Source organism: Cricetulus griseus, chromosome 4 (assembly GCF_003668045.3).
Source record: "Cricetulus griseus strain 17A/GY chromosome 4, alternate assembly CriGri-PICRH-1.0, whole genome shotgun sequence".
In the NCBI taxonomy this organism is placed as follows: domain Eukaryota; kingdom Metazoa; phylum Chordata; class Mammalia; order Rodentia; family Cricetidae; genus Cricetulus; species Cricetulus griseus.
In genome coordinates this window covers 104,888,177-104,999,592 of record NC_048597.1, presented here as the reverse complement: position 1 = coordinate 104,999,592, position 111,416 = coordinate 104,888,177, and the positions used below count along the sequence as shown (strand labels likewise).

The 111,416-nt window shown below is 48.7% G+C and overlaps 1 protein-coding gene across 1 annotated transcript; it reads left to right on the top strand.

The window, feature by feature from the left end:
* Nucleotides 1–38,393: 38,393 nt before the first annotated feature.
* Nucleotides 38,394–107,224, top strand: Scarb1 (scavenger receptor class B member 1). The gene is made up of 13 exons (NM_001244848.2): nt 38,394–38,674; nt 79,715–79,872; nt 81,632–81,773; nt 82,941–83,144; nt 84,664–84,759; nt 86,446–86,561; nt 91,079–91,245; nt 96,243–96,361; nt 98,802–98,875; nt 100,612–100,663; nt 101,397–101,543; nt 104,180–104,308; nt 107,124–107,224. Exons 1-12 carry the CDS (start codon nt 38,549–38,551, stop codon nt 104,306–104,308), a joined length of 1,530 nt encoding a protein of 509 aa, NP_001231777.1. The 5' UTR covers nt 38,394–38,548; the 3' UTR covers nt 107,124–107,224.
* The last annotated feature ends 4,192 nt before the right edge of the window (nt 107,225–111,416 follow it).

The following is a 111,416-nucleotide window of genomic DNA, read 5'->3' as shown; positions in this document are numbered from 1 at the left end:
TTTTGAGACAAAGTTTCTTAGAAGTACAGGCTGGCCTCAAATTCCTGATACTAGAAATTACAATAGGCAGGATTGACACCGTGGGATACTGTCAACCCATTTTATTTTTTTTAATGTTGAGGAATAGTGAAATAACTAAGTCTTAGCCATGTAAGCACCAATTCTGCCAGGAAGTTAGAATTCACCTCCCCACTCCCTACCCCCAGCCCTAGCTGACAAGAACATGTTATATATAGTACAACCTAGCTTTGAACTTGCCATAATGTTCCTGCTTCAACATCACTAATGTCAGAATTACAAACTTGGGAATGGAGAAATGACTTCTTAAGCCCATTGGCTGCTTTTCCAGAGGACCAAGGTTCAGTGTCCAAGCATTAACATTACAGCTCATCTGTAACTCTAGTTCTAGGGCATCAATAATTTCTTTGGGCCTCCAGACAGCAGGCAGGCAAACACCCTCACAAAGTTTTTGCTTTTAACTAAAAGCATAGTGGGTGGTGGCGCATACCATTAATACCAGCAGAGGCAGGTACATCTCTTGATTCAAGGCCAGCCTGAGTTATACAGAGAAACACAAGTCTGAAAAAACTATAAGACTGGTTGCCATGGATAGTGTAGTTAGAACAAAACTTGTTTGTGGGTGTGTGCCTGCATGTATGAAGATTGGAGTCTTTAAAAAAAAAATTTTCCCCACTATGTGGTATCTAGGGCTCTACCTTCCTCAGGCCTAACAGCAAGCACTGGCTGACCTATCTATTGCTCATATTTGAATATGTGATACTTGGTGTTTCAAGTATTCAGTTTAGTATATAATGAGAACTCTGCTGTCTTTGCTTTTTAACCACTTCTGCCCTAATCTGCCCATGTTCTGCATGGTCTCCCATCCTCTCTACTCAAGTTGTCATTTTTTCCTAAAGCCATCCCTCCCATGAATAGGTTTCCTCTCGCCCCTGTTCATTTGTTTCACAAGGTGTCCCTTGTAACCCAGAGTGGTCTTGGACCTCTTCATGCCTTAGTGTTGTGCAGGACTGCCTTCCAAGCCACACTGCCACCATCTTCATCAAATCAGTTGTGCCAGCTTACAGAATGATTTCAGCTGGGCTTGTGTTTCGGTATGTTGCTTTATAGAAGGAGGGGCAGAGAGGGTCATGGGACCATCACCTAAATATCCAGCCACTCCTCCCAAGCAGTTGACTGCAATTCTATTCTAACTGCACATGGCCTCCAGGAGAGGCTAAAGAAAATAAAGGAATAGGAGAGAGAGGCAGACTTCATCTACATAGTCACAGTGAAGTCATTCATCCATGCTTTCCAGTGTGGCTGCTTTCAGGGGTCATCCACACTCCTGCTCCCAACCCCTCACAATGCTCTGTAAGTAAGTTCAATAAATTCATTAGTTTTTCTGGGTGAACTTTGGTGGACTCAAACCTCCTTTTGTCCTTGGGATCTTAGGAGGAAGGACACATGTGGCTTCTATCTCCTCCAGGGATGGAATTTTAGCAACACTGAATCTTTCCAAGTGCTGAGATAGAGTCTTTTAGTGGCTTAACATTATTTGGTAGGCACACATGGTGACTGGCAGCTGGAGATCTAGGTTCAGGTGCTAAAGGAAGGAGTTCAGGCTAGAGGGGCTCAGAGAAGGAGACAACAGAGGATGGAGAAGGGACAGGGTAATGGGAGAAAGCCTGGGTGCCTCCAGTATGTGGGTACCTGACTTTCATAAAGGGTCACTGGTTTTCGGCTTGGGATGGAAACCATGGCCATGCACAAGCTTAGCATGTGAAAATACAGGGAATGGATTGATCTTGTAGCTAGCACTGGAAACTCCCAGGGAGCACCAGGCACATTGGAGAAAGATGACCTGGTGAAAGTCTGGGGCTCAGAGGGTAGAGCGCTTGTAAAGCCAGGAGGCACAGGGTTCCATCTCCAGCACAGCATATATGGGTCCTAGTGGTACAGGTCTGCAATTCCAGAGAGGGAGGTGGAGGCTGGGCCCGCCTCATAGTGAGTTTGAGAGTGACCTGGACTACACCAGACACTGTATAGTTTTTTGGGGACCTTGTTTTTTCCACAGTATATGTATTAACTTATTTTTCCCCAATAACGTTTATTTTGTGGTTGTTCAAAGCTTTATTGAACATCTGCTTGGAGACTGCTCCAATAGAGGAAAACCAAAACACAGGAGCCCAAATCTGCTCTGTGATGGTGTTTGAAGGTCTGGTCCCTGTTCCTAGTATTACAGCTGGGCTGTGGAAGATGTGGCATGCAGAGACATGAGTGCCCAGAGAAATGAAAGGTGACACCTGATTCCTGTGACTTCTTGGAGTAAGAGAGCTATCTAGATGTCCTCTGGCAGACTTGTAGGCTCTGGCCATAATTTGGCTCATACTATTCAGGTAGGTGGAAAATCAAGCTGAGTTTATTCCTCATTATTTTTTTTTAATCCTGTGTTAAGGACATGAATTTTTGATAGGAGATGAAGATTAGGATGCATCTTGTCTTCTTCAGAGATGATCATAAAATATCAGGACCCAGGTTGGGGGGAGGGGTTACACACTAAGCTAGCACCTAGGAGGCAGGTAGAGCACCATCACTTAGGCCATCTGGGCTACAAAATGAGACCCTGTCTCAAATACTTAAAACATCAAACAAAACTCCCCCAAAATTCAGAGGAGGCAGCTACAATGGCACATACCTTTAATCTCATTAACCCCTGTGAGTTCAAGGCCAGCTTGGTCTACATAGCAAGTTCCATGTCAGCCAGGACTACATAATGAGAGCTTGTCTAAATGGATAAATAAGTAAGTAGTGCAGGAGAGGGACTGGAAAAATGGTTCAGCAGTTAAAATTACTTCCTGCACTTGCATAGGACTCAAGTTCCGTTCCTAGCATCCACATCAATGGCTCACAACCTCCTGTAACTCTGCCTCCAAGAGATCCAACTCTCTTCTGGACTCCATAGGCACTGCACTTAGGTACACAAACCCACACACATACACATAATTAAAAATCAGAAATAAGCCAGGCAGTGGTGCACACCTTTAATCCCAGCTCTGGATGTCCTGGAACTCAGTTTGTAGACCAGGCTGGCCTCAAACTCACTGAGATCTACCTGCCTCTGAATCCCATGTGCTGGGATTAGGGATAAAAGGCATGTGCCACCACCTGGCCCCACTCTAAGAATTTTTTTTTCAAGACAGGGTTTCTCTGTGTAGCTTTGGAGCCTATCCTGGCACTCGCTCTGGAGACCAGGCTGGCCTCGAACTCACAGAGATCTGCCTGCCTCTGCCTCCCAAGTGCTGGGATTAAAGGTGTGAACCACCAATGCACAGCTACTCTAAGAATTCTTTTTTTTTTAAAGATTTATTTATTTATAACGTACACAACGTTCTGCTTCCATGTATATCTGCACACCAGAAGAGGGCACAAGATCTCACTACAGATGGTTGTGAGTCACCATGAGGTTGCCGGGAATTGAACTCAGGACCTCTGGAAGAGCAGCCGGTGCTTTTAACCTCTGAGCCATCTCTCCAGTCCCTACTCTAAGAATTCTTAAGTGACTTCTATCAGGCCTCACAATTTGCTTAGAAAGAAAGCCAAACTGTGGAATCACATTCTTTTTTTAGTTGAACTTCCATGTGGGTGTTAGGAATTGAACCCAGGTCCTTTGGAAGAGCAGCTAGAGTGGCCTGTGCTCTTAACCACTGACCCTTTCTCCAGCCCCAGAATCATATTCTTGTAGAAGGTAAACAGATGGAAGCACTTGGGAGGCAGAGGCAGGCTGATCTCTGAGTTCGAGGCCAGCCTGGTCTACAAAGCTACACAGAGAAACCCTGTTTTGGAAAAAAAAATGGAAGGCACTAGCCAAGTGTTGTTTGCCTCTTCTCAGATCTCTTACTTAGATGTAGGCAAGCAGCCACACTGCTCTCCAGCAGCTGCTTTGGATGAGTAGTGAGGACAACCCTGAATGAGTCCTCTGTGGACAAACTGGTGACAGGTGTTTGGTGTCCACCTCTCAGGACCACAAATGGCTGGTTCTGTGAGCAGACTGCTCTACAATGACAGCTTTGTTCCCTCATGTGAGTCAGTTTCCTCTGTGCCATCTGGGAAAACACATAGCTTTTACCATGGAGAAGAGGAGGAGAGGAGAAGAGAGGAGCTGAGTTTACTGAAATCACCAGGCACTCTACAGTTAGACTGCATTGATGTATGTGTCAGAAGTGTGTAAGAAAGAAAAGTCAGAGAGGTCTAAGGTAAGAGGTGATAGTTTTCTCACACAAGTCCAGAGATCTCTAACTTCAGGGTCTTTGTTCTCTCTCTCTCTCTCTCTCTCTCTCTCTCTCTCTCTCTCTCTCTCCTTTCCTTCTCTTCCACTTCCTTCCTTTTCCCCTCTCTCTTTGAAATGGGCCCTAACTATGTAGCCCCATTTGGCCTAGAATTAAATAGAGTTCCTACCTCTGTCTCTCAAGTTCCCGGGTTAAAAAGGTGCACCAAGGTCAGGCGGTGGTAGCACACGCCTTTAGTTCCAGCACTCGGGAGGCAGAGTCAGGTGGATCTCTGTGAGTTCGAGACCAGCCTACAAGAGCTAGTCCCAGGACAGCCTCCAAAGCCACAGAGAAACCCTGTCTCGAAAAACCAAAAAAAAAAAAAAAGAACCCAGGTTCAGAACCCACGGCACTTACATGGTAAAAGACCCCTGGAGACTCAGGCCCCCAGGATCTCAGCCACCCCAATCACCAGGCAGAGTCGGAAACTTGATGCAAACAGCAAGAGGCTTTATTGTAGTTGTTTAAGGAGCTAACCCCATGTTATCTCAGGCCTTTCTTTTCTTTTTTTTTTTTTCTTTTTTTTTTTTTTGGTTTTTGAGACAGGGTTTCTCTGTGGCTTTGGAGGCTGTCCTGGAACTAGCTCTTGTAGACCAGGCTGGTCTTGAACTCACAGAGATCTGCCTGCCTCTGCCTCCGAAGTGCTGGTATTAAAGGCGTATGCCACCAATGCCCGGCTAGCTCAGGCTAGCTCAGGCCTTTCACCTACCCGTCATAGCAGATGTCTAGAAAAGATGCTTCGAAGCCACTGCATAGAGATCTTATAGGGCAGCATAAGGGGAGTGTCTAGGGTTACGCACAGGCTCAGGATTGGTGTGCTTCCAGGTTTGGAGGGTTTGCCCTGTGTTGATTGGTCAACTGGTTGTTATGGCCCATAGGCCCTCCCAGGGCAGTTGCTATGCTCTGCGTGTCATTGCTGTGCACTTGTCTGTTAGGCACACCCAGAGCTGTAAAGCATAGCACCACCAGCTAACTTCTGATTGGTTCCTTGCCATGAGGCAGGCATCTGACCTCCTAGTGACCAAGGCAAGGTCAGGCAAGTACATGTTCGGCTGTTATGGCTGCCAAAATGGAGAGCTGGTCCCTTCATTGGTGGCTCACAACCATCTGTAACTCCAGTTCTAGGGAAAAAATGCTATCATTTGACTTCTGTGGACACCAGGAATGCACATGATGCACATATGCACACAGGCAAAACACTGATACATACTTAAAAAAAATCAAAAAGTAAATATAAAAACATCTCCCACCCCCACACCTGGCCACACCTGGCCACACCTGGCCACACCTAGCCACACCTGGCCACACCTAGCCACACCAGCAGTTTCCTTGTTCTGTCCCTCAGCTTCACAAGATGGCTGCCAGAGCTCTGACAATAACAAAAGAGGAAGAAGGAATGGGAGTGTGAGGTCAATCCCACCTGTTTTGTAATTTTTGTAGTTGAATTGAAACAAAAACTTTTATTTATATGAGTACAGTGTCAGCAGAGGCTACAGAAGACATATGATCCCTGGAACTAGAGTTACAGATAGTTGTGAGCTGTCTTGTCATGTGGGTGCTGGGAACGGAACCTGGGTCCTCTGCTCTAGCAGCCAGTGCTCTTAACTGCTGAGTGGCCACTGTAGTCTCCATATCCTTTTCTTTTATGGAGAAAACAAAGGCCTTCATTTGCTCAGCATCCTTCTGAGGTCTCACTTGTCCTTAGTGTCATTGATCAGAACTGGGACAAGCTGTTTTTGTAGCCATGGAGATGACTGGGAAGAAACGGGTGGGGTTTGCTGCTGCCTCTGCACTACTGCAGTGCCCTCCTCAAGGCTCCAATTGGTCTGGGAGGCCAGGCATTGTGACACCTGCCTCTAAGCCAGCACTTGAGAGGCTAAAGAAAGGGGATCCTGAGTTCAAGGTCAGCCTGGACTACAGAGTGAGATTCTGCCTCAAAAAAGCAAAAGTACAGGGTCTGGGGAGATGGCTCAGTGGTTAAGAGCTCTGGCTGCTCTTCCAGAGGACCTGGGTTAGATTCTCAGCACCCATATGATGGCTCACAACTACCTGTAACTCTAGTCCCAGGGGATAGATACTATGTATGACCTCTTTTGATGTCTGTAGGTACCAGGCATGCATATGATACACAGAAATATATATATTTGGAGATATATATATATATATATATATATATATATATATATATATCCAAATCACCCGTGCACATACAATAATTGAAAAAAAAAGAAATGGAGACACACAGATAAATTCAAAATAAATTTTTAAAAATCCTGTTGGGAGGGTGGAGAGATGGGTCAGAGGTTAAGAGCACTGACTGCTCTTCCAGAGGTCTTGAGTTCTATTCCCAGCAACCACATGGTGCTCACAACCATCCGTTATGAGATCTGGTGCCCTCTTCTGGCCTGCAGGGACACATGCAGACAGAACACTGTATACATAATAAATCTTAAAATAAAAAAAGAAAAAAGAAATAGTTTTAAAAAATCCTGATTGGGCATGGAGATATATATCTTTAATTCCAGCACACAGAAGACAGTCAGGTGGCCCTCTGTTAGTCTGAGGTCAGCCTGATTTACATAGTGAATTCTAGGCCAGCCGGGGCTACATAGTTAGACCCTGTCTCAAAATAAAGTCTAGGGAAATGTAGTTACACACATTTTGTGCTACATAAAATACATCAGGGCCTGGAAAGATGTTTCAGTGGTTAAGAGTGCTGGCTGCTCTCGTAGGGATGTAAGTTTGAGTTCCAGTGCCCTATCATCCCACTGACCATCTACCAACCAAATGTCAATCACCTATCCATCTGGTCAGCCATCTGTATCAGTTGTGTTGGTTTTTTTCCCCTCATGCTTGTGACTAAGTACCTAACAAGAAGCAACCGAAGTGGGGAGAATTACCAATATGGAGTCAGGTAAAAATATAAGGGTATTTATTAGGGAGGTGCCTTACTTACAGAGAAACCTGGCCAGCCGGCAGGGCAGGAGTAAGTACAGCAAGCTGATGATGAAAAGGAAGAAGGGGCTTCCACGTGCCGGCCCCTCACTCTTAAACCTTCCCCACGTCACCCTGACCACACCCTCGCAGGCATGGTCAGGCACACTTGTAGCCAGCCCTGTTTATGGTGTCCCCTACAGGGAGGGGTTTATTTTGGTTTCCAGTTTCAGGGGATCCAGTCAATTAGGAGAGGAAAGCATGGAGACAGCCGTGGTAGCTAGAGGCTGCCAGTTGAACCCACAGTGGCTCAGGAAGCATACAGAGGATGCTGGTATGCCTGACTCTGTCCAATCCCTCTTTTCTTCAGTTTAGGACCACAGCCTGTGAGATGGTGCCACCTACATTCAGGTAGGGTCTTTCCTTCCCAGTTTATCTTTGCTGGAAGCAGCCTCCCAGGTATAAGCTAAGGTCCCCTTACTAATGCCAGAGCTACATTTTCTTTTCTTTCTTTCTTTCTCTCTCTCTCTTTTTTTTTTCGAGACAGGGTTTCTCTGTATTGTTTTGGAGGCTATCCTGGAACTCGCTCTGTAGACCAGGCTGGCCTCGAACTCACTGAGATCTGCCTGCCTCTGCCTCCCGAGTGCTGGGATTAAAGGCGTGCGCCACCAACGCCCAGCTCCGGACACCTTCTTTAGCCTTAGCTCTCTGCTCTTTCTTCCTCACTCTCTGCTATTTGTCATCCCTGCCTTCCCTGCTCCCTGAACTCCTCCTCTGTCTTATATTGTCATTCTGCCACCCCCCTTAACATTTCCTCTCCGTGTCACCAATTCACCAAGGTTACTAATGATGAAGACTTAAAACCAAAAACCAAGCCAAATCAAAACACAGGGCAGGACTACAGAGAGTAGCTTTTTTGTTGGCCCTAAAGTTGCACCACCAGGGGAAGCACTAGGGCATCTCCAGGCTGACTCAAAAAGTGGACTAAATGGCTGATTTACATAGCCAGAAAGGAGATTCCTAGGGTGTTGCACCAGGCATCAGCTGAGCCACCACAGAAATCCCTCTCTGACATATGTGTAGACTTTACCAAGGCTGCTGGTAGCAGAAAGATCCAGAAGAGCTTTCCTTTTTTTTTTTTTTTTTTTTTTTTTTTTGAGACAGGATTTCTCTGTGTAGTTTTGGCTGTCCTGGAACTCACTCTGTAGACCAGGCTGGCCCCAAACTCACAGAGATCCGCCTGCCTCTACCTCCCAAGTGCTGGGATTAAAGGCATGTGCCACCACCACCTAGTGTGAGCTTTATTTTGTTAATATTTATTTATTTATTTATTATGTGTACAGTGTTCTGCCTGTATGCTTGCCTCCAGACCAGAAGAGGACACCAGATCTCATTGTAGATGGTTGTGAACCACCATATGATTGCTGGGAATTGAACTCAGGACCTTTGGAAGAGTAGCCAATGCTCTTAACCTCTGAGTCATGTCTCTAGCCCTGGGGTGAGCTTTCTTAACCAATCCTAGCTGAGGTAGAAGCCAGATTTACACTTCAGCCGCAAGCATCTGTGCTTACTGTACAGTTTCCTTGTGTTGTCTATGGTGTGTACAGAGAACCCAGGCTGTCCTGATGGTTGTACACCTGGATGCTTGTCGGAGAGTCTTCAATGCAAGGCAGACAGGCACCAGGTAAGGGTCTGGCAGCTATCAAGCATGTCTGACCTCCAACATCTTAGCATATTTGTTGGAAAAATAAACATTGGAACTTGTACCTATGGGTTTGTTAGATGTCTCAGTGGGCACGGATGCATGTTACCAAGTCTGTTGACCTGAGTTTGATCCCTGGACTCCACATGTGGAAGGAGAGAACCAATTTCTGCAAGGTGTCCCTAACTTCCATGTATGTATTGTATAACATACACATATATACACAATAAATAAATAATAAAAATGTAACGAAAAGTGTGCTTACACTAAAGTCCCTCTGCTAACCTTATTTAATGCAATCAAGTAACCTTAGGGAGATTAGAACTTTCAGTTGTCTTAAGTTGCTAATCACATGTGGCACCTGTGGTTCAAGTACAGACAGGCATGGTGGCTAGGCATGTCTTCTCAGCAGTGGGGAGGCTGAGACAGAGGACTGAGTTCAAGACCAACCTGGATTTCAGGTTAAAGCCCTCTCTCAAACAACCAAAAAAAAAGACAATGGGGAATTGAGGCTAAGTACATTAACTGCATTCAAATAAAAGTTGCTCCCCATTTGGACCAACCATAATGCTGTGTCCAGAGCCTGTTCATTAAGTCCCCACAGCAGGGCTCCAGTTCTTCAGACATGGTTCAATCAGGGAAAACAGAACATTTTACTCTTTTTTTTTTTTTTTTTGTCCCTAAGTCCTCAATGACCCATTGTTCCCAATGACCCAATGCTTCATTTCTGTCTCTCCAGGTCAGGCTTAGAATGGAGAACTTGAGTCAGAGCTAACACTAAAGGTGTCCTACACTCTCCAGGAGGTGGTTTACAGCAGCCCCCTGCAGATGCATGCTGGAGCATCCTGCCGGAGCATTTTAGAGGAGGCCTGAGAGATGCAGAGATAGAAGGAGTGTGGTACCCAGTTCATGCCTTAGTTCTGTTCTCACCCTCTATGCCTGGAGCTCTGGCACCAAGAAGCTGACATTTCACCCTTTTTGATTGTTTGTTTTTGTTTTTCGAGACAGGGTTTCTCTGTGTAGCTTTGGAGCCTATCCTGGCACTCTCTCTGGAGATCAGGCTGGCCTTGAACTCACAGAGATCCGCCTGCCTCTGCCTCCCAAGTGTTGGGATTAAAGACATGCGCCACCAGCTGACATTTCATCTTTATAACAACAGTTCACTGTGTCTCCTGGTCACGAGTCACCACTTGCATACCTTGGGCAGGTTTGGGGAGTTTCTTCATTGCATGTTCACTGTTTAGTCAGTGACTTCTTGGATACTGCTGGATGTCCCAACAGAGGAGAAAACAGGCTGTCTTGAAAACCAGGGGAAGAATTACAATTAGAATATTTTAGCCCTTTTGTTAGAATCATAACAATTTTTTAAAAGTATATATATGGCTGGGTGGTGGTGGCGCACACCTTTAATCCCAGCACTTGGGAGGCAGAGGCAGGCGGATCTCTGTGAGTTCAAGGCCAGCCTGGCCTACAGAGTGAGTTTCAGGACAGCCTCCAAAGCTACACAGGGAAGCCCTTGCTTGAAACAGCCACACACACAAAAAAAGTATATACATGCTTGTGAAAATGTAGTGGTGGGACCTAGTAACAGGAGAGGGGTCCCAGGGCAGTCCCTGCATTTGAAGGACAATGGCTACTGGGTTTTATCCTGCAGGAGCAAGGAAACAGAACACAATATGTGCTTCCAACTCTCCCTCCATTTTTTTTTTTTTTTTTTTAATGAGAGAGATTCTCACATCATGAGACAGCCTCGGCTGGGCTGGCTTGGAACTCACTGGGTAGACCAGAATGGCTTTGAACTCATAGGGTTCAGCCTGCTTCTGCCGTATGAGTGCTGGGCTTAAAGGTGTGTGCCACCATGCCCTGATCCTAGCTAGTTTAAGAAGACTTTTGGGGTTGGATGATAAGCAAGAAGGCTGATGTGCTTGCCCACAAAACTGACAACCTGAATTACATTCCAGACACCACAAGGTGGCAGAAGAGAGCCGACTTTTAAGAGCAGCATCTGATTTCTACAGGAGCTGTGTCATGCACAGAGAGAGAGAGAGAGAGAGAGAGAGAGAGAGAGAGAGAGAGAGAGAGAGAGGTGAAGGGAGGGAGGGAGGGAGGATAGACAGACAGACATATAATTGAATAAATAAATAAGGTAGTTTGAGGCCTGTGTCTCGGCAGCAGATCTCTTGCTGAGCACACATGGGTACACTCTCTAGAACTAATAGAATTAATGCTTTTTTTGTTTTGTTTTGTTTTTGGAGACAGGGATTCTCTGTGTAGCTTCGGAGGCTGTCTTGAAACTCGTTCTGTAGACCAGGCTGTCCTGGAACTCACAGAGATCTGCCTGCCTCTGCCTCTTGTGTGCTGGGACTAAAGGCGTGCTATCTCTCCAGCCCCACCAGTGCTTGTTTCAACAAACCAAAATCTAGGCATACAACCCTTCCTGTCAGAATTTGGGTGCCTTTAATAATAATTTTGCTTCTATAATCCAGGAAGCAGAAAAAGCTTTTATTTTTATTTTGTGTTGTTCTGGATCAAACCCGGGCCCCTCCATGCAATAATAAAGTTTCACTACTCCCCATCTGCACTCCAGCCCACAAAGAATAATTCCCCTGTAACTCCAGCTCTAGGGGCTCCAATACTCTCTTTTGGCCTCTGAGGGCACTTATACTCACAGGTACACACACACACACACACACACACACACACACACACACACACTTATACATATTTAAAAATTAAAGTTGAGTGTACTGCATGCCTTTAATCTGAGCATTAGTGATTCAGAAGCACATGGCTCTTTGTGAGTTAAAGGCCAGTGGTCTACATAGTTCCATTTCAGCCAGGGTTACTAAGTGAATCTCTGTCTCCAAAAAAAAAGGGGGGGGAGCAAAATAAAAGGAACCCTGTGCCTAGTCATACCTAGATGACTTGCCATCCCCCACAGTAGTCACTGGTCCCTGCACCCAGGCTACACAGGAGCCTCAAGACTTTGATCCTCGCTTATCTGCTTGGAAATTAATGATATCCATGATAGCTTTACCTTCAGAGTCAACTCGTGTGTCCTCGAATAAAACAAGGACCTCACTGATTATCATTCTTGGCAGAGTTGCTTCCAATGTGGAAACTGCCTGGAAGCAGGTCTCTGCAGAGAGACTTTGCACCCAGGGAGGGTGGCTCATGTTGACACATTACCTCCCATGGCACCAGGTAGAACTGTGCAGAGGTAACAGGTCCACAGGGGACTGTCTAAGGTTCAAATCACCTTTAAAAAAGCGTTGTTGGGGACTTTGTGTTAAAGTGCTAAGTATCATACTTTGTTGGCTTGAAGAGACTAACAAGGCACAGCCCTTTCTTACTTGGTCCTGTGTGAAGTGACTGATGGTCCCAAGTCTGTTGACTTAGCGGGGCTGTGCAACAAAGAAAAGTTACAATGGAGTTGGGTGTGGTGGCGCAGTTATTCAGTCCCAGTGCTTGGGAGGCAGAGGCAGGCAATTCTCTGTAAGTTCGAGGCCAGCCTGGTCTACAAAGAGTCCCAAGATAGCCAGGGCTGTAACACAAAGATCCTGTCATAATGACAACAAAAGTCACTATGTTGTCTGTGTCTTCAGCAGCACCATACTCACAACCCAGAGTAGAGAAACATCCTGTCTATGATGGGATGAGCAGATTAGAATGTGGGGCCCAACCACCTGTCCTGTGAAGCCTTGTCATTTTGACATAGCCTAAGGTCAGCTGAAAGGAGAGTCTCAAGTGAGGAACTGCCTAGATCAGATTGGCCTGTGGACCTGTTTGTGGGGTATGATCTTGGTTGTTAATTGATGCAGGAGAGCCCAGCCCACTGTGAGTAGCATCATTCCCTAGGCCCTGGGCTGTATGGGAAAGCCTGCTGAACATGAGCCTGTGAGTGAGTCAGCAAGCAGCATCCTCCATGGTCCCTGCCCTGACTTCCCTCAAAAATGGACTGTGACTACAAAGTATGAGCTGAATGAAATAAATCCTTCTCTGTCCTAATTTCCTTTTGGTCAATGTTTTATCACAGCAACAGAGCTGAAGCTAGGACACACCCCATCCCTGATTCTCATTCAATAATCTCTTCCTGCTGCCTGTTTTTTTGTTTTTGTTTTTCAAGACAGGGTTTCTCTGTGTAGCCCTGGCTGTCCTGGGACTCACTTTGTAGACCAGGCTGGCCTTGAACTCAGAGATTCACCTGTCTCTGCCTTCTGAGTGCTGGGATTAAAGGCGTGCGCCACCACCGTTTGGCCCCTGCCTGTTTCTTGTGGTGCTGAGGGACCCTGGACCTCATTCACGCCAGAATAGTGCTCCACCATTAAACTATGCCCCAGTTGTCACTTGCCCTTGAAAGGAAGGACATTTGACCCAGGCTGCAGTGGCTAGACCTCCAGGACACCATGCTAATGAAGTAAGCTCCTTATGGTGGGACATAGCATATATCCACGAGGCACTGGGGCACACCGTTTATAGAAATTGAGTGGAAGGGGCTGTGGCTATGGGGGGCAGAACTTCCTGTTTCAGGGTACAGAGCTTCAGTCTGGGGAGGTGGAAAAGTTCTGGGGATGAATGGTGTGATTGTCCCCTGAAATTATCCACTGAAAAGTAGGTTAGATATTTTAATTCAGTGATTCTCAATCTGTGGGTCACAACCTCTTTGGGGGTGGGGAGTGTCAAACAATCCTTTCATAGAGGTCGAATATCAGACATCCTGCATATCTGATATTTACATTATGATTCATAACAATAGCAAAATTACAATTATGAAGTAGCAAAAAAATGATTTTTTTTAAAGATTTTATTTATTTATTATGTATACAGTCTTCTGCCTGCATGCAGGCAGAGGGCACCAGATCTCATTCAAGGCAGTTGTGAGCCACCATGTGGTTGCTGGGAATTGAACTCAGGACCTCTGGAAGAACAGTCAGTGCTCTTAACTGCTGAGCCATCTCTCCAGCCCCAAAGAAAATGGTTTTATGGTTGGGGGTTACCATGACACAGGAACTCACTCTATTAAAGGTCTGCAGCATTAGGAAAGTGAGAACCACTGATGCAATCAATGGGAGACTGCCGAATGTCATATAGATTGTGAAACAGTCTGTCTACCACCCCAGCCTCCACATGCCCACAGCCAGAGGAGAAAGTCGTGGGTCCCCTGCAAGAGCAGCCGGTGCTCTTAACTGCTGGGCTGTCTCTCTAGCCACCTCTTTGACCTTTTTGACTGATGGGCACGTCTTTGCTGCTTCAGTGTTTCCAACTCCTCTCTGGACTGGACTCTCTAGCTTCTATGAGCCACCAGTCTCTCCTTCAGAATGGCCTCCTGGTTCTTGGCCATCCTTGCCTCCAGTGCCTGCAGAAAATACATGAAGTTTGGCATATCAACAAACCCTGCCCCAGGCCTCCCGACAGCACCATTTCCCAAGAGAGTCGGAGGCTGTCCTGTCTTTTGCCCTCTTCCCTGTGGCCCTGGCTTCATTTCTTCACCCCTTATTGTCCTCTGAGAGGATTAAAGTGAGGAACTCAGCACCCAGCACCTGCCCACCTCAGCCCCACCTGTGCGCTACCTTTTGCCTCTCATTCTTTCCCAACAGTAACAGAGCAAATCCTGCTTCAGGACCTTGTGCCTACTACTCTGCTACCCAGAATGCTTTGCTTTCCTTGGTGACTTCCCAACCACTTATTTTTGTTTCTGATTGCACTCCCTCTTGACTGGGTGTGGTGGCACATACCTTCAATTAGGTGGAGTTCAACAACTTTGAGGCTAGCCTGTCTTACATACTGAGTTCCAGGCCAGCCAGGGCTACATGGTGAAATCCTGTCTCAAATCAGTCAGTCAGTCAGTCAGTCAGTCAGTCAATCAATCAGTCAGTCAATCATAGTGAATTCCAGGCCAGCCAGGGCTACATAGAGTCTGTCTCAAAATAAATAAATACATAAACAAACAAACAAACAAACAGAAACCTCATAGGTGGGTTATCACCTGGACCATGCAACTTTATTTGTGCAATGAGACTCTTCTGTCTATATTCCCTCTGATTCTGAAGACCTTAGATAGTCCATATAAATTTTGCCATCTTTGTCTTTTTTAAAAAGATATATTTATTATGTATACAGTGTTCTGCCTGCATGTACCCCTGTAGGCCAGAAGAGGGCACCATATCTCACTACAGATGGTTGTAAGCCACCATGTGGTTGCTGGAATTGAACTCAGGACCTCTGGAAGATCAGCCAGTGCTCTTAACCCCTGAGCCATCTCTCCATCACCATCCTTGTCTTTTTATGATTGGCTTATTTTGCTTTCCCTTAGGGTTCATCCACAGTGTAGCTAGTGATAGGCTGAGTAATAGTCTACGGTGTTGATAGACCATATACTTGGTCACCCAGAGGGAGACTCTTGGGTTGACGTTACCTCCTGGTTCACAGATAATATGACCATTGACATGACAAACAGATATGCCTTTGAGACTATATATGCTAAACTCCGTCACTGTGGGAAAAGGTCTGACAGAAACAACTTGATAGACAAAAATTTGTTTTGTTTATGGTTTTTGAGGTTTCTGTTTATTGTGGAAGAAATGTGTAGGGAGCCATTTGTCAAGGTGGACAGGAAGCGGTGGCAGGAAGGGCCCAAGGGAGATATGGCCTCCAAGAACACACCCCAGGCATTTACTTCCACCAATCAGGCCCTGCCTCTCAGAAGTCCCTTCAAACATTAAGTCCATCCATGGGTTAAAATACCAATCAGTTCAGAGTCCTCAAGACCTAACCAGCTCTGGAAACTCCCTCAGGGACACACCCCAAGGTGGCTTCACTAATCTCTTAGGCATTCCTTAATCCAATCAGTGCAGGTCACCAGCCAGGATCAGCTGTGGCACCTGGCCTCTAGTGTGTATAACTGTGCGACCAGAAGGAAGAAAAATCCTTGCAAAACATTATGTTTGAGCTGAACACATGAGACAGGGGGATGGGAACCCTGTACTGAGCATGTGCAGAACGTTTTCTTGGCATTAGTCCTTAGTCCAACTTGCCAATTGTTTGTGTAGCAGCTCCACAGTGTCAGAAAGAATAAGCAGACAAGTTGTGAACAGAAGCATAAAAGAGGACATGTGGGGCTGGCCAGAGGGCTCACCAGCTGTAGGTACTTGCTACCAAACCTGACCACCTGAGTTCAGTCCCTGGGACCAGCATGGTTGAAGAAGAGAACCAAGGCCTGAAAGTTTCTCTCTCTCTCTGTCTCTCAGTCTCTGTCTCTGTCTCTCTCCCCTTCCCTCTCCCTTTTTTGGTTTTTTGAGATACAGTTTCTCTGTGTAGCCCTGACTCTCCTAAAACTTGTTCTGTAGATCAGGATGGCTTTGAATTTGCAGAGATTTGCCTGTTTCTGCCTCCTGAGTGCTGGGATTAAAGATGTACACCATCACTGCCTGGCTTGCAAGTTGTTCTTTGATCTTCTATACATGTGTTTTGGCATGGGCACACATACACAGACATGTGTAAAATTTGAGATAGAATCTCACTATGGTTGGGTGGTGGTAGTAGTGCATGCCTTTAAACCCAGCACTTGGGAGGTAGAGGCAGGCAAATCCCAGTGAGTTTGAGGCCAGCCTGGTCTACAAAGCAAGTTCCAGGACAGCCAGGGCTACACAGAGAAACTCTGTCTTGAGGGAAAAAAAAGTAAAAAAAAAAAAAAAAAAAAAAAAAAAGTATCTCACTATGTAGACCAGGCTGGCCTTGGACTTAGATCTATCTGCCTAGGTCTCTTGAGTGCCCGGACCACCATGCCTGGCAGGAATACAGCCCTTTGAAAAAAAAATTATTGTGTGTATGACACTGAAATCAAAGAACAACTTACAGGAGTTGTTTCTCTCCTTCTGCCATGTGGGTCCAGGGAATGGAACTCGGGTCACTAGCCTTGGTGGCAGGCACCTTTATCCTCTGAATCATCCACCAGTCCCTGACATCCTGTTTTTTTTTTTTTTTTTTTAAGACAGGGTTTCTCTGTAACTGTCCTGAAATTCATTCTGTAGAACAGGCAGGCCTCAAACTCACAGAAATCTGCCTGCCTCTGCTTCTAGAGTGCTGGGATTAAAGGTGTGCACTACCATGCCCGGCTCTACCTCCTTTTAAAAAAAAGAACCGAGTTCCCTTGGATTCTGGTATGTGGCATAGTTCCGTTGGGGTGCTTCCAGCAACCAGCATTCAACAGATGTGAGGATGGTCTCACTCTCAGATGGGACCACTCCATCAGAAGATAAACCTTCCTCATTAGAAACAGACAGTAAAATCGAATCTTCTGAGACCTCATGCCCTGGCCCGAGAGTGTCCCACAAACTTCAAAATTAACTCTTCAGGAGGTGAGTGGATCCCGAGAGGAGAGCTCTACCCAAATGGTTTTGCTGTGTTCATGTGCTAGGAACAGATGAAAGGATGTTCAAGGAGCACTTTTTTGTTGTTGTTCAAGGAGCACTTATTTATTTAAGATTTAATTTATGTGCCATGTGAGGTAGGGCAGGGTTCTGGGAACCCAGACTTGAAGTCCTCTTGCAAGAATAGCAAATGCTCTTTACCACTGAGCCATCTCTCTAGCCCCAGAGATAGCACTCTTTTTTTTTTTTTTTTTTCTCTGTGTCTTTGGAGGCTGTCCTGGAACTAGCTCTTGTAGACCAGGCTGGTCTGGAACTCACAGAGGACAGCACTCTCTTATTTCTTCTGTGTTGCTCTGCCTTACCATGTGCCCTGTGGTACCTAGAGACACAGCAAGCACTCCCCATCAGCAAGATGGCCCTACTCTGATGTGGTGCCCCCACTGAGAATGTTCAAGCCTTTATAAGTGTGAGAACCAAGTTTCTTTTTGTCAAGTTAGGAAAATGCTATTCTTAGCCAGGCGTTGGTGGCACACACCTTTAGTCCCAGCACTTAGGAGGCAGAGGCAGGCGGATCTCTGTGAGTTTGAGGCCAGCCTGGTCTACAGAGTGAGTTCTAGGACAACCTCCAAAGCAATACAGAGAAACCCTGTCTCGAAAAACAAAAAACCAAAACAAGGTAAAGATTATTTTTTTATTTTTTTTAAGATTTATTTATTATGTGTACAGTGTATGCCTGCAGGCCAGAAGACGGCACCAAATCTCATTACAGATGGTCATGAACTACCATGTGGTTGCTGGGAACTGAACTCAGGACCTTTGGAAAAGCAGGCAGTGCTCTTAACCGCTGAACGATCTCTCCATCCTGGTAAAGGTTATTCTTTTAAATTGTGTTTATTGGGGGTTGGGGGAGCATGGTCACCATGGAGCATGAGTGGAGGTCCCATGATGTGGAGTGGGTTCTCCCCTTCATCTTTACGAGGGTCTTGGGAATCGAACTCTGGCTGTCAAGCTTGTACAGCAAGGGCATTACTTTATCAGCCCTTTAAGTTGTTTTTTGTTTGTTTGTTTGTTTGTTTTGTTTTTTTGAGAAAGGGCTCAAATGGCTTTGGAGGCTGTCCTGGAACTAGCTCTTGTAGACCAGGCTGGTCTCAAACTCATAGAGATCCGCCTGTCTCTGCCTCCCAAGTGCTGGCGCCACCACCGCCTGGCTTCAGTTTAAAGTTTTTTTTTGTTTTATTTTGTTTTTATTTATTTATTATATATACAGTGTTCTGCCCGTAAGCCAGAAGAGGGCACCAGATCTCATAGATGGCTGTGAGCCACCATGCGGTTGCTGGGAATTGAACTCGCCTCTGGTGGAGCAGTCAGGGCTCTTAACCTCTGAGCCATCTCTCCAGCCCCCCAGTTAAGTTTTAAAGAAGATTTGGGCTAGAGATATATGTGGCTTAGGGATTAAGAGCACTTGTTGCTTTTGCAGAAGCCCAAGAGTTTGGTTTCCCAGACAACCCCGCCCCCCCACATATATGTAGTCTCACAACTGCCTTTAACTCCAGTTCTAGGAAATCTAATGCCCTCTTCTGGTCCCTTAGGGCACTAGACACATATGAGGTGTACATATATAGGCAGACATTTATATACACACATAAATCAGGGTTGGAGAGACTGCTTAATGGTTGGTTAAAAGCATTGACTGTTCTTTCAGAGGACCTGGGTTCAATTCCCAGCACCGACATGGCAGCTCACAACTCTCTGTAGCTGTAGTTCCAGGGGATCGGACACTCTTATACAGACATACATGCAGGCACAACACAAATGCACATTAATTTAAATAAAAAAAACAAATATTTTTTAAAGTGCAGATTAAGTTGTGAGACTCTGGACCCAGGTTTAGGAATTAACCACTGGAGGAACAGTATGTTCTGTTAGCCACTGAGCCATCTCTGCAGTCCCTTTCAGTGGTGGACATGGGACTGTGGCAGGGAGGGGCAGCCGACATGCTTACCATGAGCTCTGCCATTGAGCCACACTGGGCTCTGCTCTGGAGGGGGCCCTGCTCTTAGCCCCAGCTGCTGGTCACACTGTGAATGGAGAGCTCCCGTTTGGTTCGTAAAGAGGAACACGATTCCTGTGCTGGCAAAGCTCTGATTTCACTTCTTCATTTCTCAGAGTCCATAGATGAGAAATGAGGGGCAGCCGGAAGCGCCGCCCCATGGGAGATGTTTTGATCCAAGGTGCAGGTCTGCAAAACTATTACTGAGGAAGAGAAGGCCGGGAGGTGGAGGTGGGCGGATGCTGAGGGATTCTGGACCACTCACGGACCAGCACATTTCCGTCCCCTTTCACTTTCAGAGAGAGAGCTTAAAGTTCCGGGGAGCCACTCATTAGTAAAGTGTTTGCTGTACAAAATGAGGACCTGCATTGCTTCCCCAGCACTCATGTAAAATACTGGGCGTGGTGGCCCACTTTTGTAATCCCACTGCTGGGGAAGTGGAGTCAGGAGGATTCTTGGGGCTTGCTGACTAGACTGCCAGGCTGCCTGACTGAATCTAGGACACCCCCCCCCCCCACCCCGCCCCAGTACAGTGAGAGACTGTCTCAAAAACAAGGGGAATAACTCCTAAGGACCACACACACACACACACACACACACACACACACACACACACACACACACACACATTCTGTAAAAGCTAAAAGAGATGTGCAGCTTTTATGGAACAGCTGTGTGATCTGAAGGCTGTGTTTTGACCAACAAGATGCCACAGCTCTGGATCCAGCAGAATGGATGCCTCCAACCTGTTCTGAGCAGTCTCAACACAGAGGGCACCTTCCTGCACCAACAGCTGCCTCTGCACCAGGAAGTGAGAGCAAACTTAATTTCCCACTGTGTGGAGCTCTCTCTCTCTCTCTCTCTCTCTCTCTCTCTCTCTCTCTCTCCCTCTCATTTCTCAAATCAGTGTTTCTCTGTGTAGCTTTGGAGCCTGTCCTCTAACTATCTCTGTAGCCTAGGCTGGCCTAGAACTCACAGAGATCCACTTGCCTCTGCCTCCCAAGTCCTGGGATTGAAGGTGTTCACCACCACCGCCAGGCTTTCCACTCTCTCTTTAACTATTGAAGGGACCAGCTCCCCATTTCGGCAGCCATGACAGTAACACGTGCTTGCCATAATCTTGCCTTGGTCACTTAGAGGTCAGACGCCTGCCTCGTGACAAGGAACCAATCAGAAGTTAGCTGGTGGCGCTATGCTTTACGACCCTGGGTATACTTTAATGACAAGCGCACAGCAATGACGCACAGAGCATAGCAACCACCCTGGGAGGGCCTATGGGCCATAACAACTAGTTGGCTAATCAACACAGGGCAAGCCCTCCAAGCCTGGAGGCACACCAATCCTGAGCCTGTGCGTACCCCTAGACACTCCCCTTAAGCTGCCCTACAAGATCTCTCGGCAGCCAGTTAAAACTGTCTTTGGTAGCCAACTGCCATGGTGGGTGGGCAAAAGACCCGAGCTAACATGGGGTTAGCTCGTTAAATTATAATAAAGCCTCATGCAGTTTGCATCAAGCTCTCGAATCTGCCTGGTGATTGGGGTGACCGCGGTCAGGGCCTGGGACCCCGGATACCTGGGTTTTCCGGGGTCTAACACTATAATGAAGCAAACAAGGCAGGCTGCCTTTACAGTGGAAAAAAGTAGAGGGGGTGATGGCTCAGCACTGGCTGCTCTTCCAGAATACTCAGGTTCAGTCTTCAGCAGCAACATGGCAGCTCACAACTGTCTATAACTCCAGTTCCAGAGGCTCTGATGTCCTCTTCTGGCCTCTGGAGGACACCAGGCAGTCTTGTGGTACAGAGACATATATTCAGGCAAGCACTGATACACCAAAAATAATGTGACAATTAATTTAAAAATTTTTTAAAGATTTATTTATTATTATGTATACAGCAATCTGCCCCATATATGCCTTCACACCAGAAGATGGCACTAGATCTCATTACAGATGGCTGTGAGCCACCATGTGGCTGCTGGGAGTTGAACTCGGGAACTCTGGAAGAGCAATCAGTGCTCTTAACCACTGAGCCATCCCTCCAGCCCCAATTTAAATTTTTTAAAAGAATAATAATTAAAAAAAGACTCAAATCATTGATGATGGCACACACCTTTAATCCCAGCACTCAGGTGGGTGGCAGAGGCAGGTGGATCTCTGTGAGTTTGAGGCCAGCCTAGTCTGCATAGCAAATTTCAAGCTAGCCAGGGCTTCATAATCTTAAAACAAACAAACAAACAACAAACAAAAACCAATAACAACTATTAAAGAAATTGTCCCTGGAATTTGACAGTGTGTTCTTTTTCCAGGTTGGCAGCATGAGGTAGACATCTTTAGATGCTGGTATGGGTAGCTGACTGCAATCTGAGGTCACCTGGACATCTTGAGGCTACAGTGGAACATGTTCAAGCTGGGTAGCTGTTTAGTCACTGTTCTATTGCTGTGGAGAGACACCATGACCAAGGCAACTCTTACAAAAGAAAGCATTTAACTGGGTGCTTGCTTACAGTTCCAGAGGTCAGTTCATTATCATCATGGAGGTAAGCAAGCAGACATGGTGCTGGAGAAGTTTTCATCCTCATCCTCATCCATAGGCAGAGAGAGAGAGAGAGACTGGGCTTGGCATGAGCTTTTGAAACCTCAAAGCCTACCCCCAGTGACACATTTCCTCCAACAAGGCCACACCTCCTAATCCTTCTAATTTTTTTTGTTATTGTTTTTGTTTTTTGTTTTTCGAGACAGGGTTTCCTCTGTATTGCTTTGGAGGTTGTCCTGGAACTCGATCTGTAGACCAGGCTGGTCTTGAACTCACAAAAGATCCGCCTGCCTCTGCCTCCTGAGTGCTGGGATTAAAGGTATGAGCCACCAATGCCCCGCTCATTCTAATCCTTTTGAATAGTGCCACTCTCTGGTGACTAAGTATTCAAATGTGAGCCTATGGGGGCCATTCTTATAGAATCACCACATTAGCTAAGCAAGCGAGGTGTACTTAATTCGCTAGGTTCCCTCACACTTAGGCAGCTGTTCAGTAATTTGTCCACTGGAATTTGGTAGTCTCTGGGCTAGATTTTACCTTTTTATTTGGTGGTTCTACAGCTAGCATTATAATGCTAATATAAGGTATCTGGAAATGCTGCTAGTTTGTGTGGAGCAGGAAGGGGTTGATGGTCCCTGGGATGTCTGCTGAGAAGAAACAGGTACGGGCTCGGAGCTCTGAGCAGTGAAGTATCACCCTAGGGTGGTCCGTAGTAACTCACAGAATGGCAGAGCTAGAAAAGTCAGGGGCTGGTAGTCCTGGGCTAGCCTTAAACTCAATACATCTGCTTCAGACTTTGAGGGCTGGGATTACACGCATGGGCCATCTCACTCAGCTACAAAACCCCCAAAAAACTGCTCTTTTCAGACCTCCAGAATCAGGGTGGAACCAGCCACGGGTGTCCCCCTCAAAGGAGGCCTATACAATGCAAGCTAAGAGTGGTGGCAAGGCTCTTGGTTTGGGATAACAAAGAATTTGTCTAGAAAGAATTTGTCTGAAATAACAAAGAATTTGTTTAGAAAGAATGTGTCTAGAAAGAATTTGTCTACAAAGAATTTGTCTGAAATAACAACAACAACAAAAAATCACAGCTTGTTTTAAAACAGTGGAAAATGGGCAGGGTAGAGCGAGCTCTCAGCTGTCAGAGTTGTGAACATGCAGAGTCCTGGGTTTGATCCTAGCACCATAGAAACCCGTGGTTCTCAACCATCCTAGTGCTGCAATCCTTTAATACGGTTCTTCACGTCATAGTGATCCCCAACCATACAATTATTTTTGTCACGACTTCATAACTATAATGTTGTTACTGTTAGGAATCGTTATGTGAATGTCTGTGTTTCCTGATTGTCTTGGGTGACTCTCAGGGGACTGAGACCCACATGGTAAGAACCACTGACATAAAGAGTGATGGTACATGCCTGCCTGCAATACTAGCACAGGGGAGGTGAGAGGCAGAAGGATGAAAAGTTCAAGGCCAGTTTGGGCTATATAGTGAGTCTGAGGCTAGCCTGGGCTACAGGAGACCTTGTTGTCAAAAGACAAATACAAACTCAGGAACTGTTCTCTCTCAGTCTGGAAGCCTAAAATCCAGGTGTGGACTAGTGAGGCCCTAGGGTCTAAACCTTCACACATTCTTTCCTGAAGCCCCCTGAAGCCTCTAAGGTAGTTCTCAACCTGGGGGTGGTGACCACATCAGGGAAGTCAAATGACCCTTTCAAAGTGTCGCCTAAGACCCCTGAAAATATCAGATTCATAACAGTAGCAAAATTATGGTTATGAAGTAGCAACAAAAATAATTGTATGGTTGGGGGTCACCACGACATGAGAAACTGTATTACAGGGTCATGGCTTTAGGAAGGTTGAGAGCCACTGTTCCAAGCATTCCAGGGCCATTGGAGGCTCAGGGCCATCTGGCTTGCAGATGTGCTCCTCTAGTCTCCCCAGGGGCTGCCTCTCATCTTCCATGAAAGGACTCTCTCCTTAGGGGCACACTGGGAGTTTGGAGCAGGGCCATCTAGCCCAATGTGATTTCTCAACTCATTCATATCTACTGAACCCTGTTCCAAAAAGGGAACAGTGACAGGGCCAGGCAGGACATGGACATATCCATGGGGGTCTAGGGATCATAGTTCTGCAGAGGAATTCAAGAAACAGCAAAACCAGAAAAATCTGTATGGTGCAGGGAGAGAATGTGGCTTGAGAAGCACTATAGTAGAACTCTGGTCTGGCTGCCATTACAACTCCTACGTCTCAGAGCCAGGGAGAAGTGGGTGCCAGTTTTGGAAATAGCTTTCTGAGATTGCTCTCTCCCACGTAGATACTTTTCTGGCTCCATGAAGGGCATTTGGGGAGGGGGAGGAGGCAGGGAGAGCAGGGCTTGTTCCCACTTGCTCTGAGACAAGCCTCTGATTGCACTAACTCCCCTCAGGGCGTGTGAGACCCAAGTTCCAATTCAAGATCCTGGGGCCCAGGAACACCTGCAGTGGTTCCAAGTTGTAGTTACTTTGAGGAAAAATGTACAGGAGCCAGACAGGAGCCAGACAGCCTGAGTATAGTGTGTGTGTGTGTGTGTGTGTGTCTGTGTGTGTGTGTGTGTGTGTGTGTGTTTCCTGTGTGGGAGGACCACCCTCCAGTACCAAGCTCAACCTTCAACTCCTGGGGGCTAGTGACTCACAGGTGTAGGGGCTGGCCAAGTGACACCATGGCCTGGCTCAGGAGGGAATCAAAGCTGCTTAAGTGGCTTTTAGAATGACACTTGGCTTTTGTGTCAGACCCCAGACCTTGGGGTTTTCAGAGGGCTGGCAAAACATGGAGGGCCCCCAAGGATTGTGTCAGCTCTACTCCTTCTTGTCTTTCAGATGGGAATTCAGATACCAGGGCTTCACAAAGCCTCTCTGGCTCCAGGTGCCAGTAGGTCCTCCCTTCCTGGGCTCTCTTTTCTCTCCTTCCTCCCTCCTATTGAGATCTGTGAAAAAGCAAGCGACTCAGGTTGTGTTGAAATGAAATAGAAGGCACAGTGGCCATAGCTGTGATTTCAGACAGGCTGGAGCTGAGGCTTGGAAATGTTGCCATGGAAACCTGAAGATCAAATGAGGGGCATTTGAAGCAGGGGCAGGGTAGGTCAAGGGTGCCAGGATAGCTGCATGTGGGGCTGGGAGAAGAGTTGGGGTGTTGGGACAGGATGTAACTGAATCTTCTCTTTGCAAAAGGCCACACGGTGAGTAGAATTGCTTCCCCTGGGAGAGTTTACTCAGATATCATTTTAAGGTCTTGGTGTGATAGTCACATGTTTATTGGCATAGGCTGGGATCAGGGAAACTCACAGCTAATGCATCCCAGGTCCCCTAGCCTGCTGGAAACAACATAGCCCAGCCATGGACCTTGTGTGTGAGCATTCAGGGATTCACTTGGCATGATCTCATCCTGCCCAAAAGAGAACCATTGCATCCAAGCTAGGAAAAGTGTGTGTGACCTGCAAGAGACAGGTTTGAACCTGCTTCCACCAAATGCCAGGCCTGTGTCTTAGCCAGGTGCCCAGGAACAGTTCCTGCCTCAGGAGGGAAACTGAACTCGGCTACTGGCTACTTCACAGAACAAGGGTGGGTCCTGATCCCAAGGCATACTCTCTGTGCCCTGTGGCCATAGCATGCTCCTGTGGCCTAGTTGTTTCATGTATGGTGCCCACTCCAATGTGAGGCAGGAGGCCCTGATCTTCACAGGCTCTAGGGTGCTGGGGAAAAGGCAGCCAGGACAAGAGTGGTGGTTTTCTGGGTTGGGAAGAGAAGATCATTGTAGCAAGAATAGCTAGCCTTTAATCCAAGCACTAGGGAGGCAGAGGCAGGTGGATCTCTGTGAATTTTGAGACCAGCCTGGTCTACAGAGTGAGTTCCAGGACAGCCAGAGCTGCACAGAGAAATCTCATCTCAAAAAAGGAGGTGGGGGGACCTGGAGAGATGACTCAGTGGTTAAGAACACTGGCTGCTCTTCGAAAGGACCTGGGTTCAAATCCCAGCACCCACATGGTAGCTCACAACTGTTATTCTTTTGTTTAAAAAGAAGAAAAGAGAAATGCTAAGACATGAGACATGTTGACTAGTTTATTATATGGCCCGGCAGAGTAGGGAGACTAAGAAGAGGAACAGGGGTAATGGCTGACCACCATGGCCGGTCGCCATAGAGAGGCAGAGAGAGCACATAGGTGAGAGAGAGAGAGAGTAGAGAGGAAGCAGAGAGCATAAATGGGCAGGGATCTGTCTTTTTAAAGGGGTCCTCTGCACCTGTGTGCAGACTTAGTTCTCATGGAACCTTGGGCTGACCAGGGTACTGCCTGTTCCACCAGGTAACAGGGGCAGGCCAGCATAATGCCTGAACCTTTCAACAGCTGTCTGTAACTCTAGTTCCAGGGGATCCTACACCCTCACACCAATTCACATAAAATAAAGTTAAATAAATTTTTAAAAAGAAAGAAAGAAAAGACGCTGGAAAGATGGCTCAGTGGTTAAGAGCACTGGTTGTTCTTCCAGAGGACCCCAGTTCAATTCCCAGCACTATCTATAATGGGATCTGATGTCCTCTTTTGCCAGGAAGATGTACAGGAAGACGATAGAGCACTCATATACATAAATAAATAAATCTTAAAAAATAGCTAGGGACTGGGGAGGTGGCTCAGTGGGTAGAGCCCTTGTCCTTCAAGCCTGGGATTTCTTACCTCCAGGACACACATAACAGCCAGATGCTTGCATGTCTGTCTGTAATCCCAGCATGCCTCGATGGAGATGGGAGGCAGAGACTTGTGGGACAGCCTAGTGTATGAAGCAGTGAACAAAGGCCCTGTTCAAGGTGAGAGGTGAGGACTGCCATCCATGGCAAAAGACCACACAGTGAGCAGAATTGCTTTTCCTGGGAGAGTTTACTCAGATATCATTTTAAGGTCTTGGAGTGCCGGGCGTTGGTGGTGCACGCCTTTAATCCCAGCACTAGGGAGGCAGAGGCAGGCAGATCTCTGTGAGTTTGAGACCAGCCTGGTCTACAAGAGCTAGTTCCAGGACAGCCTCCAAAGCCACAGAGAAACCCTGTCTCGAAAAACCAAAAAAAAAAAAAAAAAAAAAAAAAAAAAAAAAAAAAGTGACAGTCACATGTTTACTGGCATAGGCTGGGATCAGGGAAACTCACAGCTAATGCATCCAAGTCCCCTAGCCTGCTGGAAACATGGCCCAGCCATGGACCTTGTGTGTGAGCATTACACATTTGTGCCAGCACAAATACACAAAGACCCAAAACACACGTGTATATAAATCACACACACACACACACACACACACACACACACACACACACACACACACACATCAAATTGGAAATAGAATAGCTGGGCAGTTCTGAGGTTCTGAGGGGCTTGCAGCAGGTCAGGCTCAGGTCTTTTGTCTGAACTTGTAGGTGAGGATCCATATACTAGCTCCCTCTTCAGTTAATTTGTTAATTTACACAAACAGGGACTTACTATGTGTGGTGGCTTGTATAGGAATGGACCACATAGACTCCTGTATTTGAATGCTTGGCCCATAGGGAGTGGCACAATTAGGAGGTGTGGCCTTGTTGGAGTAGGTGTGGCCCTGTTGGAGGAAGTGTGTCACTCTGGAGGCAGGCTTTGGGGTCTCATATGCTCAAGCCAGGCCTGGTTGTAGCAGTCTCCTTCTGTTGCCTGCAAATCAAGATGGAGAACCCCCAGCTCCTTCTCCTGCATGCTGCCATGCTTCTTGCCATGACAATAATGAACTAAACTGAAACAGTAAGCCAGCCTCAATTAAATGTTTTCCTATATAAGAGTTGCCGAGGTAATTTATGGCATCTATTCACAGCAATAGAAACCCTGACTAAGGCATTCTGTAACCCAGACTAGCCTCCAATTTTGAGCACTCATTCCTCTGCCTCCTGAATGCTGGAATTATAGGCATATGCTATCACACCTACAGTCTGGACTGACTTCCAGCTCTCAGTTCCCCTGCCTCAGCTCTTGGCCCCTGGCTAGAATTACAGGTGTTTGCTGGAACTCTGGTTCATCTCTCTGTCTTCAGGTGTGCTGCATAGTTTTGTGTCAGCTTGACACAAGTTAAAGCCACCTGTGAAGAGGGACCCTCAACTGAGAAAATGCCTTGCTTAGATCTCGCTGTAGGCAAATCTGTAGGGCATTTTCTTAATTAGTAATTGATGAGGGAGGGCCCAGCCCATTTCAGTGGAGCCACCCCAGGGCTTGTGGTCCTGGGTTCTATAAGAAAGCAGGCTGAGCAAGCCAGGAGGAGCAAGTTCAGTAAGCAAGCAAGCACTCCTCCATGGCCTCTGCATCAGTTTCTGCCTCTGGGTTCTTATCCTGTTCTTATCCTGTTCTTATCCTGTCCTGACTTCCTTTAATAATCAACAGTGATGTGGAAGTGTAAACCAAATAAACCCTTTTCTTCCCCACTTAGCTTTGGTCATGGTGCTTAATCACAGCCATAGAAACCCTAACCAAGACAGTAGGTTTCATTTCTGATTTGAACTGTTCAGGAAGATATATCTAGTTCTGGCCAATCACCTGCCATATTGGATGAGATCTTTGTATTCTAATACCTGTCTGGGCCTGGGAAACGGTTTCTGTGTTATTAGGAACATTATTTTTTTCATTGTGTGCATACACCTGAGTATGGGTATGCACATGTGAGTGCAGTGTCCATAGAGGCCAGAAGGGGGTGTCAGATCCCCTGGAGCTGGAGTTACACACACAGTTATGAGCCCTCCTGTGCTCACAATTGAACTCAGGTCCTCAGCAAGAGCAGTCAAGCAGTGTTCTTAACCACTGAGTCACCTCTCCAGCCCTTAGAAATCTGTAGAAACAAAGCTGGGCAGTGGCGCATGCCTTTAATCCCAGCACTCCGGAGGCAGAGGCAGATGGATTTCTATGAGTTCCAGGCCAGCCTGGTCTACAAGAGCTAGTTCCAGGACAGCCTTGAAAGCCACAAACAAATCCTGTCTTGAAAAACCAAAAAAAAAAAAAAAAAAAAAAAAAAAGAAAGAAAGAAAGAAAAGAAAAAAGACAGAACCTCATGTAGTCCAGGCTGGCCTTGAACTTGCTAGATAGCTGAGGATGGCCTTCTGCCCCAACTGCCCATGTTATTGGATTGCAGGCTTGAACCACCACGCTAGACTTGCAGGCTCTTTCAACATTTTATTGGCCAGATCTTGGTCACATGTCCTCTCCTCAACCAATTACAGTGAGAGTCAGGGCAAAAGCCAAGTTGGCTTAGACAATGAGGATTTTTTTTCTTGTTGAGGCCCTAGTTTCCCCCTTTTTGAACGCATGTGACTACAGGGGGAAGTAAACCTTCAGCCTGCAAGAAAGGAGAGGAAATGGAGGCTGCCGAGTGTGCTTGTAATCCCAGCATTCTGGAAGCTGAGGCAGAAGGATTGCTGTGAAATCAAAGCTAGCCCGGTCTACAGAGCAAGGCCCTGTCTTTGTGTGTGTGTGTGGGGGGGGGGGGGGACTCGAGGCAGGGTTTCTCTGTGGCTTTGGAGGCTGTCCTGGAATTAGCTCTTGTAGACCAGGCTGGTTTCAAACTTACAGAGATCCGTCTGCCTCTGCCTCCCAAATTAGTACTGGGATTAAAGGCACTTTTTTTTTCTTTTTTAAATAATACATTTATTTTTATTTTATATGCATTGGTGTTTTGCTGCATGTAGGTTTGTATGAAGATGTCAGATCTTGGAATTTCAGACAGTTGTGAACTGCCATGTGGGTTCTGGAATGGAACCTGGGTTGTCTGGAAGAGCTGTCAGTGCTCTTAACTGCTGAGTCATCTCTCCAGCCCAAGGCTCTGTCTTAAATACAAAATACAGGAGAAAAAAGAAAAAGAAGATTGAAGATGCATTTCAGTGGCACTGTGCTTTCCTTCTGTGCACGAGGCCCTGTCAGGACAAAAAGGAGATGGTAGGAGAAAACTAGGGAAAGCTAACAATTGTGCCTATGGTACATGCTTCTTGTCATACTCCCAAAAAATCCTGGGGCACTTTGTCTCCCCCACACCCCTGCCCTGCCCCAGTGGTGTCTAGTACTGAGCCCTCTCAGCAGTGGCTGTCCCAGTGGTGAGCCATGCCATCTCACCGTGGATCTGCTGCCCCCTTGACCGAAGGTGCTGTGATTGAAAACTTTGACATGAGGGTCAGGAGGCTTCAGGGTGTGTGGGGAAAGGGGTTGGTGGTTCAACAGTACCACCTACTTGAAACCCTTCTAGAAGCCTCCACTCATCCTTAGAGGCCTCCATGATAATATAGATAGGCCTTCCTTCAAGAGAACCTGACTGGGGGCTAGAGAGATGCCTTGGCAGTTGAGTGTACTTATTGCACTTTCAGAAGACCCAGGTTCAGTTCCCAGATCCCATGTAGTGGCTCACGACTGTCTGTAACTCCAATTCCAGGAGATCCAACGCCTTTTTTTGGCCTCTATGGACATTTCACATATGTAGTTCACAGTCATGCATGCAGATGCTCTTACATGTGAAAAAAAATTATAATTTTTTTTTTGAGATAGGGTTTCTCTGTGTAGCCTAGAATTCACTCTGTAGATGAGGCTATCCTTTAACTCACAGAAATCTGCCTCTGTCTCCTGAGTGCTAGGATTAATGGCATATGCCACCACTGCCTGGCTAAATTTTACAGTTTTAATATATAGGATATATTCTATGCCCTTATCCACTCCCCTCTCCCATCCACCACAGAATTAGCACTAGAAAAAACATTTAGCTTTGTAGAAACTCTTGTTGGATATCTGCATTCAACCCTTCCCTATTCTCTTATATTTAGTCTTTCTTGTTCTTTTCTTCATGTTATAACATAGCCACATATACATTTGTTGGCTTATATACATGTATTATTGGCTAGATTCTGCATATGAGAGATTGTGAGGCCTTACAATATTATACTTGTCTCTCTCTCTCTTTTTTTTTTTTTTTTTTGGTTTTCTAGACAGGGTTTCTCTGTAGCTTTGGAACCTATCCTGGAACTCACTCTGTAGACCAGGCTGGCCTTGAACTCACAGAGATCTGCCTGCCTCTGCCCCCTCCCTGAGTGCTGGGATTAAAAGCGTGAGCCACCAGCACCCGGCCTCAATATTATACTTCTAAGTCAGAGGTTCTCAAACTGTGGGTCAAAACCCCTGGGGGAGAGATGAGTGACCCTTTCATGGGGGTCGCATATCAGATATTTACATTATGATTCATAACAGTAGCAAAACTCCAGTTATGAAGGAGCAGCAAAATAATTTTACGGTTGGGGAGAGGTCACCACAACATGAGGAACTGTATTAAAGGGTCACAGCATCAGGAAGGTCGAGGACCACTGACCTAAGTTGATCTATTTCCCTGAAAAAAAATTTACCTTTGTTTGTTTATTCCATTTTATAAAGATACCAACTTCTGAGGGCTGGAGAGATGGCTCAGAGGTTAAGAGCACTGACTCCTCTTCCAGAGGTTCTGAGTTCAATTCCCAGCAACCTCATGGTGGCTCACAACCATCTATAATGAGATCTGATTATAATGTGCCCTCTTCCAGCCTGAAGGCATACATGCAGGCAGAACATTGTATACATAATAAATAAAGAAAAGTCTTTAAAAAAATTACCAACTTTTAGCCGGATGTTGGTGGTGCATACCTTTAATCTCAGCACTCGGGAAGCAGAGGCAGGCAGATCTCTGTGAGTTCAAAGCCAGCCTGGTCTACAAGAGAGAGTTCCAGGACAGGCTCCAAAGCAATACAGAGAAACCCTGTCTTGAAAAACCAACAAAACAAAACAAACAAACAAACAAAACAAAAAAACCCCCCAAAACAAATTTTCATTATCCACTGTTGATGGACAAAGAGGTTGATTTCAATATTTGGTATAACAAATAAAGCTTATCTGTCTATCTCTCCCCAGGCAGGGAGGCCAAGTAATGTCCTCTTGTCTCCTCCTGCCATCTTTGTGGGGAACCAATCCCATGTTGGGGGTGTAGCTCAGCAGTTCATGGGGAACTCCACACACAGGCACCTTCGTCCTGGACAGTGCATCTGTGTGCCAGCCTCACCCAAGAAGAGATATTGCAGCTCCTGAAGGGCAAAGGTGAGGTGTAGCTGGCAGCCCCAGGAAGAGGGAAGTTGCTGAGAGAAGATGACAGGAACACACAGGAGAAGTCTCTATGATTTAGACTGTAACAGAGTGCCAGAGGCTGTTTGTTTGGTTTGGAATTCACTAGATAGGCCAGGCTGGCCTTGAACTCACAGAAATCCACCTTCCTCTGCCTCTCAAGTGCTGGTTGGGATTACAGGTGTGTGCTACCACATCCATCTTAACAGTATGCTTAACACTGTTTCTCCTAGTATTGTCATTCCCATCTGCAATCAATTTAGGATTCTGGAGATTACGTGATTCACGTCCTTCTTTAACACATATGTTTGAAGATTGCTGTAGAAGACACACCCACCACAACACATACATACACATACACATACACCATACCACACACACACCAACACATACATATACACATATCACACCACACGCATACACACACACACACCATACACACACACACACACACACACACACACACACACACACACACACACACACAACAACATATACATACACACATACCATACCACAGGCATTCGTGTGCACGCGCACACACACACACACACACACACACACACCCCACCATCACCACCACCCTTGAATCTGTCTGCTTCAGGGACACTGTTGGGTCTCTCCCTACCTCTTCTTGAGACAGGGTCTCACTCTGTAGCCCAGGCTGACATTGAACTTCTAACAATCCTCCTGCCTCAGCACTGAGATTACATGCATGAGCCACCAAGCCTGGATCATTCCATCCTTACTCTGGTTCCTCAGCTCAGCAGTGTAGACTCTCCTCTGTCCTTGGGAGATAATGACAACAAGCTGGAGGTGGGAGTGGGTACAGAGCACAAAACTAAGCCATTGCTAGGTGTGTAGCCAGGGTTCACCCATTGTGTTCTCAGGGTTCCCCCACAGGCTCCTCCATTGCCCAGCCTGTTGATGAGGAAGCAGAGGGTTTAACAGCTTTTCAAGGCAGAGGAAGAAGGAAGCCAGGGAAGCCAGAAAGTCCATTGACTGCCTGCTGAGTGGAGATAAGTCCAAGGGGAAATGGACAGAGGGAAGGACATGGCCAGGATGTGGAGTCATTGTCATCTTGAAAGGGTGGACAGGAAACCAGTGGTCATTGATACGATATTTGAGCAAGGATGAGGACTCTGGATGCTGGGGGAAGAGGGGGTGGAAGTGCAAAGGCCCTGAGGTAGGAACTGGCAGCTTGAGAGGCAAGTTCAGGGCAAAGAATGGCGACCTTAGGAGGGAGCCAAAGAAAAGGGGTGTGTGTTTGTATAATTATATATAATATATGTTATAATTTGTATATGGTAAACTCACTCATTTAAAAAGTAAGATTTTGGGCACAGTGGTACACAGCTTTAATCCCAGCACTCAGGGGGCAGAAGCAGGCAGATCTCTGTGAGTCTGAGACCAGCCAGGGATACACAGTGTGACTTTGTCTCAAAGGTAAGATTTGTCTCAAACTGTAAGATTCAGTGACAGAGTAGAAAGGGGAATGGGGAGAACTTAGCCCTGGGCAGTCCCTTCCCCTCCTTTAGCTGGGGAAGCCATTCAGCCCCTTTCTGTTTGGATTCACTTACATCATTTAATGCACACTTGGAACGGTGGTCTTATGTCTGGCTTCTCTCTATTACTGGTGTCTTCTGGATCCATCCACATGGCAGCATGCATCAGAGACTCAGTATCATCAGCTCCTGTGCACACATCATGTTTGATGTTTTCACTCAGTTGCTAGGTGACTGGGCTGCTGTGGAACACAAGAACGGAACCTTTCGAACATAAGTTGTTGTGGGTGTGTGCATTCTCTTGGGGTACAGACCTGGGAGCCGAGCTGGGGGCTCATGGGGTTTCCAGGTCCAGCATCAGAACTGGACCATATCTCAGGTGCCCACCAGTGTGTGCAACCTGGTTTTTGGCATCCCCAGCAGAGCTCTTTGGTGCCTTTCTTTCTTCCTCTACATTGAGGATGGACACAGGGCTGCTTAGATGCTGCTAGGCCAGTGCTCTTCTGCTGAGCCACCCTGGCCTCTTTTTACTCTTAGAAATGGGCTCTCACTGAGTTGCTAGCCTTGACTTCATTCTCTACCCTAAGCTGGCCTTGAACTTATGATCCTTCTGCCTCAGGTTCCCAAGTAGCTGGGTTGACAAGTCTGGCTTCTAGCTGTGTTTTGGTTGCGGAAGTCTCTGTACTGACAAGGCCCCTCTAACAGGATCTTTAGTATGTGGCTAACCTGTGCTTTCTCTGACCTCATGCTGATTGGTTTTGTTAACTTTATACAAACTCGAGTCACAGGGGAAAAGGAAACATTAGTGAGGAATCACCTCCATCAGGCCCACCTTGGCTGAGGGCAAGAGTGGCATTTTCTTGATTTGTGATTGATGTGGGATGGTCCAGCCCACTGTGGGTGGTGCCACTCCTAGGCAGGTGGTCCTGGGATGTACAAGAAAGTAAACTGAGCAAGCCACAGGAGCAAGTCAGGAAGCAGCATTCCTCCATGGCCTCTGCATCAGTTCCTGCCCCAGGTTCCTGTCCTGAGTTTCTGCCTTGGCTTCCTCTCATGATGGGCTGTGAGTTGTAAGCTGAAACAAACCAACTCTTCCCCAAATTGCCTTTGGTCAGGGTTTTTATCACAGCATAGAAAGCAAACTAGGACAAGCCTTTTCCTGGGTGGGCCTTCTCTGCAGGCACCTGGAATTGACCTTTCTCTCCCATGACAGGCCATCCTGTGTTGTCTCCCTGACTCCCCTCAGCAAGGCCAGGATTTAGTCACATGCATTGCCCATCCTTTAATGTCCGTTCTCTCTGTGTGTCATCCAATGATAGTGTAGCTTGTCCCCAGAGCCCAAGGCCAGGGCTAGGGCTCTCTGAAGTAAGCATCACGCAAATTTGGACCTTGGAGGCTTGGAGAAAGTTTGGACTGCATGAGTTGGTCAAGGCAAGTGGGTATCAAGGAAGGGGGATGTCAGGGCCTGGCAGACCTGAGCTTTCCGCTGACTGGCACACTTCCAGGAACTGCTGGCGTCATCAGAAATAAAACAACCCAGAGCTGAAGGATGTTGAAGGCCTCATAGGACTCAAGGACATCTTATTTTTAAAGGTTTATTTTATTTTTAATTATGTCTTGGTGTGCATTTGTGTGCATGAGTGCAGGTGCCTGAGGAGGCCAGAGGGGTCGGATCCCCTGGAATTGGAGTTAAAGATGGTTATGAGATGCCCAATGTGGGTGCTGGGAGCCGAACTCCTGTTCTCAGGAAGAACAGCAAGTGCTTTTAATCATTGAGTCGTCTTTCCAGCCCCCTTCAGTGAAATTTTATCAATTAAGTGATTAGTGAGTCCATGAGTAGTGAATGAATGTGTTCCCTAAAAGTTTGCTTAAACATTTAAAAAGTGTTTTACATGTTTATTTTATTTTTATGGTGTCACATGCCTTAATTAACTATTTTTTTAAGATTTATTTATTTATTATGCATATAATGTTCTGATAGCATGTATGTCTACAGGCCAAAAGAGGGCACCAGATCTCATCACAGATGATTGTGAACCACCAAGTGGTTGCTGGGAATTGAACTCAGGACCTCTGGAAGAGCACCCAGTGCTCTTAACCTCTGTGCCATCTCTCCAGTCCCATGTTTTATTTATTTATTTATTGTTTATTTATTTTTGAAACAAGGTCTTGCTATGTAGCCTTGGCTATGTAGACCAGGCTGGCCTTGAACTCAAAGAGATCCAACTCTTTCTGCCTCCTTGGTGCTGGCATTTAAGGTGTGCACTACCTGGCTGGGCAGTGGTGGCGCATGCCTTTAATCCCAGTACTTGTGAGGCAGAGGCAGGCAGATCTCTGTGAGTTCAAGACCAGCCTGGTCTATAAGAACTAGTTCCAGGACAGGCTCCAAAGCTACATAGGCAAACACTGTGTGGAAAACAAAACAACAACAACAAAAAAAGGTGTGCACTACCATGTCTGACTACATGTATTTATTTTGTGTATATACCTTGGAGGTCAGAGGACAACTTAAAGGAGTCAATTCTTGACTTCCACTAAGTGGGTCCTGGGTTTGAACTTACTTCATCAGGCTGAGTAGCAAATGACTTTATTCAGTGAAGCATCTTGCCAACTTCAATGCTCAATTTTTTTATCCAGTACCTGTTTTGTAGTTTGCTAGGCATAGTTCTAGGTGCCAGGGATATACTGATACTCAAAAAAAAAAAAAAAAAAAAGACCAACTTCTGGGATGGAGAGATGGCTCAGTAGTTAAGAGCCCTTGCAGCTCTTGCAGAGCGCCTGTGTTCCATTCTCAGCACCCACATGGCAGCGCATAGCTGCCATAACTACAGTTCCAGGGGATCTGCTGCCCTCTTCTGACCTCTGAGGGCACCAGGCACACACATGGTGCACAGACATACATGCAGGAAAGACACTTGCACACATGAAATAAATAAATCTAAAACAAACAAACAAACTCAATGCTGGTAGTTCCATTGCTGGGCAGGCAGAGACAGGAGGGATGATTCCAGGGGCTGGATGGCCAGTCACTTCCCAGTAGGACATTCTGTCTCAAAGGGCATATTCAGGTGCACTCACAAACATGCACACACCTAGATACAGGAAAAAGACAGACAGGAGGCTGTGAGTTCAGTGGACACAGGGACAGAGGTGGGTGGGGCCTTGGAACATCATCTAGTCCTATGTGGACATTCCAGGCTTTGGGGAGTGGGGGTGGGAGGGCTGGCCAGTTACCAATGGAATACAGTTCCGATCCCTTCCTCATTACAGAAAAGGGCAAGAGGTGCTGAGGGGACTCAAGGCTCTGGGCTGGGCGTCTTCACAATCCAGGTTCCTCTGCACCTGTTCCTATCCCATGCCCCTAATGGAGGTCAGGGCTGGAAGTATGGCTTGGCAGAATTTCTCTCCAGAATTTACCAGATGCTCAGTAAATCCTGACTTGGGGACATTTTGCTGAAGGTGGTTCCCAAGAGAAGCCCTTCTGGGATTTAACAGGAGCTGGAGTGGCCCATGTTCTTAGGAATATTAGCTTGGGGTACCTGATATCAGGGACACTGCTGGGCCATCCTTGTGTGACCCAGGAGGAGTCTTATAGGGCAGCAGCACCCTTGAGAGAGTCAAGGACCTGGCCTATAAGAGGTTGCCTGGGGAAGGTAGTGACACCCAACACATGTAGGACTGGGTTTTCTCAGTTGTGATATCCACTCTTTATGTCCTGAGTGGGAAGCAGGCCTTGCCTCATTGAGTAAGTTGCCCTGTGCCTCAGTTTTCTTGGCAGTAAGTAACACAGCCGGTTAGGATTAGAGCAGCAGTTCTCAACCTTCCTAATGTTGTGACCCTGCAATACAGTTCCTCATGTTGTGGTGACCCCAAATTAGAAATATTTTCTTTGCTACTTCATAACTGTAATTTACTACCGTTATGAATCGTAATGTAAATATTTGATATTTCTGATGGTCTTAGTCAATCTCTGTGAAAAGGTTCTTCAAGCTTCCACAGTGGTCGCGCGACCTACATGTTGAGAAACCTTGTTTTAAGCTAACTGCGCACTGGGCAGGTCGGGAAAATACAGAGTCCCCGCCTCCCTAAGTGGGGTTTATGTCAGAAAGACGCCCAACTGAGCGCAAACGAGCCAGTGGTGCTGGGTGATAAGAGTCACCAGGGAGCATAGTGGCCAGGCGAGGCATCTCTGCTTGATAAGCCCCTAGAACACCTTCCTGGATGGAGTCGGGGCCCAGCGGGTGTCTGCCACCTGGAGGGTATACAAAGAAAGTGAAGGACTCGAAATTCCTAGTGGAGGATTTGCAAAGGTCCCGAGACATGGAATTCCGAGTGGACAGCATGCAAAGGCCGGGAGGGACACTGAATGGAGGGTGTGCAAAGGCCGGGAGGGAGCCAGGAATTCGGAGTGGAGGGCGTGCGTGGCCCGGAGGCAGGCCCCAGATGACTGCATCTGGTGCAAGGCAGGGGATGCTGGAGCTGGAGGCATTTGCACAAGTCCAGAGAAAGAAGAGTCTGCAGGAGTAGGGGTAGCTAGTGCAGAGGTGCCAGGGGCTTCTGCGCTCTATGGAGAGCACGTCGTCGGTTCCCACTTTGACAAGCGAGAGAGACAAGGAAGCGCAGAGGGGAGCACGCAGGGGGAATCCAGGCACACTGTGCTTTGGTTCAGAGAGCCGCGACAACTCGAAGGGGCCGCTCCAGATGGAGGCCACGCCCATGACTCACCATCAGAGCACCGCCCACTTCCCGCCCACCCAACCCCCCCCTCCGGAATCCCGCGCTGCGCGAGGGGGCGGGCTGCCCGGGCCATGGCGCATAAAGCCTCTGGCCACCTGCAGGGCTACTGCTGCTCCGGCCACTGCCTGAGACTCACCTTGCTGGAACGTGAGCCTCGGCTTCTGTCATCTCTGTGGCCTCTGTCGCTTCTGTCGCTGTCCCCCTTCAGTCCCTGAGCCCCGCGAGCCCGGGCCGCACACGCGGACATGGGCGGCAGCGCCAGGGCGCGCTGGGTGGCGGTGGGGCTGGGCGTCGTGGGGCTGCTGTGCGCTGTGCTCGGTGTGGTTATGATCCTCGTGATGCCCTCGCTCATCAAACAGCAGGTACTGAAGGTGAGTGATGCGTCCTCCGGCGGAGCGGGACGCAGGGTGGGACAGTGGCGCTTCCCACCTTCCCACCTGGGAGGCCCAGGCTCACCCCGGAGGCTTGGAGGTCTGAGTCACCAGAGTCCCAGGGTCCTGACCCTCACTGAAGCAGAAGTGTGGCCTGGTTGTGCCTGAGTTTCGGTTGCTGCTGCCCTGACCTCCAGCCCTTCTACACATCCCGGCTGGTGACTGTACCTAGTGACCTCAGGGCCGTGGGCCGTTGGTGGCCCCTGTATCTCTGTAGGCTCCCACGGACGCCCAGTTTTCTGTGGGTACTCTGCCTGGCTCCTCCCGCCCAGATGCCCCAGCGATGCCCTGGCTCGCCCCCACACTGCCTGCCAGCCTGGAGAGTTAAGCAGCTTTCCTCCCCACGCTCTGGCAGAGGCAGACAGTACCCAGGTCTGCGAGGGCAGGCAGCCAGGCCTCTCTCCTGATCTCGTTCAGCCTTGGGTCCCGTTGCCCTTTCAACCAGGGACCTATATTAGGCGGGCGGTGCCGGTAAAGCCACAGACTATGCCCTGGGAGCCTGTGTCCTCCGATTGAGCCCAGAGCTCATTAAGTCCTGGAGATTACCGTGTGATTACGCTCCAGCGAAGGATGTTTCTGAGACTCAGCTACCCCGGAAGGGGAAACCGAGTCTGGCTTTTAGGGAACATCCAGTTAGAACTGGACCTGGGATATAGAAGAGGCTGTTGTTACGTGGGTTGATTGACATCTTTCCTCTCAGAGGGTTTGTTTACTGGGAATTTAAGAATGGCTTCGTGTTCTGTGCCCCTTCATAGGGTGAATGAAGGAGGGAATGAATGAATGAATGAATGAATGAATGAATGAATGAATGAATGAATGTTGCTCTTTCTTAGGCTGGATGCCACCTCCCAGGACCTGGCTGGCTTTCCAGATGGAGCCACAGGTGGCCAGACTGTCAGTTCTAGTGCTTTGGATTTTCCACCCTTGTGCGTACCTGAAGATCCTTCAGGTCTGATGGCAAAGAAGTCCCAGGGTTCCAGGGGTTGCGGTGTCTGGGGAAGAGGGAAACCCTTTTACGTTGGAGCATCAGAACTAGCAAAGTAGCGATGGCAGCCTTGTCTGAGTGGCAGCCTATGGTTTCACCAACACCAAGACCCGGCCCTGTGCATTCAGCACGTGGGCTGGCTGCCTGCTCCTCACCCAGTTTACGGTGGGTGGAGTGAGCAGGTGACCCCTGCTCTCCTATTTGGGGGTGAGGAGGGAATCTCAGCTGGTTCCCAGGCTCTTAGGAGTGTTGTCTTTATTGGGTTGGTACAGAGGCTAAGGATATCTGCGGGGGTGGGGGTAGTGGGGTGTTAACGTGTTAGCGTTGGGGGACTGCACATGCCTGTCGGGTCAGTGGAACGGGGGCATCTGCCCCGGGCTTTGAGAAGGAAAACCATGTTTTGCTGAGTTGTCCTACAGCTAGAAGCTTGGGGCTTTAAGTTTGAGTGAGCGGCTTCCAGCACCCTGCTTGTGAAAATCCCAAAGGCGATTGGTTGGGGGCTGAGTGGTGTGAAGGAAGGAAGACAGGAAGACACGCCTAGTCCGAGACAGCCGCTTCTTAGACGCCCTGGCTGGAGTGTAGCCGACCTCCTGTGGGAGAAGAAAGCTCACTTCAGCGGCTGGCTGGAGGGCGGGGGTGGAGGGGAGAGGGGAGGGACCCTGGAGTTGACTTTGGCTACTTTCGTTCTGTAAGACTTGAATGGAAGTCTTGTTTTTTGAATTTTCATGTTTTATGCTTTTTTTTTGTCAGTTAAAGAAGTTGAAGTATAAAAGGCAGGAATACTAGGTTGTTTAAGAAAAACAAAAACAAGGTGGGCGTTGGTGGCCTTTAATCCCAGCACTGGAGAGGCAGAGGCAGGCCAATCTCAGTGAGTTCAAGGCCAGCCTGGTCTACAGAGCAAGTTCCAGGACAGGCTCCAAAGCAATACAGAGAACCCTGTCTCCAAAAACCAAACCAAAACAACAAAACAGGGAGCTGGAGAGATGGCCCAGTGGTCTCTTCCAGAGTACCTGGGTTCAATTCCCAGCACCCACATGGAAACTCACAACTATCTGTAAATCTAATTCCAGGGGATCTGCTACCCCCACCCAGACATACATGCAGGCAAAACACCAATGTCATAAAATTAAAGATAAATAAATTATAAAGAAAAAAATCAGGACTAGGGTTATATATAGGTCAATGATAGAGCAGTTACCCAGCATGTAATAGGCTCTGAGTTCCAACACACACTAGAGAGAGAGGGGGTGGGAATTTCTTTTGATCTTATCATAGGTATGGAATCTCTTTAGATCTTTTTATGTATCTACAATCATGTGTGAGCGCACTTGTGTGTGTGTGTGTGTGTGTGTGTGTGTGTAAGTGTGTGGGTGCACACACGTGTGCGAGCGTGTGCCTGGTAGGCGGCCAGCAAGTCCCAGCCATCTTCCTGTCTTTGCCTTCCCATAGCACCCTGGTTATAGGTGCACTCTCAGCTATGCCCAACATTTAATGTGCTGGGGGTTTAAACTCAGGTCCTGTTTGTCCAGCAAGCACTTTGCCCACTGAGTCACCTTGCTAACTCTGGACATCTTGTACAAAACCTGAACTGGATAGTATGTGCTTTTCTTCCTCCCTCCCTCCCTCTATTTTTTTTTTCTTTTTTTGAGTCAGGGTCTCACTATGTACCCCAGGTTGGCCTCAAACTCAGGGATCCATGTTTGGCTACCTCTTGAGTGCTGGGATTAAAATACGTGCACCACCGTGCCTGGCTTAAGTAGTATGGCTTTCTGTTCAGTGTTAGTACTTAAAGGTGTGTGTGTGTGTGTGTGTGTGTGTGTGTGTGTGTGTGTGTACAAGTCAAGGCTAGAGGTTGATGTCTGGTGTTTTCCTCAATTGCTCTCCACCTATTTTGAGACAGGCTTTCTCACTGGATATGGGGGGGGGGTTGTGTACCTTTTCTTCCAGACACTGGCTGGTGAGTCCCCGGGATCTGCTTGTCTCCACATGCTGGAGTTCCAGACATGAACTACTGTGCTCAGAGGTTTTATTTGTTTTGATTTTTGCTTTCTTTTTTGTTTTTGTTATTTTTGTTTGTTTGTTTGTTTGTTTGAGACAGGGTTTCTCTGTGTAGCCCTCGCTGTCCTGGAACTTACTCTGCAGACCAGGCTGGTTTCAATCAAATTCAGGGATCCACCAGCTTCTGTCTCCAAAGGCATGTAGCACACCTGGCCACACCTGGCTCAGTGTTCAACTTTTGTTTGGGTTCTGAGAATCATAACTGAGATCCTCTAGGAAGTACTTGACCCACTGAGCTGTCTTCCCAGCCCTGTTCAAAGGTTTCTGCATGACAGGCAGAACATGCCAATCTGTTAACTGCCTCCCCACTGTGTGGTAGTCCTTTGTTCACCTGTTCCTCTGTTGACTGGCCACTTCTTTTGTCCCAGGCTACAGAGAACACACACCCTCCTGTGTGAGTCCAAAGACACTTTCACAGTGTGATTCTTAGCCTATGGACCCACAGGTGTGCTCCATTTCACTTTTGGCATTTTCATCTTTACTCCTGCTGACAAGCCGTGGGACTATCCAACTTCCCCCTTATGTCTTCTTTCATAACATCACCCACTTTGGCTATTCCGTGACTTTGATTCACACCTTTGGCTCCATGAGGTTGGGCAGGAATGTGATGCCCACGTCGGTGACAGTTTCCAGAGCTTAGGGGTGTAGGTGCACTGTGACATGTGCTAGCTGGGGCTAGTCCGTCACTTGGGAGCTGGGCTTTCTCAGTGAGACAGGGACCAGATCTGGTTTGCTCCTCTGAGGGATTAGCAAGTTACAAAGGAGATTACAAGCGCCTTTGGAAATGTCTTGCCTGCCTCTTTCTGGTTTGAACCCAACCACAGCGTTGTGAAACAGGCCCAGGCTGCGGAATTCTTCCTTTCTACAGATAAGGGATCTGGGCCATAGCAAAGGTCGGGGAGCTGTTTATCGAGCACAGCCTGTGGTGGGCTGGGAGGGACTCCACTGGGAAGCAGGAAATGGGTAAGAGCCCACTCTGTACAGTGAGCTGCTGGGCACAGCCAAAAAAGAATTAGGAAGGGTCAGGTTACAAAAATACATGGGCTGGGCAGGGGTGGCCCATACCTTTAATCTCAGCCCTCTGGGAGGCAGAGCCAGGCAATTCTCTGTGAGTTTGAGGCCAGCCTGGTCTACAGAGTGAGTTCCAGGACAGCCAGGGCTACACAGAGAGACCCTGTCTCAAGCAAACAAAACCCCAAAGAAAAACAAATAAGAGAAAGGAAAACACATGGTTGATGGAGAAAAATGGCTGTTTCTGTTAAAGTCCCTCTTGCCTGTGATCCCAGGCACTTGCAGGCTAAGGCAGGAGGAATGTAAATTCCTGGGCTATACAGGAAGTTCAAACAGTGAGACCCTGTCTTTAAGTAAAATGTAAGCTAGGTACGTTGGTAGGCATTGTTAATCCCAGTGTTCAGAAGGCAGAGGCAGGCAGATTTCTGAGTCGAGTTCCTGGACAGCCAGGGATACATACATAGAGAGACTCTGCCTTATAAATGAATGGATGAATGAATTATTCATTAATAGGTAAAAAGAAAACTGAGGATACAGCTCAGTGACAGAGTGTTTGTCTAACATGTGTAAAAACCTGGATTTAATCCTCTGTGCTGTAAAACATAACAAACAAAAAGGTAATAGTTTTCTATGTTTTCAACAGATTCATGTCAGTGCAGTAACAGTTCAGAAAAAGGTATGGCAAGATGCACACCACTCACCCAAAGTAGATAATGCCTGGTCCATGATTCTTTGAATTTTTATTTTATGTGTATGGGTGTTTTCCCTTCGTGTACATCTGTGCACCTCATGTGTGCAGTGCCTTCATAGACACATAGAACAGGGTGTGAGAGTCTCTGGAACTGGACTTATAGATGGTTGTGAGCCGCCATGTGGGTGATAGGAATTGAACCCAGGTCCTTTGGAAGAGCCAGTGCTTTCTTAACTACCGAGCCATCTCTCCAACGCACCATGATTCTTTTTGTAAAATATTATATGCATGTATTTATTTATGTGTGAGTGGAGGGGTTGACACAGCACAACTTTCAGGAGAACAACTTTCAGGAGTCAGTTTTCTCCTTCTACTATGTGGGTCCCAGGGATTGAACTCCAGTCCTCAGGCTTGGCAGCAAGCCCCTTTACCTGCTGAGCCATCTCACCAGCCCTACTGGTTATTATGTTGTTTGTAGTCCTTTGAGGCAATGTCTCACTAGGTTACCCAGGCTTTATTTGAAATTCTCCTGCCTCAGCCTCCTGAATTCTGGGGTAACAGGCCTGTACCAACCCATCTGCCCTCTTTAAAAACAAAAAGGGACTATATCCATGTGTTATGAATTTAACTAAAATGACAAGTGAGGCAGTGTCTTAGTTATAGTTATGATTGATGAAGCACCATGACTAAAGCAAGGCAGGGAGAAAAGGGTTTATTTGTCTTACACTTCCACATCACTATTGATTATTAAAGGAAGACAGGACAGGAACTCAAGTAGGATAAGAACCTGGAGGCAGAAGCTGATTCAGAGGCCCTGGGTGTGTGTGGGTGTGTGTGTGTGTGTGTGTGTGTGTGTGCTGCTTATTGCCTAGCTCAGCCTGCTTTTTTTTTTTTTTTTTTTTTTTTTTAAATAAAGGATAGGAGGGAGGAGGGTTCTGAATGGACTCGCTTTTTTTTTCTTTTAATATTTATTATGTATATAGTTCTCTGCAGGCCAGAAGAGGGCACCAGATCTCATTATAGATGGTTGTGAGCCACCATGTGGTTGCTGGAAATTGAACTTAGGCCCTCTGGGAACTGGAGAGATGGCTCAGAGGTTAAGAGCACTGACTGTTCTTCCAGAGGTCCTGAGTTCAATTCCCAGCAACCACATGGTGGCTCACAACCATCTACAATTCAATCTGGTGCCCTCTTCTGGCATGTAGGTAGAACAGTGTATATGAAATAAATAAATCTTAAAAAAAAAAATGAACTTAGGACCTCTGGAAGAACAGCCAGTGTTCTTAACATCAGAACTATCTCTCCAGCCTCTATCAGCCTGCTTTCTTATAGAAAGCAGGACCACCAGCCCTGGAGTGGCTCCACCCATAATGGCCTGGGTCTGCCTACATCAATCACTAATTAAGAAAATGCTCTACAGGCTTGTGTACAGCCCGATCTTATGGAGGCATTTTCTCAATTGAGGTTTCCTCCTCTCAGATGACTTGTCAAGTTGACATAAAACTAGCCAGCACAGGTGGCATGGTAACACAGATCCTTGTCAATGAAAGAAGCAGATGAAGGTGGTAATTGCCCTATGACAGTGTCCCAGAGGCAAGCCCACCAGCACTGAGACCCTGGGTGTTGCACCTAGAATCCAGCCTGGCATGCAGCTGCCCGTCCTTGGGGCCACCGCCTTCATCAGAGGGCCACACAATCTTTCCCACGTCCACGACTGCAGCACCTCTGCTGTCCTTAAGTAGGCTTTCCTGTTGAATTTGACCCAGGTGCTTTGTCTCTTAATCTTCTGAGGCCTAGAAGACCCAGGCTGTTCATACCTGCTGGCTTCTGTCTGCTGCTTCCTGCTGCCTCACCAACATCTCAACTTCACATGCCTGGGGGACTCACCCTTTATACCCCCTGTAACCCTGTGGCCTCTCTGCCTACTTGGATCCCTGTAGTAGTCTCACCCAGCTTTTCACAGGCAGCCAGAGGGACGATGTCCTCCCTGCTCAGATCCTTTGACATTCCCCATCTTTCTCCGAGTGAACCCCAAATTCCTCTCAGCAGCCTGAAGATCCCCACTTAGTCTGTCTCCCTTTCCCTCCCTCAACTCAGCCACCCTCACCCCCACCTCCGGCCATCTTCCTGGTTTGAGCCCACTATACCTAGTCCTACTTTAAAGGCCCTGGCATGTCCTTCAGCCTGAACTGGAGTAATGGATGGCTGTGACCTGACATGTGGGTTCTGGGAACTGAACCCAGGTCTTCTACGAGAGCAGCTGGTGTTGTTAACATCTGAGCCATCTCTCCAGCCCTCCATCCTTATTCTGTCACAGGCCTGTATGTGGTCCTTTCTGGCCCAGGGAGGGGCTGGGAGCTGCCTGGGATGCTGGCAGATGGCTGTCTACCCTTGCTCACCTCAGTTTTGTCTCTTTCTCCCAATACTCCCTACAGATACCCAGGGAACGCTTAGGAGTTGGGCTAGCCTGGGCTATCCACACCATCCCTGAGTTGTTTTCTGACCTTTGGCAGAGCTTCTTGGCCTGGCACTTGGAAGGTGGAGCTGATGGCCAATAGCGACTTGTAGATACAGTGTTATCCTGAGTGTCTGAAGATTTCCAAAGCAATTTATTTAGTGTCTGAATGGCTACAGTTGCCTTCTCTTTCATCCAGGGAGACAGACACAGACTCACATAGATAGAAAGTGACTTGTCCCAGGTCACACAGATTTAGGTAACAGGACCAAGATTTTCAGTGAATTCAAAGCCTGTGGTGGTGTAGCCTCTGCTGATAGGTAGATTGTAGCTTCTGGGTTTTGAACAGCTTACCCTGACTGGAGAGGCCCAAGGCCACTCTGGTCCTTCATTCCTTTATCCTTCATGGATTAGTCTTACATTTATCTATATGGCCAGTGGGTATACTCTAGGCCTTTGTCCTGTGACTACCTGAGAAAGTCCTCTCAGGAGGACTTATTGGGAAGGTCTACCTTTCCCCAGCTTGTGGCACCCTGTGATCTTGAGGCTAAGGTCTGTTCTCCCAGTGGGTTCTGGGGCCCTCAGTGTCAGGATGGGTTTCCCTGCAGGTTCCCTGCTTTCCAGGCCCTAGATAGAGATGCTTGAGTGTGCTGGGATTTCTTCTATTTTCTTCCTCTTTCCTGCTGCCTAGCTTCCGGTCTCTCCGGCATGTGAGGGGCTATTTTAGTTCCCTGCAGGTCTGTGGCTGTGGCTATAGACTGCCTATTTTTAGTTCCAAGAGTTTACTTCTGTTCCCTCCTGGCTCCTTGTATATCCACTAGTGCTCTTGTCTCCAGTTCATGTGTCTGTTGATATACACAACTTTTGGCGAATGCGTGCACAATGGCATATGTCCCCAGGTGTTCTAGCACATGCAGCTCAGTGTATGGTCCAGTGTTGACTTATGTGGATATGTGTGTTTCTATGTACCACACGAGTTGCTACTCATCCACATGTGGCCGCAGGCATATAGGTCATTGTCTGGGCACTCGTGGACACATGCACACATGTATCATGTTCCCATGTGCTGAAGTCAGGTAAATGTCACAGATGAGAACCTTCATGCGTGGCTACATGGCAGAGTGATGGCCAAGCAGGTGCAAACCACTGGTCTCCAACCTCAGCACTGCAGACAGAAAAAAAGAGTCATTGTCACTATGCTGTCACTGTATGCAGTAGTTAGGTGCTCCTATCTGGCATTGAAGCCAGGCTCTCCTTTTTGTTTCCTGGAAGTACTCAGGGACCTTTCTTGGAGGATGTACTCCTTACTGTTCTCACACAGTGACTCACCCAGATTCACCCCAACTCCAATAGTTCAGCTACCTGGATTCTTGTGCACTGGACTTAGATCCCAACAGCTGACTCTGGAGCCAGTCTTGGAGGCCACTGGTTCTCTGTAGAGCCTCTCCTCGGTATATGTTGGTTCCTAAGAGGTTTGGCCCAGGCTGCCAGCTCTGTGGCCATCTGTGGCTTTTAGAGTACAGACGAATGTTCATACATCCTTGGCCAGCAAAAGAAAGGCTCCAGACCACCATGTGCCCCTTCCCAGGTTGCCACTGGGTGTTTGACACTGCCCATTTTAGGACCTGGGAGTTCAGCTGAGAAGCCCCAAGTCTTCTGCTCTGGATTCAGTGTCACTAATTTAGTTTGAGGAAGATTCAGCCAGGGGCTTTGTCAAGAGTAGAAACAGGAGAGGAGGCTGAAGCAGGAGGATTGCCAATTCCAGGCCAGCCTGGGCTACAGTGTGACCGGCCTTAAACAAACAAAAAGAAAAAGAAAAAAGAAAGTTGATAAAAATGGAAAACAGATAACAAGAACAGGTGATCCTTTTACCTCTCTCCTTTCCATCTTCCACCACTGGCCTAGGACAGGGTCAGGCCTGGCTGAGCTGCAAACAGAAACAAAAAACAGGCCTGACTCAGCCTGGCTCTGAGCCTCAGGGGCTGAGGAGGCTACATTGCTGTTCAGGGGTGAGATTTCCACTCCAAGCCATGGATGTCAGGGGTGCTCTACAACTTGTCAGAGTCATGGCCTCCTCAGACCTGGGGCTTTCTTGTCTTCTCCCACCCCATCTCTCTGCTTTGTGATCTTCAGGGAAGGAACAGGAGTGGCTTGACCCTTGCTTACTTCCTGACTTTTCAATGAAGTTCCTTCCACCCTCCCTGGAAGCTTCTAGAACGGCTCTTGGGCCACTTTAGCTGTAGGGCTTCTGGATGTCTTTATGGTTCTTGCTGGGCTGGAGCTGATTTTTTTGCTCCTGAATGCTCACAGTTGGTTGGCAAGTCCTCACCTTGCCTCAGCCATACTCTGGTGGGGTATGCCCAGGCCCCAACTCACTGTTCAGGCCCTTAGCTCAGCCCTAGACTGTTCCCCATGGGCCTTCATTTTTCTCTTGAACACCAGCATTGACCTCAAAGGAAGACTCTGGTTTGCCAGGTATCTTACTTTTTCTTGACCCTCCTCCTCATGTCCAGGCTTGTCCACCTCACCTTCATGATTAGCTTGGCATGTGGTCTTCCATACTGTGGCAACCAGCCAAGACCTTGGGGACAGCCATCATCTGCCTCCCACACTTGAGCCCTGGGGACATGAGAACCTTCAGTCCCTTTCCTGAGGCTGGCTTCTGCCACTGTACCGTTCATCTGGATTCCTTTTTTTTTTTTGAGGGGGTGGGGGTGTGAGGCAGGGTTTCTCTGTGACTTTGGAGACTGTCCTAGAACTAGCTCTTGTAGACCAGGGTGGTCTCGAACTCACAGAGATCTGCCTGCCTCTGCCTCCCGAGTGCTGGGATTAAAGGTGTTCGCTACCACCGCCTGGCTCATCTGGATTCTTGAACTATTCCAATGTCTCCTTTGTTCTCCCCAGCTCCCAGTACACCCTAGGTCCTTCCACTGTGCCATGAGGCTAGTACCTGCCCTTTGATACCTTCCTGGCTTGTCCTTTCCTCTTCCCCTCATGCATGGGCCAGGTCTGTGGTCTTATGCCGGTGACATGTCCCAATGAGTGACCACACTTATGTCAATTCAGATTGCACCTACTTGGGAAGTCTACACTGGCCCCTGTAGTTGATACTGAAGGCCCCTCTGGCCTCAATCTCCACCTCATCCCACCATGTTTTTTCTTCAGTCCCAATACACTATACTGTTTACCTGTGACATTTACCTGTATATTGGGCTTTTTCCTTCTGCCACGTTGTCCCCATGGGAATCCTAAGCTCAGGAGGGCAAGGACCTCTGTGGTGTTTGTTTTCTGTCCCCAGTGTTGGAACTAATGCCTGGCACTGGGCCTCGGGTTCCCAAATAATTAGCCAAAGTGGACAGGCTGAATCACAAGGTGTCCTGAGACCCTTGGCACTGTGAGGTCCCGTGCCAGGCCATGGATGCTATGATGCCACTGCCCAGCCATGGCTGGCCTAGCAGCTTTTCCTGTCTCAGACTGCTCTTTGGAATACACAGGTGCTGTGGTTTAAAGAGCTGGTTCAGGTTCCAGGCAGGTGAGATGATGTGGGGCTCTCATCAGATTTGATCCCCAGAATCCAAGTCAAAAATGCTGATAATTTCAGGGCTGGGGAGGCAGAGACAGGCAAATCCCTGAGGCTCAGTGACTCCAGACAATACTGCAGAATCAGGGAGCTCCAGGCCAAGGAGAGACCATATCTCAAAAAGTAAGGTGGATAGTGTCTGAGGAACCACACCTGAGGTTGTCCTCTGACCTACACACACACACACACACACACACACACACACAGAGAGAGAGAGAGAGAGAGAGAGAGAGAGAGAGATACACACAGGCACACATAGACACACACATAGAAACAGACACACAGGGCAGGCAGCATCTTAGCCTCTACACACACACACACACACACACACACACACACACACACACACACACACACCAGGCAGCATCTTGGCCTCTACACACACACACACACACACACACACACACACACACACACACCAGGCACGCACAGGCCCACCTTCTCTTCCAATCTTAGGTGCTCTTCCTTCTGCTCTTGGCTCTTTTACTCAGTTCCTCTCCTGTGTTTCAAAATAAGTGTCACTTATTTGTATTTCGTGGGACCTGGGAGTGACGCAGAGATGCACCCATGCTAGACAAGTGCTCTGTCACCCGTCTACACCCCACACCTGTAAGTGGGGTTTTTTTCTAAGACACTTCCTGGCCACCAGCTTCCCCACCTCCCCCAAGGATCCCTCTGGGACTTTCCCTGAGCTCACCCTCCAACAATCTCATTCATTTGGTTGATGTCCTACCAGGATGGGGATCCTGTATGTTTTGTACATGGCTTTACTCCACAGTGGTGACCTGGCTGGGGTGGGACCTGTGTGGAGGCAGGAGGAGGGCCCTAGTGGCCATTATTGAAATTACAGCCTGGCTCTGCTCCATTCTGGGGGCTGTGGGTGAGTCAGTCTGTCTTCTGGGACCAGGACCTGGACTGGGACCACCTCCTGAGGCCACTGAATGAACTGGAGTTCATATGTCCCAGACCACACCCAGTGGTCTTGCAGGGTCTGATTCTTGACTCCAGTAACTTCTCTCTGGTGTCTGTGCCAGGGTGTACCCCATGTCTATGCAGCTGGCTTCCTCCAGTGTCCTCTTTCTTGTCCCAACACAAAGGCAGTGGGCCAGAAAGAATAGACCCAGTTTTCAGAGACATAAGACGTGCATCATGGGGACTGCTGTGGGCGGTGGATAAATAAATCACACCTGTCTGAACCAAGGGCTGGAGAGATCAGGAGGTGGGGAGGTAGGTTTGGGGTGCACAATCTTTGGGAGTGAATGGCCTTCAGCAGCCCTGGATTGGGGTGGGCCCTGTGCTCTTTCTCCTCTGCAGTCTGTAAGCCTAGTGTTATTACCAAAGCAAGTTCACTTCCTCCCATGGTTTCCTCTTAAGTAGCACCGGTGTGGGGCTAGGGTTCTCCTGCTGGGAACAACTGCTTCTCCTGCTAGTGATCTATATCTATATATGGGGAGGTATGGCCCACGGGCATGAAGAACAAAAATAAACTGGCCACTATCACACACCTGTAATCCTTGCACTCCAGAGGCTAAACAAGAGAATTGGAGTTAATCATCCTGACTACATAGGGAATTCGAGGCCAGTCTGGGCTACATGAGACCTGTCTCCAAAAACAAAAAGAAAAGGAAAACACCAATGAGAAAGCCAGAGAGTGAAGATGCTTGCCACCAAACTTGTTGACTGGTGTTTGATCATAAGACTCACATAGTGGAAGACGAGAACCAACACCCTCAGTATGTCCTCTGACCTCCGTGCATGTACCACAGCACACTCAAACTCATACATACATACAAATAACAAACATGAAACAATACAAACCAAAGCAATGGTGCTAAGAGCGGTTGTGACTGTCCATTGCCTCTGATTGGCTGGCCTTGAGTCACATGCTTTTCACTGGGCAATCACTTTGCACCAAGAAAACTCCTGAGGGCTTACTTAGGCTGGGATGGAATGATGATGTCCTGTGGGTTACAGAAGGCAAGGGTGACAGGTCACCCAGGTGGGGAAGGAACCCTTGGCCTCTAGTTAGCACCCAATCACCCCCAGGTTCCACTCACTGCCTCTCATGGTTATGAATTTGGGATACTTTCTTTGGCATTGGCTCCAGCTTTTGTTTTGTTTTGTTTTGTTTTCGTTTTGTTTTGTTTTTCGAGACAGGGTTTCTCTGTGTAGCTCTAGAACTCTCTCTGTAGACCAGGTTGGCCTCGAACTCAGATCTGCCTGCTTCTGTCTGCTGAGTGCTGGGATTAAAGGCAAGTGCCACCATGCCCAGTTTATCATCATCATCATCATCTCATCATTGTTATTATTATTTGAGACAGGGTCTCACACTGTAGCCAAGGTTGGCCTCAGACTTTTGACATCCTGCCTCTGCTTCCAGTCAGGGGATTATAGGCATGTGCCACCACGCCTGGTCCGTCTTTCCTTTTGTTAAAATCACATGTATTTATTTGTAGGGGGACAGTGGGAGGTATCTCTCTCTCTCTCTCTCTCTCTCTCTCTCTCTCTCTCTCTCTCTCACACACACACACACACACACACACACACACACACACACACACACACGAGCAGAAGTCAGGACAACTTGCAAGGGTCAGCTTCCTCCTTCCACCATTTGGAGCCCAGGTGTTGAACTCAGGTCATCAGGCTTGGCCACAAGGGCCTTACTGACTGAGACATTTTGCTAGCCCCCAAGTTTTATTTTCTTTTTAAGGACAACAAGCTCAGAGGAGGCCATGGTCTGTTCAAGGCCATAGGGATGGTTGGTAGCCAGTACAGGCTACATTGACAGTTCCAGGCTAGCTAGGTAAGTGGGATGCTCGACCTAGGGAAAGGGAAGGGATCTCGGTAGGTGAGGGGTAGTCAGGTTATTCTATGGTGACTTCCAGACAGAGTCCCTATGCTTCTACCCATCCTTCTCTTTGTTCCCATCCAGCTGCAGGAGTAGGAGGAGGTGTTTTGGTAAAGTGGGAGAGATGTCAGGGCTGGGTCTGCCAAAGTTGAAGCTTAATGTACCTCCCCCTAGGCTCAGGGTGGGCCCTAGGATGAAAGTGGGAGAAGGAGCCCAGGCCTCTATGACCTTCACTACACTGGGCACCAGGCTCCAATGCAGAGGTGTTGATCCACTCTGGGCATGTTCTGCAATGTGGCTCAGAAGTCAGCTCTGGCCACAGACAAAGCAGCTGTTGGCTTTTACCCTGGACTCTAGGGCATGCCCCGCCCTTCTGGAATAGTATAGGGACTGCAGCTGGGCCTCAGGGATAGGGCCTCTCTGGTGCCCCTTCCTTCCTTCCTTCCTTCCTTCCTTCCTTCCTTCCTTCCTTCCTCCCTCCCTCCCTCCCTCCCTCCCTCCCTCCCTCCCTCCCTCCCTCCTTCCCTCCCTTCTTCCCTCCTTCCCTCCCTCCCTGCCCCCCCTTTTGGTTTTTTGAAATAGGGTTCTTCTATCTAACAGCCCTGGCTGTCCTGGAACTCACTCTGTAGACCAGGCTGGCCTTGAACTCACAGAGATCCTCCTGCCTCTGCTTCCTGAATGCTGGGATTAAAGGCTTGTATCACCACTGCCTGGTGATAGGGTCCCTTTCTAAGCTGAGCTGTGCCCTGGGTGCCCACATGCTTGCCATCTGCCTGGAGGAGAGGTGTGAAGTGGGTGTTCTTATAGGCTTACTGTTAAGGTGGTATAAGAGTTGGATAGTCTCTGGGGTTAGGCCTTGGAACCTGGATTCCAGATTTGAATCCTGGCTTTGCCAGTTCCCTGCTGGGTAACTTCAGGCAAAGCCTTAATGTCTCTGTGCCTTTTTACCCTGTTCTGAATAATGTCCTATAGCTGACTTTTGTGGGGGCAGAGGAACTTGTACTTGTTAAACACCTAGACTAACAAACTGGTGAGTGTCACTCACCATGTTGGCACACCCCAGGTCTGTCATCAGTGCAGCAACAGAACTCTAATCTGTTTGCTGCTCTGAGCCATCAACAGGTTTGCTCATGGCATGCTTAGGTTTCCCACTGGCGTTTGACTGGCTGGTGTTGTCTCAGGTTGATTCTGGAGAATAGCTTTGCCCTGCCATGTCCATCAGCTGTGGGCCATTCTCCCGTTTTCAGGCTTTCTTTAATTTTTTTTTTTTTTTTTTTTTTTTTTTGCTTTGTTTTGTTTTGTTTTGAGACAGGGTTTCTCTGTAGCTTTGGAGCCTGTCCTGGAACTTGCTCTGGAGACCAGGCTGGGCTTGAACTCACAGAGATCCACTTGCCTCTGCCTCCAGAGTGCTAGGATTAAAGGCGTGTGTTGACACAGGACAGTCGGCCACATTGGCACTCACCCAAACCCCTTGGCCCTGCAGAGAATACATGCAGATCGCTATTAGGGTCAAGCACAGGTGTCTCTTTGCCCACAGCCTGCAGCTACAGTCTGTTTCCTGTCTGTGAAACTTCTGCTTCTTGCCCTTCCTCCATTCTGATCTACCTGATTTATTTTCCGCCAGGCTGGGGACTGAACTGGGGTCTCCTGCCTGATGTGCTACATCCCCAGTCCTTTTTTTTTTTTTTTTTTAAGACTTAAAGTACTTTTTACACCTACTTTTTTTTCCCCCCGAGACAGGGTTTCTCTGTGGCTTTGGAGGCTGTCCTGGCATTTGCTCTGTAGACCAGGCTGGCCTCAAACTTACAGAGATCCACCTTCCTCTGTCTCCCAAGTGCTGGGATTAAAGGGGTACGCCACCACAGCCTGGCCACTTACTTATTTTTTAAATAGTCTTTCAATTATGCCTCTCTGTGTGGGTATGTGCACATGAATGAAGGTGTCTGTGGAGGCCACATGAGGGTGCCAGATCCCCTGGGGCAGGAGTTACAGTGAGCCACCTGACTAGGGTGCTGGAAACTCAATTTAGATTCTTTGCAAGAACAGTACACACTCTTCAATGGCTGAGCTGTCTCTCAGCAGTTTGCTTATAGAGGGGCCATATAGAGATCAGAGGACATCCCTGGGGAGTCAATTCTCTTCTTCCATCATGTCAACTCAGGACTGAACTCAGGCTCTGCAGCAAAGTGCCCTCATTTGCTGAGCCACCTTGAAGGCCCTACCTTTTACTTATTTTGAGATAAAGTCTCATTCACTTTCCCAGGCTAGCCTTGAACTCACCCTTGGAGTCCAGTCTGGCCTTGAACTTTTCAGGCCTCCTGTTTTAGCCTCCCTAGTAGCTGGGGTGGCAGGGTTGCCCACCATGCCCCACTTGGTTGTAGGCGTTGAGTTTAGAGGCTTGTCCTTTGTGGGTCGCCTTTGTCCTGCCAGTTGTACCGCCAGCCCTTTTTGTCATACATCCTTCCAGCTGTTTTCCAGGAGCTGAGGAGGTGGCCAGGCTCCAGGCAGGGTGCCTGGGTTGTGATTGATGAATGCTCTTTCCATAGTCCCTGCACAAAAGCTTCCTACTGTGACATGTGTCTTGTGTCTTAGCTGAAAAAGCAGTTGGGCTTCACAGTAGTAGCAGTGGGGCAGTGGCAATAGAACCTGTGTGGGTTAGAGTTTCTTGCACCAGCCCTTGCTTAAACTTCTTCGCATTCCTAGCCCCATTTCTTTTTTTTTTTTTTTTTTTTTTTTTTTTTTTTGAGAGGGGTGGTTTCGAGGCAGGGTTTCTCTGTGGCTTTGGAGGCTGTCCTGGAAATAGCTCTTGTAGACCAGGCTGGTCTGGAACTCACAGAGATCTGCCTGCCTCTGCCTCCCGAGTGCTGGAATTAAAGGCATGCCCAGCCTCCTAGCCCCATTTCTATGCTCCAAGAAGTGTTAATCCTTCCACTGGCCAGCCTGGGGCCAGCCCAGGACTCACGTCCACCATTGCGGCTGTCAGAGTCCTAAGGTGTCAGAGCTGGTCTTTTGGAGTTGGAGACCCAGGCAGGCTCCTTCTGTCCTTCTTCCTTCATCTGGCCTCTGAGCCCTGAAGGAATCCTAAGCCCCTGGCCCTGGTCCCATCTGGCCTCCTGGCACAGCTCTGCTGGCTCCCCTGGGCTGAGAGCCCATCTCAGCTGCTCCTTCGTAGCTGGGGTCCTGACAGGCACTGGCCTTGGGATTTCCATCTGCTCTCTGTTCCCAGCCCTCATCGTGCCTCCTGCTCTTTGTTTCTTATTGTTGTGAAATAGGACATAGTTCTAGCAAAGGTCACGATACACATTCATCAAGTTAAGTGAGCCCCAGGTGAAAAGATGGTGCCTGTGGTCCTGTGGCCCTGCCAGAGGGGACCACTGCCCTCAGGTGTTCCTTGCCTTTTGTAGAATCCCTGCATACCTTACTGGGTCTGGTTTTGAATGTTTCTCCAGTGTACGCAAACTCTGATTTTATTGTGATATTCTGCTTTTGTTGTCATTTTGAGACCAAGACTTGAACTGGTGTCAATCCTTCTGTCCTGGTCTCACTGAGCCTGGCCTCATTTGTATCCTGGATATGGCTTCTTTCACTAGGTCTATTTTCAAGTTCATCTGTGTGATAGCATATGGCTGCACATCCTAACTCTTCAGGATGGAGGGATATTTTTTTTTCCACAGTATCTGTCTTTAGCTGGTGGCAGGTAGATGGGTGTGGGTGTGGGAAGCATGCTGCTGTGAGGTGTGTGGACACATGCTCACTTCTCTTGTCCTCTTTCTCTCTCCTTCCCTGTCTGTCCTGCTGAACCTTAGCTTCTTCCTCTGTGGCTCATCCTCTTCCTAGCTTCAATCTTGAATGTGACCTTCAACCTGCTTCAACAATGGGAGTCCATCCACACTGAAGTAGGTGAGAGCTCTATTTGGGTGTCCTCTGGCAGGTATCCAAGTATTGGTTCAGCCTCCTGCCAGCTGTGTGACCTACAGCATTTGGCTCACTTGACTTACTTTACCAGGCCGTCATAGTGAAAGGCCATCAGTTGGGTGGCTTAAGGGCTTAGGCAACGCTCATTTTCTTTTGGATGTTCTGGAGGCTGGATGACCATGGCTGCCACCGTGGCTCCTAAGACCCCCCCCCCTTTAGCTTGCAACCACTGCCTGCCTTGTATCTGTCTCCCTATGGTCGTCCTTGGTATCTCTGTCCCAGCTCTTATTGCTGTAGACTCCAGTCACATTGCGACAGGGGCCACCCTGACTAATCGATTGCCTCACTTGAACCTACCACCCCATTATGGGCTCTGACTCCAGTACAGTCCCAGTTTGAGGCTTGAGGGTAGGGTGGATAGAAGGTAGTGGTTCAGTGCCATGTGGAACACTTCAGGTAGGACACTGTATGGCCATCTTTGAAGTCAGAGTCTCTGTGATTAGTGGCTGAGACCCTTAAAAGATTGGGTCCTGTGGGAGTGAGGAGGATGCCCAAGAATATCTAAGTAGTATGAAATTGCCAGAGGTGGGGGAGATGGGTGACACAGCTGCCTTGAGTCACCTGGTGCTCCTGTAAGTGACCCCAGTAAACATGCTGCACTCATCTGGATGACTAGAATCTCCTCTTTGGTCAGAGGTCACCCAGTCTGGGATGAATAGAAAGAGTCCCCAAGAACAAGGGTTTTTTGTTTATTTTGTTTATGTAGATATTTACGTGTGTGTGTGTGTGTGTGTGTGTGTGTGTGTGTGTGTGTGTGTGTACGCGTGGTTGGTATCAGGTGTCTTTCTGTCACTCTCCACCACACTGATTCAGTTATCGTGGAACTCTAACTGCAGTGTCCAGGGAGGTGGTGGCATCTCCAGACATTGGCTAGTCACCCAGCTAGGTGTCACTATCTTATCTGGGTTGCTGTGAGCATATCTGGCTCCTGGCTTCTTGCTGTTGTCTGGATTCACTGTTTAATGTCTGTCAGATTTTGTCTGTTCCCATGGTGACAGATGCCCTGGTTTTTCAATTCCTAGCCACTCACAGCATACTCCACACACTCCCTGGGACATATCAAATTGGTTGGCTTCAGATCTGCCTTTGGGATGTTTGGGTAAGTTAGCCAGCAGGCTGGCTTTAAAAGTGGCCACTCAAAGTTGTGTGACCAGCCTTCTAGAAGCTCTTTGGCTTTGAAGTGGGCCTGTGGGCATTGTTTCAGTTTGTATTTCTCTGTGTGCGTGTGTATGTGTTCACCTGTGAACGTGTGCATATGTGTACACGGGTGTATTTTCTGTGTGGTGTACATGTGGATACCAGAGGTCCATGTTGGGTGTTCTCAATGACTCTCCAGTTTGCTTGTTTGTTTATTCTGAGACAAAATCTTACTATGTAGACCAGACTAGACTGAAACTCACTATGTAGACCAGACTCGCCTCAAACTTATGGAGATGTACATGTCTCCTAAGTGATGAGATTAATGCTATGTATAATCACACCTGGCCCTAAACTATATATATTTGTATATGTACACACTGCCAGTATCCTACCTCCCATGCCCAGTTTATTTATTTATTATTTATTGTCTTTTTTGACTCAGGGTCTCTCATTGAATATGGAGTTTACCAATAGGCTAGACTCTCTGTCCATTAAGCTTCAGGAACCCTCCTTTCTCCACCCACCCCAATTCATTAAGTGTTGGGGTTATAGACCTATACGGCTAGGCTTGCTTGGCTTTTTCATGGCTCTGGGGTCATTTTCAGGTCCTCATGCTTGAACAGCAAGTACTTATAACTACTAAACTGACTCCCTAGCTTGTTGAGCCTCTTTGACTTGTAATTAGGGCTCTGAGAATTTGAAGGACGTTAACAGGCTAACCTGAGGCTTGGGCTCCACTCATTCAGAACTTGGGTTGGGTTGGGCTTGTGGCTCACGTTGTAGAGTGCTTGTCTAGCATGCCTGAGGCCCTGGGTTCAATCCCCAGCACCCTGTGAACTTTACATGGTGGTCCATACCTGTCATCCCAGCATTCCCCTTGACTACCATAGGGAGTAGGAGGCCAACCTGGGCTAGAGACACTGGTCCAAAAAAGAATCTGTGTTGAAGGTTGTGGAGCTCAAGGGTGTCTGGCTTATCTGGGATGGGAGTCTGGTTGACAGGAAGAGGCCGGCGGGAAAGTTCTGCCAAGGGCTGGAGGCCAAGGGACTAGTGCAGTCTGTGCCCTCACCAGTGCTGAGATCGGGGGTGTTCCCTTCAGTGGTAGGCCCTCAGACCCCTAGAGAGGCCTGTGCTAGTCACCTAGATCTAAAATTGTGTCTTAAACCATGGGAACTTGCTTTTTATGCTGAGAGCTCCTTGTGTTGGGGCCTCTTGGCTCTCCACTCCTGTAGGTTTTCTCGTCTCTTCCGTTGGTGGAGTCAATGCTCCTGCTCTGCCTCCATCTCCACATGGCTTCTCCTGCATTCTCCTCCTCCTCTTCTTCAAGAATGGGCCATTAGTGTTATTTATGTTTGTGTGTATAACTACATGTTACGTGCATGCTGGATGTGCTTGGGACTCATGGAGACCAGAGGGCCTCTGATCCCCTGGACCTGGAGTTACATATAGTTACAAGTCACCAGGTGGATGCTGGGAACTGAATGGTGGTGGTCTTCTCCACTGAGCCATCTTTCAAGTCCCCCTCCCCTTCTTATAAGTCCACCTGTCATTGCATTTGGGACCCAACCTAAGTCCAACCATTTTTGAGATGCATCTTATTTTGAGACAGAGTCTCACTGTGCAGCTCAGGCTGGTCTCACACTCATCCTGAAGCTCATCACAATCCTCCTGCCTCAGCTTCCCAAGTGCTGGAATGACAGACCTGTGCCACTGTGCTTATCAGATATTCTTAACTTGATGACATCTACCCAGATCCTGTTTTCAAATAAGGTCCCATTCTGAGGTTTGGGTGGGCATCAGTTTTGGGGGCACTGTCCTTACATTGGTCATGTGCCATGTACATGAGCCCAGACTCCAATCTGTAGGATTCTGGGATTCAAACCCAGCTGTCATGATATAAGAGACTGGATTCCCTCCTGAATGTCACTTCCTCATCTGTGGAGGGGCTTGTCACCTCCTCACTACCATCTGGAGGTCACACAGGGCCACTGGCATGGTCAAATATCTTAGGGTGACCTACATGTGCGCATGGCAGGGTACCTTTTGCCCAGACAGTCCCACTATGGAAATAAACTACGGAACAAAATCATCAATATGCTGTGGTGACCAGGTCTCAGTATCTGAGAGGTGGAGGCAGGAGGATTAGAAGTTCAAGGTCATCTCTGTTAATAGTCAGTTTGAAGCCAGCCCAGAGGGGAATGACCCTCTGGGAAGACAAAGGTGATGTGACGCTGCCCTCCCCCAGGGTCCCAAGCACAGAGGTAACTTTGGTTCATGGCTTTTGTTCCTTCCTGCAAAAAACATGTTTATGTCTGGGATTGTCCCTCCACGCCCTCCCTGTCCTCCCTATCCTGACCCCCGGTACCCGTGCGCACTTCCTGCATTTTGCAGCCCTTGGATTGGGTACCCAGATGGGTCTTGGGTCTTCCCCTTCTCGCCTCAGCCCTGTTTCCCATCAGCCAAGTCAATGGAGAGTGGCTGTGCATTCAACAGCATGTCTCCAGGACATTGGGCCTATTCCAGAACCATCTTCTCATGTCTTCCGGAGCTTTCTCAGGGGATGTATTAGCTTCTAGAGACTCCACCAGTTCCCCCTGGCTGGGTGCCTAGAAGCCACATGTGTGAGTTAAGGTGCCACTAGGGCTAAACTTCCTCTGAGGCCCCAGGAATCCTGACATACTCCTCTATTCAGCTCCTGCGTCCTTCAGCTTGTGGCCCCATTGGTCACTCTCTTCCTTCTCTACCTTCTAATAAGAACCATTGTTGTTGGAGTCAGGGCTGCTTTCAAGACCCTCAGTCATAACATCCGAAGACCCTACCTCTTAACAAGTCCGTGTTTATGCATTCTGATGAACATGACTTTGGTGGTGGTGGTGGGGGGCACATCACACAGGAGGGATGGTGCTAACAGCAACAGTAAACATTGACCAAAACCGAAAGCTCACAAAAGGCTGAGGAAGGGGCATCACAAATTCAAGACCAGTCTGGGCTGTCACTGAACACAAGGTGTCAGGAATTAAATAGCCTGTCACATCAGCCACAGTTCAGAGCAGAAAGAAACAAATGTGTGCATACTTGCTCACTTGCTTGTTTGTACCTGGTTCAGTTTCTCCACTTCTCTATAGTTCAGGGTCCCCTGCCTAAGGAATGGCACCACCCACAGTGGACTGGGTCTTCCCACATTACTTAACCTAGTCAAGGCAATCCCTACAGACATACCCACAGGCAATGTAGACAGTCCTTCATTGAAAACCTCTCACCAGGCACTTCTAGCATGTCAAGTTGACAGTTAGAGCCAACCATCACAAGGTCATAATTTTAAAAGACAAGACACCTCTTTGGGTGTGCTTAGCTCAAACTTGTGGATTACATAGATAAAAGATTAATGGTTCATCAATATAGAACTTGGTCCCTGAAGGCACTTGCCCTGCTTAGTCAACATCAGAGCTTCACAGTAAGACTCTTTCTCAAACAAGCAAGCAAACAGAAGGCCGTGGTCCAAGGATGTAGTTCAGTAGAGGAGGGCTTGCCTAGTGTGCACAAGGCCCTGGGTTCCATCCCCAGCACACACACACACACACACACACACACACACACACACACACACACCAGCTTTCATTGAGCGCTTACTCCTCCAGGCACCATGCTGTGTGTGGTCCAGGCATGTTCATCAGAACCAGAAACACACCCATTTCTTAACGTCCACTCAAGCCGTTGTCTGCAAGGGGAGGCACACCTGCTCTGTGAGGCGGAGGTATCTGCCTGAGGCCACACAGCTGTTGGGAAGGTCAGGCTTTATCTGGCATCTGGGTACATCACCCTTGCCTGGAGGTTGCACCCTGACCCTCTTCAGGACAAGTGTATGTCTTGTGTTGGAATTTTTGTTGACACTTACAGAGGAGTGGATCTGAACTCAAATTCACATTTCCAGTCACTTGTGTGCATCAAGGTGGTAGAATTTTATGTGGCCCCCCGCTGGCAGAGCTGCACTGGCAAGGATGGCTGCTGCTCAGTGGGGTCCTCCCCCCTCTCCCAGTGGTGATCTCTAGTCTGTGACTGAGGGCCAGAGGTTGGACCTCCTTGTGCCTCAGTTTCCTGCTTGTCAACGGGACTGAGGCTGTGAGAGATGACTGGTGCTGCCAGGATCATACCCAGTTGCTGGCTAACATGGGCAGCAAGGTGGTCAACTCAAGTTGGCAGTGATGCTATCAACATCAGGCCTTCTTGATAATCGAGTGTGTTCTGGGAGGTGTCTGGGGTCCTTGAGTGATGGGTTTAGGGAAAAAAATTGGACTATTGTGGGTGCTGAGATCTGAGGCTGCTGGAGCTTCATGGTGGTAACTGCCTACCACAGTGTCCTCGTTTGCCCTGAGTCTCCTACTTGGTCAGGTGAGGTAGTAATGAAAGATTCAAGAGCCAATAGGATGGCTTAGCAGGTGAGGATGCTTGCTGCCAAGCCCAATAACCTGGATTTGATCCCTGGTAGGACAGAACAGACTCTTACAAGTTACCTTCTGACCTCCACACATGTGCTGTGGTGCATCTGTGCCTTAGACCTACAAAATAAATAAATAATAAGTAAATAAACATAATTTTTAAAAATTGTAAAGGACTAGGAAGCATCATCTGTCCCCACAACTCTCTGTGTATGGACATTCAGAGTGGAATGAAGATGACAGGCTCAGGTCTAGCTACTGACTCAGGTAGGGCCTCATCTTGCGAGAATTGAGTTCCCCCATCTGCAAAGTGGGTGCTGTTAACCCCAGTATCCAGCTGTCAGGACTTAGGAGTCATAACACACTAGGGGTGTCTCTGAGGTGGGAGCAATGGTGGTGAAGGTGTCCCTGGGAACCTCCAACAGCAGAGGACAAATCAAGCCAGACAAAGAAGTGTGGGATGGAGAGGTCAGCCAGGGAATGACCGTGGCTGTGGGCAAGAGGCTGCCCTTGGGCTGAGCAGCCTGGCCTTTGAGGTCTCCCACAGCTGACCTTCCAGTCTGGGCTTGCGTGGTTTGTGGTCCAGGAGCAGATAAGTAGGGCAGACTATCAGTAGTCAGGGCCACCAAGTCCTCATGGGGGAGGGAAGAGACTGGGTGGGCTCTGTTTCAAGGTAGAGGATAGAGGAGAGCCCCACAGCCTGGCCTTGAGCTCTATTTGGTAAAACTGTGGGAATGGAAGGTATCTGTCCTATAGCAAATGGAATACTTAACAAACACCAGCACAAGGCCTCCTGCTCCAGGCCAGGAGGGACACTTGGTGCCTTAAGTCATCTCCAGGTGTCTTCATGTCACACTGAAGCCCTGGGGGTCATTGGTCTTGTAGATGGGACAGACACAGAGGAGCAGGATAGAAGGGAGGAGGACTCTGAGGCCCTTTGGGGAAAGCAGGTATTCCCTTTTCTCATTGAGCTGACTGCTCTGTCGCATGCTGGGCCCTTCCCAGGCCCTGGAGCTGCAGGGCAGAGAAACAAAACAGGACAGAACTGCACAGAGAAATAAGATCTTAAGGGACTATCTGTAGTACACAACACCTGCATGAGAGGGGATTCAGTGGTACAAAGGGCCTTGGTGAGTCTGGAAAACTGGGAGACTGGTGGGGGCGGGACCTCTCTGAGGGCCAGACCAGTAAGTAGCCTTTCCACCTGAGGAGAACCAAAATGAGTGTTTGTTGAAAGTAGCTCACAGGTGGTGGTAGCACCTGTGATGTTCAGGACAGATGTTCAGGACACCTGTTGGGCTGCAGGTTGCTGAGGGTCAAAGGTCACACACATTCACAAGGACAGCCTCTGTAAAACTCAGTAGGTCATAGGTATTCAGAGCAACAACAGCAGCTGCCATGCAAAGCCATTGTCAGGGTCTCAAAAAGCTAAATGAATAATCACTGTCCAGTGTAGCCATCTTCCTGGGGAATCTGGATACCACACACAGCTGAAGGTAGAAGTGGTCCAAGCACTAAGTGATGATAGATGGGCAAAAGGAAAATCCCAATGAGATAAAAAGAGGGGGCTGGAAAGATGGCTCAGAGGTAAAGAGCACACACAGCTCTTCCAGAGGACCCGACTTTGGCTCTCAGCACCCACATCAGATTGGTCACAGCTACTTGGAACATCAGCTCCAGGGGAGGCCATATTTTCTTTTGGTCTCTTTAGGTGCTACACTCATGCACAGAGCCACATACATATGAATAAAATTAAAATTAAATCTTCAGAAATCAAAAGAGGGCTCTCCATAAGAGGAATTGTATACAGCTCTATAAAGAAAGAGAGCTTCTTATTTTTTAAACATTTATTTATTTATTTATTTATTATGTATACAATATTCGGCCTGCATGCATGCCTGCAGGCTGGAAGAGGGCACCAGATCTCATTATAGATGATTAGGAGCCACCATGTGGTTGCTGGGAATTGAACTCAGAACCTCTGGAAGAGCAGTCAGTGCTCTTAACCTCTGAGCCATCTCTCCAGCCCGAGAGCTTCTTTTCTTTTAAAAACTTATTTGTTTTTATTCCATGTGCATTTGTGTTTTGCCTGTGCATGTCTGTGTGAAGGTACCAGATCCCCTGAAACTTGGGTTACAGGCAGTTGTGAGCTGCCCTGTGGGCGCTGGAAATTGAATCTGGTTCCTCTGGAAGAGCAGCCAGTGCTAGCAACCACTGAGTCATCTGTCCAGTCCTCCGTCCCTCCCTCTGTCCCTCCCTTCCTCCTTTCCTTCCTTCCTTCCTTCCTTCCTTCCTTCCTTCCTTCCTTCCTTCCTTTCTTTCTTTCTTTCTTTCTTTCTTTCTTTCTTTCTATTTGAGGCAGGGTTTTACTATGTACTTCCTAGGCTGGCTTCAAACTCATGGTCCTCTTGCCTCAGCTTTCCAAGTGCTGGGATAACTGCTGCAGTAGAGAGAGTTATACTTTGGGCTGTAACATGGATGAACCCTGAAGTCAGATTCTGAGAGAAGGTAGGACGGATTCTGCTGTTGGTTGTTTTTTACTCTTTGCTCTTTTGAAGGGCCCGCCACCCAGCCCCCAAATAAGTCACACACAGAGGCTTATGATCATTTATAAATGCCTGACCTTAGTTAGCTTGGCTTGTTTCTAACCAGATTTTCTTAAATTATTCTGTCTGTCTTTTGCCTCTGGACTTTTATCTTTCTCTATTTCTGTATACTTCTCTTTACTTCTTTCTCCATGGCTGGCTGGGTATCTGGCCCCTAGTGTCCTCCTTTCTTCCTTTTCTTGCTTCTTCCATTTATTCTGGCAGTCCCTCCTATCTTTATTCCTGCCAAGCTATTGGCCGTTCAGCTCTTTATTAGACCAATCCCATGTTTTAGACAGGCAAAGTAAGACAGCTTCACAGAGTTAAACAAATGCAACTTAAAAGAATGCAGCACATCTTTGTATCATGAAACAAATGTTCCACAGCATAAACAAGTGTAACACATCTTAAAAATATTATTCTGCTACAAGATGCAGTATGATTTTGTTTGCAGGAGTCCTTGAGTACCCAGGTGTTGAAGTTGGAGGAGTGGGGTCTGGGGAGGAGGGGGGAGGGATTCAGTAGAATGTTGAATGGAGGCAGAGTCTCAGAAGGACAGACAGGAAATAGTCTGTGGCTGTTGGTAGCGACAATTGCCAACGACATAGGAGTGGATGCTTAAAAATGGCCAAGTCTGGAGGCTTCACCACAATGCAAGTGAGTAAACCAGCTGTTGCCGGTTTCCCCCTGAATGGACTTGGGTCACAGCCCTCCTTACACTGACTTGTAGATGGAGGACCCACCATCCATGGTGCCTGTGTTCCAGCCTGATGAGTGTCTTAGAAAATCCCAATTCCCTGGAAGTGTGGCCTTGAGCCCTAGCTGCTGCCACAACCGCTGCCCCTTCCTCTGAGGTTTGACCAGCTTCTGGCTGCATTCTTGAACATCAGCCAGTGCAAAGCTGGAGGCCCTGGTGGTATTGTCCTCATAGGAGTGTTTGTGTGTTTGTGAGTGGGTGTCTTCCTTGGGACAGTCTTGTGCCCTAAGCCACTGCACACATTGACACTGGAAGGGACCGTGAAAGGGACCATGCAGCAGTCTGGGGACCAGGCTGGAGAAGGCTGAGGATGGAAGCCTTGACTTGACCCAACCCCATGGCGCTGGCTCAATGGAGAACTCTCACACATTTCTAAATGTTTAAGTCCATAGCTGCTACTGAAAGAATTCTCTAGAACTCTCTCACAGACCCCTCACCCAGTCTGGAGTCAGGGCCACCTTCCCTGAGAGGTAGGGCTCTCTACCTGACAGGTGAGCCACATGTATTTCTAGTGGGGGTAGGATGCAGAGAGCCTTGGGTGGGTAAACAACATAGTTTGCTGTGTGTGTCAAATGTGTATCTGACACATAGCTATCGGGGAGCAGAGATGGAGAAGACTATGGGGTGTGAGGTCAACCTGAGTTGCACACTGGGGTCCAGGCCCATTCGCCACCTGGCTTGGCCCTTGGTAAATGATAGCCATTGCCATTAACCTGACACTTTGGCACCAGGATCAAGAAACAAGAGCTCCCAGAATCCCTTGGGGCACCTGGGAGGTAACCAGCCCTCTTACCTTTTCTTTCTCTCTCTCTCTCTCTCTCTCTCTCTCTCTCTCTCTCTCTCTCTCTCTCCCCTCCCTCCCTCCCTTCTCCTCCCTCCCTCCCTCCCTCCCTCCCTCCCTTTCTTTCTTTCTTTCTTTCTTTCTTTCTTTCTTTCTTTCTTCTTTCTCTTTTCTTTTATGAGACAGGCTCTGGCTGTCGTGGAACTCTTGGCAGTCCCGTCACCTTAGCTTTCTGGGTGCAGGGATTACAGATGTGAGATACCACACCTAGCTCTCTGCTAGCTTCCTAAACCGAGCCAGGTTCTGCATTGGCTTGTCTCTTGTGTTTTCAAGGTGGGACCCCTGGCCCTGCTCTGCAGTGGCTTCAGGTGGCTCAGCCTGAGGCTGGTGAGATGCATACCAGTTGTAGCTGGTTGCTTGCTGCTGTGTGGTATCCTGAGCAAACTGGCCCCTGTTCAGTGGGCTCCAGTTTAGGGCTGTGATAGAAGCCTCTGGAAGCATCATCATTAAGTCTTTTGCTGATGTTTTCATCTTTCTGAGTGGCACCAAGGATGGGTGTCAGGCTCCAGGGACCGGATGATAGTCTCCTTTAATTAATGTTTCTCAATGATGCTGCACTGTGTGATGCTCCCTCCAAGGGTGCTGGTGCTGCCGCCACCGCATGCTGGCAAATGCGTCTGATGCTGAGTACTTCCTCTCATGTCCCTGAGTCATGCAGATTAGCAGAGTCCTCTTGTCCACTCATAGCCGTTTCCCTGAGGGCAGAATCCGGTTTGGTTCACTTTGCCTCATAGTGCTAAGTACCAGTTTTGGGGCCTTGGGAGTGCTTGGGCAGGTTGGAGTGAATGAAAATGATTGAGTAGATGGATGAACAAATGAATGAATAACCAAATGAATGAATGAATGGATGAATGAATGAATGAATGAATGAATGAATGAGTGTTCTCAGCCTGTACTGTTTTGGGCCAGGGCAAAGAAGGAGTGTCAATGGGTACAGCCACCAAGTGAGCTGTGGGGTGTCTTTGGGCTATGCCCATGTTGGGATGAGATATGTGTGTGTGTATGAATGCACACACACACACACACACACACACACACACACACACACACACACACACACATGTGCGCGCGCACAAGAGTGCTCTGATGTTAATGCCTGGCCCTTGCAACTTGAGACTTGGAGCTGCTACCGAATGTGGGGAAATCACTGCCCAACAGAAATTTGTTATACAGTAATAGACCCCAGAGCAAAAACCAGCGTCACAGACTTCCCAAGAGGCTTTGCCCACTGACAGCCACCCATGGTGTCCAAATGAGTCTGCTCTGTGTTCAGCACTGTGGGGGTTCTCCTATGCAGGATGTTATCTGGACAGTCCTTACTGCAGGCTCCCTTTGGGAGCCAAGGGAGTGTGACTCAGTGAATGATGTACACACAGGTACCCATGTGTCTGTGTCCACTCCTGGCCCAACCTGGGAGCTTCCTGAGCTTCTCACTGCTCTTGTCCCCAGAGAAACCCACTGGCAGTGAGGATGCTTTTGACAAGACCCCAGGTCCTGAAGCTTCCCTGGAGGGGCAGCAAGGGACCCATGAGGGACCCTGTGATGGAGCCAGCAGATCCTTCTTCCCTGGGGCCCTGATTTTCATACCTGGACAGGTTCCCTGGCCTGTCAAGCTGGGGCCAAAGTGGGGTCAGAAGGCTTGTATCTTGAAGCCACCTTCCACCTCTGTCCCTAAAGATGCAGGGCCCTGTGTGTCACAGAAGCAGAAACCAGTTTTTTCCATAGCCTGAGGGACTCAACAACCACACCCTTTGACGTCTAGGGAGCGTTCTAGCCTGTGACCATGTGGACAGTGGTATCACTCTTGCGTGTTAAGCTACTGTAACAAAATTCTTGAAAACATTACATACAGCCTGTGGGTGGGTACTGACATTTCCCCAGGGTGACATAGCAGTGGACTACCACGTCACGGTGAACAGGTACACAGCTTCATTAGGCAAAGCCATGGCATCAACACCCCACCCCCCACAGCATCGTGTGCACATTCCAGTTGCCCCACATCCTTGCCAACATTTGCGACTGTCAGTCTTTCTCATTTTAGCCATGCTGGTGTATGGCATAGAGCTCATTGTGAATTTAGGGGACATTTCCAGAGTTGGTAGGATAGCTTTGTGAAGTCACAGGTCACCCATCTTTATGCTCTGCCATCCTTTATGTGTGCCTTTCCATCTCAAAGCTGCCTCAGGATCCAGGGTGGCTGCTGTAGCTCCCTCCATCTGGACTGAATTTCTGGGTGCATGGGGACGGGGGCTTGTCCCTGAAGCTACAGTAACTTTTGGTGTGGGAAGGGTGTGACGAGGGGTGGGATTGCTTCTACAAAGAATGGTCCTGTCCATTTTCTTCACTGCTATGGTTCAGGCCCAGCACATAGCCTCTGGGGGCTTGGCAGAGGCTGTGGAAGGAGATGGGGAGGTCTCGTGCAGAAGATGAGCGATGGCCTGGTTAGCAGGCATGGGAGGGTTAGTGCAATGGGCCATGAGCTTAGGAGCACCCAAGGGGTACATGGCGAGTGAGCTAGGTAGGTAGTACAGAGAGATGAGGTTAGAATGACACAGGGGACCCTGCTTGTCATTGCCCGGGATTTGGTGCTCGACTTGAGACACAGGGAGTTGCCAGAAGGGTGGGAGGGTGAGTTCCCTGCTCTGACTTCTGTATGAAAAGATTTCTCTGGTTCTGGGAGAGAGCAGGCAGCACCAGGGGCAGGTCAGAAGCAAGAAAACCTGGAGGAACTACTGCACCAGTCCAAGCAGGAGTGGTGGGGGTCAGGATGGTGCTGGAGATAGCTGGACAGGTGGGTGGATTTGAGGCAGACTTAGGAGGGACAACAGGAGTGTTTAACCTCATCTGTTAGTTCTAACCTCATCTCTCTGTACTACCTACCTAGCAGCCAGTGAACCTAACCACTGAACCATCTTTCCAGCCCCTTCCCTGGCATATGGTGTCTAAACCTCTGTCTGGATTGTCTCTTGGGGCCCATCCTCCCTGTGTGCACGATACTCCACATGGCTGGTTCATTGAGACTGACTGGCTGACTCAGGGGGGCAGCGTCTGCCTTAACCCTGAACCAGTCTTGGTGAAATCATTGGCAATGACTAGAACTGTGTTTTTGCTTTTCTTTTTTCCTTTTTCTTTTTCTTTCTTTCTTTCTTTTTTTTTTTGAGTTGGAGTTTCTCTGTGTAGCCTTGGCTGGCCTGGAACTCATTCTGTAGAACACCCTGGCCTCAAACTCAGAGAGGTCTGCCTGGCTCTGCCTCTGAGTGCTGGGATTAAAGGCATGCACCGCCACCCCTGCCGCCTCTACCGCCAGGTCAGAACTGTGTTTTTGAGCCTGAAATGTGTTTCCTAGGGGAGGGATCAGGTTTTGCAATTTCCTAGGTCAAATTGATGATTGCTTCATGAAGCAGCAACACCTGAGCTGAGCCATTAGGAAGTCCTGGAGAGGCTGGGAACAGTGCCTGAGTTAGGGTCTATCTCTGTGATCTTCATGGGACAGAGGCTTCCGGGCTTGGTGCCATGCCTGTGATACGTGGTCAGAAAGTCAATGAGGGGAAATGTGCCCAAGTGTCTTGTTACCCACACAGATGGTCCCTGAGGTTCCAAGCACCTCAGGTGGGGGCCTTGATCATCTCTGCCTGTTTTTATTTTTCTTTTGCATGGAGTCTCTGATGTCCAGGCTCCTGCAGGCTAACCTTTAGTTGAGAATTACCCTGGCTACCGTCAGAATGCCCTCTCATCCCAGGACCACTGTGTTCTCTTTGGTTTGGGTGGCCCAGAGCCCACCTGCAGCTCAAAGTATTTTTGTTTGTTTGTTTGTTTATTGAGGCAGGGGTTCTTGGTGTAACAATTCTGGCCGTCTTGGAACTTGCTTTGTAGACCAGGCTGGCCTCAAACTCACACAGATCTTTCTGCTTCTGCCTCCCAAGTGCTGGGATTAAAGGCGTGACCCCAAAGCATTTGTTTATTTGGTGCCCAGCCACCCCATCCAATTCTACTCTGGCTTATTCTCTGCTGTACTCTGGTATCCAGATCACTGCTGGGCACTCCACACATGCCTAGTATGTATTTGGGGGTATAGGTAAATGATTGGAGCACCCAGTCCCTCATGGGCATGGAGGTTGCTCCAGTTTTCCTGTCTGTTAGGTACTTGGAGTGCAGAGTGGGATTGAGGCATTTTATGGCTACTGACAGAGGAGGAAATCCCTGTGTGTTATTCTGTTGGTGTTACTGTGATGAAGGATCCAGGCTTGATGGTAGCATCACCTCCTCTGAGGAGGCCGCTTCATGCTGCTGCCCACTGCTGGAAACATCTGCGGGCAGAGAGAACACAGTGGAGAAACCAGAAGCCAAAGAGAGTCTGCACCCCATGCCCCATGAGGGTCCCGTCCTATCTCACATGACTTCTAGTCAGAGACCAAACCTCCAATCCTGATGCTAAGCATAAGAATAAGGTCTTTGCAGGCCTTTTTAAGGCAAGGATCTGATGGACCAGTGTGTGTCCTTGAAGAACAGAAAAGGATGTGCAGTGGAGAGGAGGTGACAGTGTAGTCAGGGTTGGGAGTCAAGAGGATGTAGGAGGCAGGAGAGTTCACCCTCTCTGGAGTTCAGGTCACATGCAAGCCTCAGCCTGTATGCTTTGGCTACAGCTGGCCCAGGGGGTTGGGGTTTGGTACAGGGTTTGGCAAGGCTCCCCACATGGGAACTGTAGTCATCAAAACTCCCCCATTCTCCTCCTGGACTGTCTGGGTCCCCAGCCTTCAGGACTGTGTTCACTTTCTCTGGCCAGCACTCAGTCGGGGCAGGAGGCCTGCTGCAAACCTCTTGTATGGAAGTCAAGGGTCCTTCCACTTTGTCCTGCACAGGGCTGGGGACCAGCTGGGAGGTTCAAGTTTGTGGAAGCCAAAAGTATTTATTTAATTTTTTTTGGGGGGGGATCACTTAATTGAAAAATAGACAAAGAGAATGAAGGTGGGACATTTTACCCATCACACATCCCAGGCTGTTGCCCCTACTTGGATCTTAAGAGTCTAAGCCCAGGGTGGGCTCAGAAATATTCTCTTAGGCTAGAGCCACAGTGTGTGCCTAGTCTATGTGAGGACTGGGGTTCTGTTCTGGCATCTCCAAATGCCATTATTCATGTTACCTGAGTGCATGTATGTGTGTAGAGATCAGAGCTCAACCTCAATGTTGTTTCTCAGGTCCAATTCACTTTTTTTTTTTCTTTTTTGGTTTTTCAAGACAGGGTTTGTCTGTGTAGCTTTGTAGACAAGGCTGGCCTCAAACTCACAGAGATCAGCCTGCCTCTGCCTCCTGAGTGCTGGGATTAAAGGCGTGCGCTACCAACGCCCGGCTCCACATTATTTTTTTTTAATGATTTTATTTACACATATAGGTGTTTTACCTGCATGTATGTCTGGTACTGTGTGCATACCTGGCAAGTTACAGATGGTTATGAGACATCATGGGGGTGCTGGGATTTGAACTGGGTCCTATGGAAGAACAACCAGTTCTCTTAACTACTAAGCTACATCCCTACTCCCTCGCCTTGTTTTTTAAGGCAGGGTCTCTCACTAGGATCTGGGTTTTACCCCAGGCATCCTGCTGTCTTCACTTTTTCAGCTCTAGGATTACAGGCATGTACCACCACACCTAGCTTTGTATATGGATGCTGGGGTGTCAAACTCAGGCCCTTATACTTACGAAGTAAGCACTTTACAACTGAGCCATCAAAACTCTGTTCTCAAGATCATACTATGTCAAAGGTGCCCACAGGATGCCGGATCCTCTGGGGGTTTGTTTCCCACACTGATGGATTATGGTGTTCCAGGACTGGCTTCGGCTCCTTCCTCCAAGTCTTCTGAGGTCTTGCCAGGTGCCTGGCGCTGCCTAGAGTTCACGGATGCAGTATGAGCATCATTGGTGGGATTTATGGCCAGGCAGGGAGACATAAGCACAATACACAGGATGAGTTCATTAACCTGACTGGGAAAGCAAGGAGTTCTGTGAAAAAAAGAGAGTAGGTGAGAGTGCTCGGGGATCAGGGTGAGCTGTGTGGGCCTTCCTGAGCACAGACACAGTATCCCGGGGGCCTTGCCTATGAGGCTTCCTTGGCAGACACATTGAAGACAGAAGAAACAGCCATGCAAGGCTGTCTGGGTGAGAGTGCGCGAGCATCCACAGCAGAGATGCCAGCCTGATGGCGTGATGGGAACAGTGGCAGGACATGACACTAGAGATGCCACCAGGGCTAGACAGAGGAAGGGGCTCTTAGGTCAATGATAACATGGTAAAATTTGTAAATAAAAAAAATCATTTTGGTAGGGCTGTGGGCATGTAAATGCTAGAGCACGTGCAGAAGTCAGAGGACAGTTTTCTGGTGTAGGTTCTGTCCCTCCATCATGTGGGGCCCATGGACCCAATTCCAGTCCTCAGCCTTGAGGGTAAGTGCCTTTACCCGCTGAGTCATCTTGTCAGCCAAAGAATTCCAAAGTTAAAAAAATATTGTTTCTGAAAGATACTGGACCCTGAGCTTCAGATAAGAGAAAGGCCACACCACTGCAGGCATTATGCTCCCCACATTAATCATTGGGCTCAAGGCATTTTATACTTCAGCCTCCCAGCCACCTGCTCTCAGCGGGAACCGCCCATCACCCCATGCTTTTGAGATTCTGACTAGTTCCCTGTGACCAAAAGAGCCAAGCAGGATCTTTGGGGAGCTTGCCTTGCCAGCTTTTCTAAGAGCCCTCTAGGAGGAGAAGGGAGCCAGTCTGTTCCAGACAGGGGCCTGTGGGCACTGTTCACAGCTCTGCTGGGCTCTTGCACCTTGAGAATTCCTCTAGGGCAGAGTTTTCAAACCGTGGGATGTGATCTTTCTGATATGGGTTGTGACATCCCCGGAGTGTGTGGGCAGCTGGCATTTAAAACATGGTGTGTGGGGAGTGCCAGAGAAATGGCTCAGAAGTTAAGAGGAGTGTGTGTGTGTGTGTGTGTGTGTGTGTGTGAGAGAGAGAGAGAGAGAGAGAGAGAGAGAGAGAGAGAGAGAGAGAGAGAGAGAGAGAGAGAGAGAGATGTGTGTAGGTGCCAGAAGAGGGTGATCTCCTGAAAGCTGGAGTTAGTTTTGTGAGCCACCCGATATGAGTGCTAGGAACTGAATTCTCCTGGAACAGCAGCAGGTGCTCCTAACCACTGAGCCACCTCAAGTTAAAAACAAACAAATAAATAAAAGTCTAAACCATTAAGAGCCTGGTGTAATGACATCCTGGGACCTCCTGTAATTCCAGCACTGAAGTATAGAAGCAGGAAAAGATCAGAAGTTCAAGGTCATCCTTAACTACATAGGGTTCAGGGTCAGCCTGGGCTACATGAGACCTCATCACATACAAAAAATCCAAAAATCCACCCTACAGAATCTGGGCAGAGTATAGCATCAGAAATAGTGCAGTTGGGATGGAGGTTATTTTGGCTGGGAGGTTGGCCCCCGGTGGCGATCAGCATTTGGAAGCTGGTGTTCTGGGTGCTGTGCCAAACAGGGGCTCCACAGAGCCACTGGGCATTGCACAGATATGATCTGCTTCAGACGTGCACACAACTACAGGCTGGCTCCCCAGGCTGTGTACCTCATGTATGCCTCGTTTATTTTGCTTGTGCTTCCTATTCTGTTCAGTTGCTGGGAAATTACACCCTATTTGACTTTACATTTTATCTTTTTTAAAATTATGGGTGAATTTTAGTTTGGATATACAATTTAGGGGCCAGCGAGATGGCCCAGTGGGTGAAGGCACTTGCTACCAAGCCTGATAGCCTGAGGTCAATCCCTGGGGCCCACATGGTGGAAAGAGAAAACCAATTTTTACAAGTTGTCCTCTGACTTCCACACATGTTCCTTGGCATGTGCAAACCCACACACTTACCCGAATACTAAAATAACTTCAGTGATTAAAAAAATAAAAACCAGGGCTGGAGAGATGGCTCAGTGGTTAAGAGCACTAGCTGCTCTTTCAGAGGACCTGGGTTCAATTCCCAGCACCCACATGGCAGCTCGCAACTGTCTGTTACTTCAGTTTCAGGGGATCTGACACCTTCACACCAATACACATAAAATAAAATTAAATAAATTATTAAAAAAATAAAAAATAAAAACCGTTATTGAGACATGCCAGCCTTGTCTGACCTGGAGCTTCGCACAGTAGGACTCACACAGTAGGACTCACACAGAAGGCTTTGCTTCTGCCTTTTCTGCCTCCCGTAGTACTACATTGCACCCTTTCTTTCCCTTTTCTTTTTGAGACAGACTTTTATGTTCCAGGCTGGCCTTGAACTGACTATGTAGCTGAGGATGACCTTGAACTCCTGATCCTCCTGTGTCTGCTTCTGGAGTCCTGGGGTGACAGGTGTGGACCACTCCACCTGCTTTATTCAATGCTGGGAATGGAGCTGATTTAACTCACCAGGTCACACTCAGAGTCATGACACCCATGGGGCTTGTCTTGTGTTGTCAGAGGCAGGTTGGTAATCTCCCAGCAGCTCTCCAGATGTTTCCTAGAGCCTCGTTTCACAAACACCCCTGTCATGGGTGGACCAGAGCCCGGCACACTCTCACAGCTGGCCAGCCTTTGCTGGAACTCCCTCCCTGGACTTTTTCCTGGCACAGCTTGTTTTGTCTTTGTTTTGTTCTCTTGCTATTGTGAGACAGACGATTGCTGTGCGGCTAGGCTTGCCTCTGCAAGGCTGTCAACCTTCTGCCTTAGTTGCCTGAATGCTGAGGTAACAATCATGCATCCCAACACACAGCTAGATCCTTTTTCTTTCAGTTTTTCCCATTTTGTCTATTTTGTCATGGTGATAGGGATTGAACCAAGGGTCTTGCACCTGCTAGGCAAGCTCCCTTCCATGGAGCTACATCTTTAGCCCTTGTCTGCATTTTTCTTTTATTTTAAATATAGGATCATTTATTTATTCTTAGAGAATTACAGCATTCATACAATGCATTTCAATGTTATATACTTGCTATTCCTCCTAGATTCTTCTATGGGCCCCTCTTTATATCTTTATATGCTTTTTTGTCCATTGAGACAGGGTTTCATTATGTAGCTCTGGTTGTCCTCAAACTCAGAGATCCCCCTGCCTCTGCCTTTTGAGTGCTGGGAGTAAAGGCGTGTACAACCACATCCAGCCCTCCTCCTCCTCCTCCTTCCACTTCCTCTTCCTCTTCTTTTTCTTTTTCTTCTTCTTTTTAGAAACAGGGTTTCTCTGTGTAGCTCTGGCTGTTCTAGAACTCTGTAGACCAGTCTGGCCTCAAACTCACAGAGACACACCTGCCTCTGTTTCCCAAGTCCTGGGATCAAAGGTGTGCACCACCATAGCCAGCATCCTTCCTTCCTTCCTTTGTTCCTTCCTTCCTTCCTTCCTTCCTTTTCTTTATTATCCCACTGAATCCAATTACTGTGGCCCATATACACATAGATGGGGACAGTTTAACACTATGTCTGTTTAACACAGTAAGTAGGGCATTCACCCCCTGGAGCCTGCGAGCTCTTAGCATCGGTTCTTGGCCAGATTTATAGTACCAGACATGTTTTTCACCCTGTGGAGCAGCCTTAAATCCAGTCAGAAGGTGGTTGGTTACCCCCATAATATTCATGCCACTAATGCATCCATGGGCATATCTTACCAGGCTGGTTATCATGGTAGCTTGCAGAGGTCACAGCTGGGTGAGACTGCTGGTGGATTTTCTTCCCCAGTAGCCTGCATAGCACCTTCCTGCCCTGTGAAATCTGAACAGCAGGGAGGAGACTTCCAGTTCAGTACCAATGTGATTTCTGTAAGTTCTGTGACCAGTGTGTGTGGTATCCTCAGCAGTAGAGTCTTACCATCAAGTTCTGGTGGGCAACTGAGAGCAATGATAACAGCCTGTATTGTTTTGATCCCCTTGACCAAGAACTTGAGGGGATACTGGGTGGTGGTGGTGCACTTGTGGGGCGGAGGTGGATCTCTATGAGTTTGAGGCCAACCAAGTCAACAGAGTTACACAGAGAAACCTTTCTTGAAAAATAAAACCCCAAAACAACAAAAAAGAACGTGAGGGGAGAAACTGCATACCTGGCACTGGGTTTATCATTGTTGTTTTGTTTATTTAGTTTCTTTTTAATGAGTTTTTTTAAAGTTTATTTAATTTTGTTTTATATGCATTGAGGTTTTTCCATGGGTGTTGGGTCTCCTGGAGCTGGAGTTACAGATAATTGTGAACTGACATGTGGGTGCTGGGAACTGAACCCCAGTCGTCTGGAAGAACAGTCAGTGCTCTTAACCACTGAGCCATCTCTCCAGCCCCCCGTTTAGTTTCTTTTTGAGACAGGGTCTCACTATGTAGCCCTGACTGGCCTGGAACTCACAGAGACAGATCTACTGGGATTGAAAGTGTTTCTCACCATGCCTGACCTCAGGCTTCTTATTTACCTCTGGGAGAAGTAGTCTCTCTCTCTCTCTCTCTCTCTCTCTCTCTCTCTCTCTCTCTCTCTCTGTGTGTGTGTGTGTGTGTGTGTGTGTCTGTCTGTCTGTCTGTCTGTCAGTCTGTCTGTCTGTCTGTCTGTCTGTCTGTGTCTTGTGTTTGGAAAACAGTCCCTCATTCACCTGGTACTTGGTGATTAGGCTGGCAAGCCAGTGAGTCCCAGGGATTCACCTGTCTCTGCCTCCGGGTGAGAAGATTAGAACCTTGTGCCACTATGCCTAGCTTTTTTATATAGGTTCTAGGGATTGAACTCTGGCCATGCTCACCCAAAAAGCATTGAACCCTCACCTCCCCACTGACCCATCTTTCCATCCCTCAATGGAGTGTTCAATACCCAACCCAACTGTACACTCCTGGAAGCCTTTCTACCTTCTGGGCTGGACCCTGGGGATCCTTGGAGGCAGCACTGTCCTTAGGGAACTTTCTGCTTTCTCCCACTCTTTGTCGTAGGGCTATGATCTTTGGCCTTGGGAAGGGGGCGGGATGAACGGACTGACAGAATCAAGTGTGTTCAGCCTTGAGCTTCATGACTGCTATCTAGTCAGCCGGTCCCATCTGTGGCTTCTTTGACTGAAAAAAGAAGTGATTCCATAGTCACAGTGGGCCAGAATCCACCTACTTGACTGAGTGTGGGGCAGAGTGGGGAGGTGTCTCGACCACCCTTGACCAGCAAGAACAATGCAACACTGAGGAATCTTCTTCTCACAGTTTATTCGGGAACCTTGATTTACAGGGAGTGGCCCCGGGTAGCAGAAAACGGGGCCTGATATAGTCTACAACTACCAATCACCTAACCCCACGTGGAGCGCCAAGATAGGTTGTCTCCAAGCAGAATTAAGAGGATACATGGCCTTTACCAAATTAGGAGTTGTTTACCACAGAGAGCACTTGCCGTCGGGCTGGCGGAAGGCAGAAACCGGCGCCATCTTTTAGGAGCGGTACTCTGCAGCTCCCAACAGGGAGGGTCACTTTTCACTAGGCTACATGTGATGCCAGGAGCCTGCCTGATCAGTCACTGCTCCTTGTCAACTGTCATTTAAACCTCCCAGTGGCCCATGAGGTAGACAACACTATGCTTGGTCCCTGGCAAGACCTAATATGTCATCAGGGTGAAGTGACTATGATAGTCGCTCCCTCAAAGGGCTCTGGTGCTGGCCAAAAATGGGAAGTACAGTACAGAGGGCAAGGCCTGGCATGGGGCACCCAGGGACACTCTGGCTACTGCTGCCAGGGTCCTGAAATGCCTCTCTATTTGTGCCAGATATTCAGGCTGTGGTTGAATGGCGGCCACAGCTGTAGTAAGGTGTGCCGTAGCCTCTCCTAGTTGGGGATTCATACTCAGAAGACAATTTACATTCTTGAGTCCCATGGAGGACAGGCTAGATCCAGTGTGGCTTCAGTGACAGGTCTTTGTAGTATTCAAGAACAAACCCAGGCCCAGAGAAGTTAGCTGGGCCTGGGAGGGTGTTGACCCAGTGTCTGCCTGCCTTGGCATCCACCCTGACCTGCCAGCTCTGGCCTGCCACCGCCTCTAGGGCCTCCACTTGTTGTTTCTGGCTGTTTGGAGAGAGTGGGATGGCTGTCCTTGCCCTGGAAGGCCTAGTTTAAAGACAGTCGAAGGTGATGTAAACTGCCCGAGACCTGGCATTAGGACATTGCTGTCTCTGATGAGCTGGGGGTGGGGGCTTAGCTCTATGGAAAGCAGTGGTCAGAGGTCAGGGAATGGCCCACCTCTTCCTTCTAGCCTTTGGGAAAATTGGTGGTTTTCTTTTGAAACAGAGTCTCATTCATCATGTATCCCAGGCTGACCTCAAAGTTACTGTCTTCCTGCTTCAGCATCCCAAGTGCTGGGATGACAGTCCTGAACCTCCATGTCTGCTCTATACAGCTGGGGATTGAATCCATGGCTGCCTGTTTGCTGGGCAAGCACTGAGCCCCAGCCCTGGCTCTGCCTGGTGTTTTTCTGTCACCTCGAAGCTGGTGACTGTCAAGAATCCAGTCCTCTTCCCTCTCCTTGCTTTCTCAACATGTCACATGGCACTGGCTTCCTTCCCCTCAAAGCACAGAGGCCATGTCCCTCTGATTCAGTTAAAGTCCCACAAGGCTGGACACAGACAGTCTGTTTCATTTGCACTGCTGTCTGCCACTCCTGGAACCTGACCTGTCAAGAGTAGCTGCTCACAGCATGCTTGATGAATGAATGAGTGGACAAATGAAGGAATTAATGAGTGAATAAAGAAACAAATGGATTAGCAAAGGAACAAATCAAAGCAAATCAAAAAGTGAAATAATGAATGAATGAAAGTCTTTAACTGGGGGCTTGTTTACAGTTTCAGAGGCCTAGTCCTTTATCATGGCAGGGAGCATGGCAGCAAGTCACGTGAGCACGGTGTTTGAGGAGTAGCTGAGACCTTACTTACATCCTGATCCACAGGCAAAGAGAACTACCATGGGCCTGGAGTGGGCTTTTGTTTCTTTGTTTTGTTTTTATTTTTATTTTTTTTTGAGACAGGGTTTCTCTGTGTATCCTTTGCTGTCCTGGAACTCATTCTGTAGACCAGGCTGGCCTCAAACTCAGAGAGATGCTCCTGCCTCTGCTTCCAGAGTGCTGGGATTAAAGAGGAGCACTTGCACCACCCTGCTTCAGAGTGGGCTTTTGAAACCTCAAAGCCCATCCCTAGCAGCATACCTCCTCCAACAAGGCCACACCTTCTTTTTTTTTTTTTTAGATTTTATTTATTATGTATACAACATTCTGCTTCCATGTATATCTGCACACTAGAAGAGGACACCAGATCTCATAACGGATGGTTGTGAGTCACCATGTGGTTGCTGGGAATTGAACTCAGGACCTCTGGAAGAGCAGCCACTGCTCTTAACCTCTGAGCCATCTCTCCAGCCCAAGGCCACACCTTCTAACCCTTCCAAACAGTTCACCAACTGGGGACCAAGCATGCAAATAGAGAAACCTGTGGGGGCCATTCTCATTCATATCACCACAACCACCTTTCCTGCCTCTTTGGGGTCCTTGGCACAGGCCAGTCTCAGGCAGCTGTTGTGAGCCTAGGTGGAGAAGCCCCTTCTCAGGCTCTTCCCTGTGTCTCCCTACAGAATGTCCGCATAGACCCCAGCAGCCTGTCCTTTGCAATGTGGAAGGAGATCCCTGTACCCTTCTACTTGTCCGTCTACTTCTTCGAGGTGGTCAATCCCAGCGAGATCCTAAAGGGTGAGAAGCCAGTAGTGCGGGAGCGTGGACCCTATGTCTACAGGTGAGACCAGGCCGGGAGTGGGGTGGGATGGGGGAAGAGGGACATGGCTGTGGTGGTGGAGGTCTGCTGTGCCAAGCCTTGGCCATTGCTCCAGTGGTGGGCCAGGCACAGAAGGGGGAGGCCATAATGGCTGACCATTTCTTTAAGGAGTGATGTTGTGGGCCTGGGGTGAGCGTGTGTGTGTGTGTGTGTGTGTGTGTGTGTGTGTGTGTGTGAGTGTGTGTGTGTGTGTAGGTATGTGTGTGTAGGTGTGTGTGTAGGTGTGTGTGTGTGTATGTGTGTGTATGTGAGTGTATGTGTGTGTGTAGGTGTGTGTAGGTGTGTGTGTGTATGTGTGTGTGTATATGTGTGTGTGTATGTGCGTGAGCGTGTGTGTGTGTGTGTGTGTGTGTGTGTGAGTGTGTATGTGTGTGTGAGTGTGTGTGTAGGTGTGTGTGAGTGTGTGTGTGTAGGTGTGTGTATGTGTGTGTGTGTAGGTGTGTGTGTGTGTGTGAGTGTGTGTGTGTAGGTGTGTGTGTAGGTGTGTGTGTATGTGTGTGTGTGTGAGTGTGTGTGTAGGTGTGTGTGTGTGTGTGTGAGTGTGTGTGTGTAGTGTGTGTGTGTAGGTGTGTGTGTATGTGTGTGTGTGTGAGTGTGTGTGTGTGTGTGTGTGTGTGTGTGGTGTGTGTGTGTGTGTGTGTGTAGGTGTGTGTGTATGTGTGTGTGTGTGTGTGTGTGTGTGTGTGTGTGTGTGTGTGTGTGTGTGTTAGTGGAGGGGGTGCAGAGGGCATAAAAGGGGCAAAGTGGCTGCCTATTGCGTCAGGAAAATTAGACAATAGTGTAGAAGTGAAACCAGTTAACATGGCCCCTGAGAAGTGGGCCACAAGCAAGTAGGATACAGAGAGCATGGAGGGTGCCTGTGTCTTAGTTGACGTGTCCTGTGTAGATCTGTGTGGGCCTGTGTGAGGAGACTTGTGACTTCAAGGATGGAGGGGGACGTGTGGCCCTGGAACAGTGGGATGAGCCATGCAAAAGTCCCGAGGTGGGAGAATGGTGGCACTGGGGATCAGTGAGGAAGCCAACTTGTGGTATGGTTTCCCCTGGGGCTGAGAACTACAGGGCCTGGGGATTGCCTGCTAGCAGCTCTCTTGGTTCTCAGTGGGGGTGGCCACCTGCTGAGGTGGGAGTATTATTGTTTCACCCTACAGATGCAAAAACTGAGGTCCCAGAGGTAGAGACTCATTCAGTGTCACATGTCCCAATCCTGGGCTCTCATGGATGAAAGAAACTATGGATTCTAAGAGTAGCTGCCTGGTCCTCCACTCTTAGGAAGGAGTTTTACTTCCATAAGCCTGTTTTCCCATCTGTGAGATGGAGATAATAGTACCCACTGTGGGTGCATTCAAGGACCAGATGAGATGTTTAGTTTGAGTCTCTTAGTTTTCAATAAACCCTCAGTAAATGCTGGTTGTGTAGATATCTGCTTGGTGCTGGGTGCTGATTGTTGAGTGGAAGTGAGATGTGGGGACTTGGGGTGCTTTCCATAGGGGCTTAGAGAACCTGGAGGTGGGTGAAGGAGAGCAGAGAAGGTTGTTGGTGGTAGTGTCTGGCCATGGGCAGACGCTGGGGTGTATAGACAAGAGGAGGCAAGCTTGGCCTTGGTGCTGTTGGGTATCAATGCACTAACACTATGGGGTCCCTGGCTCCCAGGGTATGCTGGGAGCTGAGGGGAGCATCCATATGGCCTTACACACCCAGCTGATCCAATGTGTCTCCACAGGGAATTCAGACATAAGGCCAACATCACCTTCAATGACAATGATACTGTGTCCTTTGTGGAGCACCGCAGCCTCCATTTCCAGCCGGACAGGTCCCACGGCTCTGAGAGTGACTACATTATACTGCCTAACATTCTGGTCTTGGTGAGGCTGTGGCCCTGTGTCTACCCCATGTCTACCCCGCTTTCTCCCACAGTGTCTCCATAGTGACCACCCCGTCCTTCTCATTGCCTCACTTCCCATCTGAGACTCTGGGATTTCCCTTGGGGTTCCTGATGAAGCCTGAAGGTCAGCGCCACTGGGGACCAGTGTAGCAGGGTCACATGATCTAGGCAGGTGGGAGTCAGGAAGAGAAGCCATTTATTGAGCACACTGTGTTGGGAGTTGCTGGGTAAGTGCCTCAGTGCATGCTGGGACCCACTCAACTCAGAGCAGTCCCAGCTGTCCTGGGGAGGAAGCAAGAGTGAGGGCAAGATATTTGAAGAAAGTTTCTTTCTAGCCAAGTTCCGCAGCCCTTTAGTCCCACATAAACACAGAGAGGCTTGTAGTAATTATAAACTGTTTGGCCGATGGCTTAAGTTTCTTACTAGCTAGCTCTCTCTTAATTACTAACCCATAACTGTTTGTTTGTTTGTTTGTTTGTTTGTTTTTCGAGACAGGGTTTCTCTGTGTAGCTTTGGAGCCTATTCTGGCACTCGCTCTGGAGACCAGGCTGGTCTCGAACTCCCAGAGATCCGCCTGCCTCTGCCTCCCAAGTGCTGGGATTAAAGGCATGAGCTGGAGGGAGAATTTTTGTTTTTAATCTTTATTTATTTGTCTATTTATTTATTATCATTATCATTGTTTTTTCATTATCATTACTTTGAGACAGAGTCTTACTATGCAGCCCTGGCTGTCCTGCAACTCATTATATAGACCAGGCTGGCCCCTCAAACTCACAGAGATCCGCCTGTCTCTTCCTCAAGTGCTGGGATTATAGGTGTGTATCACCACATCTGGCACGTGGCTCCTTTTTAAATATTAAGAAACAACAACAATCTGTTCTGTGCCCCAGCTCTGCAGTGTTTCCTGGTGGTTCATTGGCTTCTGTCAGGCTCTGCAGTAACAGTGGCTGAGTAGGACCTTTGAACTTCATGACTGCCTTGGAGTTCACTTAGTCAGAACCCCTTGGGCATTATTGCCCTGGCAACAACAAGGATCAGGGAAGGGTCTACATTGAGGGCCTGAACTCTTTGCCTGAAACCTGGCTGAAGATGGTGGAGGGTGTCCCACTATGTCCATCTCCCCAGTTCCATGTCCTTGCCTTTGCAGGGGGGCGCAGTAATGATGGAGAGCAAGTCTGCAGGCCTGAAGCTGATGATGACCTTGGGGCTGGCCACCTTGGGCCAGCGTGCCTTTATGAACCGAACAGTTGGTGAGATCCTGTGGGGCTATGAGGATCCCTTCGTGAATTTTATCAACAAATACTTACCAGACATGTTCCCCATCAAGGGCAAGTTCGGCCTGTTTGTTGAGGTTAGTGTCTTCAGTCCACATAGACTGTTGTGAAAGCCCCCGGTCAGGCGAAGACCCTAACACATCGTCTTAAGCAAAATAGGGAAATTAGCAGCTCATGAAACAGAAAACACCAGTATTGCATTCAGGTGTGGACTGATCCAGTTTAAGGGGAGGGAGGGTGTGACTGGGGTTTAGTTTAGAAAACTGGAGGCTTTGCTGCAGGAGGAGGAGGACTGGGTTCTTGAGATGCAGACCTCAAATGTCCCATCAGTGCTACTCAGAGGTGCCCACTTATTCTCAGTCTTGGCCTTCGGTAACCTGAGGTAAGATCTGACCCTTGACCTCAACTCCCTGCTCCAGCTCAGCTTTCCCCAAGGGGTCTGCTGATGGGGTGGGCTTGTAGTGAGGGTCAGTGACATGACCCAGTCACGTGCACCTCCAGGACCTGTTACACTGGGCATAGATGAAATTCAGTGTTCAGTTGTTAAAAGCATTGACTACTCTTCCAGAGGACCCACGTTCAATTCCCCGCACCCACATGGTGGCTCACAATCATCTGTAGCTCCAGTTCCAGGGGATCTGATGCCCTCTTCTGGCTTTCTTAGTCACTGATGTGTATGATGCACAGACATAACATGCAAGCAAAAGACTCATAAAACTCATAAAACAGAAATACATACAGTCTTGTGGAGAGCAGGCTATAGGAAATCACCGTGTCTCCCAGGTGAAGACCCTGTGGGGTGAATATGTAACAAGATGGGCAGTGGTTAAATGCCCAGGGTCAGAGCTTTTATAGTCAGAAGCCCCGGGTAGAGCCCTGTTTCTGTACCTGCCCTTCCCAGTACCCCTATACAGATCCCCATTCTTCTCTCACAGCTGAGGTTGGGGCTCCTGGGTGGGGCTCCTGTGGGGATAAGCAAGGAGACAGAACACATTCCACCAAGTCCTGCTCCCCAGCTGTTCTGCTTAGCCTATCTGGGATTGACAGAGCTATTGCTCCTATGACCCCTGGTCCATTCTACCATTGCTGGCCCTTCCATCAAGCTTCTAGATCCTTCCACAGCACTCTTTTCCCTGGGGAATTTGTATTGAATACTTTCTTTCTTTCTTTTCTTTTTGGTCTGTTTGTTTTGAGACAGGGTCTCTATGTAGCTCTGTCTGTCCTGGAACTCACTATGTAGACCAGGCTGACCTTGAACTCAAAGATCCATCTGCCTCTGCCTCTTGAGTACTGGGATTAAAGGTGTGTGCCACCATTCCCTACTTAAATGCCTCTTTTTTTTTTTTTTTCTTAATTAGCTGTTGGGCTTGATGGAGTAGGCTTGCCATCTCTGTACATGGGAGTATGAGGCAGGAGGATGGCAAGTTCAAAACCAGCCTGGACAACTTAGTGAGACCCTGGGTCTGTCCCCATCACTGAGTCAGAGCAGCAGTGAGGGGAGCCATCCACAGCTGAAGAACAGGCAGGCTTATGCCTGTGTCCAGGTCTCGTGTCCCCATCTCAGGGCTAACGACACTGGTCCCTGCCTCTTTGCAGATGAACAACTCAGACTCTGGGCTCTTCACTGTGTTCACGGGCGTCCAGAACTTCAGCAAGATCCACCTGGTGGACAGATGGAATGGGCTCAGCAAGGTGAGCAGGAGGGGAGACAGTCCCTATCCCCTGAAGCACGGACTAGATTGGGGACAAGCCTTGGGGGACAGCAAATGCTCTGGAGAGGGTGCCAGGGTCATCCGAGGACTTCAAAGGTCTAGGAACTGTCCCTTCAGTGCTTCTGCTGGGAACTCCTCACTCTTCTGTTCCTGCGTTTCCACTAACAGGGCAGACAGGAAGACATTCCCATAAAGATAAGACAATGGAGGCCCAGCACCTTGCCTTGACCCACCAGGAAACCCCCAGCACTGCTTGTGGGACCCGGCTTCCTGGCCATTTACCCACCACCACGCCTCTGTGTATCCAGAGAAATGTGTTTTCCTTCCTTCTTTGAATACACAGAAATCCTGTTGTGTGCTGTTTTGCAGTTGGCTCTCCTCCTTAGGACGTCTTTGTGTATATTGTGTTTTTGTGCTGTTGTGTTTGTCAGTTACTGAAGATGGAGCCTAGGCCCTGTGCATTCTTTACAGAGGCTCTACCACTGAGCCAAGCCCCCTGCCCCTCACTAGGGGATTCTAGGTGGGAGCTCTACCACTGAGCATACCCCCAGCCCCTCACCGGGGAACTCTAGGCAAGCTTTACCTGCTGAGCCATCTCACGTCACTGTCCTTTTTCTTTTTCTTTTTCTTTTTCTTTTTCTTTTTTTCTTCCTTCCTTCCTTCCTTCCTTTCTTTCTTTCTTTCTTTCTTTCTTTCTTTCTTTCTTTCTTTCGGTTTTTCAAGACAGAGTTTCACTGTGTAGCCCTAGTTATCCTGGAATTTGCTCTGTAGACCAGTCTGACCTCAAACTCACGGAGATCTACCTGCCTCTGTCTCCTGAGTGCTGTGATTAAAGGCGTGCTAAATCACCACCACCCTGCTAAATTATTATTTTGAAATAAGGTCTCATTTTGTATCCCAGGCTAGCTTCAAACTTTCAATCCTCCTGTCTCAGTTCCCTCCTGAGTGCTTAGATCATAGATGTGTGTGCTAACACACCCAGCCAGCAGCTGTTGTCAGTGGGTGCTGTTCACATTAACTAGATTCATCCTTCCTTCCTTCCTTCCTTCCTTCCTTCCTTCCTTCCTTCCTTCCCTCCCTCCCTCCCTTCTCCTCTTCCTCTTCCTCCTTCTTCTTCTTCATTTTTAGTTTTGTGAGACACTAAACTCACTAAACTCAGAGTAGCCCTGGCTTGCCATGGAACTCACTCTGTAGACCAAGCTGGCCTCAAATTCACAAGTGATCTATCCACCTGCCTCTGCCTCCAAGTGCTAGAATTTAGGGCATGCACCACCATAGCTGGCTTGAGTATTGGTTCTGAGTTCTAATCTTCCTGACTAGAGGTAGGCACTCTGATGGATGGATTCTATTTCCAGGTCTTCAGCTGCTCCTGTTGTCGCCTTAAAGCTGGCATTTCCCAGCTTTCCTTGTTTGCAGGGTGTGTATGCTGACTTCTACTGGGGAGGAAGCAGGAAGATGTGGGCAATGGGCCCATTGTACGGATGACTTAACTGAGTCCCAAGCAATGCTGTATGTTCAGGCCCACTGTGGGGAACAGGAAGCTGGGCTGGATGCTCTGTCCTCACAGCCTATTCTGTGCCAGGGTTGGGTATGATGATATCTGCACTGGAGCATGTATTGGATGCAAGCCTTGGCTGTCCCTCAGGGTTGTCCTGTCTTCCCACAGGTCAACTACTGGCATTCAGAGCAGTGCAACATGATCAATGGCACTTCCGGGCAGATGTGGGCACCATTCATGACACCCCAGTCCTCGCTGGAATTCTTCAGTCCGGAAGCCTGCAGGTAAAACTTGCATGGGCACACTGTACAGGTGAATCTGCTTCTGAGATGATTTAGGGTCCACTCAGGTAGCTCCTGGGGTGTGTACTAAAAATGCCTGGCCCTCTGTGTACTATGGCTCAGTTTATTTCTTGTCACCGTGACAAAATACCTGACAGAGGTGACTTTGGGGGGTGGGGATTTATTTTGGATTTCCATTGACAGAGGTGACTTGGGGGATTTATTTTGGATTTCCATTGCATGAGGATTTGCACCTTGAAAGTTCATCAACCTCCCAAACAGCCCCCCCCCCACGTCCCTGCTGGTGTCTAAGAGTACAAGAATGTAGCCTGATTGCCTTGACTTTTCATGGGTGCCACAGCTTAGGCAGAGCCCAGAGAGCTGTCATGATGGTGGTAGTGACAGGTGATGGCAGGAAAAGGTCAAGGTCTCAGGTGAGCTAGAGGGCTGGGGTCTCTGAACCTTTGACTTCGAGGTAAAGTTCCCTCTCAGTCTACCGATCTCCAACTCCCCTGCCTCAGAGGTGTGCTGAGGTCTTGTAGCTTGGACTTCACCATCCCAGGGTCCCAACTGTTGCCTGAGAAGACATGGTGCATCTCTGAGCCCATTCCCAAGTGGTGCCCTAGCTGTTCCATTCTGGCCACGCTGGAGGTGACCTTGGCCTGGGAACTCACTGGGCTGACCTTAGAACCCTCTGCCTTTCTAGCTAACATAGATAACTATGCTCTGTGCCAGGTGTGAGCACAGCCATGATGGGGTGAGCAAAGTCTGTGCCTTGGTGCCTGCCTGTGTCCCATTGGGTACTTTCAAAAGCAGAACTTTGTTACTTTTTTAAAAGTATTACTATTTTTCAATTATGTGTATCTGTATGGGTTATGTGCTCATGCATGCAGCTGCTTGTGGAGGCCAGAAGAGAGAGTGGGATCACCTGGAGCTTGTGTTATGGGTGGTTGTGAGCCGCCAATGTGGGTGCTGGGAACTGAACTTAAGTCTTCAAGAGGAGCAGTAAGTGCTCTTAACCATTAGTCATCTCACCAGCCCATTAATTGTGCGTGCGTGCGTGCGTGCGTGCGTGCGTGCGTGCGTGCGTGCGTGCGTGCGTGCGTGCGTGCGTGCGTGCGTATGTGTGTTGTTAATAATGGAACCCAGGGCCTCAAGTGGTCTGCCCCATTCCCCTAAGTTCAGACTTAGAGAAAATATCTTCAGCCCAGCCTCTGTCGGTGACAGAGATGACTGAGATGGCTCAGGGTTGCAGAGAGGCTTGGTCAGTAAAGTGTTCACCATTAGCAAGAGGACCCGAGTTCAGTTCCCAGAACTCAGTAGCAGTGTGTGTCTAGAAATCTAGCACTGGCAAGGTGGAGACAGGAGAGAGCTGGAAAGCCATCCAGCCTGGCAGAGTGGATCAGCTCCAGGTTCATGGAGAGACCCTGTCTCAAAAATAAGGTGGAGGGGCTGGAGAGATGGCTCAGAGGTTAAGAGCACCAGCTGCTCTTCCAGAGGTGCTGAGTTCCATTCCCAGCAACCACGTGGTGGCTCACAGCCATCTATAATGAGATCTGGTGCCCTCTTCTGGTATGCAGACATGCATGCATGCAGAACAATGTATACACAATAAGTAAAATCTTAAAAAAAAAAAATAAGGTGGAGAGTGATTGAAAAAGAAATCTGGTGTCAGCTTCTGACCTACAACACACAGGCATGCACACACGCGCACACACACAAACACAACCACAGACATAAAAATATCTGTATACTCGACACAAAGAGAAATGAAAAGTTGAGTTTCTCTCTCAGGTTTTGAGCTTTCCGTACAGGAACAAACTGGCTTTTGAGCATGTGGCAGGCGGTGTTATGTGGTGGGAGGCCTAGGGGGTGTGGCTCAGCGGTGCAACACTTGCTTGGTTTACACGAGGCCCTGGGTGCAGCCAGATTAGTGCTTCTGATAAGCCTGTGACTGAGCAAGATGTTCAGCTCAGGGCTGGGAAGCAAACATGAAACTAAGGAAGACCTGGGATCCCACAGCCCCTTTCAAGGCCGCCCTAAATGACCCGAAGCCCTACCATTAGATCCCACTTTGTTTTCGAGACAGGATCTTTCTGTGTGGCCTTGGCTATCCTGGAACTAGCCTGTAGAAGAGGTTGGCCTCTGCCTCCCAAGTGCTGGGACTAACGGCGTGCGCCACCACTACCAGTCATAGATCCCACTTTTTAAAGATTTCCCCAATCCAGTAGCACCCCTCCTCCACACACACACCCTGAGACCAGCCCTTGACCTCAGAGCTCTTGTGAGACGCTCATCCACACCCCAGCCAGTTGTTCTCTGTGTTTCTATTTTCCTCATCCCTGGAACCATTGCTCTGCACCCTCCTCTGTTTGCCCTCGTCTAGAACCCTGTGAGAGTGGGATGCAGGCCAGGTGTCCCTCTCCATCAACCCTTCAGGGAGTGCTCTCCAAAAACAAAGACATTTTCTTACACAGTCACAAGGGTCAACACCATTGACTCGGTAAGATCCTCTGAGCCCAGTACTGTTGCATAAATTAGAAAACAAACCGTGCTTATAATTTTAGATTATGGTCCATCCTTGCAGGTGGGGGTGGGGACCAAAGCAGGAACTCCAAGCAGCTAGTAAGTTCACTTACAAAAGCAGAGAGTCATGAGTGGGCTCATGCCTAGGACTCAGATAGCTGGCTCCATTCTTATATAGTCTATGACCCAAACCTAGAGAGTGGTGCCGCATACCATAGGCTGAATCTTAAGGGAATCAAGACAGTTTCAGAGGCCAGCCCAATCTAGACAGCCTTCAATTGAGAGTTTCCTCGAAGGAGATTCTAGATATGTCAAATTGACAAGAATTACTATCACATTGTATGAAAATAATGTTTTATTTGACTAAAATATTTATTTGTTAGATATATTTTACTTATCTGAAATATTATTCTAAATCTGGGGTGTCGCCGGGCATTGGTGGCAGACGCCTTTAATTCCAGCACTAGGGAGGCAGAGGTAGGTGGATCTCTGTGAGTTTGAGACCAGCCTGGTCTACAAGAGCTAGTTCTAGGACAGCCTCCAAAGCCACAGAGAAACCCTGTCTTGAAAAACCAAAAAAAAAAAAAAAAAAAAAGAAAAAAAAGAAAAAGAAAGAAAGAAAGAAAAGAAATCTGGGTGTCAGCTGGGCAGTGGTGTTGTGCACTTTAATCCCAGCACACAAAGTAGAGGCAAGTGGATCCCTGTGATGTTGAGGCCAGCCTGGTCTACATAGCCAGTTCCAGGCTAGCCAGGGCTATATAGAGAGACTACAGGGCTACATAAAGAAAAAAATAAAAGGAAAGAGAGGGGAGAGATCCAGTGTCTTATCCTTTTGCAGTCCGTCCCATTTGTACTCTTCTTTTTTTGAGATGGGGTGTCACTGTGTAGCCCTGGCTGTCGGGGAATTCACAAAGATCCTCCTGCCTTTGCCTCTCCAGTCCTAGTAGAAAAGCCGTGAGTCACTATACCCAGCGCTCTTGACTCTTCTCATTTTGAGGATCTGGCAAACGTGTGTGTGTGTGTGTGTGTGTGTGTGTGTGTGTGTGTGTGTGTGTGTGTATGTTTGTGGGGTGTGTGTGCGTGTGCGCGCGCGCGTGCGCGCTGGCCATGGACAGAGTAGGCTACCCAGTCCTTGTTTCAATCAGAAGTATGTGTGTCTGAGGTTAGACAACAGGGTGAATGGATGGAACAAGGGCAGTCTGGAGAACTAGTCTGATGTTTGCATTCCAGGCTGAGAAAGAGATGGGATCCAAAGGTCCTGGGGCAGGAAGGGGTGTGTTTGAACAGCACCTAGGAGGCCCCTGGCTGGTGGAGTGAAAAAGGAGGAGTGAGGGAAGCTTCAGGTGGCATCCCACTGCAGGGTGACAGCAGGGCCATGGTGATTGTTCCTCAGCATTGTCCAAATGCTGGGACCATTGCCCAAACCCTGGCTTCCACAGTCCTCTGTGCTCAAGAGAGCATAGTGCCAAGCAGTGGTGGCACACGCCTTTAATCCCAGCACTTGGGAGGCAGAGACAGGAAGATCTCTGTGAGTTCCAGGCCAGCCTGGTCTACAGAGTGAGTTCCAGGACAGACAGGGCTACACAGTGAAAACCTGTCTTAAAAACAGAAAAGAGAGAGAGAGAGAGAGAGAGAGAGAGAGAGAGAGAGAGAGAGAGAGAGATTTCATTGGAAGTGGAAGTGGATGGGGCTTTGTAAACTTCAAACTCTCTCAGGTGACTGACCACGCTTAGTACAACAAGACCCTGTCAAGTGCTGGCTTTCTTTATTGTTTGGGGAATAAGGAGAAAATTTCCAGGTGGGCAGTATGGGTGTGACTTTGCCCCCATTCGTTTTTGTTTGTTTTTGTTTTTATTTTGATTTTTTTGAGACAGAATCTCATACCATCAAGCCTGGTCTTGAACTTGCTATGTAGCCAAGAATGACCGTGATCTCCTGATTCTCCTCCCTAGTAGAATACTAAGAATAGTTCTCACTCTGCCTCCTCCCTGCAGGTCTATGAAGCTCACCTACCATGATTCAGGGGTGTTTGAAGGCATCCCCACCTATCGCTTCACAGCCCCTAAAACTTTGTTTGCCAATGGGTCTGTTTACCCACCCAATGAAGGTTTCTGCCCGTGCCTTGAATCCGGCATTCAAAATGTCAGCACTTGCAGGTTTGGTAAGTGTTCTGTCGGTGCTCCGTCCCCGCCTCCAGGCTGAGGTGAAGGTGGCACCAGGATTTTATCTTCCAGCTTGCAGTCCCTTTAATCTCTGGTCTCTGCACCCCTGATGATCTCAGTGCTACAGATAGGGAGCTAAAGATAAGTGGAAAAGATAACAGCACCCTGATAAATGTCCCACCAGCACTCATTATCCACAGGCTATGTTGCTCCGAAGTCCGAAGGGTCCTGCCCTGAGGTTAAGATCTGACAATGGGCCCTGATTCTTGGTCATGGAGAGGAGTCTGCCCTCATCCCCTTCCACCTTCTGGAGTTACCACATTCCTTGGCTTGTGGCCATTTCGTTTCAACCTAGCATCCAGTTTGGGACCAGGTAGTGCTGTGTGGCCCAAGTTAGCTTCTAACTTCCATCCCTCCTGCCTTTGCCTCCTGTGTGCCGGGATTGTGGCCACACACCCTGACACCAGATCCCCAAAACACTTCATTCTCTGACCTCCTCCTCTGCCCAGCTCCACAGTTTTCAGGACCCCAGAGGCTAACTGGATCGGGGACACTGTGAGACTTAAAGAATCTGAGTGACAGCCGATTTTTAGCCTGGTGGCTATGGTTGTAACTCCTTTGCCCGTTAGAATGTGGGTGGAACACCCCTTGGGGCCATTCACCTGCTGAGGAGCAATGACTTGGCAGACTCTAACTGGCAACTCTGCTGTTGGTAAAACTTTCCTCTTCAGCCGAGTTGGGTATAAATCTCGGGTTCTGGCTGTGTCCCCTGGCATCTACTCTGAGTTCTAATTGTGTGCCAGACCCTGCTATGCCCTACCTCTGTTGCTCAATTTGGATACTTGGGTGTCAGCTCCAGGCTGCACCCCTCACCTGGTGGTCAGGCCTAGGCAGCTCCAGGTACCTCCCACGTCGTGTTTCTCCTTCCCACTAGTGTCTTCCCCAGTCTGCCACTGTGGTCCCCTCCGTCCTTTGCCAGGTCACATTGCGCCAGATGTGAATCAATGTGAAATTAAAAGCTTCCTCTGTTCATACCCTCTCAGAGGCCCTCCCTCATCTTCTGGACCTCTTTGGCCCTCTGGCCATTCTCTGTACATTCTCTTTGTCCCTCCCTAGTGCCTGCTCATGGCAGCCGATGTTATTTAACCCTTCTTTGCCTGTCCCCTCCCTAGACTGCAAACCTTGTGCCATTGTGTGTCCGTTCCCCCACACACACACAACCTTATAATAATGGTTCACAAAGTGTTAAAATATGCAGAGACAGAAACTGGAAAGCCCAGATGGGTGGTGGTGGCACATGCCTTTAATACCAGCACTCAGGAGGCAGAGGCAGGGTGATCTCTGTGAGTTTGAGGCCAGCTTGTTCTACAGAGTGAGTTCTAGGACAAGCTCCAAAGCTACACAGAGACACCCTATCTCAAAAAACAAAAGAAAGAGAGAAAGAAAGGAAGGAAGGAACGGAAAGGAAGGGAGGGAGGGAGAGAGGGAGGAAGAAAAGAAAAAAAGAAACCATTAGGCCTGAGGCAGGCTGGTGACCTGGGTCTGGTGGTTGGTGGACGCAGCCTCTCTCTGACTGGCTCTGACTTTTCAGAGCCTGTTTGAGTGGAACACTATCTTATAACTAGAGAAGTGAGCTCTGGGGATACTGCCATGGGGGGGTGAAGAAGGGAAGTGAAGAAATGACAGATCCTACTCTGCGATTTCCCCTTGTAAGACAGAGCCTACAGAGTCACCTGCTGCATAGAGCCAGCCTGGCCTGACTGGGGAACATGTTGGTTAGTGGGGTTCAAGCTTCCAGGGCAGAGCCCTACACAGGCACGGGATCCAGGGCTTGTCTGTGGGCAGGAATCTGTATCCACAATCCTAGCTCTGTCTTCCCCTCAGTGCATGGTCCCAGAGTTTGCTCCAGTTGCTCCTAGTCACTGAGGCCAGGCTTAGGCTGTGCTGATTGGCCAGGGTGGGTGGCACACACTGCAGGAACAGTGACATCCCGACATTCTTTGCTGGCAGGGAAAGAATTTCATATATGCCAAAGAATCTAAGTGTACTTGTGTCTGTAGCTTGTTCTTTTGTTTGTTGGGGAGGACACAGGCATGTGTGTGCAGGCACGGTTGTGCAGGGAGGGCAGAGGTAGGTGTCTTCCTCCATCACTCTCTGTGTTTTGAGACAGATCCTCTCACTAACCCTTGACCTGTCCAGCTCCAGGAATTCACCTGTCTCTGCCTCCCACGACTGAGGTTTCAGATGTGCGCTGCCATATCTGGTTTTCTATGTGAGTGCTGGGGACCTGAACTCAGGTCCTCATGCTCACACAGGAGAGCCATTACCGACTGAGCCATTTTCCCAACCACCCCATTGCTTACCTTTTTTAAATGTGAGGAGAACAAGAAAGAGGAGGGGGTAGCTCAAATGATATGAGCAGTTTGAAAACTGCAAAGGGAGCACAGCCGGGTGGCCGACAACAACCCCACGAAGGCGGATGCAGTGTTTCCCTGCTCCTCCTGCCCACCAGCCTGACTTTTGATCTCCCGGCTCTCTGCTTGGTTTTGGTCTTTACGTAGATGGAGTCATGATGTGTGCTCTTTGCCCCTCATTCCCTGATGCCACCCCTTGTCACGTTGATATGGTCCATCTGCAAGATGGTGTGTGATTGAGTGTGTCCTCTAGGTTATTGTGTAGTATTCCACAGTGGTAATATGCTTCCTGGCTCATGGAGCTCTCTCTTGGCATTTCACTGTTATAAGCTTTTTTCCAGAAGATTCTTGCATATGATGTGAGGGAGCACCTGAGGCCACATTTCTGTGGCATTTTTATCTGATGGTAAAGAATACACATAGCTTTCCCCCTCTGGGTCATGAGAATTTCTTGGACTCAGGACTCCCTGTGTCTCATCTTCCTGTCTTGGGAGGGCCTTGGACCTTTCCTAGAACGTCCCTTAATCACAACTGAGGTAATCCTGAGCAGTTAAGTCTGGATACATGGGCCATAAAGCTATAAATTAATTATACTTATTGCCCGGGTGCGTCTCTCTGAGGGTGTTTGAAAATAAAAATAGAAGATGAAGCACACATGCTGTTAGAAAGCCAAATGGGCGTGCCATCTGCTGCAGGCTGAGTTGGCAGCCATGACACTCTGTTAGAATCTGTGCCTTCCAGGTCTGGTTAGGTGGCAGCTTCATTTCCCTAGGATCCACGGTATCCCTTCTATAGAAATGGGCTTCTGGCCGGGTGTTGGTGGCACACGCCTTTAATCCCAGCACTCGGGAGGCAGAGGTAGGCGGATCTCTGTGAGTTCGAGGCCAGCCTGGTCTCCAGAGCAAGTGCCAGGACAGGCTCTAAAGCTATACAGAGAAACCCTGTCTCAAAAAACCAAAAAAATAAAAAATAAACAGAAAGAAAAGAAATGGCCTTCTGATGTTTGCTCGTGTCTCCTTTCACAGATTGGATGGGAGGGTGGAGAGGGGGTTTTCCAAACTAAAGGCAAGCATGGGGTGATTTGCCTCTTGTTCCACTGTAAAGAGTCCTTCTCTGTCCCACCAGCCAGAAAGCTTGGCCTTAGCTTAGGCTTGTTTCTAACTAGCTCTTATAACTTAAATGAACTCATTTATATTCATCTATGTGGCTCATGGCTTTTACCTCTCCTGCATGTCCCACTTCCTCTGCATCTAGCTGGTGACTCCTTTCTTCTTCCCAGACCTCTCTTTGTCCAGAAGTCCCACCTATACCTCCTGCCTAGCTATTGGCCATTTACCTTTTAATTTAACCAATCACAGTGACATATCTTTACACAGTACAATCAAAAGCTCGCAATATTTCCCCCTTTTTGTATAAATGAAAAGGAAAGTTTTTTTAATTATTTATTTATTTATTTATTGGTTTTTCGAGACAAGGTTTCCCTGTGTAGCTTTAGAGCCTGTCCTAGGACTAGCTCTTGTAGACCAGGCTTGCCTCAAACTCCTGAGTGCTAGGATTAAAGGCAAGGGCCACCAACCAACCCCTTACCTGCCTTTGGTTTTTAAAGATTTGTGTGATTTTTAATTATGTGATATATATATATATATATATATATATATATATATATATATATATTTTATTTTTGTGTTTGTTTGTACACATGAATGCAGGTCCCTTGAGAGGCCAGAGGTGTCTGATCTCAGGCAGCTGGAATTATAGGCAGTTGTGAGCCTTCTGACATAGGTGCTGGGCACCAAACCCAGGTCCTCTGGGAGAGCAGAAGCACTCTTAGCCACTGAGCTGCCTCTCCAGCCCCAAGGTTTTTCTTTTTTAATTTAAGTGTTGGGAATGTAAAGGCTTAAGAAGCACAGCTTTGAAAAACAGTGCACCTCCCTTCAGCAGATCTGTTGCCCCAGCTCGCCTTGTGGCCTCCTAAGGGAGGCCGGTAACTCTTGTCCTGAGATGGCTGTGTTGGGCCACTTTGCTTGATTGATGGCAAGGTCCTGACTCGGGACCCTGGATGGGAATCTTTTGATGGGGCTGTTCCCTCTCTCCTCCTGTGATGCCAAAGACCGCTCATATGCACCCCTGAGCTATGATGCTTGCAGAAGCAGCCCGAGTGCCTGGCTCACCATTCAGACGCAGCTTCCGCTCACAAATTCATGTGACCTTGATTTTCCTTTTCATCTTCATGTGCCATGATTCCCTCTTGCACCACCAGCCCTGGGGCCTCCTTCATTCTCTCACCTCTGCCACACTCCCACCTGGAATGCCTTTCCTTTGCTTGGTAGCAGCTGCCCTTTCCCCTCCTCCACCCAACCCCACCACTGGGGTCAGCCACCCTGGCTCCGTCCACCCTCCCCATATTCTGTGCCCAGCTTCTTTACACAATGAAGGAAGGGTTCTCCCTGCCTGGTCACCGATGTCCACATCTTGTTAATGCCCCACTATAGGTCTGTTTCCTTCCTTGTCCTGCACCCCTGGCACCCAGCAGGCCAATGTGAACCCCTTTGTTTTCTGACTCTGTCCTTCTCCTCCTCCAGGTGCACCCCTGTTTCTGTCACACCCTCACTTCTACAATGCAGACCCTGTGCTATCAGAAGCCGTTCTGGGTCTGAACCCTGACCCAAGGGAGCATTCTTTGTTCCTTGACATCCATCCGGTAAGCTTTGTGCCTGGTTTCTATGGGTTGCTACAAGCTACTGTTCACCTCTCTCACCCCCTAGCACAGAGCTGGCTCGATCTGGGGCAGGGGAGCCCAGTTCCTTCCACAGTGGTGGCTTCTAGAACTTCGAGCCATCCAAGGTCCCCAATTCCATAGTTCAGTGATGTCGTTACTTTTTTATTGGGGACTATAAAAAAGATATATGGTGGTAAATTAATTAAGAAGTATCAGCTGGGACGTCTCTTGCACTAGAGATATCCTGAACAGTGTCAAGACACTAAAGATTTCGAGACATCAGTGTGGGCCACAGTGACTCACAGAGAAATCAGTGTGGGGGATTTGTCCTGTGTTAATTTGTATCCACCAGCCAGGGTCAGAAGGGTAACACTCAGACACAGGCCCTCTCTGGGATGCACAGCCCTTCTCTCTGCCTTGGGTCACTTGTGACTAGTCAGGCTACTGTCCTTAGCCTTAACTTGGGGACTCTTAGGGCTCCTATCCTGTATGAACACCCGTGACATCCTGAAGGCATTTTGTGAAAACTTTTTGTTTTACTGGGCGTGATGGAAGCCTGGGCCTCTCTCACACATGACAGATGCTCTGGTTCTGAGCCAGGCCTCCATTTGGCCTTGAACTTGCAATCTTTCTGCCTCAGCTTCCAAGTGCATCTCTATACCTGGCTCACAGCCAAGGGTTATTGCAGCGGAAGGGTAGACACATGGGAGGAAGTTGTCTGATATCTTCCCCAGCTCATGCCTAACTCCCCAGCAAGAAGCCTGGCACATAGGAAGTATTTTATGCCAGGAAAGCTTCCCCCAGTATAAGAGCCTGGGTGTTGACCGAGACCTGTCCTGTCCTGTGGGCCCCTCTCTTTGAGGCAGGTCCATGCTCCAGACTCCCCGAGGACACAGGTGCCCAATATTAACTGTCTATGCAAATGGGTGTGGCATGGTGAGGCCAACACCCTAGCTTATGGGGTGGGGGACCCCCTGGAGCTCAGGTTCCAAGACTCTGGCAGAGCTCCTGGAGAGGGTTGCTCAGCGCACCCCAGCAGAGCTGTCTGCAGGGTTGTGATCCCCACACTTCTGTCTGCAAGTCATATCCAGTTTGTGGAGGCCTTTGCCCAGTTTCCCTTTGCCCTGAGTGTGTTGGGCTCAGAGGAAAGGCAATGTCCTTGTCCTCTGTTGTGGGTGGTTATGGCATGAGAGGTGGCCTTCTGCTTCCATCATCCTTGCAAGAGTCACATGATCTAGACAGGGCTAACTGCATTCCCAGAAAACAGCACAAAGCCGCAATCACAATTCTCTCTTCACCAACCTTCTCTCATTTCATTCTAGAGCTTTCCTCCTGATTTAAATGATGTGTCAGTTCTCCTAGTGATTATTATTACTATTATTTTAAAAATGGAGCCACGTGTGGGAAGCTTTTCTGCTGCTGCCTCTGCTAGGCAGTGGCAGGACCCTAAATTACTACGAGTAAAGAGAAAAGGTTGCAATTCGAGCTGCTGTACAGTTAAATGTATTGACCCTGGATCAGGCCCTGCAGTAAGCTTCCTGAGTGAGTGAGCAATGTTGTAAACAGATTGAAAAAGCCATCCTAACCGCACGTGCCCCACACTTGGGAGGCACTGTCTGAGGAAGCTAGATGAGGGCTGGGAATATAGCTCAGTAGATAGGGTGCTTGCCTGACATGCACAAAGTCCTGGGTTCCATCCCAGCACCTTGCAAAGTTAGGCATGAGCCAGCCCTCAGAAGGTGGAGGCAGGGAGATTTGGAGTTCAAGATCATCCTTGGTTACATAGCAAGTTGGAGTCCAGCCTGGGCCATATGAAATTCTGTCTCAAAACAACAAAAACAAAAAACAAAAAAACAAGCCAAGTACTGGTGGCACATGCCTTTAATCCCAGCACTCAGGAGGCAGAGGCAGGTGGATCTCTGTGAGTTTGAGGCCAGCCTGGGACAGCCAAAGCTACAGAGAAACCCTGTCTCGAAAAACCAAAACAAAACAAAACAAAAACAAAACCCAGATGGAGATTACCCCTCTGGTGGCAAGTAGCTCTATAGAGAGGACATTGAGGTGGCAGGTGTCTGATCCCTTTGGCAAACATGTATTTCCTGAGGGAGAGCCTACCTAGTGTGTGCATGGGAAATTTCCAGAAGGGTGGCTACCCCAGCTTGTTGGCTGGTTCATGTGGGAGAGAAGCCTCTGGGGTCCCTAGAGCTGGAGCTGGCCTCCATGGTCTTTTTTTTTTCCCTTAAGATTTATTATGTATACACACACCAGATCTCAGTATAGATGGTTGTGAGCCACCATGTGGTTGCTGGGAATTGAACTCAGAACCTCTGGAAAAGCAGCCAGTGCTTTTAACCTCTGAGCCATCTCTCTAGCCTCATGGCCTCCATGGTCTTATAGCTCTCCTTACTGTTTTCTGTTCCAGGTCACTGGGATCCCCATGAACTGTTCTGTGAAGTTGCAGATAAGCCTCTACATCAAAGCTGTCAAGGGCATTGGGTGAGTAGGTTGGTGTGGAAAATCTGAAGGCATCAGGGACCATGAGGCTTCATACATTGGTGGATGCAAGGCATGGGAAGAGAGAAGGGTCCATCCACTTCTGTCTTCCTTATGAAGGCATCTTTGCTCTGGATGGAGATCCAGCCTGCACCCTGATACTCCATCATTCCCCCTTTCCCTCGACAGTCAGATCGGTCAATCCAAAACTGTCTCCCCATAATAGAATAGATTGCCTGCTTGCATGTCTGTGCAATGCCCACAGAGACCAGAAGAGGGCATGGGATCCCAGGGGACTGGAGTTGCAGACTGTTGTGAGCCACTATATGGGTGCTGAGAATTGAACCTGGGACCTCTGGAACAGCAGCCAGTGCTCTAAACCATCATTCCCTGGATTTACTTTAATTATGTGTACAGAGTGAGACTTCGAGGGCTCCTGCCCCATTCCACGTTTGCCAGGCAAAAACTTGCTGATAGAGTCCAGCCTTGGAGCTGATCACTGGTCAGTGTCACAGATCGAATGCCTGGGAACCACTTAGAAGTATGTGACTGAGGAAGAGATGGGCTCTGGGCTTCATGGCTTGAGTGGAATAAAGCCAGCAGAGCCTACAGGTCTCATACTTAGAGTCTAGCCCTGACCTTCTGTGGGGGAAACCGAGGCCAGGAAGCACCTGACTCAGCTAGACTCCTACAGACACACACACACTCACACATACCACACACACACTCACACATACCACACACACATACGCACAAGCACACACACATGTACTCTCTCTCTCTCTCTCTCTCACTCACTCACACACACACACACACACACACACACACACACACACACACACACACGAACTCCTGATTCCTGATTGCTGGAAAAGCACTCTTTCACTGAATTATACCCTCAGGCTTCTTTTCACTTTTATTTTGCTGCAGTGTCTCATTAAATTGCCCAGGCTGCTCTTGAACTCACTCTGTAACCCATCATGGCCTTGAACTTGGACCTGCACCACTCTATCTGGCTCACCTAGGCCCTTGAAACTGGAGGCCAAAGTGGGCTGGTGTGAGCTCCTGAGGCCATCTTCCAAAGATTGATTTGTTCCACTGCCTAAAGTACTCTTTAGAATCTTTATAGATTTATGGAGAGGTGGCAGAAATGGAGATCTTTGTCCCCTGTCCCAGCACTCTCTGCACTGTCAATTTCTGGCAGTAGTTGTCACAGTAAGGAACCAAAGTCTAGCATTGTGGACAGCTGTTACTGCAGCCACCCAGGCTTCCATGGGATGGGACTCATTGGTATTGTTTATTATTTATTTTTTAATGTATTTGCTACGGGGTACAGGTACATGCAGATGTGGAGGTCAGGACAACTTTTGGAAACCTGTTCTCCCCTCCCACTTTGTGGGTCCTGGGGATGGACTCAGGTCATCAGGCTTGGCTGCAAACACCATTACCTGGTGAGCCATGCTACTCCCTTAATTTATTTTTTGAACCAGGGTTTCAGGTAGCCCAGGCTGTCCTCGAACTTAGCTAAGGATGGTCAAATGTACTGAGCTCTTGCCTTCCAAGCTCCTCTTACATCTTTCTGTCCCATTTTCTTTTGAGGTGTTGCAAATTGAACCAAGCCCATGCACATGGTAGCCAAAAGCTCTATTGAGCAACACAACACAGCACCCCAACTCCAAACATAGCTTCCATTCTCAAGGTCACCTTTGGTCACTCACTTTGTGTTCCTTTATTTCTAGGCAAACAGGGAAGATCGAGCCCGTGGTCCTCCCATTGCTGTGGTTTGAGCAGGTGAGGCTCTGAGGCAGTAGGGAGTCTGGGGAGCTTACGTGTATCTGAGGCAGGTGGAAAAGGTGCAGGCCTGGCTTATTTATTTCACTTTGGTGCTAATGTTAGCTTAGCTTCTGGTACCTAAATTTAGTTATTCGTATGGATGTTTTTACTGCATGTATGTATGTATGTATGTATGTATGTATGTATGTATGTATGTATGTGTACTGCATGAAAGCCTGGAGATCATCAGATCCCTTTGAACTGGAATTACAGGTGGTTGTGAGTCACCCAGTGGATGTTGGGAAGAGAATTTGGGTTCCCTGGAAGAGTAGCCAAGGCTTTTAACCACTTAGCCTTCTCCAGGGTTTGCTAATGGCTTCTGAGGGTCGGGTTTTCACTTCCTCTTTGTCTGAGGCGGTGCCCGGAGGTGGAGATGGCACCTTGCCACCTGATCTTTCTCGTGACCCTTCAGATCCTAAGACCTGTTGTAACCGATGAAAGAGTTGACGCTTGGGGGGGGGGGGGAGATGGGAGGGGGGGATGGGAAGGTGGGGGTGTCTTTGGGGTTAGATCCATCTCCCATTGGCCAGTGCCAACAGCAAGGGCATCTGGGAAATGTAGTTCTCCTTGGACTTCTAGCAGCCCTGGGACTCTCCGGTCTGAGTTTGGGAGGGGCGAGACACAAGGGAGGGTTCTGGAAGGCGCAGCGTGCAGGCCGGCCCTCCTTACCTGTCCGTCCGTCCTGCTGCAGAGCGGTGCCATGGGCGGCGAGCCCCTGAACACGTTCTACACGCAGCTGGTGCTGATGCCCCAGGTACTTCAGTATGTGCAGTATGTGCTGCTGGGGCTGGGCGGCCTCCTGCTGCTGGTGCCCGTCATCTACCAGTTGCGCAGCCAGGTGAGTAGGCAGGGCGGCAGGACTCTGTGCTCCGGTCTCGTCGGGTTTATCTCCTGCACTAGCTCTCGTTCTAGCCCCTTTCGCATCCTGCTCTGACTTCTTTACCTGTCTTGGAAGGCCCGGGACCCTCCGTGGTGGGCGCTGGACTGAGAGAAGTACCCAGTCATTTGACCAGCAAGTGGGTACCACTTGGTGCAGGTGCTGTGAAGTGCCTGCTGGAGGTGGAGGTGAGAGGCTTGGGTCTGGCCTGGTCAGAGAAGCAAATGAAAGCCATGTAAAACCAAACAGAAAGGATAATTTATCGACGGTAAAAGATAACAGAAAATGGGATGGGCATGAGATGGAGGTGGGAAGAGCCGCATATGGGCTCTTGAACTTAAATTTTCTAAGTTGAGAGAAACAAATTAATTTAGTTATCAATTTTGTTTAACCCAAATATATATATCAAAATGTGGAGTTGAGGGGTAGCTCAGCAATAGAGTGCTTGTTTAGCAAATTCAAGGCCCTGCATTCAGTCCTCAACACTGACAGAGTAAAATGTGCGATCAAATGTGATAAAAAGATCAGAAAAAGAAAGAAGGGAGGAGGGAAAGAAGGAAGGGAGGGAGGAAGAAAGGAAGGAAGGAAGAAAGAAAAGAAGGAAGAAAGGAGGTCTGGAGAGATGGCTCAGTGGTTGGGAGCACTTCTTGCTTGCAGAGGACCTAGGTTTGATTCCCAGCACTCACATGGTGATACTCTACCATCTATAACCCTAGTTCTAGGGGATATAACAGGCACACATGTGGTGCATATGCATGCAGGCAAAATATTCACACACATGAAATAAAAATTTAAAAAGCCGAGAAGGCATGCAATCAATTTACAAGATATAAAGACTGTCTCAGTTCTTTTCCATATTTAATCTTTGAAATCTGGTGACCATTTCATACCAGGTGTGGTGGACTTATGCCTGTAATCCCAGCATTCAGGAGAGAGGTTGAGGCAGGAGGATTGGAAATTCAAAGTCATCCTTGGCTACATGTAAAATTTGAAGCCAGCCTGGGCTACATGAAACCTTGTCTCAGAAAATAAAATAAATGCAATAGTGTGGTTCAGACCTGGGCGTGGGTGACTTATATAAGGAAGCAAGCAAAAAATGGATGAAAAATGTAACCCTAGGGCATGTAGCCACTAAAAGCAGGAAGCAAAGGGGGGTGACTAGAATCTTAGTTCCCTTCTGGCCTTAGGGCCATCCATCCACTCATGGGTGAGAATTGTGTTTTCGAGGCCGTGCCCATAAATCTTGGGTTTACAGAAATGAACAGAACATACAGCTTGAAATTCAGGGCCAAGTCCCCTCACATGATGCTAATAGCTGTTTTTATGAAGTCAGGGCTATTGAGAACAGGGTGGTGATCAACTGTGATGGGAGTCTACAGGCCGGGAGTCAGTGGCCACCCGCAGGGCCCCACCTGAGGTGTCCTGGGACCACAGGCCCTTCTTTCTGCTTGGGGGGGGGCTTCACTCCTGCCTTCCTGCCCAGTCAGTCTACTGGTTTTCTTTCTGAAGGTGTGTTTGCTTGCTTGCTTGCTTGCTTGCTTGCTGTGGGAAGAACAGATCCCTTTCAAACCATCAGCACCCCACTTCCATTTCCAAGCACTGGCCCCAAGTTTCATGTCATCTCAAAGGGGCATCGGGGAGCCCCAGGCTCACCATATTGACTGCAGCCTTGAGTGTCTGATGGACAGTTATGGGCTGGACTTCCAGGATGGTGGTGTTGCCTGTGGCTGCCCAGTGAGAGCTGGGCTAGTCTCTTCCAGTCAACCACTGGAGAAGGAGAAAGGGGGATCCAAAAATAGAAGGCCCCTTCTCACTGCACCTTGGGGTCAAGGGTCAAGTCTATTTGCCCTGCAGGTTTCATCAGAGGCCAAAACAGCAATCCACACCCTACCAGCCTTGCCCTAACAAGGCTAGGCCTCATGTATGTGTGTGTGTGTGTGTTCGTCTCAGTTTTTTTAACTGCATGCTGGCTGTTAAAAAACAAACATACATCATTCTTTTGTTTTTGTTTTTTGTTTTGTTTTTCGAGACAGGGTTTCTCTGTATAACAGCTCTGTCTGTTCTAGTACTTGCTTTGTAAACCAGGCTGGCCTAGAACTCACAGAGATCCGCCTGCCTCTGCCGCCCGAGTGCTGGGATTAAAGGCGTGCGCCGCTGCCGCCGCTGCCGCCGCCGCCGCCACCACCACCACCACCACCACCACCCAGCTCCTTATGTTATTCCTGTACATCATTCTCAAGGAGAATAAATTTATGTTAATATTTGCCCCTGATTGAAAACTCCATGAACTTGGGGAAGTAGCTAAGTGAGACATTGTGCTTAGCAGACCCCAGGTCATCTGTGCAAGTCCAGCCCAGCTCCACCGAACCAGACCGGAGAAACCCAAACACTCTCCACACTTGCCCTTCTGCGGCCATCTCCGCCCCCTGCTGCCTGTGGTGGCTCTCTGTTGCTCTGCTTGCCCTTATTCTGGGGCAGTTCACCCATGATGCAGGGTGGAGGACTCTGCTATCCTCTTCTGTCCCTTTGCTTCTGGGGAACCCAGGGACTCCCCAGTGACACAGCGTGGAATATAAACGAGCTTGGTTGTCTTCCAGGAGAAATGCTTTTTATTTTGGAGTGGTAGTAAAAAGGGCTCGCAGGATAAGGAGGCCATTCAGGCCTACTCTGAGTCTCTGATGTCACCAGCTGCCAAGGGCACGGTGCTGCAAGAAGCCAAGCTGTAGGTGCGTACCAGGTAACCCCTCCCCCACCCCATCTTGCCTGTAGCCAGTAGACCTGTTCCACCCTCCCCACCCATAGTATCTGCTTGGGTGTCATCCACATGGAAAGCCACCCTCCTGCCGTCATCACAGTGGATCCCCTCTTGTCTCAAGTTTCTTGGACCTTCAGTCAGTGACTCTCGTTTACAAGGTCCTGTGAGAGGATGAAAGTTAGGCCAGTTGCTTCTCAGTGCTCCGTCCTGTACAGTTTGCTCAACGCAGGCCCTTGCACCTCAAAGGATATTTTGGTTCAGAAGACACACTGGTTCTAGTCTGGAATAAGAGACTAAGTAATTTAGGCATTGGTTGAACGCCAGCTGTATACTTGGGCCCCAGGCCTAAGGATAGGATCACCAGGCTGAGCACATAGGATCCATAACGGATTGCTCAATACAGTCTAAAAGTGTCTGCCCTATGCAGTGCTGGGCTGGGTGGTCTTGGTGGCTCACCACCGATGCAGGTATTACTCAGCAGCCCATCTTGTAGGGACCCAGGGCAGCCCTTTCCCAAGATCTCCAGGTCCTGTAGGGTTCAGGGCTAAGGAGAGGCCGAGCCCTACGGGGTGTGTCCCTGCCTGGGAAGTGACAGGAAGAGCAATGGGCCCTGCAATTTGAGGTTAGCAGAGGTGAGTTGTGTCCCAACAGAAGCTGCTATTTTAGCTTTTAAGCCAGCTTGGGTGTGAACACTTCCTTGGAGGGAGCTAGGAGGGTGGAGGCCACAGCTCGGCTCCTGGGTTTCTGGGCGCCAACTGGCTACTTCCAGCAATGTTAGCTGTCAGAGAAGGAAATAAAACAGAACTCTGGTGGGTATATGATTGTCCAGGGTGGTGCCACCGCCCTACAGGAGGAAGGACAGGCCAAGTAGGCTGGGCCTCTGCAGCTCAGTGGATCCCATGTGTCCCTGGAGCTGAGGAAGGGTCTCAGTGGGTGGGGCTTCCAGGAGGAGTGAGAGTGGGGCCTTGTGTCCTGCTGCCTTCCAGCAATGGTGGCCTCTTCAGGTGATATTTGGTATGCCAGAGGGCAGGGAAGACATCCCAGGTGGGAGATAGGGGACTCCCAGGGGACAAACGTAGTCTCCAAGCAAAGATTGGATAGCCACATTAGCCCAGATGGAGCCCATAGCTGCACAGCCTTAACCCTGCCCAGACCCCAGTAAAAGGAATGAAACTGGGGTTTCCCAGCCTGGTCCAGCCTTTGTTTGGCTTCAAGATTCCCTTGGGCTATGGAGAGTGGCTTGAGTCCCCACTCCAGTTAGGTCTGGTCATGTGCTAGAGAGGACAGTGTCTTCAAATGAAGACCAGCTTCATCATGTGGGGTGACCTGGGCCATTGCGTAGGGGATTACCCCACCTCAATGCCCCCTCACTTGGTAGGGCCTCACACTGCACCTCGCACCTGGGCGTGGGGGTGGCCCCTAGGGGCGCCTGCTGTTCCTGGAGGAGAAGGAAGACACGGCCACTTATTATATGAGTAAGAAAAAGACGCTCCCTCTGGGCAAATGGGCATTGCTATAAGGCAAGGGGGTGGCAGGCAGGGCTAGCTGTGTGGTCAGATGCCTTGAATAGACAAGGGTACAGAGTGGCTTTGGGGACGAGCTTCGAGCCTCTGTTTCTCATTGGTCTAACTCCCATTCTAAATTATCCTGTCAAACACAGTCATGGGGGAGGGGAAATGTGCCCTGGCTCCCCTGGCTGTCCAGTGCCTTGTAGATTTGTTGCATGTGTTTTTCTTGGGAAAGACCAAGCTACAGTCAACTCTTGTTTTATTCTCTGGCAACAAGGGCATGCTGGCTCACTCAGACTAGCTTTGAACTTGTGGCACTCCTCCTGCCTCAGTCTTCCGAGTACTGAGATTCCAAGCACATAACACTGCTATGCCTTGTGCCTCACTTTTACTTCGGAGTCTGTCTGTCTGTCTGTCTGTCTGTCTGTCTGTCTGTCTGTCTGTCTGCTGTCTGTCCGTCTGTGGTTCCGGAGAATGGAAGCCGGGGCTCTTTTACTGAGTGTGTTCCACCTCTGAACTTTACCCCCAGCACCCTGTTTTTACTTTGCTGTGGGACTTTCTCACATGCTGGGGTGCTATGTTTATATGGGGAGGCAAGACTGGTTTTGGTCCAGGGAGAAGATGTTCCCACACCCACAGCCTCTCTCTGTCTATGCTGTGGTTTCCTTCCCAGCTGGAGGGTGCGGCAGGGCTGGGATGTCGGGGTGACAGTGTCTCTCTGTCCTAGGGAAGGAGGGATGGGGCTGCAGGGCAGGGGTAGATACCCAGTATTCTTATCATTTTCCTAAGATGGGAAATCTTTTCAAGTTGGAGTCTCTCGACATCTACTCCATCCTTCTCCATATCCTAGTGTCCCTAAAGCCCAAAGGCCGTCATTGCTGGGATTTGGTGGGAAGATGTCTCTCACCTCCATGGACAAGAGTCATTTTTAACAGCTGATCCTGGCAGAGTCACTGGCCTGTGACTCTGTTTTAAACACGTTCTCCTGTGGACAGACGTTTAGGCCATTTCTAGTTTCCCTGTGCGACAGTGCTATACTCTCATTCTGGACTCTGCTGTGCCCTCCCCACTGTGTCCTGCCAGTCTCTGGCTTCAGTTTTCCCGTCTCTAAAGAGAGGGGATGAAACCCAGTGACCTACAGGACTGAGGAGTCCCCATGTGTAAGAGGGTGGTGTCTCAGGTCTTGGCAGACAGCACTGGGATGTGGGGTGTGAACCAGGGATAGGCAGGGCAGGGGTAGGTGACAGGCCGGTGACTGAACTTCTTCTTTCTCTACAGGGTCCCAAAGACACCACGAGCCCCCCCAACCTGATAGCTTGGTCAGACCAGCCATCCAGCCCCTACACCCCGCTTCTTGAGGACTCTCTCAGCGGACAGTCCGCCAGTGCCATGGCCTGAGCCCCCAGATGTCACACCTGTCTGCACAGCACACATGCGCCCAGGCGTGTGCAAAATCACTCAGGGACCAGGGACAGACCCGCTGCTGAAGGCTCCAGCTGAGTCACAGGCACTCTCTTCTAAGTGGCCTGTGAGCCAGGCTGTGGGGATTGCAACTGCCACCAGCCCCTCCCATGGGGAGCTGGCCTTGCCCAGGCCCTCGACTTCATGCTGCCCTTGTCTTCCTCCCTCAGGCTAAAAGCTGTAGTCCCCATGGAAGACAGAACTGTCACTCCTAGGGGTTGGGTGTGCATCAGCCTCTTGTGCCAAGGCCAGGCAAGCAGTTCCAGGGCCTGACGGGTCTGCACATGTACTCTGGAGCTGGGTCTGGTCCTTTTCCTCCAATCTCTGCTATGTCACCTAAACACTGAATTGGCCACTGTAAGTGGCCAAGGTGGCAGGCCCCTCAGGGTCCTTAGTTTTCAGGTGTGGTGTCAGAGGTAGAGAGGTGTGGGCCATCTACCCCTGGCACCTGGTCCCCTGGCATCTGGCCTGGTGGCCTGGTGTACTTCCCCAGAGGGTAGGGGACAAGGAGGCCCGTCGCTCTGCAACTGTCCCTTTTTCTACTGGAAGAGAAATTTTATCACCTTTTGGAAGAAACTCATGATTGAAGCAATAAACATTTTCACAGATTTAACACTGCCTTCTGTGACTGTCTGTTGGGCAGGGCTGGGGCTCCGGAGTCCAGGCCACATCACTAATTTAGGATGTGTTCCCCATGGCTGACAACTATGTCTCCTGGTGTTGGGCCAGCACTCACCCCTAGCCATTTTTCCACTTCAAGCCTGATGTGGTACATGGCTTGGATGCACCAGCATCAGGCTTGCTGTGGCCTTTCCCTGTCCTGTAGAGCCCTCTGGGTCTTCCTAGAGTCAGCACCCAGGGCCAGAGCATTCTTGTCACCCACATGACCTTGGAGGGACTGGGGAAGGACTGGGAGGGAGGGTGTAAGTTTCATCCCAAGTTCAAGCAATTATAAGGGAGACATTTCCCCCTGGTATCCCTGTTTTAGAATAAAGCCATGTTTTGCCCTCAAGGGACTCACTAGAAACTGGGCAAGAGAATTATATTATGAACACTGAAAAGTACACGAAGAAGCTCTGATGGTTGCCACCGCCTGCACCTCCTCCCTTTTTAGGATTAGTTTTATTGTTGTGTGTGGGCTCATGCCATGGCACAGGTGTGCAGGTCAGAGGATAACAGTTGGTTCTTTTCTTACCATGTGGGTCCTGAGGATCGAACTCAGTTCCTTAGGTTTGGCAGCAAGCTCCTTTGCCCACTGAACCCTCTCCCTGGCCCTGTACTTCCTCTTCAACTTCCACTGTTTCCTTCCTGCCCTTCTGCCTCCTACTAATCCCTCCATCGTACTGTGTAACATGAACAACTCTATCAGGTGGACTCTTTATTTTTGTTTTTTTAAGACAGGGTCTACATTTACAAGGCCAGCCTGGGCTGGAACTTATGCCCCTGCCTCTGTCCCCCAAATGCTGGGGTGACAGAGCAGATTTATAATCTCTATGACCAGGAATAGCCAGCCTTTCTATGCTTTTCAGGTTGGTTGTGAACTTCCGGGCTCAAGGACTCCTCCAGCCTTGTCCTCTGCATGGCTGGGACCAGAGATGTGCGCTTCTGTGCCCAGCTTCCTTGTGTCTTTCCGATGTCTACTGCCCCACAGACAGGAGACAGGAGCACTCAGAGGCAGACATTCCTGCTCAGGGGTCTGGCAGCTCAGGCGGGTTGGGGCGGGTTGGTTGGGGTTCTGGGGAGGTCTCCCCTTTTACGCGCTTTTACCTTTTACGGGCATGTGGAGACTCAAGCCTGGCCTGTGGCCTCCTTCCACCTTCTGCTCCTGTTCACCCAGTGTGCAAGAAGCTTAAGAAGCTTTGTGTGTGCCCCACCCCCACCCCCGTGTCCCCTGTATCACATGAACTAGGGGCAAAGGTGCACACCTCTAATCCCAGGACTGGGACTCAGGCAGAGACTGGAGGACCAGGCATTCAGCAACATAGTGAGTTCAAGACCAGCCTGGACTATACATAAGACTGTCTTAAATACAAAGAAGGAGGAGGCTGATGCGGGGACGCATGCCTTTTATCCCAGCACTCAGGAGACGGAGGCACGGATCTCTGTGAATTTGAGGCCAACCTGGTCTGCAGAGTGAGTTCCAGGCCAGCTAGGACTACGTAGCAGGATTCGGTCTCAGAAAAAAAAAAAGCAAAACTTGGGGTTCAGACACCACTTCCCCAGGGCTACCTTCCCCCCTTTACTGTGACCTTCCTCTCAGCGCCTAACATTTGGCAGCTGACTAGCTTTGCTTGTTCCAAAACATTCTCAGAAGGAACCATGCAGCGGGAGTCTATCCAGTTGGCTCCGGGGACGCCTCCCCTGCCGAGCAGTTTGCAGGGATCAATGCCATCAGTTGTCAGCCATCAGTCATCCAGGGTATTTTTACCCAGTAGGCTGACGCATCCCCTGACTTCTCTCCACATTTATAGAGAGCTGGCAAGTGGAAATAATCCGATTGCAAAAGCTGGTTGCCCAATATGCAACTAAGTGTGGGAAGGCTTCCCCCGGGGTGTGGAAGAGCCCTGAGATGTGGAGAAGCCCCAAGGCCAGGCGGTCCTTGAGGTCCAGATTTGAGAGATGGTCACTGACAGCGCCCCCTGCTGGCTCTTGGGAAAGAATTCTTTTTGTTTGGTTGTGGGGTGTGTGTGTGTGTGTGTGTGTGTGTGTGTGTGTGTGTGTGTGTGTGTGTACATGGAATTGGTCAGTGTACTTAAGGTACTGAGATCCAAACTCGAGTCTCCATGTTTACACTTCATTGACTGAATTACCTCTCTAGCCCTTCCTTTTGTTGTTGTCTGTTTGAGACAGGGTCTTGCTGTGTAGCCCAAGCTGGCCTCCAACCCTAGGCAATCCTGCCTCAACCTCCTCCCCAGAGCTGGGGTTCAGGCATCTGCTACAGTTCTCTATTTCTAAAGACTTTTGCTTTAAAAACAAAATAAAAAAATCTTTAAAAAACTTTTGCATTTTTGAGACAGGGTCTCTCTCTCTCTCTCTCTCTCTCTCTCTCTCTCTCTCTCTCTCTCTCTCTCTGTAGCTTTGGCTGTCTTAGAACTTGCTATGTAGACTACGCTGGCCTCCAATTCACAGAGATCCACCTGCCTCTTGCCTCCAAATGCTGGGATTAAAGGTATACACCACACCTGGCTTCAAGAATTAAATTTGTTTGAAGAGGAAGCCATGTGTCTTCCAGATCCTGGACCTGTCTGGCCAGTAATAATCTGTGGCACCCATGAGGGTTGACACACAGCCCTTAGACGGCAGGCCCTTAGGGGACCAGTGGCTCTTAGTTCCTTGGAGGATCCTCTATACTGTCTCACCACATCCTACGCTGCCAGTGGAGTGTGTGTCACTCCTGGTCATGGTCACTCCTGCCTCATCCAGGCCTCACTTTCATCAGTCACTCTACCCTAGCCATACTAGCTACTCTGGGAAGCCCCCTGTGCTGGCTAATTATAACTGTCAACTTGACACAATGTAGAATCATGCTAGAAGAGCATTCCAGGGAGGGATTGCATAGATCCAGCTGGCCTGTGGGCACGTGTGTGGGTATTTGCCTTGACTGTTAATTGAAGTGGGAAGACTCACCCTGAGTATGGGTGGCACCATTCCCAGGCTGGGCCCTGACCTGTGTAAGAGTAAAGAAATCTAGCTAAGTATGCACCAGCAGGCAGAATGGCGTGTTTGTTTCTCTCTGCTCTTGACTGTGGATGTGATAAGCCTAGCTGCTTGAGTTCCTGCCTTGACTTCCCCAGAATGATGGATGACTTGAAACTGTAAGTCACATATTACTTTTTCCTCATGTTACTTTTGTCACGATAGAAATGAAACTGGGACACACACACACACACACACACACACACACACACACACACACACACACACACGAGTGACAACTACTCACTCAGCTTTTCCGTCTCAGTACACCTGGAGTGCTTGTATACCCCAGTGAACGCCAGAATGCTTTGGAATACTGGAGATTCTAACTCTGGTTGCTACGCCCCTCCCCCCCCAAGCCCTGGCCCCATGAAGTAACCCTAGTATGTGAATCTAGAGCATGTCAACCTTCTC

Bases quoted from the DNA above. Each gene is read 5' to 3' on its own strand.
- Scarb1 (NM_001244848.2), top strand. From the start codon at position 38,549: ATGGGCGGCAGCGCCAGGGCGCGCTGGGTGGCGGTGGGGCTGGGCGTC. The intron at 84,760-86,445 runs GTGAGCAGGAGG...GTCTTCCCACAG, and splicing joins GATGGAATGGGCTCAGCAAG to GTCAACTACTGGCATTCAGA. The intron at 86,562-91,078 runs GTAAAACTTGCA...TCCTCCCTGCAG, and splicing joins TTCAGTCCGGAAGCCTGCAG to GTCTATGAAGCTCACCTACC.